General features: G+C 44.2%; 4 protein-coding genes across 7 annotated transcripts in view; 1 reads left to right on the top strand and 3 right to left on the bottom strand.

The window, feature by feature from the left end:
* The window catches only part of ephb6 (eph receptor B6), a 75,102-nt gene extending 57,105 nt beyond the window's left edge, over nt 1-17,997 (bottom strand). Inside the window, exon 1 of one of the 2 annotated variants that reach the window (XM_036968793.1) lies at nt 17,892-17,997. In XM_036968793.1, the coding sequence (XP_036824688.1) occupies nt 17,892-17,949 (58 nt within the window). In that variant the 5' untranslated portion in view covers nt 17,950-17,997. The remainder of the gene's footprint in view (nt 1-17,891) is intronic. The other variant, XM_036968791.1, reaches the window with a different exon arrangement.
* Nucleotides 17,998-34,073: 16,076 nt separating this feature from the next.
* Nucleotides 34,074-61,948, bottom strand: LOC110509082 (solute carrier family 2, facilitated glucose transporter member 3). Of its 2 annotated transcripts, none has more exons than XM_036968780.1 (11): nt 61,225-61,948; nt 60,565-60,739; nt 43,491-43,592; nt 43,006-43,166; nt 42,347-42,587; nt 41,947-42,109; nt 41,178-41,365; nt 35,120-35,224; nt 34,880-34,981; nt 34,529-34,732; nt 34,074-34,344 (listed from the first exon to the last, which is right to left on the bottom strand). In XM_036968780.1, exons 2-11 carry the CDS (start codon nt 60,586-60,588, stop codon nt 34,111-34,113), a joined length of 1,524 nt encoding a protein of 507 aa, XP_036824675.1. In that variant the 5' UTR covers nt 60,589-60,739; nt 61,225-61,948; the 3' UTR covers nt 34,074-34,110. The 2 variants fall into 2 exon arrangements, with proteins under 2 accessions (XP_036824675.1, XP_036824671.1); XM_036968776.1 differs by having other exon boundaries at nt 43,491-43,595; nt 61,225-61,947.
* A 14,594-nt stretch (nt 61,949-76,542) lies between these two features.
* LOC110509074 (cytochrome c oxidase subunit 6B1) lies at nt 76,543-83,987 on the bottom strand. 2 transcript variants are annotated; one of them, XM_036968770.1, is made up of 5 exons: nt 83,848-83,862; nt 82,366-82,507; nt 78,416-78,553; nt 77,366-77,466; nt 76,543-76,755 (listed from the first exon to the last, which is right to left on the bottom strand). In XM_036968770.1, exons 3-5 carry the CDS (start codon nt 78,519-78,521, stop codon nt 76,702-76,704), a joined length of 261 nt encoding a protein of 86 aa, XP_036824665.1. In that variant the 5' UTR covers nt 78,522-78,553; nt 82,366-82,507; nt 83,848-83,862; the 3' UTR covers nt 76,543-76,701. The 2 variants fall into 2 exon arrangements, with proteins under 2 accessions (XP_036824665.1, XP_021445708.1); XM_021590033.2 differs by lacking the exon at nt 82,366-82,507 and having other exon boundaries at nt 83,848-83,987.
* Nucleotides 83,988-85,935: 1,948 nt separating this feature from the next.
* On the top strand, nt 85,936-99,510 carry rasip1 (Ras interacting protein 1). Its single transcript, XM_036968754.1, has 16 exons — nt 85,936-86,317; nt 87,340-87,470; nt 89,569-90,002; nt 90,740-91,000; nt 91,122-91,366; nt 91,474-91,647; nt 92,055-92,259; nt 93,067-93,365; nt 93,581-93,742; nt 94,115-94,155; nt 94,829-94,983; nt 95,303-95,415; nt 95,528-95,822; nt 96,167-96,330; nt 96,785-96,926; nt 98,999-99,510. Exons 2-16 carry the CDS (start codon nt 87,340-87,342, stop codon nt 99,175-99,177), a joined length of 3,000 nt encoding a protein of 999 aa, XP_036824649.1. The 5' UTR covers nt 85,936-86,317; the 3' UTR covers nt 99,178-99,510.
* Nucleotides 99,511-144,179: the final 44,669 nt, after the last annotated feature.

Here is a 144,179-nt window from a genome sequence, read left to right as displayed (position 1 = left end):
CAGAGAAGGACCCTGGGCACAGGCTGGGGAATATCGCCGCCCAAAAGCAGAGCTGGAGGCAGCGAAAGCTGAGCGGCAGCGATATGAGGAGGCAGCACGGCAGCACGACAGGTACGAGAGGCAGCCCCAAAAATATTTGGGGGGAGGCACACGAGGAGTGTGGCTAAGCCAGGTAGCAGACCTGAGCTCACTCCTCGTGCTTATTATAAGCAGCTCGTTACTGGTCAGGCACCGTGTTATGCGATTAAGCGCACGGTGTCGCCAGTATGTGCCCATAGACCGGTGCGCTATAGGGCAGCCCCCCGAAAGTGTCATGCAAGTGTGGGCATCCAGCCAGGGCGTATGGTGCCTGCTCAGCGTGTCTGGTTGCCGGTACGCCGTTTCGGTCCAGGGTATCCTGCGCCGGCTCTGCGTGCTGTGTCTCCGGGGCGCTGGGAGGGTGCACTGCGTCCTATGCCTGCGCTCCGCTCGTGCCGGGCAAATGTGGGAGTGGAGCCTAAGGGAGAGGTGCGTGTAGTAGGCACTAGATCTCCCGTGCTTACCCACAACCCTGTTCAACCTGTGCCTGCACTCTGGAGGGTTCGGGCTAGAGTAGTTATCCAGCCTGGGGGAGTGGTGCCAAGGCTGCGCACCAGAGCTCCAGTGCTCCCCCACAGCCCGGTCCTTCAGGTGCCTCCTCCTGTCCTGTGGCAGCCCCACGCACCAGGTTGTCTCTCTGTCTCCTCCCTACAGGGTCTCCCGCCTGTGCAGAGCTGCTAGAGTCTCCCGTCTGGCCAGTGCTGCTAGAGTCTCCCGCCTGTTCAGAGCTGCTAGAGTCTCCCGCCTGTCCAGAGCTGCTAGAGTCTCCCGTCTGTCCTGAGCCGCCAGAGCCACCAGTCTGTCATGAGCCGCCAGAGCCACCAGTCAGCATGGAGCCGCCAGAGCCGCCAGTCAGCATGGAGCCGCCAGAGCCGCCAGTCAGCCAGGAGCCGTCAGAGCCGCCAGTCAGCCAGGAGCTGCCAGAGTCGCCAGCCAGCCAGGAGCTGCCAGAGTCGTCAACCAGCCAGGAGCAGCCAGAGTAGTCAAATAGCCAGGAGCTGGCAGAGCCGTCAGTCAGCCAGGAGCTGCCAGAGCCGTCAGTCAGCCAGAAGCTGCCAGAGCCGTCAACCAGCCTGAGCTACCTCTCAGTCCTGAGCTACCCCTCAGTCCTGAGCTACCCCTCAGTCCTGAGCTACCCCTCAGTCCTGAGCTACCCCTCAGTCCTGAGCTACCCCTCAGTCCTGAACTACCCCTCAGTCCGGAGCTGCCCCTCTGTCCGGAGGAGTTTGTTAAGTCCGGAGGTGTACCTCAGTCCTGTGGGCCTATTTATTAAGGTTCCCAGGTCAGGGTCGGCGGCAAGGGTCGCCGTTCCTAGGAGGCCACAGAGGCGGACTAAGACTATGGTGGAGTGGGGTCCACTTCCAGCGCCAGAGCCGCCACCGCAGACAGATGCCCACCCAGACCCTCCCCTTTAGGTTCAGGTTTTGCGGCCGGAGTCCGCACCTTGGGGGGAGGGGGGTACTGTCACATTGTGACCCTAGTTCTTGTGTTATTTGTTTGTTTTAGTTGGTCAAGATGTGAGTTGGGTGGGCATTCTATGTTTTGTGTTTCTAGGTTGCTTTTCTGTGTTCGGCCTAGTATGGTTCTCAATCAGAGGCAGGTGTCGTTAGTTGTCTCTGATTGAGAATCATACTGAGGTAGCCTGGGTTTTCACTGTTGTTTTGTGGGTGATTGTTTCCGTGCCTGTGTTTGTTAGCCACACGGTACTGTTTCGGTTTTGTTCACGTTTATTGTTTTGTATTTCATTGAGTGTTCAGTTTATGTTTTTTAAATAAACAACCATGGACACTTACCACGCTGCGCATTGGTCCTCCGATCCTTCTCGCCTCTCCTCCTCAGAGGAAGAGGAGGAGGAAAACCCTTACACATGGATGGAAATGGTTAAACTCTGAGACTATCGATCACTACAAAACAAGAGCAAATCTTAGACACATAATTACTAGTCTACAGCTAGAATTTATATAAGGCTAGAACGAGAATACCGACAACCCCCGAAGCATCTATTATATGAGAACATTTCCAAATGGTACTCTGAAAAAGTTAACCAGAGACTCTGATGAACTCTACAGGACTATCGAGGATTCCAACAGAGAAGACAACAACAACATACGGGTGTAAATATATAAATTGCAATCATTCTCGAATGAGCTGCCGTTCATATGCAAAGGATTAGCATTTCAAGGAATATAATTCTAGACTGTGTGTAGTCTTTCCCTCTCTCTCAGTCCCCACCCCTTTCCCTTGTCTTCCAAGCCGTCATATCGGCTTAGCCCACAAGATACTTTTCTATCACTGTTAGTAACCAATATCTACTGTCTGTTTGTGATGTATTTCTGTGATTATTTAGTTAGTTAATAAATAAATAAATAAATAAGGCAATTTGTATATTGCTGATTCATTATGGAAACTAGGGTCCGTGCAGATAACCAAGAATTTTATGACGTTTGGAATGAGACTAATGAGGTAACAATTAATAATTAATTCATTGAAGACTAATTGATCAGATATTAAAATATCTGAAGTGTTATATTCAGAAAATTATAACTTTAATCTCGACATTTTCAGTGGTGCTCCGATTTCCTAGTTAATTAATGTTTACATGATAAGTTTAATCACGTAATAATTCAACCTAGGGAACTGATTTGATATAAATAACAGTCTTCACATTTAATGATAGTCACAAACACGACACCAGCATCAAATCCACTACATTGACCCCACCCCCCCCCCCCCCTTGCTCTGTACCTCCTTCTCTCTCTCCCTCTTTCTCTCGTAAAGAGATTTATTCTGGATTATGGTCGCAGATGGAGACCTCCACAAATCTGGCCTTCAATTCCCGCCCCACATGCCCGTCTCCCTCCCTCCCTCCCTCCCTCCCTCCCTCCCTCCCTCCCTCCCTCCCTCATGATCTCATGTTACACTAAAGTAAACCAGGATCTCTCTCTCTCTCTCTCTCTCTCTCTCCTTCTTTCTCTCTCTTTGTCTTTCTCTTTCTGTCTTTCTCCCTCTCTTTCTCTCTCCTTCTCTTTCTCTCTCTCTCTCTCTTTCTCTCTCTTTCACTTTCTCTCTCTTTCTCTTTCTCTTTCTGTCTTTCTCTCTCTCTTTCCTTCTCTTTTTCTCTCACTCTTTCTTTTTCTCTCTCTAGGTGTCTCTCTGTCTGTCTCTGTCTCCTTCTGTCTCTGTCTGCTTCTGTCTCTGTCTCCTTCTGTCTCTGTCTCTGCCTGTCTGTCTCTCTCTCTTTGTCTCTCTCTGTCTCTCTCTGTCTCTCTCTCTGTCTCTCTGTCTCTCTCTCTCTCTCTGATACACACTGACTGATCCTTCCAGATTATTATTATAGATTATATTTTTAGTGCTTTAAACAGTATAACCACTGCACATGCATACACGCAAATATACACACACAGCAAACACACACAACAAACTCCCATTGTCTCATGCACATGTACACATACAATACCAGTTAAAAGTTTGGATCTCCTCATTCAAGGATTTGTCTTTATTTTTTACAATTTTCTACATTGTAAAATAATAGTGAAGACATCAAAACTATGAAATAACACATATGGAATCATGTAGTAACCAAACAAATGTTAAACAAATCAAAATATATTTACATTTTATATTCTTCAAAGCAGCCACCCTTTGCCATGATGACAGCTTTTCTACACTCTTGGCATTCTCTCAACCAGCTTCATGAGGAATGCTTTTTCCAACAGTCTTGAAGGAATTCCCACATATGCTTAGCACTCTTCAAACCCTGTGGTCCAACTCCGCTGTCCAATCCCAAACCATCTCAATTGGGTTGAGGTCGGGTGATTGTGGAGGCCAGGTCATCTGATGCAGCACTCCATCACTCTCCTTATTTTTCAAATAACCCTTGCACAGCCTGGAGGTGTGTTGGGTCATTGTCCTGCTGAAATGATAGTCCCACTAAGCGCAAACCAGATGGGATGGTGTATCGCTGCAGAATGCTGTGGTTGCCGTGCTGGTTAGGTGTTCCTTAAATTCTAAATAAATCACAGACAGTGTCACCAGCAAAGCACCCCCACACCATCACGCCTCCTCCTCCATGCTTCACAGTGGGAACCACACATACGGAGATCACCCATTCACCTACTCTGTGTCTCACAAAGACACAGCGGTTGGAACCAAAAATCTAAAATTTGGACTCATCCGACCAAAGGACAGATTTCCACCACTCTAATGTCCATTGCTCGTGTTTCTTGGCCCAAGCAAGTCTCTTCTTATTATTGGTGTCCTTTAGCAGTGGTTTCTTTGCAGCAATTCGACCATGAAGTCCTGATTCACACAGTCTCCTCTGAACAGTTGATGTTGAGATGTGTCTGTTACTTGAACGCTGTGAAGCATTTATTTGGGCTGCAATTTCTGAGGCTGTTATCTCTAATGAACTTATCCTCTGCAGCAGAGGTAACTCTGGGTCTTTCTTTCCTGTGGCGGTCCTCATGAGAGCCAGTTTCATCATAGAGCTTGATGGTTTTTGCGACTGCACCTGAAGAAACTTTCAGTGTTCCTGACTTTCATGTGTTAAAGTAATGATGGACTGTCGTTTGTCTTTGCTTATTTGAGATGTTCTTGCCATAATATTGACTTGGTCTTTTACCAAATAGGGCTATCTGCTGTATACCACCCCTACCTTGTCACAACACAACTGATTGGCTCAAACGCATTAAGAAGGAGAGAAATGCAATCCATGTGACTTCCTCATGAAGCTGGTTGAGAGAATGCCAAGAGTGTGCAAACCTGTCATCAAGGCAAAGGGTGGCTACTTTGAAGAATCTCAAATATAAAATATATTTGGACTTGTTTAACATTTTTTTGTTTACTACATGATTCCATATGTGTCATTTCATAGTATTGATGTCTTCACTATTATTCTGCATTGTAGAAAATAGTAAAATAAAGAAAAACCCTTAAATGAGTAGGTGTGTCCAAACCTTTGACTGGTACTGTATATGCAAGCGCAAGAAGAATCTACAAGCATGCATACGCACACACACACACACACACACACACACACACACACACACACACACACACTCACACACACACAGACACACACACACGCACACACACACACGCACGCACGCACGCACGCACGCACGCACGCACATGCACGCACACACACACACACACACACACACACACACACACACACACACACACACACACACACACACACACACACACACACACACACACACACTCCTCATCATGCATTATGACCTCAGGAATACGGGGACTTTCTTTATCCTGGTAGAACACAACACTAAAGGATGTCTCATTTCACATTTAATTAACCCTCTACTTTGGACCAGATTCATGCATAAATCATAGAAATGTAATATTGATGTCTCTACTATTTAGCTTCTTGTCAGAGACGTGAAGAGCCGGGAATCTGACTCTCATATCTTACATCTCTTCTCTACGGAACTAAGCCTCACTTCAGCTAAGAGAACGGAAAGGTTATTTTCGGAGAATTGATGTCAATTCTGTTTCTGTCAGCTCTTCAAACTATCCTCCATGATGAAAATCAACCGCTCCATGACAGTTGGCGTTCAAATTGGCATTATATTTACAATGGAATATGTGTCGCTTGGAAATTATATTGGAACTAGTGCCAGAATTCAACTACTCTAGCGTGTTGCATGACAATACAAGGTTTGCCACTGAAACATTGACTACTCTCCTTTCAATTGCCTTTGTTTTTCAATATCACACAGCCCCAAGGGATAATTGTCTTTACAGAGTAGCGCTGAGCTCGGTGTCAATAACACACACTAATGAATGAATCACCTTATGGATGTAATATCATTATCTGCTGTGTGGTGACTGAGCCCTCTGGCTTGTCTTACATTATCAGCCTGCTGACTTTCCCTGACAGTATCGGTGGTTGAGGTGATATGTGTCTGTAGTCACTATCTGGCCCTGGTAGACAGGAAAGAATACGACTACTTCGTTACAGCACTTTCTGATCACAAATGGGATTTCAACCACAAACCCTCATCTTTAACGTTAATCCTAACATTACCCATAAACCATAAATTGAACAAATTCTAACATTTATTGTCACTCTATGTCACGCCCTGACCTTTTTATTCTCTATGTTTGGTTAGGTCAGGGTGTAACTCGGGTGGGAAAGTCTATGTTTTCTATTTCTTTGTTTTTGTCTTTGTTTTTGGTGTGTGTGGTTCCCAGTCAGAGGCAGCTGTCTATCGTTGTCTCTGATTGGGGATCACATAAGTTGTCATTTTCCTTTTGGGTAATTATTTATTTTCTGTGAGTGTTTGTGTGCGCTACGGTTGCGTCACGTTCTGATTCTGTTTTACCTGTTTTTTTGTGAAGGTTTCACTTCGATTAAAGATGTGGAATTACATGCACGCTGCGCCTTGGCTCATTTATGATAGGGAGTTTGAAGACAGAGAACGTGACAGAAGATCCCATAACCAAAGGACCAAGCAGCGTGGCCAGGAGGAGCAGGGATCCTGGGCCCGGGAGAAAGATGAGTGGAGGACATCCTGGACCTGGGAGGAGGTAATGGCAGGGGACAAGACCCTGCCATGGAATCAGGCGGAGGCAGCGAGAGAGGAACGGCGACGATACAAGGAGTTAAGACAACAACGGAAGCCCGAGGGGCAGCTCCCCCCCAAAAAAAGGGGGCACACGGGGAGATTGGCAGGGTTTAGACTTGAGACAACTCCCCGCGCTTACCGTGGGGAGTGTGTGACCGGTCAGGCACCGTGTTATGCGATGATGCGCACTGTGTCCCCCAGTGCGCCTTCACAGCCCAGTGCGTCCTGTGCCAACGCCCCGCATTTGCTAGGCGAAAGTAAGCATCCAGACAGGACGGGTTGTGCCAGCTCTACGCTCGAGACCTCCAGTGCGCCTCCACGGCCCTGTGTATCCGGTGTCTGCTCCACGCACCAGGCTTCCAGTGCATCTCCTCAGTCCGGTGAGACCGGTTCCGGCTCCACGTACCAGGCCTCCAGTGTGTCTCCCCAGCCTGGTAAGCCTTGTGGCAGCTCCACACACCAGGCTTCTTGTACGTCTCCTCAGTCCGGTGAGACCTGTTCCGGCTCCACGTACGAAGCCTCCAGTGATGATCCATGGCCCGAAGCCTCCAGTGATGATCCATGGCCCGAAGCCTCCAGCGATGGTCCCTGGTCCGGAGCCTCCAGTGACGGTTCCCAGTCCGGAGCCCCCAGCGATGGTCCCCAGTCTGGAGCCTGCAGCGACGGTCCCCAGGCCGGAGCCTGCAGCGATGATCTACGGTCCGGAGGTCCCGGCAACGATCCTTGCACCAGAGGCGCCACCGAAGTGGGGGGAGCCTCAAGCGGAGCGGGGTCTGTGTCCCGCACCAGAGCCCCCACCGAGAGTAGATGCCCACCCGGACCCTCCCCTATAGGTTCAGGTTTGCGGCCGGAGTCCACACCTTTTGGGGGGGGGGGGGGGGGGGTACTGTCATGCCCTGACCTTAAAGATCCTTTTTATTCTCTATGTTTGGTTAGGTCAGGATGTGACTCGGGTGGAAAAGTCTGTTTTCTATTTCTTTGTTTTTGGCCGTGTCTGGTTCCCAATCAGAGGAAGCTGTCTATCGTTGTCTCTGATTGGGGATAACATATAAGTTGTCATTTTCTTTTTGGGTTTTGTGGGATCTTGTTTTCTGTTTAGTGTCTGTGCCTGACAGAACTGTTCACTTTAGTTTTCGCGTTTGTTATTTTTGTTTGGGTGTTTTTGAGTAAAGTACCATGAACACTTTCCATGCTGCGCTTTGGTCCACTCTTCCTTCTACCAATGAGAGCCGTTACACTCTAGTTCTCCCCAGTTTCTGAATGCAAAAAGTTAGGCCCGCAAACAAACACCAACAACTGTACTGTGAACAGCAGTAGACCTCCTTTACTGCCTCCAGTCCCCATTTTAGAGGGAAGACACTCAAATGTTGTCCCTGACAGATGAGAAATCTGCTGAGTCTGCAATCTGGGCCTGAGTGGTGTGTTAATGCAGTGGTCTGTCTGGTCACTCTTTCACTCGCTCTCTTGCTCTGCGTACCAATGGATTTATCTATCCCACTTTCATTATTCTCTCTCTCCTCTATACCTCTGTCTTTTCTCCCCCTTTCCTTCCATCTGTCCCCGTGTCCATCTCATCCTCTCCTCCTCTACGTGAGTCTATTATTCATCCGTAAAGTGACAGTGGGCAGGCTTCTCCGTACCTCAAATAAGGAGATACATGCTGTTTCATAATTGATGCCAGAGCCACTGTTTGTTTGGTAAGGGCTGTGACACCGCAGAGAGAGAGAATGGAAGAAAGGAAGGCTGGTGGACGGACAGAAGAGGGACAGAGAGAGAGAATGGAAGAAAGGAAGGCTGGTGGACGGACAGAAGAGGGACAGAGAGAGAGAATGGAAGAAAGGAAGGCTGGTGGACGGACAGAAGAGGGACAGAGAGAGAGAATGGAAGAAAGGAAGGCTGGTGGACGGACAGAAGAGGGACAGAGAGAGAGAATGGAAGAAAGGAAGGCTGGTGGACGGACACAGGAGACAGAATGAAAGAAAGACTAAAGAAGACAGAAATCACACAGTGCAGTATGTGTTTATCTCCTGCCTTTGGGGAAGACAGACAGACAGACACAGTGCAGTATGTGTTTATCTCCTGTCTTTGGGGAAGACAGACAGACAGACACAGTGCAGTATGTGTTTATCTCCTGTCTTTGAGGAAGACAGACAGACACAGTGCAGTATGTGTTTATCTCCTGTCTTTGGGGAAGACAGACAGACAGAGTGCAGTATGTGTTTATCTCCTCTCCTGGGAAGACAGACAGAGGTAGAGAGAGAAAACTAAGGTGTTGTTCTCCCCCTCTCTAATCCTTACGTCTCTCTGTCTTCTTTTCTCTCTCACTTGTGGTGTTAATATGCACTCCACTCTCTGCTGGAGTGTAAAGGTGACTGGCATTAGTTTCTGTCCCACTGTCACTGGTGTGTTCACTTCACTTGCTTGCCCTCTCTCTCTTTCTCTCTTTTTTCCATCCCTCCATCCCCCACTGCCTTCCTTTCTATGTAGCTACAGTTGTTAACATACACTGCCACCCACTGTGAGTAGTGTCTTGTACTGTACATATTAGTCATATATAAAAGGAGACGTAGGCTGCCTTGATACTTTCCAGGCAGTAGAGTCAGTTAGCACTCTACCAACCTCTTCCCTGTTAATATTGATGGACACCAAAGGTGTGTGTGTCATGCTTTAGCACCTCTCTGCGATGGGCCCAAACACACCTACAAAACACACACAGTCACACACACTGAAGGTAAGGCACACAAACATCGTGGCACAGACACCCCAACATAGACATTTATAGACAAACACAGAAACACAACCAGACAGGCCTACACACTGGAAAATATGCACATTGACACAGATGGCCAAAAACTCTCACACACACACACACACACGCGCATGCACACGCACACGCACATGCGCGCACACACACACACACACACAGCACAACATTCCGTGGTACAGTAGCCAGTAAGCAGCTCTGTGGTTGTGTTTTGTCTTGCATCCATTTATCCACCCATCTCCACCCTGTCTCTTAATACGCTCCAGATGCTACATCCATTTATCCACCCATCTCCACCCTGTCTCTTAATACGCTCCAGATGCTACATCCATTTATCCACCCATCTCCACCCTGTCTCTTAATACGCTCCAGATGCTACATCCATTTATCCACCCATCTCCACCCTGTCTCTTAATACGCTCCAGATGCTACATCCATTTATCCACCCATCTCCACCCTGTCTCTTAATACGCTCCAGATGCTACATCCATCCACAGACAGTCAGTCAAGGACAGATTCTACTACCCTCCATCATTACATACAACCACCGAGAGAGAGACACAGGGAAAGAGTGGAGGGAAGGATGGAGGGAGGGAGAGGAGGGGAGGAATGAGGAAAACGGGGGATTAACACAAGTCCAGAAATAAGCTCACGCAAGTCAAAGGGAGTCATCAAAACTTCACTGTTGGTTACAAAGAGGACAAGTGACCCCTCACGCCTCACGCCGTGTCACAGTCGGCATAGCTTCTGTGGCCCTGTCTCTCTTTCCAGTTTCAGACTAATATTATTGGGCTATTTGGCACGTTATCCAGCTAGCTTGAATTCATTCACCATTTGTTCCTCCTCTTACTCAAAAAGCAGGCCTAGGCCTAACCATTCCATGAACAAACTGTTACTCTCCCTCTCTCACCCTTTCTCTCCCTTTTCTGACACAATCCTGTTTGGCTCATTATGAGGCTATCTTGGTAGAGGGCTAATTCGAGGTTGAGCGTTGGGCCGGTAACCGAAAGGTTGCTGCTTTGAATACTGGAGCCGACAAGTTGGGAAAAAAATCTGTCACTGTGCCCTTGAGCAAGGCACTTAACCCTAATTGCTCCAGGAGTGCTGTTCAATGGTGACCCCATTTGCATTACACACTTGTGTAAAAGGACAAATACAAGCACCTCCCCAAGTTATTAGTATTATTCAGTTAAAAAGGTTTTATTCTCCTCTACAGATAAGTTAACTCTTCTCTGCCAGACAGTGAGTGGTCTTTGGTCTATGTCGCCTTGGGGTTCATGGCTCTTGAATCACAGTGATGCATGACTCAGCCATGGATAAACCAGACACGACCATGGAGATAATCCTCACATCACGCAATGTAAGACCCCCCAAAATGTCCCAACAAAAACAAAGCCCTGGCTCACCTAGGGGTCGTAGTGTTGTTGTGTCGTTGTAGGGTCCTCCTCTCGCCTCACACAAAGCCATTTCAACCTCCATATGCGCACGCATGCAGGCGGCCAGCCCTCAAGGACATAGCGAGCTTTTAGTGGGAGAGCTGCTCTTTTAAAGCGGTTCCACGGTCCCAAGACTCCCGCTGAGAGACACGCGCTCCGTTTTATCACACTTTCTTTTATTTCTTATGCCCTGAAAGAACAGCTTATCACACCAGAGATAAGGCCAATTATCTGCTCAATTAATGCCAGAACCTGCTACCAGCACTGGCCCAAATGACCTCAGTTTCGGATTCAGAAAGCTTGAATGTTCTCAGAGAGGCAATTCATTTTGCAGCAGCCATAGAACATATCACATGTAAAATGTTTAAATTAAAATGAAAAAACAACCACAAATAGCGAAAGATATTTCCAAGCCAGTAGGCAGGGTAAGTGCAACTTCATAGTCAAAGTGCAAGTGCTAAGTGTAATTACTCCAATATTTTGTTAAGTTGCAGAATTGCATTCGGAATGAAAGAGTACTTGGCCCTATTTATTTTTATTTCCTTGGTGGCAGGTAGCCTAGCGGTTAAGCGTGTTGGGCCAGTAACTGAAATGTTGCTGGTTCAAATCCCTGAGCCGACTAGGTGAAGAAAAGCAAGGCACTTAACCCTAGTTGCTCTGGATAATATTGTCTGCTAAATGACTCAAATGTAAAAATGTAGTCTGTACCTGTGGCCAGAGGGAAGGGGGTGGACTGAGTGGGATGAGTCAACCAGAGGGAAGGGGGTGGACTGGGTGGGATGAGTCAACCAGAGGGAAGGGGGTGGACTGGGTGGGATGAGTCAACCAGAGGGAAGGGGGTGGACTGGGTGGGATGAGTCAACCAGAGGGAAGGGGGTGGACTGGGTGGGATGAGTCAACCAGAGGGAAGGGGGTGGACTGAGTGGGATGAGTCAACCAGAGGGAAGGGGGTGGACTGGGTGGGATGAGTCAACCAGAGGGAAGGGGGTGGACTGGGTGGGATGAGTCAACCAGAGGGAAGGGGGTGGACTGAGTGGGATGAGTCAACCAGAGGGAAGGGGGTGGACTGGGTGGGATGAGTCAACCAGAGGGAAGGGGGTGGACTGGGTGGGATGAGTCAACCAGAGGGAAGGGGGTGGACTGGGTGGGATGGGTCAACCAGAGGGAAGGGGGTGGACTGGGTGGGATGAGTCAACCAGAGGGAAGGGGGTGGACTGGGTGGGATGAGTCAACCAGAGGGAAGGGGGTGGACTGGGTGGGATGAGTCAACCAGAGGGAAGGGGGTGGACTGAGTGGGATGAGTCAACCAGAGGGAAGGGGGTGGACTGGGTGGGATGAGTCAACCAGAGGGAAGGGGGTGGACTGGGTGGGATGAGTCAACCAGAGGGAAGGGGGTGGACTGGGTGGGATGAGTCAACCAGAGGGAAGGGGGTGGACTGGGTGGGATGAGTCAACCAGAGGGAAGGGGGTGGACTGGGTGGGATGAGTCAACCAGAGGGAAGGGGGTGGACTGGGTGGGATGAGTCAAACGCTATTTTATTTGCGTACTGGAGGGCTCTGCCCGGGTAGAGAGATGACAGTTCTTGCTGTTGCTGCCGCATGATTTTTCTGCAAGTCCTGACTATTTTGTCCAATCTATTTTTCTGTGCACCTTTGATATTCCCAGACCAGCAGGTCAAGCAGTAGGACAGAATGCTCTGAATGAATGATTTATAAAAGAGAACCATGATGGCCAGATCAACATTAAAAAGGGTCCTTTTCTGGTGAGACTGACAGAATTATTATCTCTAACCCACACAGCTAGATGAGAGGCCCATCTCAGCCTGACAGCCTGTTATAAACAAGAAACAAATACATATTAGGCCAATTCTGCTGTTAGGCATTTAACACTAAAGTCTGCTGTTAGGCATTTAACACTGAGTCTGCTGTTAGGCATTTAACACTGAGTCTGCTGTTAGGCATTTAACACTAAAGTCTGCTGTTAGGCATTTAACACTGAGTCTGCTGTTAGGCATTTAACACTGAGTCTGCTGTTAGGCATTTAACACTAAAGTCTGCTGTTAGGCATTTAACACTGAGTCTGCTGTTAGGCATTTAACACTGAGTCTGCTGTTAGGCATTTAACACTGAGTCTGCTGTTAGGCATTTAACACTGAGTCTGCTGTTAGGCATTTAACACTGAGTCTGCTGTTAGGCATTTAACACTAAAGTCTGCTGTTAGGCATTTAACACTAAAGTCTGCTGTTAGGCATTTAACACTGAGTCTGCTGTTAGGCATTTAACACTGAGTCTGCTGTTAGGCATTTAACACTGTGTCTGCTGTTAGGCATTTAACACTAAAGTCTGCTGTTAGGCATTTAACACTAAAGTCTGCTGTTAGGCATTTAACACTGAGTCTGCTGTTAGGCATTTAACACTGAGTCTGCTGTTAGGCATTTAACACTAAAGTCTGCTGTTAGGCATTTAACACTAAAGTCTGCTGTTAGGCATTTAACACTGAGTCTGCTGTTAGGCATTTAACACTGAGTCTGCTGTTAGGCATTTAACACTAAAGTCTGCTGTTAGGCATTTAACACTAAAGTCTGCTGTTAGGCATTTAACACTAAAGTCTGCTGTTAGGCATTTAACACTAATGTCTGCTGTTAGGCATTTAACACTAAAGTCTGCTGTTAGGCATTTAACACTGAGTCTGCTGTTAGGCATTTAACACTAAAGTCTGCTGTTAGGCATTTAACACTGAGTCTGCTGTTAGGCATTTAACACTAAAGTCTGCTGTTAGGCATTTAACACTGAGTCTGCTGTTAGGCATTTAACACTAAAGTCTGCTGTTAGGCATTTAACACTGAGTCTGCTGTTAGGCATTTAACACTAAAGTCTGCTGTTAGGCATTTAACACTAAAGTCTGCTGTTAGGCATTTAACACTAAAGTCTGCTGTTAGGCATTTAACACTAAAGTCTGCTGTTAGGCATTTAACACTAAAGTCTGCTGTTAGGCATTTAACACTAAAGTCTGCTGTTAGGCATTTAACACTAACGTCTGCTGTTAGGCATTTAACACTAAAGTCTGTTGTTTTCAAAGTCAGGATGAACTGAAAATATGAATCATATCCTATAGACACTGGCCATCGTTATCAGTGCCAATCATGTTATAGCCCTTTCCTGCAGTCAAATGACCAAATCGCCCCCTAGTGGCCTCATGGGTGGAATGTTATTAATATTATTTTTATAATTTCACAATTAATCAACTTTATTAAAAAAAAACTGCTGAAAACCCAGTGTTTCTATGTCGAACAGTTTTGTCCAGTCTACTGTGATGTATATGAAGTGTAATATTGGGATGAAAACTCAATATTTAATACATTTCAACTATATATTTATCTGACACAGTACAGGTGTCTTCTTTTTTTAAGCCCATAACCATGTGTGTGAGGTGGAAACTTTTGTTTCAAAGTTGATTTGTTTGAGACTACCAAGAAAAACTCTGTGTGACCCTGATTTATCCCACTGTCATAAAAGTTTAGCGTTACAGCCTACCAAAACATAAGTGGGGATATTTTTGAAAATAAACAAATTGGTTATCACTGTCAGTCCATTCAGGCATTTCTTCTAGTGCCTGAGGTGATCCGGCCTGTCTCCTGTTGGTGCATCCCGGTTAGTGTTGAACCCAACACAAGTCAACAGCTTTTTTAGTTGATTTATTAACCTTCATTTAACCAGCGGAAACCCATTAAGACCAGGGTCTCATTTTCAATGGTGCCCTGAGAACCACAGTTCAAGCAACGTGAGAAACACATTTAACAACGATCACTACAAAATGAGTTACAACATTTCAAATAAATCACGTCCCGTTCAAAAGGGCAGTAGAAACAAACACATACAGTCAATCAAAACAAGGGCAGTTTTCATTGGTCACGTTTTTTTAAATCAGAGGCCTAAATTCACCTTCTGGGACCAGATAATGACGTTTTAGAATGAACTGTAGGTCATTCCAGGACGGAGGGGCATAGTAACTGAAAGCAGTCTTCCCTAACTCAGAGGAGACCCGCGGAGACCTGTTGAACAGCTAAACTCAACGGAGAGTGATAGATGGAAAAACACAGACAGGATACCTTAGAGTAGTAACCCAGTTATTAGATGTTCTTCTTCAAAGGACGAACATGTTGCCACAGAGGAGGACACTACAGAAAAAGGAGTATGAGAGATTTATCTAGTTTCTTCATGTTTAATACGCATCAATCAGCACCTTGTCAATCTCTTTGGTATGTTGTGATCGTTGGCTCCTACCTGGCTATAGGAGTGTACACACCAACACCTTTCAGCCACCATAGTGAGCCACGACACACACGCATACACACTAACACACACAGAGACATAAATCGTCAGTTGTTCAACCCAAAGCAGTGTAGAGTAGCCTCTGGACAGGGAATTCACTGGACAAACACAACACAAGATTCAACAACCACAACTCTCTGAGGAACCTTACAGACAGACATAGATATACTCATTGGTGCATGCAGAACAAGAAACATGTATTCACACTTGCACACTGACTCACAACACACACAGCCAAGAAAGACAAAAACAGACACCAGATCCCACAGACACTAAACACATGGTCACATACATAGAGGCAGTCTGTCAAACTGACAGACATTCATTTAATTTCAATTAAATCACAACCTCCTACCACCATCAGTTCTTGGCATAACTAACTGGTTTTATGTCGGTTTTAGATGGAGTTCTGTGCTATCAGCTTAATACATCATTAGAGAAAGAGCTCTGTCAATCATTCAGCACATCAACAGAATCTGTGTGCCAGTGACAATCTACCCCCCCCCCCCCCCCCCCCACACACACACCACATTTCATCTTAGTAAAGACCATCTGTTACATACGCTGCAGCTCAAATCTGTGGAGCTAGATAGAGCAGTTTCCTCCCCTGCTTTGACACACATAGACAGAGCCATCATGAATAACCACTCATACACATCAATCACTGCACATCACCCATCATGAATAACCACTCATACACACCAATCACTGCACATCACCCATCATGAATAACCACTCATACACATCAATCACTGCATATCACCCATCATCGCTCTTCTTTAAAATAGAAGAGGAGCTTTCCAGTGCTTTTCAGATTAAATATATGCAGAGGCCTCTCCAAGAGATGGAGACAGAATGCACAAATGTGTAATGACCATATAGACATATACTAAGTCACACACACATGTACACACCACACAGACAAAGAATTACACCTGCGCATGCACACATACACGCACATAAAGGCGCACGCGCGCACACACACACGCACACACACACACACACACACACACACACACACACACACACACACACACACACACACACACACACACACACACACACACACACACACACACACACACACACAAGGAGGGAAGGGGAGGAGAGGTGGAGGAGGGGAAGAGAGGATGAGGAGGGGAGGAGGGGTGGAGGAGGATGAGGAGGGGAGGAGGGGTGGAGTAGGATGAGGAGGAAGAGGAGGAGAAGAGAAGGGGTGGAGGAGGATGAGGAGGGGAGGAGGGGGGAGGAGGATGAGGAGGAGGAGGGGAGGAGGAGGAGAAAGAGGAGGAGGGGAGGAGAGGTGGTGAAGTGGAGGAGGGGAGGAGAGGTGGTGAAGTGGAGGAGGGGTGGACGAGGACAAGGGGAGAAGAAATGGAGGTGGAGGAGGAGGAGGAAGAGGAGGAGGGGAGGAGAGGTGGTGAAGTGGAGGAGGGGAGGAGGGGTGGAGTAGGATGAGGAGGAGGGGAGGAGGAGAGATGGAGGAGGGAAGGGGAGGGGAAGAGAGGTGGAGGAGTGGAGGAGAAGGAGGGGAGGAGGGTTGGACAAAGACAAGGGGAGAAGAGATGGAGGTGGAGGAGGAGGAGGGGAGGAGGAGGGGAGGAGGGGTGGAGGAGGATGAAGAGGAAGAGGAGGAGAGGAGAAGGGGTGGAGGAGGATGAGGAGGAGGAGGGGAGGAGGGGTGGAGAAGGATGAGGAAAAGGAGGAGGGGAGGAGGGGAGGAGGGGTGGAGTAGGATGAGGAGGGGAGGAGGGGTGGAGTAGGATGAGGAGGAGGGGAGGAGGAGAGGTGGAGGAGGGAAGGGGAGGGGAAGAGAGGTGGAGGAGGGGAGGAGGGTTGGACGAAGACAAGGGGAGAAGAGATGGAGGTGGAGGAGGAGGAGAAAGAGGAGGAGGGGAGGAGAGGTGGTGGAGGAGGAGGAGGAGGAGGAGGAGGAGGAGGAGGAGGAGGAGGAGGAGGAGGAGGGGTGGATGAGGACAAGGGGAGAAGAGATGGAGGTGGAGGAGGAGGAGAAAGAGGAGGAGGGGAGGAGAGGTGGTGGAGGAGGAGGAGGAGGAGGAGGAGGAGGAGGAGGGGTGGACGAGGACAAGGGGAGAAGAGATGGAGGTGGAGGAAGAGGAGGAGGGAAGGAGAGGTGGTGGAGGAGGAGAAGGCGTGCTGGTAGGGAGTACTGTGGCTGTAGTGGAGCTGAATAGGGAGGGAGGCAGGGGGTCTTTAACTGTCACATTCATGATATCATGAGTGGGGGGTGGCAGGGTTCAGAGGGAGAGAAGGGTTATGCAACGTATTAATCATTTTGATTATGCCCCACATTTGTATTCTTTTGTTGTGAGAACTTGACCGGCCCCATGGAGAACCTAGCTTTCCCATGCCAACTAAGTCCTGTCTGACACACTATAACATGGAGACACACACACGCATGCACACACTCTCACACACACATACATACACACATACAGAGCCAAACCAACTCTCCATCACTCTTGAACATACACAAGTGCACAACACACATACACATACACACATACATTCACACACAGAGCCACATTCATTGCACGCAAACACACACACTCACAAATGTACAAACACACAAAAACACACAAAAAGCAAACTCCCCATCACTCACAATCACACTAATACAAACACGCACACTGTCTTATATAGGAATACAGAGGTAAAGTAGTTTCTTACCTTCCTCAGCTAAATTAGGCTGGAGAAACAGAGAGAGAGAAAGAAGGACACTCCACATCTCCACTACAGAATGACACTAACCCAGAGAGGGAGGAGGGAGGGAGCATGAAAGAGAGAGAAAGAGAGAGAATGAGAGAGAGAGAGGGAGAGTGAGAGAGAGAGAGAGGTGGGGGGGGGGGGACTGGGAGGAGTCTGTCTGCTCTATTTCAGAGAGAGTTTGTTAAACAAACTGGGGACTGAGAGGAGGAGTCTGTCTGCTCTATTTCAGAGAGAGATAGATGGGGGAAGGAGAACAAATCATTTTCAGAGTGAAGGAAAAAACGACGCCAGCACCAATATTGTGCCAGGCGTGAGGTAAACACTCCACATTCATAATGGAAACGAGAACGACAGAGTGTGGTGGAAAAATCGTCAAACGAGTTTGGCTGGTTTGCGGTTGCGCGAGAACCACTGTCTAGACATACCCAGATATCCTTATCCTCTATGTTATAATTTTGTGTAAACACACATTAATTCAGGCTGGCTCTTCGGGTGGCATGAAACTATGGCATCACTAGCATATTTTACTGTTTTTAACAACATGCATTTCTTGGAGCTGTGGGGGGGGGAGAGAGTGCCAATGTTTTTTTGTTGTCATACTTTTCATGGAAATCATCATAATTTAGACACATGCTCTCTCTGGCTCCTTTCTGTGCTATCTCTCTCTTTTTCTCTCTCACTGTCTTTCTCTGTCTGGCTCTCTCTCTGACACACTACACACACACACACACACACACACACACACACACACACACACACACTACACACAACACACACACACACACACACACACACACACACACACACACACACACACACACACACACACACACACACACACACACACTACACACTTACACACACACACACACACACTACACACACACACTACACACACACACACACGCACACACCCTCTCATGGGATTGCTCACCCAGACAGTATCTAAACACGCATCTCCCCAAAGACAACGTGGAGATCATGCCAGCAGAAGCCCATTGTCCACTAGTGATGCCTGCTGGTCAGGACTGGTTACTACAACTTGTTGACGCCTGCTGGTCATGACTGGTTACTACAGCTTATTGACGCCTGCTGGTCAGGACTGGTTACAACAGCTTGTTGATACCTGCTGGTCAGGACTGGTTACTACAGCTTGTTGATACCTGCTGGTCAGGACTGGTTTCTACAGCTTGTTGACACTTGCTGGTCTGGACTGGTTACTACAGCTTGTTGACACTTGCTGGTCAGGACTGGTTTCTCCAGCCTGTTGACGCCTGTCGGTCATGACTGGTTACTACAGCTTGTTGACAACTGCCGGTTAAGGACTGGTTACTACAGCTTGTTGACACTTGCTGGTCAGGACTGGTTTCTCCTGCCTGTTGACGCCTGTCGGTCAGGACTGGTTACTACAGCTTGTTGACGCCTGCTGGTCAGGACTGGTTACTACAGCTTGTTGACACCTGCTGGTCAGGACTGGTTACTACAGCTTGTTGATGCCTGCTGGTCAGGACTGGTTACTACAGCTTGTTGATACCTGCTGGTCAGGACTGGTTACTACAGCTTGTTGATACCTGCTGGTCAGGACTTGTTACTACAGCTTGTTGATACCTGCTGGTCAGGACTGGTTACTACAGCTTGTTGATACCTGCTGGTCAGGACTGGTTTCTACAGCTTGTTGATACCTGCTGGTCAGGACTGGTTACTACAGCTTGTTGACACCTGCTGGTCAGGGCTGGTTTCTACAGCTTGTTGATACCTGCTGGTCAGGACTGGTTTCTACAGCTTGTTGACGCCTGCTGGTCAGGACTGGTTTCTACAGCTTGTTGATACCTGCTGGTCAGGACTGGTTTCTACAGCTTGTTGATACCTGCTGATCAGGACTGGTTACTACAGCTTGTTGATACCTGCTGGTCAGGACTGGTTACTACAGCTTGTTGATACCTGCTGGTCAGGACTGGTTACTACAGCTTGTTGATACCTGCTGGTCAAGACTGGTTTCTACAGCTTGTTGATACCTGCTGGTCAGGACTGGTTACTACAGCTTGTTGATACCTGCTGGTCAGGACTGGTTACTACAGCTTGTTGATACCTGCTGGTCAGGACTTGTTACTACAGCTTGTAGATACCTGCTGGTCAGGACTGGTTACTACAGCTTGTTGATACCTGCTGGTCAGGACTGGTTTCTACAGCTTGTTGATACCTGCTGGTCAGGACTGGTTTCTACAGCTTGTTGACGCCTGCTGGTCAGGACTGGTTTCTACAGCTTGTTGATACCTGCTGGTCAGGACTGGTTTCTACAGCTTGTTGATACCTGCTGTTCAGGACTGGTTACTACAGCTTGTTGATACCTGCTGGTCAGGACTGGCTACTACAGCTTGTTGATTCCTGCCGGTCAGGACTGGTTACTACAGCTTGTTGATACCTGCCGGTCAGGACTGGTTACTACAGTTTGTTGATACCTGCCGGTCAGGACTGGTTACTACAGTTTGTTGATACCTGCTGGTCAGGACTGGTTACTGCAGCTTGTTGACGCCTGCTGGTCAGGACTGGTTACTACAGTTTGTTGATACCTGCTAGTCAGGACTGGTTACTACAGTTTGTTGACGCTTGCTGGTCAGGACTGGTTACTACAGTTTGTTGATACCTGCTGGTCAGGACTGGTTACTACAGTTTGTTGAAGCTTGCTGGTCAGGACTGTCTACTACATCTTGTTGACGCCTGCTGGTCAGGACTGGTTACTACAGCTTGTTGATACCTGCTGGTCAGGACTGGTAACTACAGCTTGTTGATACCTGCTGGTCAGGACTGGTTACTGCAGCTTGTTGATACCTGCTAGTCAGGACTGGTTACTACAGTTTGTTGATACCTGCTGGTCAGGACTGGTTACTACATCTTGTTGACGCCTGCTGGTCAGGACTGGTTACTACAGCTTGTTGATACCTGCTGGTCAGGACAGTCTACTACATCTTGTTGACGCCTGCTGGTCAGGACTGGTTACTACAGCTTGTTGATACCTGCTTGTCAGGACTGGTTACTACAGCTTGTTGACGCTTGCTGGTCAGGACTGGTTACTACAGCTTGTTGATACCTGCTAGTCAGGACTGGTTACTACAGTTTGTTGACGCTTGCTGGTCAGGACTGTCTACTACATCTTGTTGACGCCTGCTGGTCAGGACTGGTTACTACAGCTTGTTGATACCTGCTTGTCAGGACTGGTTACTACAGCTTGTTGACGCTTGCTGGTCAGGACTGGTTACTACAGCTTGTTGATACCTGCTGGTCAGGACTGGTTACTACAGCTTGTTGATACCTGCTGGTCAGGACTGGTTACTACAGCTTGTTGACGCCTGCTGGTCAGGACTGGTTACTACAGCTTGCTGACCTGCTTGTCAGGAATGGTTACTACAGCTTGTTGATACCTGCTGGTCAGGACTGGTTACTACAGCTTGTTGATACCTGCCGGTCAGGACTGGTTACTACAGTTTGTTGATACCTGCTGGTCAGGACTGGCTACTACAGCTTGTTGATTCCTGCCGGTCAGGACTGGTTACTACAGCTTGTTGATACCTGCCGGTCAGGACTGGTTACTACAGTTTGTTGATACCTGCCGGTCAGGACTGGTTACTACAGTTTGTTGATACCTGCTGGTCAGGACTGGTTACTGCAGCTTGTTGACGCCTGCTGGTCAGGACTGGTTACTACAGTTTGTTGATACCTGATGGTCAGGACTGGTTACTGCAGCTTGTTGATACCTGCTGGTCAGGACTGGTTACTACAGTTTGTTGATACCTGCTGGTCAGGACTGGTTACTACAGTTTGTTGATACCTGCTGGTCAGGACTGGTTACTACAGTTTGTTGATACCTGATGGTCAGAACTGGTTACTACAGTTTGTTGATACCTGCTGGTCAGGACTGGTTACTGCAGCTTGTTGACGCCTGCTAGTCAGGACTGGTTACTACAGTTTGTTGACGCTTGCTGGTCAGGACTGTCTACTACATCTTGTTGACGCCTGCTGGTCAGGACTGGTTACTACAGCTTGTTGATACCTGCTTGTCAGGACTGGTTACTACAGCTTGTTGACGCTTGCTGGTCAGGACTGGTTACTACAGCTTGTTGATACCTGCTGGTCAGGACTGGTTACTACAGCTTGTTGATACCTGCTGGTCAGGACTGGTTACTACAGCTTGTTGACGCCTGCTGGTCAGGACTGGTTACTACAGCTTGTTGACCTGCTTGTCAGGAATGGTTACTACAGCTTGTTGACGCCTGCTGGTCAGGACTGGTTACTACAGCTTGTTGATACTGCTGGTCAGGACTGGTTACTACAGCTTGTTGACGCCTGCTGGTCAGGACTGGTTACTACAGCTTGTTGATACCTGCTGGTCAGGACTGCTTACTACAGCTTGTTGATACCTGCTGGTCAGGACTGGTTACTACAGCTTGTTGATACCTGCTGGTCAGGACTTGTTTCTACAGCTTGTTGATACCTGCTGGTCAGGACTGGTTACTACAGCTTGTTGACGCCTGCTGGTCAGGACTGGTTACTACAGCTTGTTGATACCTGCTGGTCAGGACTGGTTACTACAGCTTGTTGATACCTGCTGGTCAGGACTGGTTACTACAGCTTGTTGACACCTGCTGGTCAGGACTGGTTACTACAGCTTGTTGACAACTGCTTGTCAGGACTGGTTACTACAGCTTGTTGATACCTGCTGGTCAGGACTGGTTTCTACAGCTTGTTGATACCTGCTGGTCAGGACTGGTTACTACAGCTTGTTGATACTTGCTGGTCAGGGCTGGTTTCTACAGCTTGTTGATACCTGCTGGTCAGGACTGGTTACTACAGCTTGTTGATACCTGCTGGTCAGGACTGGTTTCTACAGCTTGTTGATACCTGTTGGTCAGGACTGGTTTCTACAGCTTGTTGATACCTGCTGGTCAGGACTGGTTACTACAGCTTGTTGACGCCTGCTGTGACTAAGATACCCTAGAATAGTATAGAATACAGTATATACATACGAGATGACTAACGCCAGATATGTAAACATTATTAAGTGAATGAGATACCCTAGAATAGTATAGAATACAGTATATACATACGAGATGACTAACAGCAGATATGTAAACATTATTAAGTGAATGAGATACCCAAGAATAGTATAGAATACAGTATATACATACGAGATGACTAACGCCAGATATGTAAACATTATTAAAGTGACTCGTGTTCCATTCCTTAAAGTGGTTAGTGATTCCTAGTCTATGCCTATAGGCAGCAGCCTCTAATGTGCTAGTGTTGGCTGTAACAGTCTGATGGCCTTGAGATAGAAGCTGCTTTTCAGTCTCTTGGTCCCAGCTTTGATGCACCTGTACTGACCCCACCTTCTGGATGACAGCGGGGTGAACAGGCAGTGGCTTGGGTGGTTGATGTCCTTGATGATTTTTGTTGGCCTTCCTGTGACATGGGATGCTGTAGGTGTCTTGGAGGATGGGTAGTTTGCCCCTGGGAATGCATTGGGCATACTGCACCACCCTCTGGAGAGCCTTGCGGTTGTGCGGGGTGCAGTTGCTGTACCAGGCGGTGATACAGCCCGACAGGATGCTTTCAATTGTGCATCTGACTTTCATGCGACAATTCTCTGCAGTGACTAAACGTTCAGTAGATTTTCCATTGAAAGGAAAGGGAAAGGGGGATACATACTCATTTGTACAACTGAATGCATTCAACTGAAATGCGTCTTCCTCATTTAACCCCTCAGAGATTGGAGAAGTATCTGCTGAACTGTGATCCTCATTAAGGGAGGCAGAGACAGTAAGAAATGTAATCCATCTAATCTAGCCTACAGTAACAGTAGACCTCTGTCTAATGCAACTGCTTGGCACTGTGGTAAATGTGTGTACTAAACCAGGACATGCAGACACTGTATCAGGAGAATCAGGGGTATCAGGAGAAAATGACAAATAATTGAATGAGGACTGGGGATGTGCACTGAACTTTTGTTGCACTAACTGGGAGTTGAGTGTTGGACTGTACAAGGAATCAGCACTCACCAGTTGGTATTGTCACTAGTGGCTTTATTTCCAGGTCAAACGTCGAACATCATTACGTTGTTACAGTGTTCAGTGAGTTCTACAAGGCAGAGGAGGTTTTGTGTTGTATTATGGGAAATGTAGTTTCCACCAGGCAGCATTTGTTACCAAGATATAGTATTACATAAACACAGAAAGAACCACAGAATAAACCACACAGAATACATACAGTGAGGTTGACACACACAGATTCAAGGAAAGTGCATGTATGTCTTTGAGGAGACACAGCAAAGCCGAATGTTGTTGTTTTATGACGAACATTACAAAGACTGAGCACAAAACGTTCTCAAAAAAAAAAACCTACTGAGAATATCAGACTTCTGATTTTTCAATGGCACAAAAATTCACAGATTCCCTTTAAAACAAAAACATACTCAAAGCTTGAGTGACTCTTTATTACAACACAATAGAACAATAATTATACAGTTGTCATTGACTCATTCAGCTATATCTGTTTAGCTCTCTCGCTCTCTCTCTCTCTCTCAGTCGCACTGGGGGTTTTATAGGGGCGTGGGGCGTCAGGTTTTTTTTATGTACAGTGGACGAGGAGGGCGGCTTGTCTTTAACTTTCTAGGTTGTTAAAATGAAAAAAATTCTGTAATGACTAATTATTGGGCCAATAAAGGTCATTTTTGAAGAAATAAAAATCTCCTGTACAGTGGAACATTTACATACTAAAAAAAATGTATTAATACACAAGAGCGCCCATTAAACCACCGCATTCATATTATACACATTAACATCATGTTAGCACAATATGTATGGCAGCGAATGGTAGAGTACACCACCATAGCAACATTCAGTAGTATGTGCAGAGTGCAAGCAGCAGTGCCAGAAACATGATGAAATGAGTGATGGAAGCTATGAGGAAAGCTATCATAACAGGAATGTATTTTGTAACAGACACTTATTAACATACTGTATATGTACACACCACATTCACAACCATCGAAGAAAAGCCAGATTGCCAAAGTGATGATAGGTCAAATGTTGTTTTAGGCCAAAAGGTAGAAAAGTGCTCAGTTATCAATGAGTAACAACATCACATGTACACTAGCTACAATGTAATAGAAATAACTTACAACCATGTATAACAACAACTAACCTGGTCAAAACCTACACAAGACTCCACAATCACAATATTGTATTACACCACTGAAGTTTCAAGATTTTTAGACACCTTTAGCATGTTGTTGTCACAATAAATACTATTACTTTAGTGTTGGTATATACTCTCATTTAATGCAGATGCCTTGTTGGAACAACTATTTTCAGGATGTTCCTTACAAATCTATGTGCCTAACAAATCATATATCGTCTTCTACTGTGGTCATATACTTCACACTTGGTAGGTTGTTAAAATGACTAGAAATTCACTCTTAGAAACGGTCTGATTAAAAATATAAAGGTTAGATCTAGTCTATGATAAATTCTATTTGGTAGGGCTTAATTCTATGATATATATAATATATAGAAGTCTTTACACACAAAGCAATCGGTTGTCTTTAGTAGATTGTGAGATCTCACTCCAAAAACTGTGTTGCCACTATACATCATACTGAGGTCAATGTAGACTTTCTAAGTACTAGTAGTGGTTGAATGTCATTGTTCCATAGTGGTTGAATGTCATTGTTCCATAGAGGTCGAATGGCTCTGCTCCATATATTGCCTTTACCCCTATCTGATACATGATTTGGACAACATCTGAGATTCTTCCAAGTTCCTCCACACATTCTCTCAATCTAATTGTCTTGAAGAAACTGTTATCATGCTGTCAAAGAATTCTACTATCATACTGGCCAAACCCGGAATCTATGTTTTGATGTACTATTTGGAGAATTTTACTACTGAACTCCTCATTAGCATAGCTATGATAGGCCAGCCAGGCATCTGAAGCCTATACTGTCCAGTGAGGGAAAAAAGTATTTGATCCCCTGCTGATTTTGTCTGTTTGCCCACTGACAAAGAAATGATCAGTCTATCATTTTAATGGTATGTTTATTTCAACAGTGAGAGACAGAATAACAACAAACAAATCCAGAAAAACGCATGTCAAAAAAGTTATACATTTATTTGCATTTTAATGACGGAAATAAGTATTTGACCCCTCTACAAAACATGACTAAGTACTTGGTGGCAAAACCCTTGTTGGCAATCACAGAGGTCAGATGTTTCTTGTAGTTGGCCACCAGGTTTGCACACATCTCCAGGACCTTAATGTGCTTCTTCTTGAACCACTCCTTTGTTGCCTTGGCCATGTGTTTTGGGTCATTGTCATGCTGGAATACCCATCCACGACCCATTTTCAATGCCCTAGCTGAGGGAAGGAGGTTCTCCCCCAAGATTTGATGGTACATGGCCCGTCCATCGTCCCTTTTGTTGCGGTGAAGTTGTCCTGTCTCCTTAGCAGAAAAACACCCCCAAAGCATAATGTTTCCACCTCCATGTTTGACGGTGGGGATGGTGTTCTTGGGGTCATAGACAGCATTCCTCCTCCTCCAAACACGGCGAGTTGAGTTGATGCCAAAGAGCTCCATTTTGGTCTCATCTGACCACAACACTTTCACTTTCACTTTCACCCCTCTGAATCATTCAGATGTTCATAGGCAAACTTCAGACGGGCATGTATATGTGCTGCTTTCTTGAGCAGGGGGACCTTGCGGGCGCTGCAGGATTTCAGTCCTTCACGGCGTAGTGTGTTACCAATTGTTTTCTTGGTGACTATGGTCCCAGCTGCCTTGAGATCATTGACAAGATCCTCCCGTGTAGTTCTGGGCTGATTCCTCACCGTTCTCATGATAATTGCAACTCCATGAGGTGAGATCTTGCATGGAGCCCCAGGCCGAGGGAGATTGACAGTTCTTTTGTGTTTCTTCCATTTACAAATAATCGCACCAACTTTTGTCAGCTTCTCACCAAGCTGCTTGGCAATGGTCTTGTAGCCCATTCCAGCCTTGTGTAGGTCTACAATCTTGTCCCTGACATCCTCGGAGAGCTCTTTGGTCTTAGCCTTTTTGGAGAGTTTGGAATCTGATTGATTGATTTCTTCTGTGGACAGGTGTCTTTTATACAGGTAACAAACTGGGATTAGGAGCACTCCCTTTAAGAGTGTGCTCCTAATCTCAGCTCGTTACCTGTATAAAAGACACCTGGGAGCCAGAAATCTTTTTGATTGAGAGGAGGTCAAACACTTATTTCCCTCATTAAAATGCAAATCAATTTATAACATTTTTGACATGTGTTTTTCTGGATTTTCTTGTTGTTATTCTGTCTCTCACTGTTCAAATAAACCTACCATTAAAATTATAGACTGATCATTTCTTTGTCAGTGGGCAAACGTACAAAATCAGCAGGGGATCAAATACTTTTTTCCCCTCACTGTATGTAGTCTGATGAGGCAGACAGAAGCCACAAATATGGGTGAGCCATGCCAGTGTTCTAGCTGGCTCAGTGTTCAGGGAGAGACACGTCCGTGCTGTTGAGTCTCTGTAGCAGTTCAAGGTCAGGCTCCAGAGACGTAAAAGCTAGGTTAGGATACACCAGGCAGAGAGACGGATAGGCTGGGTTAGGAAACACCAGGCAGAGAGACAGATAGGCTGGGTTAGGATACACCAGGCAGAGAGACAGATAGGCTAGGTTAGGATACACCAGGCAGAGAGACAGATAGGCTAGGTTAGGATACACCAGGCAGAGAGACAGATAGGCTAGGTTCGGATACACCAGGCAGAGAGACAGATAGGCTAGGTTAGGCTACACCAGGCAGAGAGACAGATAGGCTAGGTTAGGATACACCAGGCAGAGAGACAGATAGGCTAGGTTAGGATACACCAGGCAGAGAGACAGATAGGCTGGGTTAGGATACACCAGGCAGAGAGACAGATAGGCTGGGTTAGGATACACCAGGCAGAGAGACAGATAGGCTAGGTTAGGATACACCAGGCAGAGAGACAGATAGGCTAGGTTAGGCTACACCAGGCAGAGAGACAGATAGTCTAGGTTAGGATACACCAGGCAGAGAGACATATAGGCTAGGTTAGGCTACACCAGGCAGAGAGACAGATAGGCTAGGTTAGGATACACCAGGCTGTCACGAACCTCGCCGAGGTTGGTGCCTCTTCCTGTTCGGGCGGTGCTCGGCGGTCGTCGTCGCCGGCCTATTAGCTGCCATCGATTCCCTTTCCGTTTGTTTTGGGTTATTGGTTAATTGGGTACACCTGTTTTGTATTAGGATTTGTTTGTAGGGTATTTAAGGGCACTAGGCCCGCTGGGTATTTGTGCGGGCTTGTTTTTTGTTACTCTGTGTTTTGTTGGTGTGATTTATTATTGTATTTATTCTCCGGACTGTTTAGTCCTGTTGTTTTGGACTAGCAACGTATTTACGCCCTGTGTGTTGGCGTGACTGTTTTTGTTGCGCTGGGGAATAAATCTGAGGAAAACGACTGAACCCTGCTCTCTGCGCCTGATTCCACCCACCACACCTAGTAGATCGTAACAGAAGCCCGCACCACCTGAAATGGAGTCAGCAGGAGCAGCGACCACTCCTCTCCCCACTATGGAGGAGCGCGTTCATCACCATACAGCTGTCCTCCATCGGATTGGTACCGCGATGGACCAGATGATGGAGAGGATGGAACGATGGGAGCGGAGTGGTCTCCCGACATCTACCCCAGCTCCCCCACTCCCGACACCACCTACTCCACCTACATCGTCCTCTGGGTCCGGCGCACTACGTCTCTCCCCCCCGAGGGAGTACGATGGAGCGGCTGCTGGGTGCCAGGGATTTTTGCTCCAGCTGGAGCTCTACCTGGCTACCGTGCGTCCGGCTCCCTCGGGTGAGGAGAGTGTGAGCCTCCTCGTCTCCTGTTTAACGGGCAGGGCCCTGGACTGGGCTAACGCAGTCTGGAACAGTCCAGACTCAGCTCGGGACAACTACCTGGAGTTCACTCGCCGTTTCCGAGCAGTGTTCGATCATCCACCAGAGGGTAAAGCGGCGGGTGAGCGACTGTTCCACCTCAGACAGGAGACGAGGAGCGCGCAGGACTTCGCGTTGGAGTTTAGGACCCTAGCTGCTGGTGCTGGGTGGAATGACAGGGCCCTGATGGACCATTACCGGTGTAGTCTCCGGGAGGACGTCCGCCGGGAGCTGGCTTGCAGGGACACAACTCTCTCCCTGGATGAACTAATAGACATGTCTATTCGATTGGACAACCTGCTAGCTGCCCGCGGGCGTTCAGAAGGGGTCCTGTTAATTCCACCGTCCAGCTCTCCCACTCCCACTCCGATGGAGTTGGGAGGAGCTGCATCTAGGGGGATCAGAGGGGGCTCCTCCTGCTCCTATTGTGGACGGAGAGGACACACTTCGGACCGGTGTTGGAGGAGTCCCTCTGGGAGTCGAGATGGTCGGCAGAGCGCTCCTCGGCCACCCCAGGTGAGTAAGCACCAAACTCACCCAGAGCTCCCTGTTGGTCACATGTTTTTGTTAATTTTTTTCCCTGCATTTTTCCCCTCTCTTCAGCATAAGGCGCTAGTCGATTCAGGCGCAGCTGTGAGCTTTATGGATCGTGGACTCGCCCGTAAATTGGGTATTCCGTTAGTGCAGATAGACCCACCTGTCCCCGTGCACTCCTTAGATAGCCGACCGCTAGGGTCAGGGCTGGTCAGGGAGGCCACGATTCCGCTGGACATGGTAACGCAGGGGAATCATAGGGAGAGGATCAGTTTCTACCTTATTGATTCACCTGGGTTTCCGGTGGTGTTGGGGGTTCCCTGGCTGGCTATTCACAATCCCCTTATTTCCTGGAAACAGGGGGCTCTTAAGGGGTGGTCAGACGAGTGTTCAGAGAGGTGTTTAGGAGTTTCCATCGGTGCCACGACGGTGGAGAGTCCAGACCAGGTTTCCACCGTGCGCATTCCCCCAGAATATGCCGATTTGGCTATCGCTTTTAGTAAGAGGAAAGCGACCAAATTACCACCCCATCGACGGTGGGATTGCGTGATAAACCTCCTGGAGAACGCTGCACTTCCCCGGAGTCATGTGTACCCACTGTCACAGGAGGAGACGTTGGCTATGGAAACATATGTCACGGAAGCTCTGAGACAGGGGTACATTCGGCCCTCCATGTCACCCGTCTCCTCGAGTTTCTTTTTTGTGAGGAAAAAGGAGGGAGGTCTGCGTCCGTGCATTGATTATCGAGGTCTCAATTCGATCACAGTGGGTTTTAGTTATCCGCTACCTCTCATCGCTACGGCGGTGGAATCATTCCACGGAGCGCGTTTCTTCACAAAACTGGACCTCAGGAGCGCGTATAATCTGGTGCGTATTCGGGGAGGAGACGAGTGGAAAACAGCGTTTAGTACCACATCAGGCCACTATGAGTACCTCGTCATGCCGTATGGGTTGAAAAATGCTCCAGCCGTCTTTCAATCCTTTGTAGATGAGATTCTCAGGGACTTGCACGGGCAGGGTGTGGTAGTCTATATTGATGACATCTTGATTTATTCTGCCACACGCGCCGCGCATGTTTCCCTGGTGCGCAAGGTTCTTGGGCGACTGCTGGAGCATGACCTATACGTCAAGGCTGAGAAATGTGTGTTTTCCAAACCAGCCGTTTCCTTCCTGGGTTATCGCATTTCCAGCTCGGGGATGATGATGGAGTGTGACCGCGTTAATGCCGTGCGTAATTGGCCGACTCCGACCACGGTAAAGGAGGTGCAGCGGTTTTTAGGGTTTGCCAATTACTACCGGAGGTTTATCCGGGGTTTTGGCCAAGTAGCGGCGCCCATTACCTCACTGCTGAAGGGAGGGCCGGTGCGTTTGCGGTGGTCAGCAGAGGCTGATGGAGCCTTCAACCAGTTGAAGGCACTGTTCACTGGGGCTCCCGTGTTGGCGCATCCGGACCCTTCGTTAGCATTCATAGTGGAGGTGGATGCGTCCGAGGCTGGGGTTGGAGCCGTGCTGTCTCAGCGCTCGGGTACGCCACCGAAGCTCCGTCCCTGCGCTTTCTTTTCTAAGAAGCTGGGTCCGGCAGAGCGGAACTATGATGTGGGGGACCGGGAGTTACTAGCTATGGTAAAGGCCCTGAAGGTGTGGAGACACTGGCTAGAGGGGGCTAAACACCCTTTTCTCATCTGGACTGATCACCGTAATCTGGAGTATATTCGTGCAGCGAGGAGACTGAATCCGCGCCAGGCTAGGTGGGCCATGTTCTTTACACGTTTTAGATTTACGATCTCTTACAGACCAGGTTCCCTCAACACTAAGGCCGACGCGCTGTCCCGTCTCTATGACACTGAGGACCGGTCTATCGAACCCACTCCCATCCTTCCTGCTTCTCGGCTGGTGGCCCCAGTGGTATGGGAGGTGGACGCGGACATCGAGCGGGCGTTGAGGGTTGAACCTGCGCCTGCACAGTGTCCGACTGGCAGAAGTTACGTACCGCTTGGTGTTCGTGATAAGTTGATTCGGTGGGCTCACACACTACCGTCTGCGGGTCATCCGGGGATCGATAGGACAGTGCGGGGTCTTAGAGGGAAATACTGGTGGCCCACCTTAGCTAGGGATGTGAGGCTCTATGTCTCTTCCTGTTCGGTATGCGCCCAGAGTAAGGCTCCTAGGCACCTTCCTAGAGGGAAGTTACAGCCCCTCCCGATTCCACAACGGCCATGGTCCCATCTCTCGGTAGATTTCCTTACTGATCTTCCCCCTTCTCAGGGGAACACTACCGTTCTGGTCGTTGTGGATCGGTTCTCTAAGTCCTGCCGTCTCCTTCCATTGCCTGGTCTCCCTACGGCCCTACAGACTGCAGAGGCTCTTTTTACCCACGTCTTCCGGCACTATGGGGTCCCAGAGGATATCGTCTCCGATCGGGGTCCCCAGTTCACATCTCGGGTTTGGAAGGCGTTTATGGAGCGTCTGGGGATCTCGGTCAGCCTTACCTCTGGTTATCACCCCGAAAGTAATGGGCAGGTAGAGAGAGTAAACCAGGAAGTGGGCAGGTTTCTGAGGTCGTATTGCCAGGACCGGCCAGGAGAATGGGCAAGGTACGTCCCATGGGCAGAGTTAGCCCAGAATTCTCTTCGGCATTCGTCCACGAATATGTCGCCATTCGAATGTGTACTGGGTTACCAGCCGGTCCTGGCTCCGTGGCATCAGAGTCAGACCGAGGCTCCTGCGGTGGAGGAGTGGGTACAGCGCTCTAGAGAGACCTGGCGGGCAGTCCAGGATTCTCTCAGGCAGGCCAGTGAACGGCAGAAGAGAGACGCTGACCGCCACCGCAGTGAGGCCCCGGTGTTCGCACCAGGGGACAGGGTCTGGCTCTCGACCCGAAACCTGTCCCTCCGCCTGCCCTGCCGGAAGCTGGGGCCGCAGTGTGTGGGGCCATTTAAAGTCCTGAGGAGGATAAACGAGGTGTGTTATAGATTGCAACTTCCCTCTTATTATCGTATTAACCCCTCGTTTCATGTGTCTCTCCTCAGGCCGGTGGTAGCTGGTCCCCTACAAGACAGTGAGGTACCGGAGGTCCCTCCACCCCCTCTGGACATCGAGGGGTCCCCGGCGTACACAGTACGAGCTATTCTGGACTCGAGACGCCGGGTGAGGGGCCTGCAGTACCTCGTGGACTGGGAGGGGTACGGTCCGGAGGAGAGGTGCTGGGTACCGGGGAGGGACATTTTAGATCCTTCCCTCTTGAGGGATTTCCATCGCCTCCACCCGGATCGCCCTGCGCCTCGTCCTCCGGGTCGTCCTCGAGGCCGGGGTCGGCGCGCTGCGGGAGCCGCGCATCAGGGGGGGGGTACTGTCACGAACCTCGCCGAGGTTGGTGCCTCTTCCTGTTCGGGCGGTGCTCGGCGGTCGTCGTCGCCGGCCTATTAGCTGCCATCGATTCCCTTTCCGTTTGTTTTGGGTTATTGGTTAATTGGGTACACCTGTTTTGTATTAGGATTTGTTTGTAGGGTATTTAAGGGCACTAGGCCCGCTGGGTATTTGTGCGGGCTTGTTTTTTGTTACTCTGTGTTTTGTTGGTGTGATTTATTATTGTATTTATTCTCCGGACTGTTTAGTCCTGTTGTTTTGGACTAGCAACGTATTTACGCCCTGTGTGTTGGCGTGACTGTTTTTGTTGCGCTGGGGAATAAATCTGAGGAAAACGACTGAACCCTGCTCTCTGCGCCTGATTCCACCCACCACACCTAGTAGATCGTAACACAGGCAGAGAGACAGATAGGCTAGGTTAGGCTACACCAGGCAGAGAGACAGATAGGCTAGGTTAGGATACACCAGGCAGAGAGACATATAGGCTAGGTTAGGCTACACCAGGCAGAGAGACAGATAGGCTAGGCTAGGATACACCAGGCAGAGAGACAGATAGGCTAGGTTAGGATACACCAGGCAGAGAGGATGTTTAGGTTCCCGTACTGCCCTCCCAAACCCACTGAACTCAGTACACATCAACCCAAATCCTATTCCCATTTTAACCCAAGTGAAGGACAATATGGGAAGTTTATTACTGAACATATTTGTTGGAATGTTTATCCTTATAAATGCTAATACTATAAAGGTTTTTACTTGTAATGCCAATCATTAAAAAGTACAGTAGTAAAATTGGTCATTGATTAACTAATGATTGGCGTCTATGAGTTAAGTCAGCTAAAAATAAATGTCATAAATTACTTGGGCATTGGTAAAAGCTAATTACAAATTATCATTAATAACTTACAGTAATAAATACTTTAGGTAGTTTAAATGAAAATGACTGAAGGCACACACACACATGCACACACTGACACACAGTAAACATAAATCCTCTTTGACACGCTCTCTCATGATGCCTGCATTATCATCCCCGACCCTATACCCAACACACACTATACACACACCCGACACTAAGCTGCTATTTCATATGGAAGCTCCTCTCCATAACAGTGCATATCTCTAGTCCTGCACTTTAAAAGTCCAATTCAACCTCAAATGGATAAAATAATGTTATACTCCCTACATTACAGTATCTAAGCACAAGGGGCTTGTCTAACCCTCTAACCCTGTTCTCTAACTGTTCCACTATCTACGGATTCACTGACGATCACTTATTTTACTTCTCTTCCGTCGGAAACTCAACCATTGGAACTTTCTCCGTCGTCGGGGAGACGGGCAGGGTGACCATACCCTCTGGGGGAGGAGATTGGGCTCCTGCAGTGCCGGCGAATCCTTTGGCAATGTCATCAAAGGTCCGCCCCTTGGTCTCCGGGACTTTGAAGTAGGTGAAGACGAAGAAGAATATGAGGAAGATCATGAAGATGATGAAGACGTAAGGACCACACAGCTCCTGTAAAGGAGAGAGAGAGAGGAGGTTAGAGAGTAACACAATCTAAGCTGTAAAGTTTGTCTGATGTTTTGGTCTTATAACAGTGCCAATCCCATTCATTCAGCTTTGAGGCCTGCAGATTTATCTTGATACATATGCATAGGTGTCTGTAGTACGAGGGGTAGGATGAGGAAGAAGAACCAACCTCCAGTTTGGGGAAGCCCAGCCCGACCAGGAAGTTGGCGGTCCAGTTGGAGCAGCCGGCGACGGCCATAGCTGCAGGGCGAGGCCCCTGGGAGAACAACTCAGCAACTATGAACCATGGGATAGGACCTGGACCCATCTCAAAACTGGCCACAAAGGCAAACACCGCCACGATGGCCAGGTAGCTCAGAGACGGGTTGGTCTTCTACTCAGAGAGGAGGGAGGGAATGGAGTGATAAAACATGTTAAGCAGTGGAATAAAATCCAGTCAAGGATTTTTATGGTGTGACAAGAATAGTTATTGTCGGGTTCTTGACATTTGAAATGATGGACAGCCGAGATTGAAACTCACCACCAATGAGAGGGAGATGGTCATGAGCAGAGCACTGACAGCCATTCCAGCCAATCCGATGAGGTGCAGGGTCCTTCGTCCCGCCCTCTCCACCAGGAAGAGCTGTGAATCAAACAAGGAAGTGTTAAGAATGTGTCCAAGGGTATCACATTTCATATAGTCTGGTCTAAGGTAGTGCACTATCAAACTGTACTATTTCTGAATTATTATACTTGACAGGATATGTGTTAAACTACTTACAGACACCACTGTGAATAGAGTGTTGACCACCCCAGCTCCTATAGTGGCGTAGATGGGCTGGGTCACCCCGGCAGTGTCAAATATACCTGTCGAATAGTAGAATACCTGAGGAGGAAGTAGGAGAGAGGGAGAGGAAGTTGATTACATTCATAACCAATATGAGGATATGTATCTAGTTAAATCTAGTTGTTGTCGACCCATGTTTACTCCTACAGACAGAGAGAGGGCTGTTGTTTCAGTGATTTCTGTGGCCATCTGGGTTTGATTGATGCTGTATAATTGTTTTATGTAACTTTTATTTCAGAAGGGAGTCATGCTGAGACCACAGTCTCTTTAGCAGATGAGCCCTGCATGAACACCAATAAACAACCATTACACTATATATATCTATATACACATCAATAAACAACCATTACACTATATAGATCTATATACACATCAATAAACAACCATTACACTATATATATCTATATACACATCAATAAACAACAGTTTCACTATACATATCTATATACACATCAATAAACAACACATCAATAAACAACACATCAATAAACAACAGTTTCACTATACATATCTATATACACATCAATAAACAACACATCAATAAACAACACATCAATAAACAACCATTACACTATACATATCTATATACACATCAATAAACAACAGTTTCACTATACATATCTATATACACATCAATAAACAACAGTTTCACTATACATATCTATAAACACATCAATAAACATCCATTACACTATATATATCTATATACACATCAATAAACAACCATTACACTATATATATCTATATTCACATCAATAAACAACCATTACACTATATATATCTATATACACATCAATAAACATCCATTACACTATATATATCTATATACACATCAATAAACATCCATTACACTATATAGATCTATATACACATCAATAAACAACCATTACACTATATAGATCTATATACACATCAATAAACATCCATTACACTATATATATCTATATTCACATCAATAAACAACCATTACACTATACATATCTATATACACATCAATAAACAACAGTTTTACTATACATATCTATATACACATCAATAAACAACCATTACACTATATATATCTATATACACATCAATAAACATCCATTACACTATATATATCTATATACACATCAATAAACAACCATTACACTATACATATCTATATACACATCAATAAACAACAGTTTCACTATACATATCTATAAACACATCAATAAACAACACATCAATAAACAACACATCAATAAACAGCAGTTTTACTATACATATCTATATACATATCAATAAACATCAGTTTCACTATACATATCTATATACACATCAATAAACAACAGTTTCACTATACATATCTATATACACATCAATAAACAACCATTACACTATATATATCTATAAACACATCAATAAACAACACATCAATAAACAACAGTTTCACTATACATATCTATATACACATCAATAAACATCAGTTTCACTATACATATCTATAAACACATCAATAAACAACAGTTTTACTATACATATCTATATACACATCAATAAACAACACATCAATAAACAACAGTTTCACTATACATATCTATATACACATCAATAAACACCAGTTTCACTATACATATCTATAAACACATCAATAAACAACAGTTTCACTATACATATCTATATAAACATCAATAATCAGCAGTTTTACTATACATATCTATATACATATCAATAAACAACAGTTTTACTATATATATCTATATACACATCAATAAACAACCATTACACTATATATATCTATATACACATCAATAAACATCCATTACACTATATATATCTATATACACATCAATAAACAACCATTACACTATACATATCTATATACACATCAATAAACAACCATTACACTATACATATCTATATACACATCAATAAACATCCATTACACTATACATATCTATAAACACATCAATAAACATCCATTACACTATATATATCTATATACACATCAATAAACAACAGTTTTACTATACATATCTATATACACATCAATAAACATCCATTACACTATATATATCTATATACACATCAATAAACAACCATTACACTATATATATCTATGTTCACATCAAACACAAAACACGAAACGCAAAACACAATCACATGAAACAAACACATTGTTCAGTAAACGTGCCCTATAACATCCATCTGAATTAGGCCCAGTGTAAATGTAATTGCGCCATCTCCATTAGATCTTAGGGTGATCATCTCGCTAGCCAATCATGTTATTATGCTACATCCATTCCACTTAATCAAACGCTTCCTTCCTCAGCCTCTGGGCTGAAGAGGAGGTGGTGCCTTGACAGTCTATGTTGGCATCTCTTCACTGAATCATTTAGTTTCAGTATTCTAACGCTGAACTGTGACTTCTGTAGAACTGTGTGAGTTGCAACATTACACGTCCTACTACATATGCCTATACGCAATAACTTGATCTGGAAAAGGTCATTGTGAACTTATTCTTTTGAAATCTGTGGTTATGCTTCTCTTTCCTCATTTCCTTTCCTTCATTACTAATTTATAAAAGGGCTGGATAGGTTTCCACCATATTGCTTCCAACTGTCATGTATTGTTAGATCAGGGGTCATGGATTAAGAGAAGGAAAAACTCTCTGTCCAACTTAAATAAAATAAAATAAAACAACAGTAAACATGCGCCGAATACAACAGGTGTAGTAGACCTTACAGTGAAATACTTACTTACAGGCTCTAACCAACAGTGCAAAAAAAGGTATTAGGTGAACAATAGGTAGGCAAAGAAATAAAACAACTGTAAAAAGACAGGCTATATACAGTAGCGAAGCTATAAAAGTAGCGAGGCTACCTACAGACACTGGTTGGTCGGGGCCAACTGAGGTAGTTTGTACATGAATGTATAGTTAAAGTGACTATGCATATATGATAAACAGAGAGTAGCAGTAGCGTAAAAGAGGGGTTGGCGGGTGGTGGGTGGCGGGTGGCGGGACACAATGCAGATAGCCCGGTTAGGCAATGTGCTGGGGCACTGGTTGGTCGGGGCCAACTGAGGTAGTTTGTACATGAATGTATAGTTAAAGTGACTATGCATATATAATAAACAGAAAGTAGCAGCAGTGTAAAAGAGGGTTGGGGGGGCACACAATGCAAATAGTCCATGTAGCCATTTGATTACCTGTTCAGGAGTCATATGGATTGGGGGTAAAACTGTTGAGAAGCCTTTTTGTCCTAGACTTGGCACTCCGGTACCGCTTTCCATGCGGTAGTTAGAGAGAACAGTCTATGACTGGGGTGGCTGGGGTCGTTGACAATTTTAGGGCCTTCCTCTGAAATCGCCTGGTGTAGAGGTCCTGGTTGGCAGGCAGCTTAGCCCCAGTGATGTACTGGGCTGTACGCCCTACCCTCTGTAGTGCCTTGCGGTCAGAGGCCAAGCAATTGCCGTACCAGGCAGTGATGCAACCAGTGCTCTCGATGTTGCAGCTGTAGAACCTTTTGAGGATCTCAGGACCCATGCCAAATCTTTTTAGTTTCCTGAGGGGGAATAGGCTTTGTCGTGCCCTCTTCACGACTGTCTTGGTGTGTTTGGACCATTCTAGTTTGTTGTTGATGTGGACACCAAGAAATTTGAAGCTCTCAACCTGATCCACTATAGCCCCATCGATGAGAATGGTTGCGTGCTCGGTCCTCCTTTTCCTGTAGTCCAAAATCATCTCCTTAGTCTTGGTTACGTTAAGGGATAGGTTGTTATTCTGGCACCACCCAGCCAGGTCTCTGACTTCCTCCCTATAGGCTGTCTCGTCATTGGCGGTGAACACTGTTGTGTCGTCTGTAAACTTAATGATGATGTTGGAGTCATGCCTGGCCATACAGTCGTGGGTGAACAGGGAGTACGCACCCCTGGGGAGCTCCAGTGTTGAGGATCAGTGTGGCGGATGTGTTGCTACCTACTCTCACCCCCTGGGGATGGCCCGTCAGGAAGTCCAGGATCCAGTTGCAGAGGATGGTGTTTAGTCCCAGGATCCTTAGCTTAGTGATGAGCTTTGAGGGTACTATGGTGTTGAAAGCTGAGCTGTAGTCAATGAATAGCATTCTCATGTAGGTGTTCCTTTTGTCCAGGTGGAAAAGGGCATTGTGGAGTGCAATAGAGATTGCATCATCTGTGGATCTTTTTGGGCGGTATGCACAGGGACTATGGTGTTCTGCTTGAAACATGTTGGTATTACAGACTCAATCAGGGACATGTTTAAAATGTCAGTGAAGACACTTGCCAGTTGGTCAGCACATGCCTGGAGCACACATCCTTATAATCCGTCTGGCCCCGCAGCCTTGTGTATGTTGACCTGTTTAAAGGTCTTACTCACATCGGCTACGGAAAGCGTGATCACACAGTCTTTCGGAACAGCTGATGCTCTCATGCATGCCTCAGTGTTGCTTGCCTCAAAGCGAGCATAGAAGTGATTTAGCTCGTCTGGTAGGCTTGTGTCACTGGGCAGCTCGCGGATGTGTTTCCCTTTGTAGTCTGTAATAGTTTGCAAGCCTTGCCACATAAGACGAGCGTCGGAGCCGGTGTAGTATGATTCAATTTTAGCCCTGTATTGACGCTTTGCCTGTTTGATGGTTCGTCGCAGGGCATAGCAGCACCTTTGCAAGCGGGAGCTCTACCCTTTAGCTCAGTGCGAATGTTGCCTGTAATCCATGGCTTCTGGTTGGGGTATGTACGTACAGTCACTGTGGGGACGACGTCCTCGATGCACTTACTGATAAAGCCAGTGACTGATGTGGTGTACTCCTCAATGCCATCGGAAGAATCCCGGAACATGTTCCAGTCTGTTCCATCTGCTTCATCTGACCACTTTTTTATAGACCGAGTCACTGGTGCTTCCTGCTTTAATTTGAACTTGTAAGCAGGAATCAGGAGGATAGAGTTGTGGTCGGATTTACCAAATGGAGGGCGAGGGAGAGCTTTGTACGTGTCTCTGTGTGTGGAGTACAGGTGATCTAGAATTTTTTCCCCCTCTGGTTGCAAATTTAACATGTTGATGGAAATTTGGTAGAACTGATTTAAGTTTCGCTGCATTAAAGTCTCCGACCACTAGGAGCGCCGCCTCTGGGTGAGTGGTTTCCTGTTTGCTTATTTCCTTATACAGCTGACTGAGTGCGGTCTTCGTGCCAGCATCTGTCTGTGGTGGTAAATAAACAGCCACGAAAAGTAGAGCTGAAAACTCTCTAGGCAAGTAGTGTGGCCTGCAATTTATCACAATAAATCTAGAGACTTCCTTAGATTTCGTGCACCAGCTGTTGTTTACAAATATGCACAGACCGCCCCCCCCCCCCCCACCTCCCCCCCCCACCTCCCCCTCGTCTTACAGGAGTGTGCTGTTCTATCTTGCCGGTGCAGCGTGTATCTCGCTAGCTGAATATCCATGTCGTCATTCAGTCACGATTCCGTGAAACATAAGATATTACAGTTTTTGATGTCCAGTTGGTAGGATATTCGTGATCGTACCTCATCTAGTTTATTGTCCAATGATTGCACGTTGGCGAGTAGTATTGACGGTAACGGCAGCTTTCCCACTCGCCTTTTCCGGGTCCTGACCAGGCATCCTGCTCTTTGTCCTCTGTACCTGCGTCGCTTCCTCTTGCAAATAACCGGGATGTCGGCCCTGTCGGGTATTTGGAGAATGTCTGTGCGACTTGCTTGTTGAAGAAAAAATCTTTGTTTAATCCGAGGTGAGTGATCGCTGTCCTGATATCCAGAAGCTATTTTTTTGCCGTAAGATACGGTGGCAGAAATATTATGTACAAAATAAGTTACAAATAACGAGAAAAAAACACATAATAGCACAATTGGTTGGGCGCCCGTAAAACTGCTGCCATTTCTTCCGGCGCAATTTTCTCTTAAAGTTTTTTCCCTGATGTTTACCTCAGTTAAATTATGTAGTATGGAAGAACTCCCTAATTATGTTGCATTGTGGGAGTTGTAGTCTACTCACCGCGTTGATGCCAGAGAGCTGCTGGGAGAGCTGCAGGATGATGGCGATGATGATTGGCTGACGGTAGGCTGGCGAACGGAAGAGTTCTGGAATAGTGACCTTCTTCTCCATGGCCATCTTCATCCCTTCTTCCTTCATCTCCTGGATGTCATCACTTACATCCTCACAGCCACGCAGACGCACCAGGGCTGGAGGGAGGGCGAGATATTTTTTAAATACTAGGTACTTTCTGATACCAATGAATCCCAAATAAATAACAGAGTAATTGTCATGTAAATACTTTTACACCACATAGTTTCTAAGAAAACGGTCAAATAATAAAGTTCCCTAAATGAGTGCTATGCAATATGATCCATAACATCTCCTAGGTTTAATATGATCAGTAGCATCTCCTATGTGCAATATGATCAGTAACATCTCCTATGTGTAATATGATCAGTAACATCTCCTATGTGTAATATGATCAGTAACATCTCCTATGTGTAATATGATCAGTAACATCTCCTATGTGTAATATGATCAGTAACATCTCCTATGTGTAACATGATCAGTAACATCTCCTATGTGTAATATGATCAGTAACATATCCTATGTGTAACATGATCAGTAACATCTCCTATGTGTAATATGATCAGTAACATCTCCTATGTGTAATATGATCAGTAACATCTCCTATGTGTAATATGATCAGTAACATCTCCTATGTGTAATATGATCAGTAACATCTCCTATGTGTAATATGATCAGTAACATGTCTCCTCTCCCTGACCTTTGCGAGCCTCCTCCTCCTGGTTGAGGCTGATGAGGAGGTAGCGGGGGCTCTCTGGGCAGAAGGGCAACATGATGCTCTGCACCACAGCAGGGATGGCCGTCAGGGACAGCAGGAGGGGCCACAGGGAGTCTGACCCCAGCAGAAACTCCAGACCAAAGACCTACAGAGCAGAGAGAGGGACAACAGGATGGCCAGGGTTAAAGCTTAAGGTAGCTGACTTAACTGACTTGATTGTACAGAAAAATGAGATTGGTCATTTACATTCAGTGAAATGAACAGCATTTATATCAATTGACCTCAATAACATTAAGTTCAATTAATTACAATAAACTCAGTAGAGTTTGAACTAAAATAACCTAAATGAAAGTGAACCAGTGCCTGGTCCTCTCTGTGGTACCTGTGCCACCAGGATGCCAATGACCACTCCCAGCTGGTGGAGGGTGCCGAAGGCCCCCCTGAGGTGCGTGGGGGCCAGCTCTCCCACGTACATGGGCGTCAGTCCCGTACACAGGCCACAGAACACGCCAATGACCAGCCTGCCAATGATGACCATCTCAAAGGACTTACACAGGCTGGACAGACCCATCAGAGTTCCACCCAGAAGGGCCAGCACGTTGGCCAGGAGCATGGACTTCCGCCTGGGGAGAGAGAGAGAGAGAGAGAGAGGAGGATAGGAAAAGGGGAAAGAAAAGAAGGACAGTGGGAGGAAACATGTGTGGTGGTTAGAAAGATGGGGGAAGCCATTTAGTCCAGTGCCCTGTCAGAGACCATGAATGGCCTGCTAAATAAACAGTGATGAAGTGATGTGAGATGAGGCCAGGTTAGGAGGTAAGACCTCAATTAAAATTACAGCCTCAATTAACATTACAGCACCGAATCGACTAAGGGCCCTTGGCTCATCTTTGAGAGCAAATATTTACAAGCCGCACACCTCTCATTGTGGTGCTGGGAATAAAATAAATAAAACAGTACAAAGTCATTACAGATACAAAACCACTTCCACACACACATTTACTGTACATCTGCATTTCTTTGTATCATTAGTCCTTAACTCACCTCCCAAACCTGTCCACCATGACCCCCACAGACAAGGACCCAACCATGCCCCCCACACTGAAGATGGCCACAGCGAAGCTCCAAACCATGGTGTTAGTCCCAGAGGAGAAGGGGTCTCCATAACGATCCATAGACACATTCTGGAAGAACCGTCGCAGTTTCTGAGAGTGGAGATGACAGAACCTTAGAACCTTCAGAGGTTAAAGGGTGGGAATATCACTGAGGATTTAGGCAAGTGGTCTAAAATCCTAGTCCTGGAGATGTACAGAGGGTGCAGGCATTTGTTTCAGCCCTGTTCCAGCCCTGACTGTTATAGTCAATACACATGAGTACTACCACTGACTGCCCACAAGGGGGAGACAAAGTTGAAAACAACAGCACATCCATGTGTGTTTGTGTGTGTTTGTGTGTGTGTGTGTGTGTGTGTGTGTGTGTGCGCGCGCGCACAAACACACACACACACACACACACAGACACACACACACCTGCTCAGGGGCATTGATGACTCCAGTGTTGTATCCGAACTGCAGGGAGCCAATGACAGCTGTAGTGATGCAGTAGAGGAGGTAACAGGTCACTCCCTTCTTCTTCTGGGGATGGAGGAGGAATAGAGGGAGGAAGAGAGAGGGGGAGTGAAAACGGGGAGAGAGAGGCAGTGATGGAGGGAGAGGGGTGTTAAAATAATAGAAAGAGAGAGAGAAACAGATAACAAGAAAGTGACAGAGAAAAGGATAGCGAGAGAGAGAGAGAGAGAGAGAGAGAGAGAAACAGGAAATTAGATATCCACTGGTCTCATGCATATGGATGGAGACGTAGTGTACAATAATTCTGTCATTGTCATCATAGCCAGTGTCTTGGCCCACAAAGCTCTTGTTGTTCCCAGTGACAGTAGAAAATACACAATGAAACAGTCTGTTTGTGATTGTTCTCCCTCTCTTCTGCTTTCTCTCTGAGCATTCACAAGCTGTCACTGTCTACACTGCCACGCTAGGTTAGGTGTTACAAAACAGTGGAAATGGAACCATGTTTCGCAATCCTGATCGACCCGGAGTCTTGAGGATGAACTGTGAGAAGAATAGAGACTCTGTGCTACTATGGATTTATGCTACTTTATTCTACTGTTGAGGCCTATTGTATTGGGTTCGGCTGTTCTACCAGTCCAATATGCGTTAATATGCTAATACTAACTACTACTTAAACAAATACCAAGTGAAATCATCTGGCATGAAGATTTTTTATTTTTAGCTGTGGTATTTTAGTGAATGATTCAGTTGAGTTGAGTTCAGTCAGTTGTCCTTCCAGACATTAAGCATCTCCAATCCAAAATGACATCTAGAATCGGCTTCCTATTTCGCAACAAAGCATCCTTCACTCATGCTGCCAAACAAACCCTTGTAAAACTGACTATCCTACCGATCCTTGACTTTGGCGATGTAATTTACAAAATTGCCTCCAACACTCTACTCAGCAAACTGGATGTAGTCTATCACAGTGCCATTTGTTTTGTCACCAAAGCCCCATTTACTACCCACCACTGCAACATGTATGCTCTTGTTGGCTGGCCCTCACTACATATTCGTCGCAAAACCCACTGGCTCCAGGTCATCTACAAGTCTCTGCTAGGTAAAGCCCCACCTTATCTCAGCTCACTGGTCACCATAGCAACACCCACACATAGCATGCGTTCCAGCAGGTATATTTCACTGGTCATCCCCAAAGCCAATACTTCCTTTGGCTGCCTTTCCTTCCAGTTCTCTGCTCCCAATGACTGGAACGAACTGCAAAAATAACTTCTATCTCCCTCTCTAACTTTAAGCATCAGCTGTCAGAGCAGTTTACCAATCACTGTACCTGTACACAGCCAATCTGTAAATAGCACACCCAACTACCTCATCCCCATATTGTTATCTATCCTCTTGCTCTTTTGCACACCAGTATCTCTACTTGTACATCATCATCTGCACATCTATCACTCCAGTGTTAATGCTAAATTGTAATTATTTCGACTCTATGGCCTATTTATTGCCTTTACCTCCCTACTCTTCTACATTTGCACACACTGTACATATATTTTTGCATTGTGTTATTGACTGCATGTTTGTTTATGTGTAACTCTGAATTGTTGTTTTTTTCACACTGCTTTGCTTTATCTTGGCCAGGTCGCAGTTGTAAATGAGAACTTGTTCTCAACTGGCCTACCTGGTGAAATATATATATATTTTTTTTCAATTTAAAGCTGGGCAACATAGCAGCACCAAGCTGATTGGTTATAATGAACGTCTGCTATACAAAGCCCTGGGCCAGACCAGGGAAAGAAACCCTGTTTGATGTGGTCTCTTTTAAAGGACCATACCTACTCATCTGAAATACCACATCTCTTGACAGAGAATGTATACTATTGGAAAGTAACATGACAGTATGTCAGTTATTATTACACAAAGGTAGGCTACTCTTTATGACACACACTATTACACATAGATGGGTCAAAGACGAGACATTTAAATTTAACATAAAAATATAAATATGTATAAATATAATATTAAATCACTCAACTCTTACCCTTCTTTTGACCCATAAATATTTGTGTTGCAAACTATTCAATTAAGGGAGTTGTGTCAAAATGTCCTTCAGTGTAACTTTCCGGGTTAAAATTCTAATGATAACAGTGTTTTTAAAATTTAGAAATTCATCCTAAAAATACAAATTAACACGCATGGCATAATTGTGTTTGTTGACAACAATATATAGAATAATGGGCAACATACAGTATCTAAAAAATATTTAAAATCTTGAATAACTTTTGTCTGGACTTTTGCGCTTCATCAATGTCATTCAGTATCACAAAGATAAAAAAGCCATTTTAAAGCATATCAAATCAAATCAAATTGTATTTGTCACATACACATGGTTAGCAGATGTTAATGCGAGTGTAGCGAAATGCTTGTGCTTCTAGTTCCGACAATGCAATAATAACCAACAAGTAATCTAACTAACAATTCCAAAACTACTGTCTTATACACAGTGTAAGGGGATAAAGAATATGTACATAAGGATATATGAATGAGTGATGGTACAGAGCAGCATAGGCAGGATACAGTAGATGGTATCGAGTACAGTATATACATGAGGTGAGTATGTAAACAAAGTGGCATAGTTAAAGTGGCTAGTGATACATGTATTACATAAGGATGCAGTCGATGATATAGAGTACAGTATATACGTATGCATATGAGATGAATAATGTAGGGTAAGTAACATTATATAAGGTAGCATTGTTTAAAGTGGCTAGTGATATATTTACATAATTTCGCATCAATTCCCATTATTAAAGTGGCTGGAGTTGAGTCAGTGTCAGGGTCAGTGTCAGTGTGTTGGCAGCAGCCACTCAATGTTAGTGGTGGCTGTTTAACAGTCTGATGGGAACGTGATGAAAGAAATACATGATGGTAATCATGTGACAGTGTGTGACATCACAAAGAAGACCTATTGAAGAACCTCTATCAATGTGATGAGGTCAGTAAATCTCTCTGAAATATTTGATGATTTCACCTTTTCACCCTCTAGTAACCTTTGTATCAAAAACACATGTCCTTCAGTACAACACAGAAATCAAACTTTTAATGTTACTATTTTATAAAAAGCTATATTAAATATGAAAAGTAAGGATAATCTTTATAGGTCAAGGTCATTACTTTATATACAGTTGAAGTCGGAAGTTTAAATACACCTTAGCCAAATACATTGAAACTCAGTTCTTGACAATTCCTGACATTTAATCCTAGTAAAAATTCCCTGTTTTAGGTCAGTTAGGAGCACCACTTTATTTTAAGAATGTGAAATGTCAGAATAATAGTAGAGAGAATTATTTTTTCAGCTTTATTTCTTTCATCACTTTCCCAATGGGTCAGAAGTTTACATACACTCAATTCGTATTTGGAAGCATTGCCTTTAAATTGTTTAACTTGGGTTAAACGTTCTGGGTAGCCTTCCACAAGCTTCCCACAATAAGTTGGGTGAATTTTGGCCCATTCCTCCCGACAGAGCTGGTGTAAATGAGTCAAGTTTGTAGGATTCCTTGCTCGCACACGCTTTTTCAGTTCTGCCCACACATTTTCTATAGGATTAAGGTCAAGGCATCGTGATGGCCACTCCACTACCTTTGTTGTCCTTAAGCCATTTTGCCACAACTTTGGAAGTATGCTTGGGGTCATTGTCCATTTGGAAGACCCATTTGCGACCAAGCTATAACTTCCTGACTGATGTCTTGAGATGTTGCTTCAATATATCCGCATAATTTTCTATCCACATAATTTCCCTGCCTCATGATGCCATCTATTTTGTGAAGTGTACCAGCCCCTCCTGCAGCAAAGCACCCCATAACATGATGCTGCCACCCCCGTGCTTCACAGTTGTGATGGTGTTCTTCGGCTTGCAAGACTCCCCCTTTTTCCTCCAAACATAACGATGGTCATTATTGGCCAAACAGTTCTATTTTTGTTTCATCAGACCAGAGGACATTTCTCCAAAAAGTACAATCTTTGTCACCATGTGCAGTTGCAAACCGTAGTCTGGCTTATTTATTGCGGTTTTGGAGCAGTGGCTTCTTCCTTGCTGAGCAACCTTTCAGGTGATGTCGATATAGGACTATTTTTACTGTGGATATAGATACTTTTGTACCTGTTTCCTCCAGCATCGTCACAAGGTCCTTTTCTGTTGTTCTGGGATTGATTTGCGCTTTTCGCACCAAAGTACCTCATCATACAGCTGTATGATGGCTGTGTCGTCCCATGGTGTTTATACTTGTGTACTATTGTTTGTACAGATTAATTATGTCAATTAGCTTATCAGAAGCTTCTAAAGCCAGGACATAATTTTCTGGAATTTTTCAAGCTGTTTAAAGGCACAGTCAACTTAGCGTATGCAAACTTCTGACCCACTGGAATTGTGAAACAGTGAATTATAAGTGAAATAATCTGTCTTTAAAAAATTGTTGGAAAAATTGTAACGGTTTTCTGTATGTGAAGGAGAGTCGGACCAAAATGCAGCGTGTAGATTGCGATCCATGTTTTAATGAACAAACGTAAAACACGAATCAATGCAAACACTACAAAAATAAAGAACGTGATGAACGTAACGAAAACCTAAAACAGCCTATCTGGTGAAAAACACATAGACAGGAACAATCACCCACAAACACACAGTGAAACCCAGGCTACCTAAATATGGTTCCCAATCAGAGACAATGACGAACACCTGCCTCTGATTGAGAACCATATCAGGCCGAACATAGAACTAGACAAACTAGACATGTAACATAGAATGCCCACTCAGATCACACCCTGACCAATCAAAACATAGAAAATACAAAGTAAACTATGGTCAGGGCGTGACAGTACCCCCCCCCCAAGGTGCGGACTCCGGCCGCAAAACCTGAACCTATAGGGGAGGGTCTGGGTGGGCATCTGTCCGTGGTGGCGGCTCTGGCGCTGGACGTGGACCCCACTCCATGACAGTTTTAATCCCCCTCCTAAACGTCCCTAAATAGGTTACCCACCACAATGATAACATGGGACAGAGGGACAGCTCGGGACAGAGGTAACTCGGGACAGATGGGTAGCTCAGCACTGAGAGGAAGCTCAGCACTGAGAAGAAGCTCAGCACTGAGAGGAAGCCCAGGCAGGTAGTAGAAACTACCAGAACCTGGCTGGCTGGCGGTTTCAGCAGATCCTGGTCGACTAGCAGATCTGGAAGAATCTGGTCGACTGGCGGATCTGGGAGAATCTGGTCGACTGGCGGATCTGGGAGAATCTGGTCGACTGGCGGATCTGGGAGAATCTGGTCGACTGGCGGATCTGGGAGAATCTGGTCGACTGGCGGATCTGGGAGAATCTGGTCGACTGGCGGATCTGGGAGAATCTGGTCGACTGGCAGATCTGGGAGAATCTGGACGACTGGCAGATCTGAGAGAGTCTGGACGACTGGCAGATCTGGAAGAGTCTGGTCGACTGGCAGATCTGGAAGAGTCTGGTCGACTGGCAGATCTGGAAGAGTCTGGTCGACTGGCAGATCTGGAAGAGTCTGGACGACTGGCAGATCTGGAAGAGTCTGGACGACTGGCAGATCTGGGAGAGTCTGGTCGACTGGCAGATCTGGGAGAGTCTGGTCGACTGGCAGATCTGGGAGAGTCTGGTCGACTGGCAGCTCTGGCTGCTCCATGCTGACTGGCTGCTCCATGATGACTGGCAGCTCCATGATGACTGGCAGCTCTGGCTGCTCCATGCTGACTGGCTGCTCCATGCTGACTGGCAGCTCTGGCTGCTCCATGCTGACTGGCTGCTCCATGCTGACTGGCAGCTCTGGCTGCTCCATGCTGACTGGCTGCTCTGGCTGCTCCATGCTGACTGGCTGCTCTGGCTGCTCCATGCTGACTGGCTGCTCCATGCTGACTGGCGGCCCTGGCTGCTCCATGCTGACTGGCGGCCCTGGCTGCTCCATGCTGACTGGCGGCCCTGGCTGCTCCATGCTGACTGGCGGCCCTGGCTGCTCCATGCTGACTGGCGGCCCTGGCTGCTCCATGCTGACTGGCAGCTCTGGCGGCTCCTTGCAGACTGGCAGCTCTGGCGGCTCCTTGCAGACTGGCAGCTTTGGCGGCATCCTGCAGACTGGCAGCTCTGGCGGCTCCTTGCAGACTGGCAGCTCCTTGCAGACTGGCAGCTCTATGCAGACTGGCAGCTCCTTGCAGACTGGCAGCTCCTTGCAGACTGGCAGCTCCTTGCAGACTGGCAGCTCCTTGCAGACTGGCAGCTCCTTGCAGACTGGCAGCTCCTTGCAGACTGGCAGCTCTATGCTAACTGGCAGCTCTATGCTAACTGGCAGCTCTATGCTATCTGGCAGCTCCTTGCAGACTGGCAGCTCCTTGCAGACTGGCAGCTCTATGCTAACTGGCAGCTCTATGCTAACTGGCAGCTCTATGCTAACTGGCAGCTCTATGCTAACTGGCAGCTCTTTGCAAACTGGCAGTTCTGAACAGGCGGGAGACTCCGGCAGCGCTGTAGAGAAGGAAGGCTCTAACAGCGCTAAACAGGCGGGAGACTCCGACAGCGCTGAAGAGGAGGAAGGCTCTGGCAGCGCTGGACAGGCGAGGCGCACTGTAGGCCTGAGGCGTGGTGCTGGCAATGGTGGTACTGGGCCGAGGACACGCACAGGAAGCCTGGTGCGGGGAGCTGCTACCGGAGGGCTGGGGTGTGGAGGTGGTACTGGAAAAACCGGACCGTGCAGGCGCACTGGAGCTCTTGAGCACCGAGCCTGCCCAACCTTACCTGGTTGAATACTCACGGTCGCCCTGCCAGTGCGGCGAGGTGGAATAGCCCGCACTGGACTATGCAGGCGAACCGGAGACACCGAGCGCAAGGCTGGTGCCATGTAAACCGGCCCAAGGAGACGCACTGGGGACCAGCTGCGTACACGCGGAGCTGGAATATACCGCACAGGGCTATGCACCCGCACTGGAGACACCGTGCGCACCACTGCATAACACGGTGCCTGTCCGGTCTCTCTAGCCCCCCGGTAAGCACAGGGAGTCTGCCCAGGTCTCCTACCTGGCATAGCCATACTCCCTGTTAGCCCCCCCCCAAGAAATTTTTGGGGCTGCCTCTCAGGCTTCCATCCGCGTCGCCGTGCTGCCTTCTCATACCAGCGCCTCTCTGCTTTCACCGCCTCCATTCTACGGTAACCTTCCTCGCACTGCTCCAGCGAATCCCAGGCGGGCTCCGGCACTCTCCCTGGGTCGGCCGCCCACCTGTCGATCTCCTCCCAAGTAGTATACTCCATACTGTACTCCTTGGGCTGTTCCTGTTGTTTCTTCTCCCGCTGCACCTTAGTGCGGCTACACTCCCCTGGTTTAGCCCAGGGTCCTCTCCCGTCGAGGATTTCCTCCCATGTCCAGAAATCCTTATTGCGCTTCTCCTCGCGCTGCTCCTGCCTGTTGACACGCTGCTTGGTCCGTTGGTGGTGGGTGATTCTGTAACGGTTTTCTGTATGTGAAGGAGAGTCGGACCAAAATGCAGCGTGTAGATTGCGATCCATGTTTTAATGAACAAACGTAAAACACGAATCAATGCAAACACTACAAAAATAAAGAACGTGATGAACGTAACGAAAACCTAAAACAGCCTATCTGGTGAAAAACACATAGACAGGAACAATCACCCACAAACACACAGTGAAACCCAGGCTACCTAAATATGGTTCCCAATCAGAGACAATGACGAACACCTGCCTCTGATTGAGAACCATATCAGGCCGAACATAGAACTAGACAAACTAGACATGTAACATAGAATGCCCACTCAGATCACACCCTGACCAATCAAAACATAGAAAATACAAAGTAAACTATGGTCAGGGCGTGACAAAAATGACTTGTGTCATGCACAAAGTAGATGTTCTAACCGACTTACCAAAACTATAGTTTGTTAACAAGAAATTTGTGGAGTGGTTGAAAAATTAGTTTTAATGACTCCATCCTAAGTGCATGTAAACTTCTGACTTCAACTGTAGGTGGCCAAGGAACTGCTTGTTAAATATGTTTATGTATGAAATCCATCCTTCAGTATCACACTTGTCCTTCAGCACAACAAAAGTTTCATGTTATACCACAATGTCACTCGTTATTCTGAATGACAGTAGCTTTGTTACCGCATGTTATTTTTTACAACATTGAATCATTAAATTGAATTCATATTTAATTCATATTTACTTGTTGTATTAATACTGAATATTATCATTTTAAACTATTTTACGGCATTTTAAGGTTTTTTCAAGGCACATTATCTTTATACTGTAGATGTCGTTGTGTAATAAGGAGAGGGCTGCACGACACAGACAAAAGATTAACGCAGATCCAGTTGCTAGGGAGAAAATACTAGCCAGAAGAAAAGCAAGGTATTTTTTTCATGGTTTCATGCTTCTGTCAGCAACAGAATGGGGTATAAAGCTGGGTGGATAACACTTAACATTAAGTTGCATTATTACACTGTAGTTAATGTTTTATTGCACTGCAGTTAAGGTAATACTGATGGATTATATTGGTTAATATAATATTACACACACACACAATTATGGATAAAAAATGGATTATGAATTATATTAGTTAATAGCTGCTTCATATTTGGGGCACTTTATGAAAAATCAAGACTGTACAAGTTTGAATTCAAGTAGTTTGATGGGCATTTTATGTAGCTATTTTGTGTAGGCATCTTGAAATTGCATTTGTGTACCTGCATTGAATTGAAATTTACCAGTTACAGTGTAACAATGCATAAATACAACATTAACTATCATGTAATAATTGTGTAATAATGCCACTTAATGCAACGTAAAGTGTTGCCGCAGGCTCAAATTATAGTTACGTGATTATTATTAACATTAGCAAGGAAATAGTAACAAAACATGTTTGAGAGAGAAAGGGAGAGGGGGTTAATTTAACTTTTAAACTTTGATTAAGTGTTATCATTGTATAGCCTACTATTAATAGACTACTAATAACATTTAATGGATGCGAATCCTATTCTGTTCCAGTGTATTCATGGTAACAAAATATTGTCATACCGTATACCGCCCCCAGGTGGTGAGGGTAGGCAACAACATCTCCACCCCGCTGATCCTCAACACTGGGGCCCCACAAGGGTGCGTTCTGAGCCCTCTCCTGTACTCCCTGTTCACCCACGACTGCGTGGCCACGCACGCCTCCAACTCAATCATCAAGTTTGCGGACGACACAACAGTGGTAGGCTTGATTACCAACAACGACGAGACGGCCTACAGGGAGGAGGTGAGGGCCCTCGGAGTGTGGTGTCAGGAAAATAACCTCACACTCAACGTCAACAAAACTAAGGAGATGATTGTGGACTTCAGGAAACAGCAGAGGGAACACCCCCCTATCCACATCGATGGAACAGTAGTGGAGAGGGTAGTAAGTTTTAAGTTCCTCGGCGTACACATCACAGACAAATTGAATTGGTCCACCCACACAGACAGCATCGTGAAGAAGGCGCAGCAGCGCCTCTTCAACATCAGGAGGCTGAAGAAATTCGGCTTGTCACCAAAAGCACTCACAAACTTCTACAGATGCACAATCGAGAGCATCCTGTCGGGCTGTATCACCGCCTGGTACGGCAACTGCTCCGCCCACAACCGTAAGGCTCTCCAGAGGGGAGTGAGGTCTGCACAACGCATCACCGGGGGCAAACTACCTGCCCTTCAGGACACCTACACCACCCGATGTCACAGGAAGGCCATAAAGATCATCAAGGACAACAACCACCCGAGCCACTGCCTGTTCACCCCGCTATCATCCAGAAGGCGAGGTCAGTACAGGTGCATCAAAGCTGGGACCGAGAGACTGAAAAACAGCTTCTATCTCAAGGCCATCAAACTGTTAAACAGCCACCACTAACATTGAGTGGCTGCTGCCAACACACTGACTCAACTCCAGCCACTTTAATAATGGGAATTGATGGGAAATGATGTCAAATATATCACTAGCCACTTTAAACAATGCTACCTAATATAATGTTTACATACCCTACATTATTCATCTCATATGTATACGTATATACTGTACTCTATATCATCTACTGCATCTTTATGTAATACATGTATCACTAGCCACTTTAACTATGCCACTTTGTTTACATACTCATCTCATATGTATATACTGCACTCAATACCATCTACTGTATCTTGCCTATGCCGCTCTGTACCATCACTCATTCATATATCTTTATGTACATATTCTTTATCCCCTTTCACTTGTGTCTATAAGGTAGTAGTTTTGGAATTGTTAGCTAGATTACTTGTTGGTTATTACTGCATTGTCGGAACTAGAAGCACAAGCATTTCGCTACACTCGCATTAACATCTGCTAACCATGTGTATGTGACAAATAAAATTTGATTTGATTTGATAACACCAGTATTTCATATTAAAATACAATAACTTCGTTTTGTTGACTCAGAGAGACAAAAACTAATCTCAAAGGATGAAGTTAAAAATATTTTCATAGATTTTCGAATTTGATTTTCGAATTTGTCCAATGAACATAAAAAAAGCCTTTTAGGGAATTTGTAATTGCTGTTTCATTTTTTTGCTACTTTGAAAACCTTATACGTCTTTGAACCAGATACTAATATATTAATTTCCTACATAAACACTGTCACGCCCTGACCATAGAGAGCCCTTGGTTCTCTATGGTGTTAAGGTCAGAGCGGGACTAGGGGGGTATTCTAATTTTCATATTTCTAGGTTGGTATGCTTGATATGGTTCCCAATTAGAGGCAGCTGGTTATCATTGTCTCTAATTGGGGATCATATTTAGGTAGTCTTTTTTCCACCTGTGTTTTGTGGGATATTGTTTTGAGTTAGTGCATGTTGCACCTCTGTTGTCACGGTTCGTTGTTTGTTTCGTTCATTAATTCTTTATTGTTTTGTTGTGTGGTTCACTTACTTTAAATAAAAAAAGATGTGGAACCCAGATCACGCTGCACGTTGGTCCGTGTATGCTTCCAACGAACGTGACAAACACAGCATAAGGCAGTGATGTCAAATATCCAGCAGCTCCACATAACAGACTTTCATTATAACCAATCAATGGGTGTTGTTTAGTCCAGTGATTCTCAACTGATTGGTCCTGACCCAAATTTGGGTCACGGGAGATTGGGTTGTGGGTGTCTGAGTGGGTTTTTTTTAAATGAAGAAATTCTCCAGTCTGAACTTAAACAACTTAAACCAGATAGAAAGGCTGTAGAAATTATAATGAACTTACATTTTTAAATAATTTAATCTCCTAACCTAATTTTTCTTCAACCACACTATTATCAATGTACAGATTAGCAGCACTATTTTGGTTGATTTTATGATCTCAAGCCAGTGAGTTTATTCACGTTCTTCATCAAGAATTTGTGCAAAATGTAATTAATGACAATGAAAGAGGTGGGAATATTGTTCTCTTGTCATATAATTGCTACATTTACCTTTAATATAGCATTTTAAAAAAGTTATAGATTATATATTGCCGAATCCTTTTTGCGATGCAAATATTGGGTCGCAACTGAGACAACCTGGTTCAATTTGGGTTCCGAGGCAAAATCAGTTGAGAAACCCTGGTTTAGTCTGTATGTCTGCTACAGGAGACACAGTGAGCTTCCTCTCGGGAGAGCAGTATTATGTCATATGGTCTCGGTCCACCGTGTCAACAGATATAAGATCTACATATTTCACCAAAATGACACAATAACACGGCATGGCAGTATCAATAACATTATCACACACAGGCTCAGTGAACCTGCACAGGACATTGATAGATTGATTTGAGTGAACAGTGGGCATACTGGTAACTGCCAAAATAAAGGAAACACTTGAGTAACTGAGGGTTCTGGGCTGGCGGCTTAGTTATGGTGTGAAGGTGCATTTTCCTGGCATGGTTTAGGTCCACTCAATCCAATAGAGGGCAAGGTAAACACCAATAAATACCCAGCCTTTCTGAGTGATCACCTTCAATTTACGGTGAATCATTTCTAACCTGATGGGAGTGGTCTCTTCCAGGATGACAGTACCACCATCCAATTGAACACTTACGGGAGGTTCTGGAGAGGTGCCTGAGTTTTTCTCCACCATCAGCAAAACAACAAATTATGGAATTTTTCATGGAAGTATGGTGTCACCTCCAGACACTTGTAGAATCTATGCCAAGGTTTATTGAAACTGTTCTGGCTTGAGGTGACCCAATGCCTTGTTAAGACACTTTATGTTGGTGTTTCCTTTATTTTGGCAGTTCCCTTTATATCACAGTGTGAAAGCAGTGTCACCAAGACAGAGTGCTTTGTGTTGTATTGTCCTGGACTGAACAGTCTGTTCTTGTACTGATATATGTAACTCTGGTTCTTTGACTGGCCAGACTGTTTCTGTCAGGCACTAGAATTGTCATAGTGTAACACAATGGGTACAAATAAAACTATTTGTTTTGAAGTTTGAAAACAGTCTTGTAATCAACTCAATTCAAATCAAATTGTATTTGTCACATGTGCCGAATACAACCTTACAGTGAAATGCTTACTTACAAGCCCTTAATCAACAATAAAGTGTTAAGAAAGTATTTACTAAAATAAACTGAAGTAAAAAAAAAATGAAATAAAACAATAAATACACATTTAAATTAAAAAATAAGAAAATTATAAATAAAATAAAAATGAAAGAGCAACAATTAAATAACAGTAGAGAGGCTGTATACAGAGGGTACCGGTACAGAGTCAATGTGTGGGGGCACAGGTTAGTTGAGATAATTGAGGTAGTATGTACATGTAGGTAGAGGTAAATGCAAGTAGTCCGGATAGCCATTTGATTAGCTGTTTAGCAGTCTTATGGTTTGGGGGTAGAAGCTGTTAAGAAGCCTTTTGGACCTAGACTTGGCGCTCCGGTACCGCTTGCCTTGCTGTAGCAGAGAAAACAGTCTATGACTAGGGTGGCTGGAGTCTTAGTCCATTTTTAGGGCCTTCCTCTGACACCGCCTGGCATAGAGGTCCTGGATGGCAGGAAGCTTAGCCCCAGTGATGTACTGGGCCATACGCACTATCCACTGTAATGCCTTGCGGTCTGAGGCCGAGAAGTTGCCATACCAGGCGGTGATGCAACCAGTCAGGATGGTGTTGATGGTGCAGCTGTAGAACTTTTTGAGGATCTGAGGACCCATGCCAAATATTTTCAGTCTCCTGGGGGGGAATAGGCGTTATTGTGCCCTCTTCACGACTGTCTTGGTGTGTTTGGACTATGATAGTTTCTTGATGATGTGGGCACCAAGGAACTTGAAGCTCTCAACCTGCTCCACTACAGCACTGTCGATGAGAATGCTCAGCCTTCATTTCCTGTAGTCCACGATCATCTCATTTGTCTTAATGTTATGAGCTATAGGCTACGTGTGTACAGGAATGTAAAATCATAACGGTCCTAATATACAGTACCAGTCAAAAGTTTGGACCAAAGTTAGCATTTTTGCTATTTTCTACATTGTAGAATAATAGTGAAGACGTTAAAACTATGAAATAACACATGGAATCATGTAGTAACCAAAAAAACAAATCAAAATCTATTTTAGATTTTAGATTCTTCAAAGTAGCCACCCTTTGCCTTGATGACAGCTTTGCACACTCTTGACATTTTTTCAACCAGCTTCACCTGGAATGCTTTTCCAACAGTCTTGAAGGAGTTCACACATTTGCCGAGCACTTGTTGGCTGCTTTTCCTTCACTCTGCAGTCCTACTCATCCCAAACCATCTCAATTGGGTTGAGGTCGGGTGATTGTGGAGGCCAGGTCATCTGATGCAGCACTCCGTCACTCTCCTTCTTGGTCAAATAGCCCTTACACAGCCTGGAGGTGTGTTGGGTCATTGTCCAACTAAGCGCAAACCAGATGGGATGGTGTATCACTGCAGAAATCTGTGGTAGCCATGCTAGTTAAGTCTGCCTTGAATTCTAAATAAATCACTGACAGTGTCACCAGCAAAGCACCCCCACACCATCACACCTCCTCCTCCATACTTCACGGTTGGAACCACACATGCGGAGATCATTTGTTAACCTACTCTGATTATCACAAAGACACAGCGGTTGGAATCTAAAATCTAAAATTTGGAGTCATCTGACCCAAGGACAGATTTCCACCGGTCTAATGGCCATTGCTCATGTTTCTTGGCCCAAGCAAGTTTCTTCTTATTATTGGTGTCCTTTAGTAGTGGTTTCTTTGCAGGAATTCGACAATGAAGGCCTGATTGACGCAGTCTATTGATGTTGAGATGTGTCTGTTACTTGAACTCTGTGAAGCATTTATTTGGGCTGCAATCTGAGGTGCAGTTAACTCTAATGAATTCATCCTCTGCAGCAGAGGTAACTCTGGGTCTTCCTTTCCTTTCCATGAGAGCCAGTTTCAGGTCTTAAAGTAATGATGGACTGTCGTTTCTCTTTGCTTATTTGAGTTGTTCTTACCATTATATGGACTTTTACCAAACAGGGCTATCTTCTGTATACCACCCCTACCTTGTCACAACACAACTGATTGGCTCAAACGCATTAAGAAGGAAAGAAATTCCACAAATTCACTTTTACCAAGGCACACCTGTTAATTGAGATTCATTCCAGGTGACTGATTATGATTATAGTACAAATAAAATAGTACAAAATAGTACAAAAAAAGTGTAAAAAACCTGAATGAATAGGTGTGTCCAAACTTTTGACTGGTACTGTAGGTGTAGGAGGCATAACTTAAAGGCCTTATCCTGGAAAATATTTCAAATCAAAGACCAACTGACACAGGTAACCGGGGCTAACACTAAAAACACAGATGCCGGTGCCATAAGAATAAAATGCTCTAAGGGTTGCATTACCCAAGTTACACTGATAACAGTGTTATGTTCTGTGATAGTACTAATCAGGCATATTGTATTTCGCTAGGAAGGACACTCTGGCCTTGTGACATTACAATACCCAGTCATCTAAAACAAGCTGAAAACTGAATGAATAGGCCTACTACAAGTGAAGTAAGATATGTAAAGACGGTAAAACAGGGTACCCTTCAAAATAATAATCCCCATCAGATTATGTAAATCTTTATAGATTTGTGTAAAACAGATGTTGTGTAAATCACCAAGTTTTGACAGTGTGTTTGGACTGTCTCCAGAGGTACGGGCTGGAGGACAGGCTGGTGAGTGTGTTTGGACTGTCTCCAGAGGTACGGGCTGGAGGACAGGCTGGTGAGTGTGTTTGGACTGTCTCCTGAGGTACGGGCTGGAGGACAGGCTAATGAGTGTGTTTGGACTGTCTCCTGAGGTACGGGCTGGAGGACAGGCTGGTGAGTGTGTTTGGACTGTCTCCTGAGGTACGGGCTGGAGGACAGGCTGGTGAGTGTGTTTGGACTGTCTCCTGAGGTACGGGCTGGAGGATAGGCTGGTGAGTGTGTTTGGACTGTCTCCTGAGGTACGGGCTGGAGGACAGGCTGGTGAGTGTATTTGTATCCAGCCCGTACTTCTGAGTGCAAACTGTAAAGTTTGGTGGAGGACGAATAATGGTCTGGGGCTGTTTTTCATGGTTCGAGCTAAGCCCCTTAGTTCCAGAGAAGGGAAATCTTAACACTACAGCATACAATGACATTCTAGATGATTCTGTGCTTTCAACTTTATGGTAACAGTTTGTGGAAGGCCCTTTCCTGTTTCAGAATTTCACATCAACGGTTGGTAGGAAAGTCTCATTGCCTAACAGCCACAAAGAAGAGGAAGACAATCAACATTGTGCAACCTGTTTCAAAAGACAAGCCATGTTGTAGATAGACAACCATATGAAGAAGCATCTGGTAACAATAAGCATCCAATCCATCTGTATTGTAGAGTGGTTTAAGAGTGTAATCATGACTAGGTTAGCAGTGTTGTTAGGGGCTCTTTATGTAAGTGATAGAGAGTAAGGAAAGCCTTGTGTTGCTAAGTCAATGTATGGAGATCTGAGGTCACCGGGTTCATCATGGTGTCTGGGTGTCTGATGGCCAATCTAGGCCTCTAGAGCTTATAACTCTATCCCTCTGTCACACTATTACTATTGCTATTGCTCCCTCTATCATGTGACTCTTTCTACTCCTTTCTACTCACATCATTTGCTATACCCACCTCCCTTACTACATATCACTGTCTCTTCCCTCATTCTGTCTGTCTCTCCTAGTCCTACATGCAGGTACAGGCCAGAGAATAAAACAGACCCGCTCAAGTTCAGACACGCCACCTGTATCTGTAGCATCCACCAATCCCCTTTCTCCTTCACTATCCCCCCTCTCTCTCGCTTTCCTCTCTCCTCTCCCACTTCCCTTCCACCCCAGCCCCTGTTCTTCTACATGCCAGAGAGGAAAAGCAGTGTTCACCCGTCTCCTTCTCGTAAATACCATTCTCTGACTGACTCATTAAAGGTAGGGAGACAAAGACAGGGAGCGAAAAAAAACATTGCTCTACTCTTCCTCAGGAAACAGTGCTGGTGGATGAGGATTGTTTATGAAATAGTCACCAGAGATAAATGAATGTGTACTGTTCAAAGGAGAAGACTAGTAGTATAAATACTGTTGCACAACTGGTGTGATGGTAGAGTAACTAATGTGGTTCAAATGGTGATGTATTTCAATTGCATTGTTATGTTGTGGAAGGAAACGTTAAAAACTGTAATTGCAACAACAACAAAAATAAGCAACATGAATAAATTAATAAAATCATATGATGGAATCAGTAACTCTGTGAGAAGACCAGTACTCGACTTGGGCAGTAGCTCACCAGAGCTGAGTACCTGCACCTCAAAATTACTACTGCTTAAGTTCCTGCACCTTCTATAGAATATTAGCTCAAAAGTATTGGGAAGTTCCTGCATCTAAATCTAAATAGTACCATCACCCAAAATGAGTACCAGCACCTATTTCAGTCCAAGTCAAGCACTGGAGAATACTAGATGTGAGAAGATGACAGACCTAATGTGTTGCTTACCTTCCCATCTTCCATATTCTCCATCTTGAATTATGTTTCACTGTCTGACTTCCGCAGGAAAGATCAAATAACTCCAAGTTAAATACTTTGTTTGAGTTTCTCCTTCCAAAACTAGGCTCTCATTTGCAAGGTTAACAATGTAGGCAGTCCAAACAGCAGTTTGCAGAGGAACCACCTTGCAGAGAAAAAATAAAAACAGAAGCATTTTAATACATTAGAAGTGACGAACTAAAACACCTGAAGCACATCAAGCCTAGCAGCTGCACAGACAGCAGAGTATATTCTACCTGTGGATGCACAAATTCAACCATCACTGTACAGTAGACTATCTGGGTTGAGCAGCAAAATATATGATGATAAAACCCTCCCTCTTCTTCTTCCTTTCTCCCTTATCTCACTATCAGTTTCAACTCTAATTTTCAAATGAGAAAGAAATCAACGTTTCCCTAGATTGATATTGACCTGATGATGTATTTTAGAAAGTGGTACATTTCATCCTATTCTACTCTATACACCACTAATTCTGACAGAGCGTCCTCCTGTTGACTACTACTGACTAAAGTCTATAAATAAATCTGTCTATAAACACATCCCTTCTCATGCTAAATTAACAAATACAAATGTTGGCTAACAATAGTAAAATGATATAGGCTATTTTACCGTAATTCCTGTTTGGTGCCAAATAGGTTATCGTATCTCCCTTTAGTGTCAAACTGAACTGTATGCTTAGAAGAATGTTCAGCACTTGCTCCCCTCCCTCTCTCGTCACCGACTTATATACGATAGTGGCACAAGTCTGTCCGCACGTTCCCTAGCTTTGCCGACATCCTACGCGCCCTGGTGATCTCTGGTCATGCTTGCTCCTACACGTAAAAGCGCACGCAGTTTTTTACCAAATCATTGCGCTCGTGGGGCATTTAAGCCCTGAACAGCGCCTGACAGGCAATCTGATCCTGTCTGAGAGAACATTCGAAGAGAGTAGGCTGTTTGGGAGTTGTGCCACTGCTCATTCTCTCAAAATGTCGGCGCCTGTAGAAGACACGTTTTCGAGTTGAACAGGATGATTATGAGATGGAGTTACATCGGGATGCCACCAGGCCGCTAGCAAAGCCAGGAGGAGAAAAATATTGGGACAGGGACATGGAAACATGGATTTCGAGAGGGAATGGGGGAGGAAAAAGAGAAAGAAGAGGTCGAAGAGAATGAGGAAAGCAGAGGCTGAATTGGAATTTGATGAAGATGGTGTGTAGAAGAAGTCTGGGATCAAGTACAAACAGAGTGTGCTGTCCACCAGACCGAGTTCAGGAGGTGAAATGCTGGCCCTGCTGCTGCTCCAGTTTCAACTGTTCTGCCTGCAGCTATGGAACCCTGACCTGTTCACCGGACGTGCTACCTGTTCCAGATCTGCTGTTTTCAACTCTCTAGAGACAGCAGGAGCGGTAGAGATACTCTTAATGATCGGCTATGAAAAGCCAACTGACATTTACTCCTGAGGTGCTGACCTGTTGCACCCTCGACAACTACTGTGATTATTATTATTTGACCCTGCTGGTCATCTATGAACATTTGAACATCTTCTGTTATAATCTCCACCCGGCACAGCCAGAAGAGGACTGGACACCCCTCATAGCCTGGTTCCTCTCTAGGTTTCTTCCTAAGTTCTGGCCTTTCTAGGAAGTTTTTCCTTGCCACCGTGCTTCTACACCTGCATTGCTTGCTGTTTGAGGTTTTAGGCTGGGTTTCTGTACAGCACTTTGTGACATCAGCTGATGTAAGAAGGGCTTTATAAATACATTTGATTTGAAATGGAAGTGAATGAGGGAGATTTAAGTGCGGTGGAAGGTGTGGTGAGGATCTCGGAACCTGAGCCTTGCATTGATGGACATGGTTATGATCAAGCTGAGTTTTGCCCAGTTTTTCTTGCGCTGGTTCTGCAGATGGATATATCCTACAATACAGGACTATTAAAGGCCCAGTGCACAAAGTTTGTGGACCAAAAAAAGTTACATGCCTGTGAGTAGTAGATCTTTGCCAGCACAGAGGAATAGGCCAATGAGTGATATATGCTTCAGTAAGGTTGGCTTCTTAGTGTTCATAGCAATGGTTATCAACTGTACCTCAGAAATTGAATGTCAATGACAGAAAATATATGTTGTGTTGGCAGCTGCAGTACTTGGGTGTATGTGATTTGACTTCTGAAGAGTTAGAGAGTGCGTTGAGAGATGGTGTCCTGTCCTTCCAGACCGTTGGCATGGTGCAGGAGCAGATAGGGGCAAAGTAGTGGAATTGGGTAGTCAGAAGGGTGTATTATTATAAAAATGATGGTTAATATCTTTGGGGTATCACAATGTATAATGGATTTATACTATAGTCCAGTTGGGGGCATTAATGCAACATATTAGATGCCTACAGCCGTTAAACCCCCCCCCCGAATAAGATGAAGAAGAACACATGCAGCACTGTCTCACAGGCTGCATGTCGCCCCCAAGACCAGAACCAATTGCATGCAGGGAACAATGAGTCATCAAAGCCGCATTCAAACAGAGCCAGAAAGCTGAAGCCTAGAGGAAAAAATGTAATATAGCTAGCATCTTTCAAAATGAAGGCAACTTTATAATGATATATCACTGATATATCAGACTGGTTTGTTATAGATTAGCAATATTTTTGTATTTGTTAGCTAGCTTGCTAGTAGGGCTGCTTAGCAAGCTCACTTAGCTAGGTAGTATTTTTAGCTAGCTAGTTATCTATGCTGGTTGTTAGCTTGTATAACTGATATGTGTATAATTATAAGGGACACATCCTGTTTTGTGGATAATATAAAATGTACAGTGCTCCATTCCTGACAGGCTGATCAGATTAGCTTTCAGCCTCAGAGCTTGATCAGATTCAATAGCAGCCTCAGAGGCTGATAAGTCAGGATGCTGTCTTGTAGGCTGTTTCATGAGCAATTCTCCTTGCAGGCATATTAGTGGTCAAGGTGCTTTATAGGCTGATACATATGATCCAGTGGGTGAGCTCTACTCCTACCAGGCTGATCAGATTCAATAGCAACCTCAGAGACTCAGTCAGGATGCTGCCTTTAAATTGGTTTCATGAGCACATTTTGTCTACAGTATCAATATGAATCGGGTTAAGAATGCTACCTGACCTTAATTGTAGTCATTCTTCAATCAATGATTGGGTGCACTACTTTGTTTCACAAATGTTTTTGTCTTATAGATAGATGTGTGATGTGTGACAGTGACATGACAGGAACAAGGACAAATCAGTTGTCCCACAGTCTGCAGTGTTACTTTTCTGGTTCCATGTGCTACAAGTAAGTTTAATGAAAGTATCTGACAGCCTCCTTTCAAAATTCAGTGCCACAATGATTCATTGACATATTTACATATGAACATGAAGGGTCTAAAAAAGCAGGGTCTAAAAAAGCAGAAAAGTTATTTTCTCTCTCAGGCAGTACATCATTGGCTAATAAGACAAGATGGAGGAAATCTTAGGGATTCATCAGCAAGGAATGCTGTGATAAGAGGAATGGTGTCTCTAAAGCATTGCAGTGCAGTAAGTTACGCATCTGATATTGTGTAACATAATATTGTTTCAACTTAATGGTGCACTCCTTAGTCCTAATGGAAACATGAAAGGTAGCCCTGCCACATAATGCTGAAGAATGACGTAGGAGAAATGTTTACTCTCTCAAATTCATAGTCATAGTACCCTCTCATGACCATGCTGAACTCGAGAGCTTCCCCCCACCCCTATATTTCAGTTTTAAAGCAAGTTTGCTGCACGTCTACAGATTTTACCATGGGGCAGAGAGAAAGGTTTTTCAATTTTATAACTAATTTTCTGCAATGCTACTCATTTTGCTATGGGGCAGAGAGGAACATTTGCACTTTTACAGCTAATTTCCTGCAATTCTATACAAACGTACAATAGGATGGAGAGAAATGTCTTGCAGTTTTTTTATTTGATATCTGAGTGAGACTAACAAAATCAATGGAGGCCCCCCGGCTGGTAATTCAACCATGTTAACAAGTTTAGATAGCTGGCCGCTAAACTACAGTCGTGGCCAAACGTTTTGAGAATGACACAAATATACATTTTCACAAAGTCTGCTGCCTCAGTTTGGATGATGGCAATTTGCATATACTCCAGAATGTTATGAAGAGCGATCAGATGAATTGCAATTAATTGCAAAGTCCCTCTTTGCCATGCAAATGAACTGAATCCCAAAAACATTTCCACTGCATTTTAGCCCTGCCACAAAAGGACCAGCTGACATCATGTCAGTGATTCTCTCGTTAACACAGGTGTGAGTGTTGGCGAGGACAAGGCTGGAGTTGACTCTGTCATGCTGATTGAGTTAGAATAACAGACTGGAAGCATCAAAAGGAGGGTGGTGCTTTGAATCATTGTTCTTCCTCTGTCAACCATGGTTACCTGTAAAACACGTGCCGTCATCATTGCTTTGCACAAAAAGGGCTTCACAGGCAAGGATATTGCTGCCAGTAAGTTTGCACCTAAATCAACCATTTATCGGATCATCAAGAACGTCAAGGAGAGCGGTTCAATTTTTGTGAAGAAGGTATATGCAGCAGTTTGGGCTGCCTTGCTCGTTGCAAACTAATTTGAAATAATTGTATGTAATTATGACATAACATTGAAGGTTGTGCAATGTAACAGCTAATATTTCGACTTCTGGATGCCACCCGTTAGATAAAATACGGAATGGTTCCGTATTTCACTGAAAGAATAAACGTTTTATTTTCGAAATGATAGTTTCCGGATTTGACCATATTAATGACCTAAGGCTCGTATTTCTGTGTGTTATTATATTATAATTAAGTCTATGATATTGATAGAGCTGTCTGACTGAGCGGTGGTAGGCAGCAGCAGGTTCGTAAGCATTAATTCAAACAGCACTTTACTGCGTTTGCCAGCAGCTCTTCGCAATGCTTCAAGCATTGAGCTGTTTATGACTTCAAGCCTATCAACTCCCGAGATTAGGCTGGCAATACTAAAGTAACCATTAGAACATCCAATAGTTGAAGGTACAGTGCCTTGCGAAAGTATTCGGCCCCCTTGAACTTTGCAACCTTTTGCCACATTTCAGGCTTCAAACATAAAGATATAAAACTGTATTTGTTTGTGAAGAATCAACAACAAGTGGGACACAATCATGAAGTGGAACGACATTTATTCGATATTTCAAACTTTTTTAACAAATCAAAAACTGAAAAATCGGGCGTGCAAAATTATTCAGCCCCCTTAAGTTAATACTTCGTAGCGCCACCTTTTGCTGCGATTACAGCTGTAAGTCGCTTGGGGTATGTCTCTATCAGTTTTGCACATCGAGAGACTGACATTTTTTCCCATTCCTCCTTGCAAAACAGTGAGGTTGGATGGAGAGCATTTGTGAACAGCAGTTTTCAGTTCTTTCCACAGATTCTCGATTGGATTCAGGTCTGGACTTTGACTTGGCCATTCTAACACCTGGATATGTTTATTTTTGAACCATTCCATTGTAGATTTTGCTTTATGTTTTGGATCATTGTCTTGTTGGAAGACAAATCTCCGTCCCAGTCTCAGGTCTTTTGCAGACTCCATCAGGTTTTCTTCCAGAATGGTCCTGTATTTGGCTCCATCCATCTTCCCATCAATTTTAACCATCTTCCCTGTCCCTGCTGAAGAAAAGCAGGCCCAAACCATGATGCTGCCACCACCATGTTTGACAGTGGGGATGGTGTGTTCAGCTGTGTTGCTTTTAAGCCAAACATAACGTTTTGCATTGTTGCCAAAAAGTTCAATTTTGGTTTCATCTGACCAGAGCGCCTTCTTCCACATGTTTGGTGTGTCTCCCAGGTGGCTTGTGACAAACTTTAAACAATACTTTTTATGGATATCTTTAAGAAATGGCTTTCTTCTTGCCACTCTTCCATAAAGGCCAGATTTGTGCAATATACGACTGATTGTTGTCCTATGGACAGAGTCTCCCACCTCAGCTGTAGATCTCTGCAGTTCATCCAGAGTGATCATGGGCCTCTTGGCTGCATCTCTGATCAGTCTTCTCCTTGTATGAGCTGAAAGTTTAGAGGGACGGCCAGGTCTTGGTAGATTTGCAGTGGTCTGATACTCCTTCCATTTCAATATTATCGCTTGCACAGTGCTCCTTGGGATGTTTAAAGCTTGGGAAATCTTTTTGTATCCAAATCCGGCTTTAAACTTCTTCACAACAGTATCTCGGACCTGCCTGGTGTGTTCCTTGTTCTTCATGATGCTCTCTGCGCTTTTAACGGACCTCTGAGACTATCACAGTGCAGGTGCATTTATACGGAGACTTGATTACACACAGGTGGATTGTATTTATCATCATTAGTCATTTAGGTCAACATTGGATCATTCAGAGATCCTCACTGAACTTCTGGAGAGAGTTTGCTGCACTGAAAGTAAAGGGGCTGAATAATTTTGCACGCCCGATTTTTCAGTTTTTGATTTGTTAAAAAAGTTTGAAATATCCAATAAATGTCGTTCCACTTCATGATTGTGTCCCACTTGTTGTTGATTCTTCACAAAAAAATACAGTTTTATATCTTTATGTTTGAAGCCTGAAATGTGGCAAAAGGTCGCAAAGTTCAAGGGGGCCGAATACTTTCGCAAGGCACTGTATATGAAATACAAATGGTATAGAGAGAAATAGTCATATAATAACTACAACCTAAACTTATTACCTGGGAATATTGAAGACTCATGTTAAAAGGAACCACCAGCTTTCATATGTTCTCATGTTCTGAGCAAGGAACTTAAACGTTAGCTTTTTTTACATGGCACATATTGCACTTTTACTTTCTTCTCCAACACTTTGTTTTTGAACCAAATTAAACCAACATGTTTCATTATTTATTTGAGACTAAATAGATTTTATTGATGTATTATATTAAGTTAAAATAAGTGTTCATTGTTCATTCAGTATTGTTGTAATTACAAATATATATATAAAAATCGGCCGATTAGTCTTGGCTGTGTGCTTAGGGTCATTGTCCTGTTGGAAGGTGAACTTTCGCCCCCAGTCTGTGTTCCTGAGCGCTCTGGAGCAGGTTTTGATCAAGGATCTCTCTGTACTTTTCTCCGTTCATCTTTCCCTCAATCCTTTAGTTCTCCCACTAATAAGCCCTAGGATTTCATTTAGAATATTGTGTGATGTGTATGTGGCATTGTGGGTTGTGGTGCTAAACACCTTGGCAAGTTCCTTGTCTTTTCAGAGAGTATATTCCATCATAGACAGAAAAAAAGTCCACTGACTCCCCCCCCCTCTTGACTTTATTGCGTCCAATGTCCCCCTCAGTGGTTGCTGGTTTGAAACAAGGGCTCAATAAATGTCCACAATCGCCGACACTTACATGTGATTTCTTGCCAGCTGCCCATCATTAACAAGTGTTGACACCTGAGTACCCATGCCCAAACTAGTTTTTCTTTTCCACAGTACAGTGCATTTAAAATGCTCTTTGCGTTATGCATGCCTAGCGAATCCATTAATATCAATAGCATGCTTCCAGTTAGAACACCCAGATTTGTTGAAGGCCTTGTCTGCGTTAACATTGGACCCAACACAGAACTTTCGACATGGGATTTTTTTTTTTTGCATCTGCAGTAACCAAGTATTACAGACACTCTCTTCCTATGAACCAGTTGCAATTAAACAAATGTTTTTGGACAGAAAACCTACAGCTAGGGTAGGATTCTAGGCTAACCGGGGCTGGCTCCTCTGTTCCAAGATCGTCAGGAACAGTCGGAGGTGGAATGAGCCATTATCCTGGCAGAGCTTGTGAAAGAGGGGGAAGGCTCTGCACGCGGAGCTAGCTGGAGCTCGGCAGCATCATCACTGCTGGGCTTGGTGGCGGCCTCTGTGGTTTGATGCTGCTGCTGCTCATTGCTCTCCTTCGGCTTTGTTTGGATACTTTGGCGGAGCCAATGTTTGATATCCATCGTGGCAGTGGGAGATTAGCTGGTTTGAGCTGGCTAAATAGGCTAAGGCTAATAACACTTTTTACAGATAGCTAAGAAGAGAACTAAACTATGTATTGGTGTAAGGAGTGAGGCAGAGTTGAGTGAAGCAGCTTCAATGGTAAACTTGTCCCCACCCTTATAAATCAAAATAAAATGTTACAGGAGGAGGCGCATCACGTTTTTCACTTAGCCTACCACAGATGAGAAGCTGTTTTTGCCTGTATGGTCTTGGCTTCATTACAGCCAGGGAGATGTAGTTGCCGGTTAGGCGCTGTTCAGGGCTTAAATGCCAGACGATAACTGTAATGTGTGGACCAGTGGCGCAACAATATTTTTGTTTTTTGCGCTTGACTGAATCTGGGGGACGACGTGCTCGGGAATGCGTGCGGATCGCGAGATTGACAACAAACAGCCCCGGTGAATGGAAGCTTTGTGCTGCCCACCGCAAGCCCGAGAACAAAAGACTATGGCCACTGAGTTCGGACACAAAAGCACGGTCATGCAGAAATCATGAGACCGACACAGTGGGTGGTAAAACAACAGTAAGAATGGCCTGCTCATTTTAATCTCGATCAACACTTTCTAATCTTCATTGCCCACCAATTCCCTGTCTGGAACCTGACAAACTCTCCTGCCTAGACTACTGCATAATAATTAGTTTACTAAATATTGCTGTTCTTACCAATTCTGCTTTCATGTACCATATTACTTTTTTTATCCCTCACAAATGGCCCCCCCAAAAAAGATTTATTGGGCTTAGCCAACACACTACCTCTCTAAATTCAGAAGAACAGAGAGAAAACTCAGAGAGGACAGGACATACTAGCGTGGTAGTGACAGGTGTGCTGACCTGGAAGATGGATGGATGTCTGTTGGTACAGAACAGAGGCAGGCTGCGTATAGAGAGGGCCTGACCAGGGCTTGTTGGAGCTGGTCTGTGGTGCATTGTGGAGGAGGGTAGGGTGAGGGTATGAAGTGAAGAATGTTCTTAATTAGAACAAACGAGGCCTGGACTCTGCCAGAGAGTGGAGGAACACAGTGAATGAAATGACTAGATAGACACTGTTCTCTCTGCTAGTAATGGACCTGTCAACATACTGCTGCAGTTACTGTGTGTGTGTGTGTGTGTGTGTGTGTGTGTGTGTGTGTGTGTGTGTGTGTCACTTCGGAAGAACTTAATGCGGGGTGCTGCTGTTTCATTTTGTGTATGCACTTCTGAAAAACGTCTTACATTGGAATAATTTAGCAGACACTTAACCAGAATGACTCACGGTCAGTGCATTCAAATATATTTAGTAAGGTAAAACAACCACAAATCACAGTCATTGCGAGTAGACTCCTCTTCAAAATAGCCGTTATCAGCAGAATCAGTGCCAGCGAGATAAGACAAATTCAGGTATGAGTGCAAGAAATATACGGTTTGTGAAGAGTTCTGTTTTCAAAACTCGGGGAGGGATACTGCTGTTCTGTCTTTCTCTGTCTGCAGCTGTGAGTCTTGAGCGAACTTCCTTTTCTGAAACAGGAAACTGTGAAATGAGAACAGGAACCAGTCACCAAGTGCAGCAGACAGATTCTCAGAAGTGTGATCATGCAGTGAGAGCAGACCACTGACTTCCACTTGCATCCTCCATCCTGCACGAAACTCTAGACGTCATGCCTATGAAACCCTGCCCGTTCTCCAAGATGTCATGCCTATGAAACACTGACCGTTCTCCTAGAGGTCATGCCTATAAAACCCTGCCCGTTCTCCAAGACATCACTGCCTATAAAACCCTGCCCGTTCTCCTAGAGGTCATGCCTATAAAACCCTGGCCGTTCTCCTAGAGGTCATGCCTTTGAAACACTGACCGTTCTCCAAGATGTCATGCCTATAAAACCCTGCCCGTTCTCCTAGACGTCACTGCCTATAAAACCCTGCCCGTTCTCCTAGAGGTCATGCCTATAAAACCCTGCCCGTTCTCCTAGAGGTCATGCCTTTGAAACACTGACCGTTCTCCAAGATGTCATGCCTATAAAACCCTGCCCGTTCTCCTAGACGTCACTGCCTATGAAACACTGACCGTTCTCCTAGAGGTCATGCCTATAAAACCCTGCCTGTTCTCCAAGATGTCATGCCTATGAAACCCTGCCCGTTCTCCAAGACGTCACTGCCTATAAAACCCTGCCCGTTCTCCAAGACGTCATGCCTATGAAACACTGACCGTTCTCCTAGAGGTCATGCCTATAAAACACTGCCCGTTCTCCAAGATGTCATGCCTATGAAACCCTGCCCGTTCTCCAAGACGTCACTGCCTATAAAACCCTGCCCGTTCTCTAAGATGTCATGCCTATGAAACACTGACCGTTCTCCTAGAGGTCATGCCTATGAAACACTGACCGTTCTCCTAGATGTCATGCCTATGAAACCCTGCCCGTTCTCCTAGAGGTCATGCCTATAAAACCCTGCCCGTTCTCCAAGATGTCATGCCTATGAAACACTGACCGTTCTCCTAGAGGTCATGCCTATGAAACACTGACCGTTCTCCTAAAGGTCATGCCTATGAAACCCTGCCCGTTCCCCTAGATGTCATGCCTATGAAACACTGACCGTTCTCCTAGAGGTCATGCCTATGAAACCCTGACCGTTCTCCTAGAGGTCATGCCTATAAAACACTGACCGTTCTCCTAGAGGTCATGCCTATGAAACCCTGCCCGTTCTCCTAGATGTCATGCCTATGAAACACTGACCGTTCTCCTAGAGGTCATGCCTATGAAACCCTGCCCGTTCTCCTAGATGTCATGCCTATGAAACACTGACCGTTCTCCTAGAGGTCATGCCTATGAAACCCTGACCGTTCTCCTAGAGGTCATGCCTATGAAACCCTGCCCGTTCTCTAAGACGTCATGCCTATAAAACCCTGCCCGTTCTCCAAGATGTCATGCCTATGAAACCCTCCCCGTTCTCCTAGAGGTCATGTCTATGAAACACTGACCGTTCTCCAAGATGTCATGCCTATAAAACCCTGCCCGTTCTCTAAGACGTCATGCCTATAAAACCCTGCCCGTTCTCCAAGACGTCATGCCTATGAAACACTGACCTTTCTCCAAGACGTCATGCCTATAAAACCCTGCCCGTTCTCCAAGATGTCATGCCTATAAACCCTGCCTGTTCTCCTAGAGGTCATGCCTATGAAACACTGACCGTTCTCCAAGATGTCATGCCTATAAAACCCTGCCCGTTCTCCTAGAGGTCATGCCTATGAAACACTGCCCGTTCTCCTAGATGTCATGCCTATGAAACCCTGCCCGTTCTCCTAGAGGTCATGCCTATGAAACCCAGCCCGTTCTCCTAGAGGTCATGCCTATGAAACACTGACCGTTCTCCTAGAGGCCATGCCTATAAAACCCTGACCTTTCTCCAAGATGTCATGCCTATGAAACACTGACCGTTCTCCAAGATGTCATGCCTATAAAACCCTGCCCGTTCTCCAAGACGTCATGCCTATGAAACACTGACCGTTCTCCAAGATGTCATGCCTATAAAACCCTGCCCGTTCTCCAAGACGTCATGCCTATGAAACACTGACCGTTCTCCAAGATGTCATGCCTATAAAACCCTGCCCGTTCTCTAAGACGTCATGCCTATAAAACCCTGCCCGTTCTCCAAGACGTCATGCCTATGAAACACTGACCTTTCTCCAAGACGTCATGCCTATGAAACACTGACCTTTCTCCAAGACGTCATGCCTATGAAACACTGACCGTTCTCCAAGATGTCATGCCTATAAACCCTGCCCGTTCTCCTAGAGGTCATGCCTATGAAACACTGACCGTTCTCCAAGATGTCATGCCTATGAAACACTGACCGTTCTCCTAGAGGTCATGCCTATGAAACCCTGCCCGTTCTCCAAGACGTCATGCCTATGAAACACTGACCTTTCTCCAAGACGTCACTGCCTATGAAACCCTGCCCGTTCTCCTAGAGGCCATGCCTATGAAACCCTGACCGTTCTCCAAGACGTCATGCCTATGAAACACTGACCTTTCTCCAAGACGTCATGCCTATGAAACACTGACCGTTCTCCAAGATGTCATGCCTATGAAACACTGACCGTTCTCCTAGAGGTCATGCCTATAAAACCCTGCCCGTTCTCCAAGACGTCACTGCATATGAAACCCTGCCCGTTCTCCTAGAGGTCATGCCTATAAAACCCTGCCCGTTCTCCAAGACGTCACTGCCTATAAAACCCTGCCCGTTCTCCTAGAGGCCATGCCTATAAAACCCTGCCCGTTCTCCAAGACGTCACTGCCTATGAAACCCTGCCCGTTCTCCTAGAGGTCATGCCTATGAAACCCTGCCCGTTCTCCTAGAGGTCATGCCTATGAAACACTGACCTTTCTCCAAGATGTCATGCCTATAAAACCCTGCCCGTTCTCCTAGACGTCATGCCTATGAAACACTGACCTTTCTCCAAGATGTCATGCCTATAAAACCCTGCCCGTTCTCCTAGAGGTCATGCCTATGAAACACTGACCGTTCTCCTAGAGGTCATGCCTATGAAACACTGACCTTTCTCCAAGATGTCATGCCTATAAAACCCTGCCCGTTCTCCTAGAGGTCATGCCTATGAAACACTGACCGTTCTCCAAGTTGTCATGCCTATGAAACACTGACCGTTCTCCTAGAGGTCATGCCTATGAAACACTGACCTTTCTCCAAGATGTCATGCCTATAAAACCCTGCCCGTTCTCCTAGAGGTCATGCCTATAAAACCCTGCCCGTTCTCCTAGAGGTCATGCCTATAAAACCCTGACCGTTCTCCTAGAGGTCATGCCTATAAAACCCTGCCCGTTCTCCTAGAGGTCATGCCTATGAAACACTGACCGTTCTCCAAGATGTCATGCCTATAAAACCCTGCCCGTTCTCCTAGAGGTCATGCCTATGAAACACTGACCTTTCTCCAAGATGTCATGCCTATAAAACCCTGCCCGTTCTCCTAGAGGTCATGCCTATGAAACCCTGACCGTTCTCCAAGAGGTCATGCCTATGAAACCCTGCCCGTTCTCCTAGAGACCATGCCTATGAAACACTGACCGTTCTCCTAGAGGTCATGCCTATGAAACCCTGCCCGTTCTCCTAGAGACCATGCCTATGAAACACTGACCGTTCTCCTAGAGGTCATGCCTATGAAACCCTGCCCGTTCTCCAAGACGTCATGCCTATGAAACCCTGCCTGTTCTCCAAGTCGTCATGCCTATGAAACCCTGCTCGTTCTCCAAGTCGTCATGCCTATGAAAACCTGCCCGTTCTCCTAGAGGCCATGCCTATGAAACCCTGCCCGTTCTCCTAGAGACCATGCCTATGAAACACTGACCGTTCTCCTAGAGGTCATGCCTATGAAACCCTGCCCGTTCTCCAAGTCGTCATGCCTATGAAACCCTGCTCGTTCTCCAAGTCGTCATGCCTATGAAACCCTGCTCGTTCTCCAAGTCGTCATGCCTATGAAACCCTGCCCGTTCTCCAAGTCGTCATGCCTATGAAACCCTGCCTGTTCTCCTAGAGGCCATGCCTATGTAAGAATATTTTAAGATAATATACAATGCAGAGGACGAGAGGACGAAAGGTCAAGAGAGTACTAACGATCATTAGGGAATTATCAATGGAAATAGTTGGTTTTCAGTTCAACATCTGTTTAGAATCTGTGTAGGAATGTCAGTCCTGGACTCTTTCCTACGTGTGTCACATTTTCATTGGTCTGAATCGTCTGTACATTGAGTCTAAAATAGAATACTTGTTATTTGGCCATTGGCCCAATTTTACTACAAGGAATTCTAATCTGTCAACCACAGGCTAGGGCTGGGGTTTATAAATTACACCGTGTCGCTTTGTTCTGTGGAGAGAATCACAGGGGAGAATCACTGAGGACAGGGGAGAATGAACATCTATCATCTACCTCCCCACATGATTTGTTCTCTTTCAATAAACCTATTTCCCCCCCCCTGATTTTCTTTGGGGTCTGTGTTATTGAAGAGTAACATCAACTGCCAACACCTATGAAACCCTGCCCGTTCTCCTCCAAGACATCACTGCCTATGAAACCCTGCATGCCCTCCTCCAAGACATCACTGACTATGAAACCCTGCATGCCCTCCTCCAAGACATCACTGCCTATGAAACCCTGCATGCCCTCCTCCAAGACATCACTGCCTATGAAACCCTGCATGCCCTCCTCCAAGACATCACTGCCTATGAAACCCTGCATGCCCTCCTCCAAGACATCACTGCCTATGAAACCCTGCCTGTCCTCCTCCAACTTCTTATGAAATATCTATAAAATGAGAGGGATGTAGAGGCACCTTCACCTCGGAGAAGGAAAACCCTGCATAAGAAACAGTTTCAACTATCCATAGAAAATCTGAATGACATGCAATGCTTAAGTCTAGTTTGGAATCTGTTTGCTTTCAGCCCAAAAACAAGTAAATCCTGACCAATACAAGAGGAATTTGGTCATTTGACAGGGACCTAAAAGTTTGATTACGTGGGATTGACAGACATGACTTCTGTGTAGTCTATCACTCTCTCCCTCCGTCACATCCTGTCTGTGGTCGCAGAGCTGTTGCCAGGGAAACCAATCGGCCAACATCTCCACTGGTCACGTGGTCTCGCTAAGCCAATAACATTGCTATGCCAGGGAGCTATGAAAGCCTGCTATAGTCAGAGGGAGGGGGAGAGAGAGGTGTTTGTGGTGTGTTATGTGCACTCAGACACGCTCCATCTCCACTCCACTGATGTGGTCATGATATACAGCAACAACAGTTTTTTGTTAGAAAAATCTGCAGACATTCTCACTGATCAGAAAGCTCTTCAAGATTGCCAGTATGCAGAAAGTGGTTACGTCAGCAGAAATGCATTGAATTAATCCAACACTGCCACCCTGTGTTACAAAGTGGGCATTGCATTGATCTTATTTCTAGTAATGACTACTGCCATTATATGGAGATTAACTGCTATGGAAGACTTGGAAGCTGCAGAATCAATGTCAGTCTATGCTGTGACTGAGCCCAGTCATAACATGTATAAGATTGATTGGAATTTCTCAGTCAAAAAAAATGTGCCTAATGACCAACAACTATTTAATAGACCGACTATCACAGAAACATAATTGTAACTCAAACATGTCCAGCTGAATTAAGTGGTATATGTATTTTCAACATTCAATGTCTCTCCTGGCTCAAAGTAGATGAGATTGACCACATCACTCTTCCAAATTGTTTGCATCTCACTTACATACTGCTGACACAGTACTTACCACCAGACATGCCACCAGGGGTCACTACATGGTCCTCAAACCCAGAATGCACTCAAGGTAATATACAGTATTGTATCACACGATGGTTGACTGGAACTCACTTCCAACTCGGGTCACTCAGGCAAGCAGCAAAGTTAGTTAAAAAAAAAAAAAAAAACAAAGTGAGGCAACACCTCACAGCCTCTGACCCTGTATGACAGGGATCATTAACTAGATTCAGCCACAGACCGAACTACAAATCATTTGTAGACTGCAAATTGACCACATAAAAAAATATGTCAAACCTTGCTTACGTTCATTTACAATAAAATCTCTTTTGGATTACCAAAATGTAAATCACCGAGCTGTTCTGGTGTTTTTTAGTCTTTTGTCCAACAATTTAAAAAATTCAATAACTTGGGGGTCCTAATAAAGTAACCTGTGGGCCTGATTGGGCCCACCAGTTGGAGAACCCTGCTGTATGACCTAAAATCTTGTATGTATATGCTGTGTATATATATATATATGCAGTACAGGACCTTTGTTAGTTGTTTTGTTCTTATCTAAAATGTGTTTCTGTTCCTGTCTATCAGTGTTATGCATTTTGCCACGTTTTAGGTTTTGTGTGGACCCAGGAAGAGTAACTGCTGCAACGGCTAATGGGGATCCTAATAAAATACCAAATTAACCACCACCAGACAGGTTCAAAACAGGTGCGCATTTTTATTAAGTGTTTGTTTCATTAGTAACACTGTTAATAACATTTAGAATGGTGTGGTACGTGGTCAACACATGTCCTTAGGCACGCTACAGGGGTCAAAGTTGAAGGTGTGGCTAACAGAAAGTCCTGAGGTCAGCCATTTTAGATCTTGCCGGGAAAGCTTCCGGCCTCTATCTGGTCGTCCCACTTGGCAACCTGCAGGAGGAAATGCGCTCATAAGGTTAAACTGCCTGTCAGTGTAACATACAGTTATAACACAGTAGCTACTGTAGCCTTCATTCTGCCTTCACTTTTACCCATCTCATGCTTTCAGATCTATGAAAAGTGTCTAAGGGTAGGGGGTAGGAATCGACTTCAGACTGGGACCATGGTCAGTTATTGGACTCACAACAAACAGAGTGGCAACATAACAGAGGTCCACACTGTATACCAACTACCACTTCAGGTAAGGACATTTGAGACACAGAAGAACAGGTACATTCATAACTGTTCCACTCAGTGGACATGTCAGAACAGACTGTTGGCAGAGTTTAGACATGCCGGAACTACTAAAGGCTTCTATGGAATGTGGTGCTCAGACTGTTGGCACATTGTGAATAGTTGAGGCACTGCTAATGTGAGTGAATGTAGGTTCTAACGTGAGCATTGCTGACAATACTACACAACCATGGGAAGGCAGTTAGGGGGCATTGTGTGTATGCCCACTCCTTTAGGCCTTGTTTGAATAGTTTGCCACTATAGATCTGCTTAACCTTATAAAGGAGTGCCCGCACCATACTATGAGCCACAGTAGCAGCATACGTACCCAGCTCATGGGACAGATACTCTTGTAGACCCTCTGGTACCAGTCACAGGGAGCCACATCCTGGCCTTTGTCTGACAAAGCTTTGTTGCACCTGTGGAAGTCTAGAAAGAGAGGGAGGAGAGAGTTAATATTCACAGAATGAAGTGGTAAGCATTAAGACAGTTATTACAACTTTTACTGACACTGGTGTTACGTTTCTGAACCTAAACATCTAACAGCCACCACAAATGGACCCTTATCTGATGTGCTAAATGATGTCCACAGAAATCTGACACTAATTAAAACTAAAAGTGTTGTCCCGTGTGGCTCAGTCAGTTGAGCACGGGCGTGTGCAATGCCAAGGTAGTGGGTTTGAATCCCACGGGAGACCAGTATGAAACAGAAAAAATAAATGTATGCACTCACTACTGTTAGTCTGCTAAATGACTAAAATAGCAACGCAAAAAAACAAACAAGTACACCGACAGAAAACGAGTGTTGAAGACCGAAAAGATCTAGCATACCCAAGTAGTACCCTTGCCTAACGGACATATCAGTCAGTACAGACAGTTGGCTTATGATGGCGTACCTTGGTGAATAGCTGAGGGACAGCCAACATTCTATCTGGTCTAATGTGAACTGAGTGATTTAGATCACTCTGAGGAGGTGCTTCTCATGGGGCTCTTATCAACCTAAGAAGTTGGACATGCATCAATGCTTCGAGAGCAAATACCACTGTTTTCAATGCACATCAACTGCAAATCATCAACCGCATGATTCAAAGTGCAGGCAAATTAGTTTAAAATTGGCCTTTAGATAACAATCCTTGTTTTGTTAACCAACCCAGATCTTTATCTTTGTGAAGAAGAAGAAAATGGCTGGGAAGGGAACCAAGAGTGTTCAGGGTGGCAGAAGAGCCTGATGGCCAGAAGTATCCTATCCTTTCACCATTGTGTGTGTGTCAGTTGGGAGGTAGAAATGAGCAGTAGACTGCCGGCAGGGCTGGAGAAAGAGGGGAGATGTGTGTGGCGGGTCAGAAAAGAGAAGTAGTTGATCAGCTAGCTAACTTACCCAGATAGTTCTGAAAGCAGTTGCGGGTCTGGTTGGTGTTGGGGAAGCGGGCGTCGAAGGGAGCCGTCCTGTAGTTCTTTATCTTCTCCTCAATAACGTCAGACATGCTGGCTAGCTGGCGGTCTCACTATGTCAACACTGAAACACATCGATAGGGAGATGTCATATAATGTCACGAAACTAAACATGAGTTGTACACTAGTCTCACGAGGCCATCCTTCCAAATCTGCCCTTGTTGACTGGCCTGGGCTTCCGAAGCTACCTATACACTTGCACACAGTAGGAAATGATCTTGTTGTCATGATAGAGGATGATAGTAGAGGATGCCTGGATATTTTTTAAAAATGCCTTCCTAACCATCTTAAATAAACATGCCCCATTCAAGAAATTTAGAACCAGGAACAGATATAGCCCTTGGTTCTCCCCAGACCTGACTGCCCTTAACCAACACAAAAACATCCTATGGCGTTCTGCATTAGCATCGAACAGCCCCCGTGATATGCAGCTGTTCAGGGAAGCTAGAAACCATTATACACAGTCAGTTAGAAAAGCCAAGGCTAGCTTTTTCAAGCAGAAATTGGCTTCTTGCAACACTAACTCAAAAAAGTTCTGGGACACTGTAAAGTCCATGGAGAATAAGAACACCTCCTCCCAGCTGCCCACTGCACTGAAGATAGGAAACACTGTCACCACTGATAAATCCACCATAATTGAAAATTTCAATAAGCATTTTTCTACTGCTGGCCATGCTTTCCACCTGGCTACTCCTACCCCTGTCAACAGCACTGCACCCCCAACAGCAACTCGCCCAAGCCTTCCCCATTTCTCCTTCTCCCAAATCCATTCAGCTGATGTTCTGAAAGAGCTGCAAAATCTGGACCCCTACAAATCAGCCGGGCTAGACAATCTGGACCCTTTCTTTCTAAAATTATCTGCCGAAATTGTTGCCACCCCTATTACTAGCCTGTTCAACCTCTCTTTCGTGTCGTCTGAGATTCCCAAAGATTGGAAAGCAGCTGCGGTCATCCCCCTCTTCAAAGGGGGGGACACTCTTGACCCAAACTGCTACAGACCTATATCTATCCTACCATGCCTTTCTAAGGTCTTCGAAAGCCAAGTCAACAAACAGATTACCGACCATTTTGAATCTCACCATACCTTCTCTGCTATGCAATCTGGTTTCAGAGCTGGTCATGGGTGCACCTCAGCCACGCTCAAGGTCCTAAACGATATCTTAACCGCCATCGATAAGAAACATTACTGTGCAGCCGTATTCATTGATCTGGCCAAGGCTTTCGACTCTGTCAATCACCACATCCTCATCGGCAGACTCAACAGCCTTGGTTTCTCAAATGATTGCCTCGCCTGGTTCACCAACTACTTCTCTGATAGAGTTCAGTGTGTCAAATCGGAGGGTCTGTTGTCCGGACCTCTGGCAGTCTCTATGGGGGTGCCACAGGGTTCAATTCTTGGACCGACTCTCTTCTCTGTATACATCAATGAGGTCGCTCTTGCTGCTGGTGAGTCTCTGATCCACCTCTACGCAGACGACACCATTCTGTATACTTCCGGCCCTTCTTTGGACACTGTGTTAACAACCCTCCAGGCAAGCTTCAATGCCATACAACTCTCCTTCCGTGGCCTCCAATTGCTCTTAAATACAAGTAAAACTAAATGCATGCTCTTCAACCGATCGCTACCTGCACCTACCCGCCTGTCCAACATCACTACTCTGGACGGCTCTGACTTAGAATACGTGGACAACTACAAATACTTAGGTGTCTGGTTAGACTGTAAACTCTCCTTCCAGACCCATATCAAACATCTCCAATCCAAAGTTAAATCTAGAATTGGCTTCCTATTTCGCAACAAAGCATCCTTCACTCATGCTGCCAAACATACCCTTGTAAAACTGACCATCCTACCAATCCTCGACTTTGGCGATGTAATTTACAAAATAGCCTCCAATACCCTACTCAACAAATTGGATGCAGTCTATCACAGTGCAATCCGTTTTGTCACCAAAGCCCCATATACTACCCACCATTGCGACCTGTACGCTCTCGTTGGCTGGCCCTCGCTTCATACTCGTCGCCAAACCCACTGGCTCCATGTCATCTACAAGACCCTGCTAGGTAAAGTCCCCCCTTATCTCAGCTCGCTGGTCACCATAGCATCTCCCACCTGTAGCACACGCTCCAGCAGGTATATCTCTCTAGTCACCCCCAAAACCAATTCTTTCTTTGGCCGCCTCTCTTTCCAGTTCTCTGCTGCCAATGACTGGAACGAACTACAAAAATCTCTGAAACTGGAAACACTTATCTCCCTCACTAGCTTTAAGCACCAACTGTCAGAGCAGCTCACAGATTACTGCACCTGTACATAGCCCACCTATAATTTAGCCCTATCAACTACCTCTTTCCCAACTGTATTTAATTTATTTATTTATTTTGCTCCTCTGCACCTCATTATTTTTATTTCTACTTTGCACATTCTTCCATTGCAAAACTACCATTCCAGTGTTTTACTTGCTATATTGTATTTACCTTGCCACCAAGGCCTTTTTTGCCTTTACCTCCCTTCTCACCTCATTTGCTCACATTGTATATAGACTTGTTTATACTTTATTATTGACTGTATGTTTGTTTTACTCCATGTGTAACTCTGTGTTGTTGTATCTGTCGAACTGCTTTGCTTTATCTTGGCCAGGTCGCAATTGTAAATGAGAACTTGTTCTCAACTTGCCTACCTGGTTAAATAAAGGTAAAATAAATAATAAAATAAAAATAATATAATATGGAATGGACTAGTTCAGATAGGCTTATTAGCTAGCAAAATACTTATCCATGAGAGCCTGTACAGCTGTCTATTTGACTAGGTCATAGCTAGTGCAATGACAACTCACAACTAGGACAGACAGATCGATAGAAAGCTTGTTTATTATTTTTATTTCACCTTTATTTAACCAGGTAGGCCAGTTGAGATCAAGTTCTCATTTACAACTGCGACCTGGCCAAGACAAAGAAAAGTAGTGCGACAAAAACAACACAGAGTTACACATGGAATAAACAAACGTACAGTCAGTAACACAATAGAAAAATCCATATACAGTGTGTGCAAATGTAGTAAGATTAGGGAAGTAAGGCAATAAATAGGCAAAATAATTACAATTTAGCATTAACACTGGAGTGATAGATGTGCAGAGGATTATGTGCAAGTAGAGACACCGGGGTGCAAAAGAGCAAAATGAAAGAAAGAAAAATAATATTGAGGATGAGGTAGTTGGATGTGCTATTTACAGATGGGCTGTGTATAGGTACAGTGATCAGTAAGCTGCTCTGACAGCTGATGCTTAAAGTTAGAAGACTCCAGTTTCAGTGATTTTTGCAATTCGTTCCAGTCATGGGCAGCGGAGAATTGGAAGGAAAGGCGGCCAAAGGAGGAATTGGCTTTGGGGATGACCAGTGAAATTTACCTGCTGGAGAGCGTGCTACGGGTGGGTGTTGCTATGGTGACCAGTGAGCTGAGATAAGGTAGGGCTTGACCTAGCATAGACTTATAGATGACCTGGAACCAGTGGGTTTGGCAACGAATACAGTTGAAGTCTGAAGTTTACATACACTTAGATTGGTGTCATTAAAACTCGTTTTTCAACCACTCCCCAAATTTCTTCTTCACAAACTATAATTTTGGCAAGTCGATTAGGACATCTACTTTCTGCATGACACAAGTAATTTTTCCAACAATTGTTTACAGACATTATTTCACTTATAATTCACTGTATCACAATTCCAGTGGGTCAGAAGTTTACATACACTAAGTTGACTGTGACTTTAAACAGCTTAGAAAATTCCAGAAAAGTATGTCATGGCTTTAGAAGCTTCTGATAAATGATGTCAATTAGCCTGAGTCAATTGGAGGTGTACCTGTGGATGTATTTCAAGGCCTACCTTCAAACTCAATGCATTTTTGCTTGACATCATGGGACAATCAACAGAAATCAGCAATGACCTCAGAAAACTTATTGTAGACTTCCACAAGTCTGGTTCATCCTTGGGAGCAATTTCCAAACGCCTGAAGTACCACGTTCATCTGCACAAACAATAGAACGCAAGTATAAACACCACGGGACCACGCAGCCATCATACTGCTCAGGAAGGAGTGTTCTGTCTCCTAGAGATGAATGTACTTTGGTGCAAAAAGTGCAAATAAATCCCAGAACAACAGCAAAGGACCTTGTGAAGATGCCGGAGGAAACAAGTACAGAAGTATCTGTATCCACAGTAAAACGAGTCCAATGTCGACAACCTGAAAGGCCGCTCATCAAGGAAGAAGTCACTGCTCCAAAACTGCCATAAAAAAGCCAGACTATGGTTTGCAACTGCACATGGGGACGAAGATCGTACTTTTTGGAGAAATGTCCTCTGGTCTAATGAAACAAAAATGGAACTGTTTGGCCATAATGACCATTGTTATGTTTGGAGGAAAAAGGGGGAGGCTTGCAAGCACCATGTTGTGGGGGTGCTTTGCTGCAGGAGGGACTGGTGCACTTCACAAAATAGATGGCATCATAAGGCAGGAAAATGACGAGATGTTGCTAAATTATATCCACAAGTCAGGAAGTTAAAGCTTGGTCGCAAATGGGTCTTCCAAATGGACAACGACCCCAAGCATACTGCCAAAGTTGTGGCATAAGGACAACAAAGTCAAGGTATTGGAGTGGCCATCACAAAGCCCTGACCTCAATCCTGTCAAATTTGTGGGCAGAACAGAAAAAGCGTGTGAGCAAGGAGGCCTATAAAGCTGACTGAATTTTTACTAGGATTAAATGTCAGAAATTGTGAAAAACTTGTGTTAAATGTATTTGGCTAAGGTGTATGTAAACTTCCGACTTCAACTGTATGTAGCGAGGGCCAGCCAACGAGAGCATACAGGTCGTAGTGGTGGGTAGTATATGGGGCATTCGTGACAAAACGGAGGGCACTGTGATTAACTACATCCAATTTGCTGAGTAGTGTTGGAGGCTATTTTGTAAATGACATCCCCGAAGTTGTAACCTTAGCTAGCTTGAATTCAGTCATGGAAGGTGACTTTCAATCCTTATTTCCTGGTAACTAACGTTAGTTGTAAAATACTTTAATGGAGATTTCTGACTAGCTAGAAAGTTAGAAATTACAGCTCACTAACCACATCGAATGAAATAATGTAGTATAGTTGGCATAGCTTCAAATGTATTTGTTGGCTTGCTTGCTGGCTAGCTAGCTACATTAGCTTGAACTCAGCTAGATAGCCGGCTGTATATCAAAAGTGGCACGGCAGACGTTATTTCCAATTAATTGAAATACTTCCACACAAACAAAACAATACCGAACCTCAGTATATTAATTGAAAGAGACAAACTCATGATTTTCCGGCAGTTTTCCACGACCTACCTTGGACTGTTTCTTGTGTCCTCTCTCTCACCGGAAGACCGTAACGCAGTGTATGCTGGGATGTTGGACGTTGTGAGTGGACTCGCAAGTGTAATCACCATGGTATGGGAATGAGAAAAAAAGTAATCGTTTCTCAGGTTTTTATGCATAATTTTTTTCTCTATTGTCTATAAACAATAATTAGAAACACAAATAAATGATGGGAATCACTTTGGAATATTTAAGCCATATGAAGTGTAATCATTGACTTTAGCATCATTTATTTACACTAAGAAGATCATGTCAGTGATAGCCTAGTACAGTGTTTCCCAACGCCAGTCTCCCATTACCCCCAACAGCACATTTTCTGCTGTAGCCCCAGACAAAAACACCTGATCCTGTCCCAAATCAAACGCCTGATCTCCTGCCTCTAATCAACAAGATGAAATTCCATCCCAAATCAACAGGATGACCTCTTGTCCCAAATCAATAGCATGACCTCCTGTCCAAACTCAACAGCATGATATCCTGTCCCAAATCAACAGGATGGCCAATGCTGTGAGTCATCTATTTTTACCCCTGCCTTTCAACATCTAGAAACCTCTGCAAATCTCTGTCCTCCAGCAGCATTGTCTTGCTCATAAAAGTTGCTCACACATTTGTAAGCAATGTATGCTGGGAGAAGAACTTGTTTGTTTTGTTTCGAAAATACAGGGCCCACAGTAGCAGGCCTACATGGACATTGTGATAAAGCTTTGCCCAGGCTAAAAAAGATCCCCCGCAACTGTGTCAGTATGTCTAACAATAGTAAAGATAAATAGCTTCTAACTCGTATCTGTTCCCAAAGAAAAGAGAGAGGAGAACAAGGAAGAGAATACTGTGCAGGCCCACACCTGAACTGTGCCAAGTTTAAAGTGTCATTCTTTTAGTTGACAGTTATTCCAACGAAAACCCACAGAGGGTTGCCTACCTGGAAAAGGGTATGAGTTGTCACCCGTGCGTCAAAAGCAAACATAACAAAGAAACTCCATGACGCAAAGGAGTGTTCACAGGCTGCTGTCACCCGGCCATCCCTGTCTGTGAGCACCTCTCCAAACCAAAGATCTCCGGGTGTCTGGGCGAGCTCACTACCTCTCAGTGGAAGTACGCTGTGTGGTCTGGTACACAGTCTCATTTCGAAGGAAGCGTCTAGTTTTTATTTGTTTTGGTAGTACCTGTAATAGCCTATAATTTCAGTTGCATAGTTTCAAGCTTTATTGCACATGTATTAACACATTGTAAGAATGGATGTCTACATACATCCCTTCCAGTATATATGTTATTATAGTAGCCTTAGCCAACTGGTTCAGATAGTATGATGAATCCAATGTAACTTTCTCTCTTTCTCCTTTTCTTGCTCCCCCTCTCTCCCTGCCTGTCCTCTCTTTTCCTATCACCATCTTCCTGTTGTAGACAAGGTCAGAGGTCACAGGTGTCCCTCTTTCTCTGACTTCCTGTCTCACTGTTTCCTTCTTCAACTTTTCAGCAAAAACCTGCTGCTCAAAGTATGTCCTTTTCTAGAAAACATTATAGGCCTGTTTCTTGATGTACTACAATGTCATTTCTTGGGCAATCAAAGATCTGAACTCTGGACTACACTTTAAAATCAACATTCCTGTGGACAACTAGACAAAGGGTATACATTCTGACTGACTGCTATCATTTTTAAGCTGGGAGCATAAACCTCTTTTCTCTCAGTGGCTGTGTTAAAGTAATTAGTTGTCCAAATTAATCACAGATTCTCACTGCCCCCCCAGCCCCCGCCCCGTCCTCCACCCCCACCCAATCTTCTCCGCACCCAACCCCAGCGCTCCAAAGCACCCTAATGCCAAAGACAATGGTCTAACGGAATCCGACCAGTGTGCATGTGTGCTTGTGGGAGACAAGGGAATGCTGGATTAACCCCTCCCCCATTCTCTATTCCTAGTCTTATCTCTTTATAGTGTGTATGTACAGTATATACAGTATGTCCAGGGAGGGTACAAGGGGCCAGCAAGTGTGTGCATCACAAAATAATCTCCCCATTTCCTCTCTCTCTCTCTCTCTCTCTTTCTCTCTCTCTCTCTCTCAGGATATAGGTGTTGTCCAGCATGAAGGAAGGAAATTCTGTCACTTAGAACAATGGGCCTGTTTCTCTATCTATAGACCCACAGAGGCAGAGAAAGAGAGAGAAGGAGCCCTTACCACCATTACCTAGAAGACAGACAGAAAACACAAAGAAAAAGAGAGAGAGTGGAGAAAAATATGTTCTGATTTAAAAAGAGACTATATTGATGAAGAGAACGTGTTCGAGAGAAAGAGAGATACCTGTGGCACAGATAGACATTTTGAAAATGGAGTTTTTGTCTTGGGGAAAAAGGAAAATACTAAGTTGTTTTTAACCATTTTGTTTTTTTCTGTTGAGAAGGACTAATAAAATACTTATACGAAGAGGGAACTGCAGTCTTTCTCGGTAAGTACTTTCAAAACGCTTTTATTGTAGAGGGCATATTGTGTTGCATTGGTTCATTACTTTTCCATGACATTTTTTAACATTTGCGCTGTCATCCATGATAAGCTAGAGATCCCAATGTTGATAATTTTCCACCGTAAAATGTTGCTGATATGTTCTTGCTGTTTCTTTTGCCACATTACATTATAGAAAGTAGAATACATTTAAAAAAATAGATTAGTTGGGTTCAAATTTGAACCGCTCTACTTTAATTTTTCAGTTTGACACATATCATTTTAGAAGGATTGAAGCTGCCCCTAAGCACAGATCTAGTATCAGTTTTCCCTCCCCAAACTCTACATTCGAGTGAAAACTTCAGACTGACCTTAGGTCAGTGTCTACGGGTGATTTCATTCTACTCCTAGTTGTAGGCTGAGGGACAGACATGTAGTTACCTTAAGAGTGGGGATTTCCCTTTCAACATGACAGCTGGATCTGAGGCCTGTACAACACACTTCCTGTTTGGATAAGGAGGAATGACACACATTCAATTTAGAGTACCTTTGTGACAAAGATGTCATTTACAGTGCTGTAACGTAAGAATTGGAGATGATTTGAGCCAAGTGTAACCTATCTACCATTTAAATTATTATAATAATTTTTGTAACAATGGGGGGGGCAACAATCACTTCCACAGCCAAATTGCTTTGGTGTGTAGCAATGAACAATTCTACAGGGATCCGGAGGATCTCAAACTATTCATGATGATGACCTTAAACTATTCATTATTTGACAATTTTAGGATTACATACTCCTAGTTGGGTTGTTTGGAGGAAAATGTCTTCTTCCCCCTGATAATTCAACCTTTGATTTATGTCCAAATATATCAAGGGCCTGTTTCAGGCCCACGTGAATAGAATGTAAAGCAGTAAAGTCCACACACATCTTAATTAATTAACTCAAAGATTATGAACATTTGATCTGTGTTCTTTGAGTTCTCACATTACACAATACCTTTATCTCTCTCTCTCGTTGGTTCTCAGATGGATCAGATGGAGGGGACTGACAGTCCTCGCTTCAGGAAGCTCCATTTCCCTGTGGGTCTGTGGATCAACTCTCCCAGGAAACACTTTGCCAAGCTGGGGGCCCGCTGGCCCAGCGCTGTCTCTGTCAAGTCAGTCTCTCTGCTACCTACAGTTGAAGTTGGAAGTTTACATACTCCTTAGCCAAATACATTTGAACTTAGATTTTCACAATTCCTGACATTTAATCCTAGTAACAATTCCCTGTCTTAGGTCAGTTAGGATCACCACTTTATATTAAGAATGTGAAATGTTAGAATAATAGTAGAGAGGATTATTTATTTCAGCTTTTATTTCTTTCATCACATTCCCAGTGGGTCAGAAGTTTACATACACTCAATTAGTATTTGGTAGCATTGCCTTTAATTTGTTAACTTGGGTCAAACGTTTCAGGTAGCCTTCCACAAGCTTCCCACAATAAATTGGGTGAATTTTGGCCCATTCCTCCTGACAGAGCTGGTGTAACTAACTTGTAGGCCTCCTTGCTCGCACACGCCTTTTCACTTCTGCCCACAAATTTTCTATGGGATTGCGATCAGGGCTTTGTGATGGCCACTCCAATACCTTGACTTTGTTGTCCTTTAGCCATTTTGCCACAACTTTGGAAATATGCTTAGGGTCATTGTCTATTTGGAAGACCCATTTGCGACCATGCTTTAACTTCCTGACTGATGTCTTGAGATGTTTCTTCAATATATCCACATAATTTTCCAGCCTCATAATGCCACCTATTTTATGAAGTGCACCAGTCTCTCCAGCAGCAAAGCACCCCCACAACATGATGCTGCCACCCCCATGCTTCATGATTGGGATGGTGTTCTTCGGCTTGCAAGCCTCCCTCTTTTTCCTCCAAACATAACAATGGTCATTATGGCCAAACTGTTCTATTTTTGTTTAATCAGACCAGAGGACATTTCTCCAAAAAGTACTATCTTTGTCCCCATGTGCAGTTGCAAACCGTAGTCTGGCTTTTTTTAATGGTGGTTTTGGAGCAGTGGCTTCTTCCTTGCTGAGCGGCCTTTCAGGTTATATAGCACTAATTGTACTGTGGATATAGATACTTTTGTACCTGTTTCCTCCAGCATCTTCACAAGGATCATTTGCTGTTGTTCTGGGATTGATTTGCACTTTTTGCACCAAAGTACGTTCATCTCTAGGAGACAGAATGCGTCTCCTTCCTGAGCGGTATGACGGCTGCGTGGTCCCATGGTGTTTATACTTGCGTTCTATTGTTTGTACAGATGAATGTGGTACCTTCAGGCGTTTGGAAATTGCTCCCAAGGATGAACTAGACTTGTGGAGGTCTACAATTTATTTTCTGAGGTCTTGGCTGATTTCTTTTGATTGTCCCATGATGTCAAGCAAAAAGGCATTGAGTTTGAAGGTAGACCTTGAAATAAATCCACAGGTACACCTCCAATTGACTCAAATGATGTCAGAAGAAGCTTCTAAAGCCATGACATCATTTTCTGGGCTTTTCCAAGCTGTTTAAAGGCACAGTCAACTTAGTCTATGTAAACTTCTGACCCACTGGAATTGTGATACAGTGAATTATAAGTGAAATAATCTGTCTGTAAACAATTGTTGGAAAAATGACTTGTCTCATGCACAAAGTAGATGTCCTAACCGACTTGCCAAAACTATAATTTGTTAAGAAGACATTTGTGGAGTGGTTGAAAACAAGTTTTAATGACTCCAACCTAAGTGTATGTAAACTTCAGACTTCAAATGTATGTACAGTACCTCAATGTCACTTAGTCCAATGTTGATTCTCAAATATTTTGTTCTAGTCCAGCACTAACACATCTGACTCAACTAATCACACATTATCCCAGGTCTCTTAAATCCATTGGTCTTTTCGGTCTGTCTGCCGGTCGGTCTGCTGACTCGCTGCTTTTTCAGTTTGTTCTGTATTCAGTTTGTTTACCCTTCAGTCCTCCTCACTATATCTCCAGCCACATTCAAGTTAAATGTCTGACATGTTTTTTGCATACAATAAATTAACCAAGACAACAGTTCGTTATGGACTAATTTGATTGTATGGTCATATGTTACATGTCATGCAGTGTTCCTTGAATCTTGTGACCGTTTTCTAGCAGTTAATATTGTCTATGTTCAGTTCTGTAAACCATAACTCACAGCTGACTTCCCCTCTCTTTCTTTCCCCCTCCTCTCCTTCTCCCTCACTAGGTCCACCACCAGCTCTGACGCAGCGTCCCTCCACGAGGCCCCATCTTCCCTCTCCATCTCCACCCCCTCCCTCGCTCCCCCATCCCCCTCTCCCTCTCCGGCCTTCCTCCGGCCCCGTCCCGCCGGGCCCCAGTCCCGCACCAAGCGTCTTTCCCACCTCTTCCTGAGGGGGCGCTCCAACAGTGACCGAGACAAGGCCATAGGGGAGAAGGAGAGGGAGGTGTGGGCCCACTGTGCTGCCCCTTCCTCCCACCACTACCTGCCCCCTGCCTCCTCCACAGCCCCAGGCCTCATCAAGATCTATGGGGATGCTCTGTCTAGTGGGGCTAACTACCGCTCTTTGCTGGCCACCGCCCACTCTACAGCCAAACAGCTCATCGCCCAGGTCATCACCCGCTATACGGAGAGAGAGAGGGAGGAGACTGACGATGCAGGTAAGAGGCAGAAAGAGAGAGAGAGGGAGGAGACGAACGATGCAGGTAAAAGGCAGAGAGAGAGAGGGAGGAGACGGACGATGCAGGTAAGAGGCAGAAAGAGAGAGAGAGGGAGGAGACGAACGATGCAGGTAAAAGGCAGAGAGAGAGAGGGAGGAGACGGACGATGCAGGTAAGAGGCAGAAAGAGAGAGAGGGAGGAGACGGACAATGCAGGTAAGAGGCAGAAAGAGAGAGAGGGAGGAGACGGACGATGCAGGTAAGAGGCAGAAAGAGAGAGAGGGAGGAGACGGACAATGCAGGTAAGAGGCAGAAAGAGAGAGAGGGAGGAGACGGACGATGCAGGTAAGAGGCAGAAAGAGAAAGAGAACAGATCGAGTACACTACAGGGATTCATGTAAGAGAGGCGTGAAAGTACAGATAAACATGGGATTAGATTATTGTATGATTACCACACAATAACTATTATAGCCAAAAGCTTTGGGACTTTAGCCTATGCCTGTCATGGCAAAAGGACAGAAAATGACGGTAACTGTAGAGAAAGGGCCAGTGGCTTCCTGGTTTTCATATTCCTTGTTGACACATTTCATTGCACCATGAAGTCAGGCACCTAGCCATAATTGTTCCAGTAAATAAACCACAGCTGTGAACACCTCAATTGAGCAATAATGTCCACTTTATGCAAGTCATATTCATAGGAAAAAAAATGTGCCTGGTCGCCCTGCCTCCCTCTCCTAGCCCTGCAGAAACACAGCCCGGAAGACTTCCTGTTGTGTGATGTCATTGGAAAGCCCATCCAGCAACCGGATGGAGCCTTCCAATGGGAGACAGAGTGTCGTAGGGGCGTGGCTGAATGGGAGTGCCCACTGCTATTGGTGGACATGTGGCGGCCCAAGGAGGGGTTTGAACGCCGCTTCGAGATCCAGAGACGGGACGACTACGAAAGAGAGGAGAGGGAGAAAGAGAAGGAGCGAGAGAGGGAAGGGGAGAACCACACAGGTAAAAGGACAATATAGAGTCTCTGGATGACCAGCTCTTACATCTGGGGTTTCCTACAGTCATCCAGTGAAAAGTGTAGTTTCTTTGTTTTTAATGATATGTCTGGTTGTCGTGGTAACAGGTGTACGTTGGAGGCGGAGCCGCATACAGTCGGGGGGCGGGGCTGAGGAGGGCGAGCGTGGTCATCGAGGACGGAACTCGGAACTCAGGAGGAGCATCAGCGACATGAACCTCAGCCTGAGGCGTCGCCAAGGAAACCACATCGGCAATGACCCCCGTCGCTCCGGAAACCACCCTAACAACAGTGCAGGTCTTCAGGACAGGAAGAACATTGTGAGCATGATAGCTCCATTGGAGCACGGAGAGGTGAGGATGCGTTTCAACACATATTGCAACATGATAGAAACAGGTCAACCCCACCTAATCTCAGCAGTGCAGCAGTCTGACCATAAAGACTCCTCCCTCTGTCTTAGATGATGAGGTCAAAGGTCAGAGACGAGGTGGAGCGGAGAAACAAAGCAGACAAAGCAGTGGAGGAGGAGAAAGACTACTCAGCCTGCGACCTGGAAGTGATGTCACAGAGCCTGATCCTCCCGCCCACGGACCGACCCTACTTCCTGTTGCTGCAGGGCTACGACCAGAGCAAGGTTAGACCTGCGCCTCCCAGATGATCATACACACACACCCTGAACATGACATCATACCTGCATTTCCCTAATCGCCACATACCATCACTGTTTCCAACCCTTCCCCAGCCTTTCCCATTCAACCCTGAGCACAAAACAGACTCACAGCAACACAATACCTTTGTAGACACACACAACCCCACTGTGTACATCACTCCATCTCTCACAGTGACCTCACACAGGTCTTCATTGTAGCAAACTGTGACACACTTCATACCTTATCTCCTGACCTCCGCACAACTTAAGATCTCCAAGATGTCCCCTTATCATAACCATGTCCTTCAGATGATAACAAACTCCCTTCTCTCTTTCTTTCTTTATTTCCTTCTTCCGTTCTCCTCTGTGTGTGTTTTCTGTGTTTTCTACAGGACTTTGTTTTGTACATCATGGCAGGGCACACACACGTTTTTGGGCGGAAGCCAACAATGAGGGAGAGAGAGAAGGACAGAGAAAGGGAGAGGAAGGGGAAGAGGCTTCTGAAGGTGGAAACGTTCCTCTCTGCTCCAGACATGCTGGCCAGGCACCTGTTGGTCAGGAGAGACTCAGCCGTACCCGACGCTCCCCCTGGGCAAGGTAGGCCTGGTCTACAAACAACCCTAGTCCTAAATCCTGGCCCTACCCCTGTGATGTTTGCAGACCTCAACAAACAGAAATGTGCCTGCAAAATAGGGAGCCTTTTCCATATGTGCTTACATCTATCCAAAGAAGTAACAATTCATATGTGCTGACATCTATCCAAAGAAGTAACAATTCATATGTGCTTACATCTATCCAAAGAAGTAACAATTCATATGTGCTGACATCTATCCAAAGAAGTAACAATTCATATGTGCTTACATCTATCCAAAGAAGTAACAATTCATATGTGCTTACATCTATCCAAAGAAGTAACAATTCATATGTGCTGACATCTATCCAAAGAAGTAACAATTCATATGTGCTTACATCTATCCAAAGAAGTAACAATTCATATGTGCTGACATCTATCCAAAGAAGTAACAATTCATATGTGCTGACATCTATCCAAAGAAGTAACAATTCATATGTGCTTACATCTATCCAAAGAAGTAACAATTCATGTGTGCTTACATCTATCCAAAGAAGTAACAATTCATGTGTGCTTACATCTATCCAAAGAAGTAACAATTCATATGTGCTTACATCTATCCAAAGAAGTAACAATTCCTTACTACACGTTGACACCTGATTTTACAGTATTTCCCTGTCCACAATCAACCTCTAGAGATCCTCCCACTAGACACTTCTTGATACCCCCTTATATATGGTTAGAAACCTGTCATACCTTTTTATAATCAGTTTATGAGCAGAACTTCAATTATAGTGTTACTAGTTAATCAACCATTTTCTCTCTCCCCCCAGCTCTGATGCGTCCCTTCAGAGGAGGAGTTGTCACACACAACGGAGAAGCTCTCTACCGGGAGGCGGTGCTTAAACCTGGGGACGTGATTGGCATAGGAGGTCATTTTCTCTTCCTGTATCGTGACCCCCGCGTGACCCCGGCCCCTCCGCTGGCATTGGCGCTGCCTTGGCAAGCGGATGTTCCCTCCACCTGCTGCCTCTCGGGATTGGTGGACAGACAGGAAGCGTTGAGGCAGTACCTGGGTTCCACTGAGGCTCTGCTGCGGTTCCAGCCCCGCCACGCTGACGCTCTGCTACAGGTGAGAGAAGAAAGAACCCTGTGTCTGTTAGTTACACCACTGTGTCTGCTACCTGTCTGCTACAGATTAGAGTAGAGAACTGTGTTATATAAGTTGGGGGGAGGTACCTGAAACTTAAAGTATCCATTGTTACCACATATATTACTTTCTTGGGTGATATGAGCTGAAACAAGACCATAAATTAAAGCCACTGTTTCTCACTCTTTCTCCATCAGGAGATAATCTCTAAGAACTCCTCTCCAGACTCAGAGGGCGGGCCTTTAGCCCCAGCCTTTCTCCTGTCAATCATGATTGACCATGCCTCCAAACACCTGGATCCCGCCCTCACGCCTCAGTTGCTGCTGAAAGCAGCCAATCAGATCAAAGGGATCGTTTGGGTGAGTTCATTTGAAAAACTGTCTAGGATCATCTCAGTTGTAATAACGCTAACTAGCCATAGCTCAGTCAAGACTGACACAGAAAGATACACACCAGATAAAATAGGATTGTAAAGGGCTATAAAGCCAGCACCGGACTGACACGTCTTTCTCTGAAACTGTGAACAGGGATTCATTCAGACAGACAGATGCCTGTCACTGTAGATGAACAGAACTGGGGATAAGCTGATGTCACTTCCTTCTGGAAACTGTGTTGTAATTGTCCTGGTGGCCTGTCCAGACTTTGTAATCCCCCCTTCTCCACCTCTGCCACTAAGCCGAGACGTGTCTCTCCTCTCATGTCCTCTCTTCCCTCTCCAACTCTTTTTACAGGATAACATTAAGGAATTCGGGGATAAGCATCCCACGCAAAAGTAAGATCATTGCTGCTCAACGTCATATTTCAGCTGTTTCCTGTGTTTGGAACTTCCCTTAGGGCTGTATTAGGGGGAATCAAGAGAAGTGATTGTCCAGCTTGTGTCTCTGTAAATAATGTGATGAACATGCAGATACTATTTAGCATTATGCAAGGATTCATGATTAAAATATGTGACGTTTACACAAAGTATAAACTGTATATGATACTGATAAACTAATACTGTACACAAATATCTATTAATATTAATGTTTATTTAGCAGATGTTATCCCAAGTGAATAGCAGTTAACAGATGAAATCAGATGTAGTGGGACCCTGGGTCACACTTTATTTGGATAGTCTGGATTGTCCTTCTGTAGATGCTCTACATATGGTCATATTATCAACAAACTATCTGTTGATAAGTAACTGCATGCTAAGGTTAGGGTTAAGTTTAGAACAAGGGCTAGGATAAGGGTTAAATTGAGGGTTAGGTTAGGGTTAGTAGACAGTTTGTTGAAATGTTGTTACTGTAGAGCATCTGCAGATGGACTATGCAAATAAAGTGTTACTGAACCCAGTCACTGCATGCTCATTAAAATAGATCAAGGACTTGCTGTAACTCCTTGAGATAGATAGTGACAACAACTTCTATAACACTGTGTGTTCTGTTCTGGTCTGGTCTGTCCAGTTCCACAGAGCAGGAGGTTGAACTGAGTGCGCCCAGTGCTCAGAAGCTGTCCTCTGACCTTCGACCTCTGATGTTCTGGATGTCCAATGCCACAGAGCTCCTCAACTTCTTCCAGGTCAAAGCTGAGGCCATGGAGAGAGACTGGGAGTTTGAGGGTGAGACACCTGTGTCATAAGAGTCCGTTTCCTCTTGATCAATGCAGATCACCATCGATCATCTGCCAAAAAAGCTTCTTTCTACAATAAAAGCATTTTGTAATATCAACCTTTTCACTCTTTTTGACATCACATGGCTGTTGTGTCTCCCTGTCTTCCTCTTCCTGTGTGACATTCCAGCTATCATCATTTAGCCCCACAGTAGTCAAAACAAGAGTTAGTTGTGTCATTGAGAAGTGAAATATATTTTGGATTGTTCTGCAATAACAGTAGTTATATGACAGTAGTTAGAAGTTAATGCATATATATTTACCCTCAGCTCCTGGTGACCCGGTGTTGTCAGCTGACCTGGACACCTGCTCCGAGGCCCTGGCGCAGCTTGATGACGTGATAATGCACACCTTCCAGCAGTGCGTGTACCACCTCACAAAGGTGAGGGAGGTTGAGTTACCTCACACTCAAGACACAATCAAGTTACCGTACATAATTATATCCCGATCAACACATGAATTCATCTCTCTCTCTGTCACTCGGTCTCTGTCAGACGCTGTACTCCCTCTTGCCAGCTCTCCTGGACAACAACCCTTTCTCCAGCCTGGAGAAAGAGAAAGAGAGAGATGAGGGTAGGGAGATGGATGGGCATGAGGGTGGTGGGGGGGCGGGAGAGGGGGAAGACGTGTCCTCCCTCCCCCCTACGGTGGCTGGGCTGGTGGAGGTGTACCGCTGCTCCCTGATGCTGTCCCGGGAGGCCTGCCTCTCCCCCCCACTCACCTCCCAAACCTTCGGCTACCTCTTCTTCTTCACCAACACCTCCCTGCTCAACACACTGCTGGAGAGAGGTGAGAGGGCAGGGGTAATACTGGGGTCCAAGGTCAGGGGTTGGTCTGAGGAAGCTGCAGTCATGAGCTAAGTGGGTTCCACATTACACATGCAGAAATTGCTTTCCGCTACACAAGCCATTGTTTGTGCACGAACCATTTAGTGTAGAGGTCGTAAGGGGATGAGCGCTACCAAGCACAGCGAGACAGAGAATCTGGGTGCGGCTCTGAAATAACTTGAACTTTCCAACCCTGGTTCAGATGTGCACTAACACACACACACACACACTCCCTCTATTTCTGTCGCTTCTTCCTCTTCTCTCTCTCTTTCTGTCTCCTCCACCCTCTCTCCCTCCCTCTCTCAGATGGTCTGTTCTCCTGGTCTAGAGCGGTCCAGATCCGTACAAACCTGGACCTGGTTCTGGACTGGCTGCAGGGCGCAGGACTTGGAGATATCGCCTCTGAGTTCCTGAAGAAGCTGTCCGTCACAGTCAATTTCCTGTGCGTCCCTAAGACCCGCCTCATCCAGGTATAAATAATGCTGGTTTAGCCAGTTAACAATCAGTCGATTTAGCAAGATAATGACCCAAAACAAAACATTCTGGATAAAGAATCATGTTTTGGTCTCATTGTTTTTGTTGTTGTGTTGTTCTTCCTCTAAACCTATTTGACTTATCACACATCCACCCCTAGCCCCTACCTCTAGACACTTCCTGATGCCTTCTCCTAAGGCTGATTGGATCAGATAGGTATAAACTGTATGATAACCGCTCTAGGAAGCTAGATAGACAAGCTTTTCCATTCATTTGTTCACACCCATTTAGTTATTTTCAGATATAAGGGGTCATCTAGAGGTGACAAGGGGCTAGGGGTAGATTTTAGATTTGGCATCCCATCTGTTGTAGACATTGCTGATATCGTCCACTTTTCCTTCTTCTCTGTTTTGTTGCTCATTGGTTGTTCTCTTGTCTCTCCTCCGCCAGTCATCCTGGGCCAGCCTACAGGAGGACCATGCCTTGCTAAGCCCCACCCAGCTGCACCATCTGCTGACCCATTACAAGCTGGGACCGGCCAGAGCCCCACCGACCTCCTGGGCCCCTCCCCCTGGGACGGAGCTCAGTGGAGGTAAGACACGAGAGGGGAGGAGTTGGGAGTCCTGGAGGGTCATTATGTAGGAGCTAATGCTGCATTCATAACCAAGTGTGAAGGTAGTATTTACCATATACGACTGGGAATAAATCCATGTGAACACTCCTCCAACTAGTAATTACTAGTGGGAAACTCGTCTATCATCCCTAAGCTCCGACTTCTCCCACATGCTGATCTCTGACATCACCTACTAAGGAATAGACTTCGATAACAGCATTTTCGGTAGATAAATGTAACAACAAAAAATGTATTATAAATAGCAATCTATTAATATGGTTTTTGAACACTATAATGTGTTTCCAAGCATGATGGCTCTAATTTTAGATTATGGTTAGAAGCCTCTTGGCTAGACCCTAGACCCACTCCAATTTGCATACCGCCCCAACAGATCCACAGATGATGCAGTCTCTATTGCACTCAACACTGCCCTTTCCCACCTGGACAAAAGGAACACCTATGTGAGAATGCTATTCGTTGACTACAGTTCAGCGTTCAACACCATAGTGCCCTCAAAGCTCATCAACAAGCTAAGAACCCTGGGACTGAACCCCTCCCTCTGCAACTAGATCCTAGACTTCCGGACGGGCCACCCCCAGGTGGTAAGGGTAGGTAACAACACATCCGCAACGCTGATCCTCAACACAGGGGCCCCTCAGGGGGACGTGCTCAGCCCCCTCCTCTACTCCCTGTTCACTCATGACTGCACTACCAGGCACGACTTCAACACCATCATTACATTTGCCGATGACACAACAGTGGTATTCCTGATCACCAACAACGACGAGACAGCCTATAGGGAGGAAGTCAGAGACCTGGCCGTGTGGTGCCAGGACAACAACCTCTCCCTCAACGTGATCAAGACAAATGAGATGATTGTGGACTACAGGAAAAAGAGGACCGAACACGCCCGCATTCTCATCGACGGGGCTGCAGTGGAGCAGGTTGAGAGCTTCAAGTTCCTTGGTGTCCACATCACCAACAAACTAAGATGATCCAAGCACACCAAGACAGTTGTGAAGAGGGCACGACAAAACCTATTCCCCCTCAGGAGACTGAAAAGATTTGGCATGGGATCCTCAAAAAGGTTCTACAGCTACACCATCAACAGCACTGGTTGCATCACTTCCTGGTATGGCAACTGCTCGGCCTCCGACCGCAAGGCACTACAGAGGGTAGTGCGAACGGCCCAGTACATCACTGGGGCCAAGCTTCCTGCCATCCAGGACCTCTATACCAGGCGGTGTCAGAGGAAGGCCCTACAAATTGTCAAAGACTCCAGCCACCCTAGTGCTACCACACGGCAAGCGGTACCAGAGCGCCAAGTCTAGGTCCAAGAGGCTTCTAAACAGCTTCTACCCCCAAGCCATAAGACTCCTGAACATCTAATCAAATGGCTACCCAGACTATTTGCATTGCCCCCCCCCCCCCCCCTCTCCACACCACTGCCACTCTGTTGTCATCTATGCATAGTCACTTTAATAACTCTACCTACATGTACATACTACCTCGACTAACCGGTGCCCCCGCACATTGACTCTGTACCGGCACCTCCCTTTATATGTTGTTATTTTTATACTGCTGCTCTTTAATTACTTGTTACTTTTATCTCTTATTCTTATCCATATTTTTTTGAAACTGCACTGTTGGTTAAGGACTCGTAAGTAAGCATTTCACTGTAAGGTCTACCTGTTGTATTTGGCGCATGTGACTCAAATTTGATTTGATTTGGTTGATGAAGCTTGTTGGCCATTAGCCAATCGGCGTTTCTCAATGAGTTTAAAGCATGTGAATGCATCTAACTGGTATTTACGACTTCACAACTTCCAACTTGGTTATGAACACAACATTAGATACAACTGCAAACTTGAGATAAGTAGAATGTTCATGTAAATTATGCATTTATGTCAATTAAAAAATGTTTGTGATCTCAAGTCAGGATTCAGCCCTTAGACATTCCGAACATTGTAAGTACACATGTATAGAAGGGGTATGATTTCTTCCTAAGAATCTCAGACCACTACATTTCTATTCATGCTTTTCTGTCCAAGACATCTTCGAAAGTTTCCTGGACCACCCCCCTCTCATCCTGCCAAATGAGACACCTCAGCTAGACCTCTCCCAGCCAATCCCCAGCCCTGAGCTACAAAAGGAAGTGACACGCCTGCGCAACTTCCTGTGGGGACTCGACCAGGATGAGCTGCCAGCCAATCAGAGGACCAGGCTGTGAGCGCTGGAAAGTTAATCTCTGGGTAGAAGCTACCCTTAGGCACAGTTCTAGGATCAGTTCACCATCCGCCTTAACCATGAAGGGGGAAAGACACAAAACTGACCCTTGATCAGTATCTAGGGGCAATCTCATCCATCTCAGGCAACTTTGATATTAACACTATATTGAACCCCCTGTCGTAAGGCAGATGCAATGGATAGGAATGGCAACTGGTGTGAGGAATGGCAACTGGTGTGAGGAATGGCAACTGGTGTGAGGAATGGCAACTGGTGTGAGGAATGGCAACTGGTGTGAGGAATGACAACTGGTGTGAGGAATGGCAACTGGTGTGAGGAATGGCAACTGGTGTGAGGAATGGCAACTGGTGTGAGGAATGGCAACTGGTGTGAGGAATGGCAACTGGTGTGAGGAATGGCAACTGGTGTGAGGAATGACAACTGGTGTGAGGAATGACAACTGGTGTGAGGAATGGCAACTGGTGTGAGGAATGGCAACTGGTGTGAGGAATGACAACTGGTGTGAGGAATGGCAACTGGTGTGAGGAATGACAACTGGTGTGAGGAATGGCAACTGGTGTGAGGAATGGCAACTGGTGTGAGGAATGGCAACTGGTGTGAGGAATGGCAACTGGTGTGAGGAATGGCAACTGGTGTGAGGAATGACAACTGGTGTGAGGAATGGCAACTGGTGTGAGGAATGGCAACTGGTGTGAGGAATGGCAACTGGTGTGAGGAATAACAACTGGTGTGAGGAATGACAACTGGTGTGAGGCATGACAACTGGTGTGAGGAATGACAACTGGTGTGAGGAATGGCAACTGGTGTGAGGAATGGCAACTGGTGTGAGGAATGACAACTGGTGTGAGGAATGGCAACTGGTGTGAGGAATGGCAACTGGTGTGAGGAATGGCAACTGGTGTGAGGAATGGCAACTGGTGTGAGGAATGGCAACTGGTGTGAGGAATGACAACTGGTGTGAGGAATGGAAACTGGTGTGAGGAATGGCAACTGGTGTGAGGAATGGCAACTGGTGTGAGGAATGGCAACTGGTGTGAGGAATGGAAACTGGTGTGAGGAATGGCAACTGGTGTGAGGAATGGCAACTGGTGTGAGGAATGGCAACTGGTGTGAGGAATGGCAACTGGTGTGAGGAATGACAACTGGTGTGAGGAATGACAACTGGTGTGAGGAATGACAACTGGTGTGAGGAATGACAACTGGTGTGAGGAATGGCAACTGGTGTGAGGAATGACAACTGGTGTGAGGAATGGCAACTGGTGTGAGGAATGACAACTGGTGTGAGGAATGGCAACTGGTGTGAGGAATGACAACTGGTGTGAGGAATGGCAACTGGTGTGAGGAATGACAACTGGTGTGAGGAATGACAATTGGTGTGAGGAATGACAACTGGTGTGAGGAATGACAACTGGTGTGAGGAATGGCAACTGTCAAAAGAAAGTCATAACACAATTTAATAGTTATCTAACTGTAAGACAATACAACTCTTCTTTTACCGTTCTCTAAACACTCTTTATTTTGTAACTCATTGCCTGAAATGCAGTGGTTGCCTGAAAAAGAAAAGTCCTGCAAAGTGAAGCATAAATTATGGTATGACTATGTTATTATGTAAAAGATATCCCTGTAGGTCAGCTTTATACTGGATGGATGGATGCTCACAGATATTCTCATATAAAGAATATAGTAAATGTGTATTGTCACAGAACATTAGATTGTATACCAAAGTAAACACTAACACTATGAAAGAAACTGTTTTATCATGTGTATTTTATTTCTAACTGACTGCCCTCATATTATAAACAAAATGTTGGTACCCTATGATCTGTCCATAGTGTTTCTTTTGTTATGGCTGTTTTGTCCTTGTTTGTTTTTTTACTTTGATTGTACCACACAACTCAACAGCTAGACAGGGTTTGGAAAGGTGAATGTCCCGACTCATTTTGTACCCGGGGTGCCAGAATGAAAGGACCACAAGGTGGCGACGCAGCACTCAGTCAACCCCTGGAATGATGACTCAACAGTTACTAGACTAGGGAATTAGCGGGGGTCCCTGTCAATCAACCCGATTTCCGAAATATCATATTTCCTATGTGATTAATAGGTTATTCCAACATAGACATAACATACGCACGATGGTGCTTCCGTGGCTTAGGAAGCAGATGACGACCACACTCGATGATGCCTGGCTGTGCCAAGGTGAACTGTCTGAGGGGTCAGAGAGAATGACTCCAATGCAGTGGGTAAGAATTTTCATTTCCTCTCTGTGCGGTGATGACACACGCTGAACTGGCTGTGTGCAGTCTAATCAGTGTGTTTCTTTATTTCATTAATGCGCCATATCCGATAGTTGGTCTCATAAAATGGCCAGTAGCTCGTTTAAGTGAAATTAGTGCGCGGTTTTCGTGGACGGGCAGCAGACGAGTGATGTCAGAGCGTGTGGTGTGAGTAACATCTGCTTGTGTGACGGCTTGCGAGCGTCTCATAAACCGTGTTACTGTAACTAACCTAACGGTTTGTTGTCACTCAGTAGACTCATGCCGAATTTCTAAATAAACAAAGTAGCCTACTTCCCCATAATAGCCTAGTGAGAGTGGAAAAAGTAGTCTGTCAATTTATCTTTCTTCTTCAGTTTTGGAGCATCCTCAAATTCCCACAACTTAATGAAGTGGTATTTAGCTCAAATCTCAAGAAGTTGTGCGTGTTTTTTCCTATAACGCTTTGGCTCGTAGCCAAACCTCTTCCGTTCTTCCGGTCAACAACTTTGGTTCAACGCTTTTATGGTAAAAAGCCCGAAAACAGTCCCGTGAGAGAAAGGACTTACATCATCGTCACCGTCTCCAATTCTAACTGGGGTCCTGTCTCTGTCTTACTCGGCTGTTATCAAAAAACATGCACGCGATGTTATTGCTTCAAGTCAGTTATAGCTTGTGAATCATCTCTAAGAGGCCCATGTGGTTAAATTGATCAATAAGTGACTTTGTAATCTCTCTCATTTGAAATGCAATGCGGTGTATGAGTGAGAGTGAGTGAGAATGTGTCTGTGTGTGTAAATTTGTACTTTCCAGTAATTTAACCCAGATGTATGGAAAATAGATCTGGAGGGGAGAGTAACTGCACTGTGCTGATTGTGTAATATTGTGTCCAGTTTATATGCTCTACAGTTAACCTCTCTGATCCCCGTCTGAGTTTGAATGTGTGTCATGTCTAAGGTTTGGTCATTAGTCTGTGTGTGACACACACTCACACATTCATATATGCACACCGACACACACACACATACATCACACCAGTAGCTACACATTCAGCTGAATTGATATGTGCATACAATCTGTCTTATGGATGTAAATATACATACAGGGAGAACTATCTTCTCTTTCTCCTTTTCTCTCTCTCTTACTCTTTCTCTCTCATACTCTCTCACACACACACCCACACACACACCTCTGTCCCCAGGTGCAGGGTTCCACACCTGTTGGAGCGTTTCTCTGTAATTAGCTCAGGACAATTATCATTGGTGGGAGAAGGGGGGGCAAGGGAAGGGGGGGCGAAGACAATGGAGCAGTTATTCTCTCCCTATCATCTCCCTCCTTCCTTCTCTCTCTCTTCTGTCCAGTAATGAAAGATTCTTCCCCTCTTCAAAGGGACAGGGTTTCCTACATAACAGCTGAGTCAGAAGAGAACAGAATGGATAGAGAGAGAGGGAGATAGAGAGGGAAGGGAGAGAAGACTAAGCAGACCAATGTATTTGTAGCGTTGGTACTAGAGCCACAGTGATTTTCCTTATTGTGAAACGCATCAGAGTCAGTCTCAAGAAGCAGAGAGAGTGTCTGTGTCATGTAGTGTGAACCGGTTTCACGATGGCTATCATTTGAGGTTGGCAGTATTGTGACTCTCACACACTCACAGTAAATGTTACACAGCTCCAGTCTCCAGGGGCCAGTACTGACGCTGATAGCCTCTCAGCTAACACTCCACTTCAATCCTCTGTCATCACTGCTAAGTGACATATAGAGAATGGACTGTTTTGTATTTGGAGTCCAGGGAAATCCCAGTTGCTGTACATTTGGTGATAGAGGCTGAGGTGATTTGGTTGGGGAGGATTGGTGTTCATGTACTTTCTCAGTAGCTTGGTACATTAGTTATAGTTCTACCTCTTCTATCTCAGTAGCTTGGTACAGGAGTTATATTTCTACCTCTTCTTTCTCAGTAGCTTGGTACATTAGTTATAGTTCTACCTCTTCTTTCTCAGTAGCTTGGTACAGGAGTTATAGTTCTACCTCTTCTATCTCAGTAGCTTGGTACAGGAGTTATAGTTCTACCTCTTCTTTCTCAGTAGCTTGGTACATTAGTTATAGTTCTATCTCTTCTTTCTCAGTAGCTTGGTACAGGAGTTATAGTTCTACCTCTTCTTTCTCAGTAGCTTGGTACATTAGTTATAGTTCTATCTCTTCTTTCTCAGTAGCTTGGTACATTAGTTATAGTTCTACCTCTTCTATCTCAGTAGCTTGGTACAGGAGTTATATTTCTACCTCTTCTTTCTCAGTAGCTTGGTACATTAGTTATAGTTCTACCTCTTCTTTCTCAGTAGCTTGGTACAGGAGTTATAGTTCTACCTCTTCTATCTCAGTAGCTTGGTACATTAGTTATAGTTCTATCTCTTCTTTCTCTGTAGCTTGGTACAGGAGTTATAGTTCTATCTCTTCTTTCTCAGTAGCTTGGTACAGGAGTTATAGTTCTACCTCTTCTATCTCAGTAGCTTGGTACATTAGTTATAGTTCTATCTCTTCTTTCTCAGTAGCTTGGTACATTAGTTATAGTTCTATCTCTTCTTTCTCAGTAGCTTGGTACATTAGTTATAGTTCTATCTCTTCTATCTCAGTAGCTTGGTACAGGAGTTATAGTTCTACCTCTTCTTTCTCAGTAGCTTGGTACAGGAGTTATAGTTCTACCTCTTCTTTCTCAGTAGCTTGGTACATTAGTTATAGTTCTATCTCTTCTTTCTCAGTAGCTTGGTACAGGAGTTATAGTTCTACCTCTTCTTTCTCAGTAGCTTGGTACATTAGTTATAGTTCTATCTCTTCTATCTCAGTAGCTTGGTACAGGAGTTATATTTCTACCTCTTCTTTCTCAGTAGCTTGGTACATTAGTTATAGTTCTATCTCTTCTTTCTCAGTAGCTTGGTACATTAGTTATAGTTCTATCTCTTCTTTCTCAGTAGCTTGGTACAGGAGTTATAGTTCTACCTCTTCTTTCTCAGTAGCTTGGTACATTAGTTATAGTTATATCTCTTCTATCTCAGTAGCTTGGTACAGGAGTTATATTTCTATCTCTTCTTTCTCAGTAGCTTGGTACATTAGTTATAGTTCTATCTCTTCTTTCTCAGTAGCTTGGTACATTAGTTATAGTTCTATCTCTTCTTTCTCAGTAGCTTGGTACAGGAGTTATAGTTCTACCTCTTCTATCTCAGTAGCTTGGTACATTAGTTATAGTTCTACCTCTTCTATCTCAGTAGCTTGGTACAGGAGTTATAGTTCTATCTCTTCTTTCTCAGTAGCTTGGTACATTAGTTATAGTTCTACCTCTTCTATCTCAGTAGCTTGGTACAGGAGTTATAGTTCTACCTCTTCTTTCTCAGTAGCTTGGTACAGGAGTTATAGTTCTATCTCTTCTTTCTCAGTAGCTTGGTACATTAGTTATAGTTCTACCTCTTCTATCTCAGTAGCTTGGTACAGGAGTTATAGTTCTACCTCTTCTTTCTCAGTAGCTTGGTACAGGAGTTATAGTTCTACCTCTTCTTTCTCAGTAGCTTGGTACAGGAGTTATAGTTCTACCTCTTCTATCTCAGTAGCTTGGTACAGGAGTTATAGTTCTACCTCTTCTTTCTCAGTAGCTTGGTACAGGAGTTATAGTTCTACCTCTTCTTTCTCAGTAGCTTGGTACAGTAGTTATAGTTCTACCTCTTCTATCTCAGTAGCTTGGTACAGGAGTTATAGTTCTACCTCTTCTTTCTCAGTAGCTTGGTACAGGAGTTATAGTTCTATCTCTTCTTTCTCAGTAGCTTGGTACATTAGTTATAGTTCTATCTCTTCTTTCTCAGTAGCTTGGTACATTAGTTATAGTTCTACCTCTTCTATCTCAGTAGCTTGGTACAGGAGTTATAGTTCTACCTCTTCTTTCTCAGTAGCTTGGTACATTAGTTATAGTTCTATCTCTTCTTTCTCAGTAGCTTGGTACAGGAGTTATAGTTCTATCTCTTCTTTCTCAGTAGCTTGGTACAGGAGTTATATTTCTACCTCTTCTATCTCAGTAGCTTGGTACATTAGTTATAGTTCTATCTCTTCTTTCTCAGTAGCTTGGTACAGGAGTTATAGTTCTATCTCTTCTTTCTCAGTAGCTTGGTACAGGAGTTATAGTTCTATCTCTTCTATCTCAGTAGCTTGGTACAGGAGTTATAGTTCTACCTCTTCTTTCTCAGTAGCTTGGTACAGGAGTTATAGTTCTACCTCTTCTTTCTCAGTAGCTTGGTACATTAGTTATAGTTCTATCTCTTCTTTCTCAGTAGCTTGGTACAGGAGTTATAGTTCTACCTCTTCTTTCTCAGTAGCTTGGTACAGGAGTTATAGTTCTACCTCTTCTTTCTCAGTAGCTTGGTACATTAGTTATAGTTCTATCTCTTCTTTCTCAGTTGCTTGGTACAGGAGTTATAGTTCTACCTCTTCTTTCTCAGTTGCTTGGTACAGGAGTTATAGTTCTACCTCTTCTTTCTCAGTTGCTTGGTACATTAGTTATAGTTCTATCTCTTCTTTCTCAGTAGCTTGGTACAGGAGTTATAGTTCTACCTCTTCTTTCTCAGTAGCTTGGTACAGGAGTTATAGTTCTATCTCTTCTATCTCAGTAGCTTGGTACAGGAGTTATAGTTCTACCTCTTCTTTCTCAGTAGCTTGGTACATTAGTTATAGTTCTATCTCTTCTTTCTCTGTAGCTTGGTACAGGAGTTATATTTCTACCTCTTCTATCTCAGTAGCTTGGTACAGGAGCTATGTAGTTCGACTGCTTATTTTTCTCCTTACTGATTGTTTGCGCCACACACAAACTTAACAACTCTGCTCAGGGGTTTCTGGTGCTTTGTTTGACAGGCGTTATGTAAACCAGCTGACGCGGTTTAGATAGGTGGGTGTGTGAGTTTTAATAGGGCGGGCTTGTTAAAGTGCTGGAGGAGTGGGCGGTGTTGCTGCTGTGCAACTCATGAACTTTACTTCAAGTAAATTCAAGTGAATTAACCCCCGGGAACCTTTGACAAGACAACTGAGGGGCGGCCAGGGTCATGGGGGAAGGGGATACCTAGTCAGTTGCACAACTGAATGCATTAAATTGAAATGTGTCTTCCACATTTGGCCCAGCCTCTCTGATCGACGTCCATGTCATCAGCGCCCGGGGAGAAGTTGTTGTTGGGGGTTAACTGCCTTGCTCAAGGGCAGAACGGCAGATTTGGTCTCCTTGCTGGCTCTGGGATTTGAACAAGTGACCTATTGGTTACTGGCCGAACGATCTTAACCGCTAGCATACCTGCAGCCCCCACAGGGAGGGAGAGAGACGGCTTGTGTGTATATGTAGGTGTGTGTGTGTGCGTTCTCCTTCACGTCAGGGCTTTATGTGTCTGTGAAGGCCTTCTCTGGGCCTCTCTATGGGCTGTGACAGCCAGGGGTTCAGTCAGGGGTGCAGGGATAGCCCCCGGGGTTGACCTGAACAACACCCTCTCCTCTTGGAATGAGATGCTATTGCGGTGCGGTCAACTCACCCCCCCTCTACTCCTCACCTCCCATGTGCCAAATCAGTGGAAGAGAAACTCAACGAATATCCCTGACACCACGCGCGCACGCACACAGACACACACACACACACACTAATATGGAAAAAAGCCTGTTTGGCGCGAATATGAGGGCAAATATTATTCTTCCTGAGCGTAACCACGGTGAGCACCTCTGACCTGGCAGTGAAAGTGCTGAAACAAAAAGACCAAAGACTTTTTCTGCTCCTTCAAACGAGTGCTACATAAAATAAACACGGCCATCAGATCACCAGTCTGTGAACATTGGGCAGCATCACCACGCGCCGCCTGCCTGCCCGCCCAGCCTACTGCTCTATGGGAGTTAAGTGTGGGGTCCGCTCAGTCAACACCATGACGTAAAATGGAACAAGCCTCCAACAGAAGCCCCGGGGCTGACGGAATAAGGCCCCTGCCCACAGCCCCCAAGCCCCTGAGAAAGGGAGAAAAAGAGAGGAAAGGGTAGAGGGGGAAGACGAGAGGAGGGGTGCCGAAATTTTAGGAAAAGCCCACCAGGCCCCAGTCTGCAGCACTGACCCCCTCCCCAATACACACACAACCTTCCAGAGAGCCAACGAGGGGACATACAGCCGACAGAGAGAGAGAAAGCAGGAGAGAGAGAGGAAGAGAGAAAGCAGGAGAGAGAGAGGAAGAGAGAAAGCAGGAGAGAGAAAGAGAGAGAGCGAGCATGAGAGAAAGAGAGAGCAGGATAGATAGAGAGAGAGCATGGCGGTTGGTGGCTGGAGCCGCCTGGGAGACTGTGGGGCTTAGCTGGCTAGCCAGGCTAACAGTGGGCAGCCTCAGCCTGTAGGAGCTGACCTCACGGGGGTTCTTTATAAGCTCTGTGTGTGTGTGTTTGTGTGTGTGTGTGTGTGTGTGTGTGTGTGTGTGTGTGTGTGTGTGTGTGTGTGTGTGTGTGTGTGGAGGAGCTGACGTAACCTGCTGCGTACAGGAGAAAACACATTTGTCCCCTGGGGAAACCTGGGCTTCTCTTCTGCCCCAACCATAACCTCAGAGAGATTCCACACACACTCACACATATAATTCCACACACACACAGATTAACACAAACTAACCCTCCTAGTCCACCTCTAACCTCATATTCGGATTACACCCCACAAGTACCTCATAGAGGGATTCTGATTCCACACCCTCCGTCCTGTTCTAATCCAATAAACTCTCTCTCATAATACATGGCTTCTGCTTACTGATACAGTATTAGAGGAATCATTTGATTGTTGTACCAGATACAACACATTAGGGGATTGTATATGGCAGTAGGGCAGGCTGCTTTACTGCCACATGACATGATGAACTCAGTGATATCTGGGCTGAGGCCAGATGTGAGTTTTACTAACACACATACACATATTGCAAACACACACACAAATACACACACACACACACACACACACACACACACACCAACAGCGACACACTCACACACCAACAGCGACACACCCAACGTCAGTTACATACCATGAGGCAGCAGATCACCTTCTATTGCTTCTAGAGTAAATAGTGTATGAAACTCCTCCCAACACCATTTCTCATCAAATATAGACTACTGTACAGTACACACCATATATAGACTACTGTACTGTACATACCATATATAGACTACTGTACTGCACATACCATATATAGACTACTGTACAGTACATACCATATATAGACTACTGTACGGTACATACCATATATATACTACTGTACTGCACATACCATATATAGACTACTGTACAGTACATACCATATATAGACTACTGTACGGTACATATCATATATAGACTACTGTACGGTACATACCATATATAGACTACTGTACGGTACATACCATATATAGACTACTGTACAGTACATACCATATATAGACTACTGTACTGCACATACCATATATAGACTACTGTACAGTACATACCATATATAGACTACTGTACGGTACATATCATATATAGACTACTGTACGGTCCATACCATATATAGACTACTGTACAGTACATACCATATATAGACTACTGTACGGTACATATCATATATAGACTACTGTACGGTCCATACCATATATAGACTACTGTACAGTACATACCATATATAGACTACTGTACAGTACATACCATATATAGACTACTGTACAGTACATATCATATATAGACTACTGTACAGTACATACCATATATAGACTACTGTACAGTACATATCATATATAGACTACTGTACAGTACATACCATATATAGATTACTGTACAGTACATACCATATATAGACTACTGTACGGTACATACTATATATAGACTACTGTACAGTACATACCATATATAGATTACTGTACGGTACATACCATATATAGACTACTGTACAGTACATACCATATATAGACTACTGTACAGTACATATCATATATAGACTACTGTACAGTACATATCATATATAGACTACTGTACAAGCACATATCATATATAGATTACTGTACGGTACATACCATATATAGACTACTGTACGGTACATACCATATATAGACTACTGTACTGCACATACCATATATAGACTACTGTACAGTACATACCATATATAGACTACTGTACGGTACATATCATATATAGACTACTGTACGGTCCATACCATATATAGACTACTGTACAGTACATACCATATATAGACTACTGTACAGTACATACCATATATAGACTACTGTACAGTACATACCATATATAGACTACTGTACAGTACATATCATATATAGACTACTGTACGGTCCATACCATATATAGACTACTGTACAGTACATACCATATATAGACTACTGTACAGTACATACCATATATAGACTACTGTACAGTACATATCATATATAGACTACTGTACAGTACATACCATATATAGACTACTGTACAGTACATATCATATATAGACTACTGTACAGTACATACCATATATAGATTACTGTACAGTACATACCATATATAGACTACTGTACGGTACATACTATATATAGACTACTGTACAGTACATACCATATATAGATTACTGTACGGTACATACCATATATAGACTACTGTACAGTACATACCATATATAGACTACTGTACAGTACATATCATATATAGACTACTGTACAGTACATATCATATATAGACTACTGTACAAGCACATATCATATATAGATTACTGTACGGTACATACCATATATAGACTACTGTACAGTACATATCATATATAGATTACTGTACGGTACATATCATATATAGACTACTGTACAGTACATACCATATATAGACTACTGTACAGTACATACCATATATAGACTACTGTACATGTCATATACATATACCATGGGGCGGCAGGGTAGCCTAGTGGTTAGAGCGTTGGACTAGTAACTGGAAAGTTGCGAGTTCAAACCCCCGAGCTGACAAGGTACAAATCTGTCGTTCTGCTCCTGAACAGGCAGTTAACCCACTGTTCCCAGGCCGTCATTGAAAATAAGAATTTGTTCTTAACTGACTTGCCTGGTTAAATAAAGGTAAAATAAAAAAATAAATAAAATAAAATATACTACCTTACAGTACATACCATATATAGACTACTGTACAAGCACATATCATAAATAGATTACTGTACGGTACATATCATATATAGACTACTCTACAGTACATACCATATATAGAGATCATAGATCACAATCCCCCCACCCACTCTACAGGGTAGTTTCAGGCCTCACCTCGCCGTGCGGTATGTGCTTGCTCACGGATGAAGGCTCCTGGGAGGTGATGTAATCCAAGGGAAACGGGGGGGGGGGGGGGGGGACGGACCTCCCTGCTTGTAAAGTATCTTGATCCCTCCCCGGGCTATTTAGCTGCTGCCTAAAACCATTACTTTCTGCTCCCAGATCAGCCCCACATGCACAGAGAGGAGATTAAAGCCTTCTAGCTGCTTCGAGTGCAGCTCAGGACCCAGCGATTAGCCTAATCACTTCATGTGGATTTGGACACAATAGTATCCCTCGATCATGTGTAGTACTTTCTATAGAATGTTGTAGTATACTGTAGAATACTATAGTAAATATTCCAGTATTATCCACAAAAAAAGACAATGAATACTACATAACAGTCCTCAAAAACACTACAGTTTAAAACTATAGTAAATACTACAATATTTAATTTGCATATACCCTGCCCATCCCCCTCCATCCATAAGTGAGAAACCTAAATACCAAGTATATACCATATATTGTGTTGCCTACAGGTTATAGAAAAGAGAAGAAGCTCTGAACTATCCATTCAGAACCCAGTCCAAACTACCTACCTACAGGTTATAGAAAAGAGAAGAAGCTCTGAACTATCCATTCAGAACCCAGTCTAAACTACCTACCTACAGGTTATAGAAAAGAGCAGAAGCTCTGAACTATCCATTCAGAACCCAGTCTAAACTACCTACCTACAGGTTATAGAAAAGAGCAGAAGCTCTGAACTATCCATTCAGAACCCAGTCTAAACTACCTACCTACAGGTTATAGAAAAGAGCAGAAGCTCTGAACTATCCATTCAGAACCCAGTCCAAACTACATACCTATCTACAGGTTATAGAAAAGAGCAGAAGCTCTGAACTATCCATTCAGAACCCAGTCTAAACTACCTACCTACAGGTTATAGAAAAGAGCAGAAGCTCTGAACTATCCATTCAGAACCCAGTCCTACCTACCTACCTACCTACAGGTTATAGAAAAGAGAAGAAGCTCTGAACTATCCATTCAGAACCCAGTCTAAACTACCTACCTACAGGTTATAGAAAAGAGCAGAAGCTCTGAACTATCTATTCAGAACCCAGTCCAAACTACCTACCTACCTACAGGTTATAGAAAAGAGAAGAAGCTCTGAACTATCCATTCAGAACCCAGTCCAAACTACCTACCTACCTACAGGTTATAGAAAAGAGCAGAAGCTCTGAACTATCCATTCAGAACCCAGTCCAAACTACCTACCTACCTACAGGTTATAGAAAAGAGCAGAAGCTCTGAACTATCCATTCAGAACCCAGTCCAAACTACCTACCTACCTACAGGTTATAGAAAAGAGCAGAAGCTCTGAACTATCCATTCAGAACCCAGTCTAAACTACCTACCTACAGGTTATAGAAAAGAGCAGAAGCTCTGAACTATCCATTCAGAACCCAGTCTAAACTACCTACCTACAGGTTATAGAAAAGAGCAGAAGCTCTGAACTATCCATTCAGAACCCAGTCCAAACTACCTACCTACCTACAGGTTATAGAAAAGAGCAGAAGCTCTGAACTATCCATTCAGAACCCAGTCTAAACTACCTACCTACAGGTTATAGAAAAGAGCAGAAGCTCTGAACTATCCATTCAGAACCCAGTCTAAACTACCTACCTACCTACAGGTTATAGAAAAGAGAAGAAGCTCTGAACTATCCATTCAGAACCCAGTCCAAACTACCTACCTACCTACAGGTTATAGAAAAGAGCAGAAGCTCTGAACTATCCATTCAGAACCCAGTCTAAACTACCTACCTACCTACCTACAGGTTATAGAAAAGAGCAGAAGCTCTGAACTATCCATTCAGAACCCAGTCTAAACTACCTACCTACCTACAGGTTATAGAAAAGAGAAGAAGCTCTGAACTATCCATTCAGAACCCAGTCTAAACTACCTACCTACCTACAGGTTATAGAAAAGAGCAGAAGCTCTGAACTATCCATTCAGAACCCAGTCTAAACTACCTACCTACAGGTTATAGAAAAGAGCAGAAGCTCTGAACAATCCATTCAGAACCCAGTCCAAACTACCTACCTACCTACAGGTTATAGAAAAGAGAAGAAGCTCTGAACTATCCATTCAGAACCCAGTCTAAACTACCTATCTACAGGTTATAGAAAAGAGCAGAAGCTCTGAACTATCCATTCAGAACCCAGTCTAAACTACCTACCTACAGGTTATAGAAAAGAGCAGAAGCTCTGAACTATCCATTCAGAACCCAGTCTAAACTACCTACCTACAGGTTATAGAAAAGAGCAGAAGCTCTGAACTATCCATTCAGAACCCAGTCCAAACTACCTACCTACAGGTTATAGAAAAGAGCAGAAGCTCTGAACTATCCATTCAGAACCCAGTCTAAACTACATACCTACAGGTTATAGAAAAGAGCAGAAGCTCTGAACTATCCATTCAGAACCCAGTCTAAACTACCTACCTACCTACAGGTTATAGAAAAGAGCAGAAGCTCTGAACTATCCATTCAGAACCCAGTCTAAACTACCTACCTACCTACAGGTTATAGAAAAGAGAAGAAGCTCTGAACTATCCATTCAGAACCCAGTCGAAACTACCTACCTACAGGTTATAGAAAAGAGCAGAAGCTCTGAACTATCCATTCAGAACCCAGTCTAAACTACCTACCTACAGGTTATAGAAAAGAGCAGAAGCTCTGAACTATCCATTCAGAACCCAGTCTAAACTACCTACCTACAGGTTATAGAAAAGAGCAGAAGCTCTGAACTATCCATTCAGAACCCAGTCTAAACTACCTACCTACCTACAGGTTATAGAAAAGAGCAGAAGCTCTGAACTATCCATTCAGAATCCAGTCCAAACTACCTACCTACCTACAGGTTATAGAAAAGAGCAGAAGCTCTGAACTATCCATTCAGAACCCAGTCTAAACTACCTACCTACAGGTTATAGAAAAGAGCAGAAGCTCTGAACTATCCATTCAGAACCCAGTCCAAACTACCTACCTACAGGTTATAGAAAAGAGCAGAAGCTCTGAACTATCCATTCAGAACCCAGTCTAAACTACCTACCTACAGGTTATAGAAAAGAGCAGAAGCTCTGAACTATCCATTCAGAACCCAGTCTAAACTACCTACCTACAGGTTATAGAAAAGAGCAGAAGCTCTGAACTATCCATTCAGAACCCAGTCTAAACTACCTACCTACAGGTTATAGAAAAGAGCAGAAGCTCTGAACTATCCATTCAGAACCCAGTCTAAACTACCTACCTACCTACAGGTTATAGAAAAGAGCAGAAGCTCTGAACTATCCATTCAGAACCCAGTCCAAACTACCTACCTACCTACAGGTTATAGAAAAGAGCAAAAGCTCTGAACTATCCATTCAGAACCCAGTCCAAACTACCTACCTACAGGTTATAGAAAAGAGCAGAAGCTCTGAACTATCCATTCAGAACCCAGTCTAAACTACCTACCTACAGGTTATAGAAAAGAGCAGAAGCTCTGAACTATCCATTCAGAACCCAGTCTAAACTACCTACCTACAGGTTATAGAAAAGAGCAGAAGCTCTGAACTATCCATTCAGAACCCAGTCCAAACTACCTACCTACAGGTTATAGAAAAGAGCAGAAGCTCTGAACTATCCATTCAGAACCCAGTCCAAACTACCTATCTACAGGTTATAGAAAAGAGCAGAAGCTCTGAACTATCCATTCAGAACCCAGTCTAAACTACCTACCTACAGGTTATAGAAAAGAGCAGAAGCTCTGAACTATCCATTCAGAACCCAGTCTAAACTACCTACCTACAGGTTATAGAAAAGAGCAGAAGCTCTGAACTATCCATTCAGAACCCAGTCTAAACTACCTACCTACAGGTTATAGAAAAGAGCAGAAGCTCTGAACTATCCATTCAGAACCCAGTCTAAACTACCTACCTACAGGTTATAGAAAAGAGCAGAAGCTCTGAACTATCCATTCAGAACCCAGTCTAAACTACCTACCTACAGGTTATAGAAAAGAGCAGAAGCTCTGAACTATCCATTCAGAACCCAGTCTAAACTACCTACCTACCTACAGGTTATAGAAAAGAGCAGAAGCTCTGAACTATCCATTCAGAACCCAGTCTAAACTACCTACCTACCTACAGGTTATAGAAAAGAGCAGAAGCTCTGAACTATCCATTCAGAACCCAGTCTAAACTACCTACCTACCTACAGGTTATAGAAAAGAGCAGAAGCTCTGAACTATCCATTCAGAACCCAGTCTAAACTACCTACCTACAGGTTATAGAAAAGAGCAGAAGCTCTGAACTATCCATTCAGAACCCAGTCTAAACTACCTACCTACAGGTTATAGAAAAGAGCAGAAGCTCTGAACTATCCATTCAGAACCCAGTCTAAACTACCTACCTACCTACAGGTTATAGAAAAGAGCAGAAGCTCTGAACTATCCATTCAGAACCCAGTCTAAACTACCTACCTACCTACAGGTTATAGAAAAGAGCAGAAGCTCTGAACTATCCATTCAGAACCCAGTCTAAACTACCTACCTACCTACAGGTTATAGAAAAGAGCAGAAGCTCTGAACTATCCATTCAGAACCCAGTCTAAACTACCTACCTACAGGTTATAGAAAAGAGCAGAAGCTCTGAACTATCCATTCAGAACCCAGTCTAAACTACCTACCTACAGGTTATAGAAAAGAGCAGAAGCTCTGAACTATCCATTCAGAACCCAGTCTAAACTACCTACCTACAGGTTATAGTTCAGAGCAGAAGCTCTGAACTATCCAGTCTGAACCCAGTCTAAACTACCTACCTACAGGTTTTGGAAAATGTCCTCTCAGTATTTCTCCAGTGTAGTTTTCCTCTAGGAGAAAGCCTCCACTTCTATGTCAAAGATAATAAAACTAAAATACTATAGTAAATACTATAGTAATGTTCCCAAAAACACTACAGTAAATAATACAGTATACTACAGTCCCCAAAAACACTACATGAATTACTATAGTATACTACAGTATTTATACTATACTAAACTTTAAATACCAGGGTTTGGAACATAAATTATATTCCAATTGTTCAGTTCCGACAGAAACCCATTTATTTTGTTTGTTCTTGTGTTCTGGACAGAAAATAAAGTTCTGATCCCATTCAAACAAAAAAGGTAATGGTTCATATAGTACATTATTGTCAACAGTGTTTTACATTTTAGCTCATTAATATACTCCACCAATTAGCACTGATCGAGCAGCTTGCTGTGGAACGGGTTAGAAAGTTGTTGACATGTTTGATTGGTCAGATAGGCCTAAGTGCAGGTGCAAGATGCGACTGACATGTTTTACTAATATTAGTAAAACATATACATATATATATATACAGTGGGGCAAAAAAGTATTTAGTCAGCCACCAATTGTGCAAGTTCTCCCACTTAAAAATATGAGAGAGGCCTGTAATTTTAATCATAGGTACACTTCAACTATGACAGACAAAATGAGATAAAAAAATCCAGAAAATCACATTGTAGGATTTTTAATGAATTTATTTGCAAATTATGGTGAAAAATAAGTATTTGGTCAATAACAAAAGTTTCTCAATACTTTGTTATATACCCTTTGTTGGCAATGACAGAGGTCAAACGTTTTCTGTAAGTCTTCACAAGGTTTTCACACACTGTTGCTGGTATTTTGGCCCATTCCTCCATGCAGATCTCCTCTAGAGCAGTGATGTTTTGGGGCTGTTGCTGGGCAACACGGACTTTCAACTCCCTCCAAATATTTTCTATGGGGTTGAGATCTGGAGACTGGCTAGGCCACTCCAGGACCTTGAAATGCTTCTTACGAAGCCACTCCTTCGTTGCCCGGGCGGTGTGTTTGGGATCATAGTCATGCTGAAAGACCCAGCCACGTTTCATCTTCAATGCCCTTGCTGATGGAAGGAGGTTTTCACTCAAAATCTCACGATACATGGCCCCATTCATTCTTTTCTTTACACGGATCAGTCGTCCTGGTCCCTTTGCAGGAAAACAGCCCCAAAGCATGATGTTTCCACCCCCATGCTTTACAGTAGGTATGGTGTTCTTTGGATGCAACTCAGCATTCTTTGTCCTCCAAACACGACGAGTTGAGTTTTTACCAAAAAGTTACATTTTGGTTTCATCTGAACATATGACAATCTTCTTCTGGATCATCCAAATGCTCTCTAGCAAACTTCAGATGGGCCTGGACATGTACTGGCTTAAGCAGGGGGACACGTCTGGCACTGCAGGATTTGAGTCCCTGGCGGCGTAGTGTGTTACTGATGGTAGGCTTTGTTACTTTGGTCCCAGCTCTCTGCAGGTCATTAACTAGGTCCCCCCGTGTGGTTCTGGGATTTTTGCTCACCGTTCTTGGGATCATTTTGACCCCACGGGGTGAGAACTTGCGTGGAGCTCCAGATCGAGGGAGATTATCAGTGGTCTTGTATGTCTTCCATCTCCTAATAATTTCTCCCACAGTTGATTTCTTCAAACCAAGCTGCTTACCTATTGCAGATTCAGTCTTCCCAGCCTGGTGCAGGTCTACAATTTAGTTTCTGGTGTCCTTTGACAGCTCTTTGGTCTTGGCCATAGTGGAGTTTGGAGTGTGACTGTTTGAGGTTGTGGACAGGTGTCTTTTATACTGATAACAAGTTCAAACAGGGGCCATTAATACAGGTAACGAGTGGAGGACAGAGGAGCCTCTTAAAGAAGAAGTTACAGGTCTGTGAGAGCCAGAAATCTTGCTTGTTTGTAGGTGACCAAATACTTATTTTCCACCATAATTAGAAAATAAATTCATTAAAAATCCTACAATATGATTTTCTGGATTTTTTTTCTAATTTTGTCTGTCATAGTTGAAGTGTATCTATGATGAGAATTACATCTCATCTTTTTAAGTGGGAGAACATGCACAATTGGTGGCTGACTAAATACTTTTTTTGCCCCACTGTATATATATATATATATATATATATACACACTGTTTATTGTCACATACACTGGATAGGTACAGTGAAATGTGTTGTTTTACTGGGTCAGCCATATTAGTATGGCACACCTGGAGAAAATTAGGGCTAAGTGGACGGCACCATCACTACCTTGCTGTGACATGCACTGTGAACTGTGGGGCCTTATATAAACTCAGCAAAAAAGAAACATCCCTTTTTCAGGACCCTGTCTTTCAAACACTGTTTCCCATGCTTGTTCAATGAACCATAAACAATTAACGAACATCCACCTGTGGAATGGTCGTGAAGACACTAGACAACGGTAGACAATTAAAGTCACAGTTATGAAAACTTAGGACACTAAAGAGGCCTTTCTACTGACTCTGAAAACACCAAAAGAAAGATGCCCAGGGTCCCTGCTCATCTGCGTGAACGTGCCTTAGGCATGCTGCAAGGAGGAATGAGGACTGCAGATGTGGCCAGGGCAAAAAATTACAATATCCGTACTGTGAGACGCCTAAGACAGCGCTACAGGGAGACAGGACGGACAGCTGATCATCCTCGCAGTGGCAGACCACGTGTAACAACACCTGCACAGGATTGGTACATCCGAACATCACACCTGCGGGACAGGTACAGGATAGCAACAACAACTGCCCGAGTTACACCAGGAATGCACAATCCCTCCATCAGTGCTCAGACTGAGGACGTGTAGGCCTGTTGTAAGGCAGGTCCTCACCAGACATCACCGGCAACAACGTCGCCTATAGGCACAAACTCACCGTCGCTGCACCAGACAGGACTGGCAAAAAGTGCTCTTCATTGACGAGTCACGGTTTGGTCTCACCAGGGGTGATGGTCGGATTCATGTTTATCATCAAAGGAATGAGCGTTACACCGAGGCCTGTCCTATGGAGCAGGATCGATTTGGAAGTGGAGGGTCCGTCAGACCTTCTTGTTGTCATTGCAGGCAATCTCAATGCTGTGCCTTACAGGGAAGACATCCTCCTCCCTCATGTGGTACCCTTCCTGCAGGCTCATCCTGACATGACCCTCCAGCATGACAATGCCACCAGCCATACTGCTCGTTCTTTGTGTGATTTCCTGCAAGACAGGAATGTCAGTGTTCTGCCATGGCCAGGGAAGAGCCTGGATCTCAATCCCATTGAGCACGTCTGGGACCTGTTGGATCGGAGGTTCAGTTGTTGAATCTTATTATGTTCATACAAATATAAACATGTTAAGTTTGCTAAAAATAAACGCAGTTGACGGTGCGTTTAGGTGTGTGCCTTTCCAAATCATGTCCAATCAATTGAATTGACCACAGGTGGACTCCAATACAGTTGTAGAAACATCTCAAGGATGATCAATGGAAATCAAATCAAATCAAATTTTATTTGTCACATATACATGGTTAGCAGATGTTAATGCGAGTGTAGCGAATAATAACCAACAAGTAATCTAGCTAACAATTCCAAAACTACTACCTTATAGACACAAGTGTAAGGGGATAAAGAATATGTACATAAAGATATATGAATGAGTGATGGTACAGAGCGGCATAGGATACAGTAGATGGTATTGAGTACAGTATATACATATGAGATGAGTATGTAAACAAAGTGGCATAGTTAAAGTGGCTAGTGATACATGTATTACATAAAGATGCAGTAGATGATATAGAGTACAGTATATACGTATACATATGAGATGAATAATGTAGGGTATGTAAACATTATATTAGGTAGCATTGTTTAAAGTGGCTAGTGATATATTTTACATCATTTCCCATCAATTCCCATTATTAAAGTGGCTGGAGTTGAGTCAGTGTGTTGGCAGCAGCCACTCAATGTTAGTGGTGGCTGTTTAACAGTCTGATGGCCTTGAGATAGAAGCTGTTTTTCAGTCTCTCGGTCCCAGCTTTGATGCACCTGTACTGACCTCGCCTTCTGGATGATAGCGGGGTGAACAGGCAGTGGCTCGGGTGGTTGTTGTCCTTGATGATCTTTATGGCCTTCCTGTGACATCGGGTGGTGTAGGTGTCCTGGAGGGCAGGTAGTTTGCCCCCGGTGATGCGTTGTGCAGACCTCACTACCCTCTGGAGAGCCTTACGGTTGTGGGCGGAGCAGTTGCCGTACCAGGCGGTGATACAGCCCGACAGGATGCTCTCGATTGTGCATCTGTAGAAGTTTGTGAGTGCTTTTGGTGACAAGCCGAATTTCTTCAGCCTCCTGAGGTTGAAGAGGCGCTGCTGCACCTTCTTCACAATGCTGTCTGTGTGGGTGGACCAATTCAGTTTGTCTGTGATGTGTACGCCGAGGAACTTAAAACTTACTACCCTCTCCACTACTGTTCCATCGATGTGGATAGGGGGGTGTTCCCTCTGCTGTTTCCTGAAGTCCACAATCATCTCCTTAGTTTTGTTGACGTTGAGTGTGAGGTTATTTTCCTGACACCACACTCCGAGGGCCCTCACCTCCTCCCTGTAGGCCGTCTCGTTGTTGTTGGCAATCAAGCCTACCACTGTTGTGTCGTCCGCAAACTTGATGATTGAGTTGGAGGCGTGCGTGGCCACACAGTCGTGGGTGAACAGGAAGTACAGGAGAGGGCTCAGAATGCACCCTTGTGGGGCCCGTGTTGAGGATCAGCGGGGTGGAGATGTTGTTGCCTACCCTCACCACCTGGGGGCGGCCCGTCAGGAAGTCCAGTACCCAGTTGCACAGGGCAGGGTCGAGACCCAGGGTCTCGAGCTAGATGACGAGCTTGGAGGGCACTATGGTGTTAAATGCCGAGCTGTAGTCGATGAACAGCATTCTCACATAGGTATTCCTCTTGTCCAGATGGGTTAGGGCATTGTGCAGTGTGGTTGAGATTGCATCGTCTGTGGACCTATTTGGGCGGTAAGCAAATTGGAGTGGGTCTAGGGTGTCAGGTAGGGTGGAGGTGATATGGTCCTTGACTAGTCTCTCAAAGCACTTCATGATGACGGAAGTGAGTGCTACGGGGCAGTAGTCGTTTAGCTCAGTTACCTTAGCTTTCTTGGGAACAGGAACAATGGTGGCCCTCTTGAAGCATGTGGGAACAACAGACTGGGATAGGGATTGATTGAATATGTCCGTAAACACACCAGCCAGCTGGTCTGCGCATGCTCTGAGGGCGCGGCTGGGGATGCCGTCTGGGCCTGCAGCCTTGCGAGGGTTAACACGTTTAAATGTTTTCCTCACTTCGGCTGCAGTGAAGGAGAGTCCGCATGTTTTAGTTGTAGGCCGTGTCAGTGGCACTGTATTGTCCTCAAAGCGGGCAAAAAAGTGATTTAGTCTGCCTGGAAGCAAGACATCCTGGTCCGTGACGGGGCTGGTTTTCTTTTTGTAATCCGTGATTGACTGTAGACCCTGCCACATACCTCTTGTGTCTGAGCTGTTGAATTGAGATTCTACTTTGTCTCTATACTGACTCTTAGCTTGTTTGATTGCCTTGCGGAGGGAATAGCTACACTGTTTGTATTCGGTCATGTTTCCGGTCACCTTGCCCTGATTAAAAGCAGTGGTTTGCGCTTTCAGTTTCACGCGAATGCTGCCATCAATCCACGGTTTCTGGTTTGGGAAGAAGAATGCACCTGAGCTCAAATTCGAGTCTCATAGCAAAGGGTCTGAATACTTACGTAAATAAGGCATTTCTGTTTTCGCTTTGTCATTATGGGGGATTGTGTGTAAAAAATGTTATTGAATCGATTTTAGAATAATGCTGTAACATAAACAAAGGGGTCTGAATGCACTGTATATGTCTTAATTTCTAAAACAATATAAACTCTAAGTTTTCATTTGACATGCTCCTATGAACTTCCCATGTTGGTGCTCATGGGTAATTTAACATGGAAATGACCTCATTCCATTCTCTTTCCCCTGGCGATTGTCAGTTTTTCTGCCATCATTGCTTTATATCTCTCTTTCTAGCTGGTCATCCTTTCCCTTCCCTTCCCTCTCTTATTCATCCTCCCCTCTCTCTGTCTGTCATCCCTTTCTCTTTCCCCTGGAGTTTGTGGGTCTGTCTATTTTCTTTCTGTTGTCCCTTGTGTTCTTTCACTCTATTCCTGGGGAATTTCCATCTTATCTATGACCAGGGAGCATTCCTGACATTCCAGCCATTCTTCCTGGCACTGCAAGGGGTCCAGCCAGATGCAGGGGCGTCACTAATACAAGACAGACACTGACACAGCCAGGGCTAGGCCAGGCCAGCTCGACCTGGCCCCACTAACACCAACACTGACCTTCTCATAGACCCACAGAGAGGGAGATGGAGTAGTGGAGAGAAAGAGAGTTGAGGAGAGAGAGATGTAGGAAGAGGGAGTGAAAGAGAGATGGAGAGAGGGAGAGGGAGTAGTGGAGAGAGAACGAGTTGAGGAGAGAGAGAAATGGAGAAAGAGTGAGTGAGAGAGAGAGAGATGGGGAGATGGTGAGTCAGGAAGAGATGGAGGTGAGGGATGGAGATAGAGGTATGGAGAAAGAAAGGGAGAGAAAGAAAAACAGAAAGCGAGGAAGACAAGGAGAGGACAGACAGAGAGGTGGAGACAGACAGAGAGAGTGGGCGGGTGTGTAATCGTAGTGTATGTAAACTGACACAAAAATAGAATGTTGAAGAATAACTTTAATTTCCAGCCCCTGACTCACTGCCTGATATTGTTAAAAGGAGGCCAGTGAAGAGTTTGTTGCTCTTCCGGCAGAAGTTGTGTGTAATTGGGAGAATTAGTGGGGTCAAAGTGCATGTAAACATTCTCCACTAGAATAGAAGAGTTAAGATGACTGTCATGTCTTACTACTGACTCACTAAACTGATCATGATAAAGGTGGTTAAGTGGCTTCATACAAAACCTAGTGAGTTTCAATTGTTGTTACTGTACAGGTGAGACAGTGAGAGTTGAGAGAAATGGGGGCAGAGGTCAAACACTTACAATGAAAGATATCTTTAAACGGAAAGACACCCGATACTCATTTTTTACTAAGTCTGATAATGATTAATGAGGGGAATGCAGGCGGAATGCACGCTACCCTATTACATAGATATTAAGGAAGTAGGAAGTGATTGGATAGGTCAGGGTGTATGTAAACATTTACGTTTTTCTTTACATAGCATCATGCAAGTAGCATATAAAACGCAAACTCATATGTTGAGGGTTAATATAATCTCTACAAACAAAGATTTACAATTGGGTTTTATGATGAAAAGTGAAGATAATTCACAGATTCTGCAGTTAATTCACACACAGACAGGAAATAGACAAATGAACAGGTACACATGCAGTCATAAAAACTTGAATAAATCCTTGTTATCTGCTGTTGTTATCTGTGTGTGATTTATGATGCTTGGGGTTTAGTGGGTTCTATTGTAATGGCTGGTGATGGAAGGACTGATGTGCGTCAGTGTGGACAGACACCCAACCAGGACCTGTCAGATGTGTGGGGAGGAGAGGAGGAGGAGGGGGGGAGGGGGGGTTATAAATGGTTTAAATGGTAGATTACTGAGGTGTTGTGAGCTCTAATTACTCTGTAACAGACGTAAGCGTGTGTGAAAGGGCATCCATACACACACCTCTTGTGAGGGGGGGAGGGGGTTCACGTTGACACAGTTACTCAGTGGGACAGACTGCGACATCACAGAATTCCTGCTTCCTTTGTCCGTCTGCCCCCCTCCTCCTCTCCTCCTCCTGGGGTGTTTGTCAGCAACTCTCAGCTTCCGTAGAATAACATCATGCTGACGCAGGGAGCATGGCACAGAGAGCAGAGGTGGTCAGCTCTGTTACACTACAAACACACACACACACTCACAGACAGAGACGGTGAGAGAAGACTGACAAAGAGAGAGAATGCTCAAGTAAAGTCTCCTGGGTGACTTTGCTACACGCTTAAGAATGTGCTAAAAATAAGACCCCTTCTCACTCTCTCTTTTTATTTTCTCTCTGTCTTTCTCTTTTTGCAAGTAGACCTCCTAGAGTTGCAGTGTGGGGTCACTCTGGGGAGATGGTGTAGCAGCCAGCCAGGCCAGCTGATGAGAACTATCAACTGTTACTGGGAAGCTGCGAATGTTGTGTTGCGTTCTATTGTTGTATTGTGTTGTGCTGTGTTGTGTTTTTGTATGTGTCGTTTTTGTTGTTTAGGGCTTCTTGTCTTTACAGATCATTAAGCCTTCAGTAAAAGTATGGCTACTGTCTAGCATGCTACACTTCTATTGTATTAAAGGCACACCTGCAGGAGGGGGGAGAGAGAGAGGGTAAGATGAAGGTAAGAGAGATTCAGAAGAGATGGACAGAGAAGGTAAAATAGATTGGAGAGAGAGAGAGGGATGCAGACAGGACACACACAATGACAAGGGAGGAAAGAATGTTTAGGGCGACTGAGAATGGCGGTGAGAGGAGAGGGAGCTCTGAGACTGGCGTGGCTTCCCCAGCGCATTAACACTGGCCCGAGATGGAGAGAGCGAGAGGGAGGGAGACAGCCGGGCAGATGGAAAGAGTGTTTGCACAGTAAAAAGTTCCTTTTTGCGTGGGTTGCCTGCTTCTCCCCTCCCTTCCCCCCATCCTTCCTCCTCTCCCTCTCTGTCTCTGACCTATTGCTTCAACTCAATCATTCATAGATTTCTTCACTTGCAGACGCAAGACAACTTGGAAGGAGTGAGGGAGAAAGAGAGAGAGGGAACGTGAGTGGGAGAGCAACGCACAGTGAGAGGAAGGGAGGAACGGAGAGGGTTTTCGGCTAGCACTCACAGTCACACACACACACTGTGTTCTGTCACATACCATAGAGTTCGGTTTAATAGAGAACAGACTTAAATTATGTTCATTCCTACCCTCATTTCTTTCCCTCACTCTCTCTTTCATCCCTTCTTCCTTTGCAGAGAGAGAGTCTGTTAGCTGATAGAGGACAACTGTAATAATGATGCTGGTTAATGTCCTCTTCTAATGAGCCAATAAAAGGGAGCAGAGCAGATGCGCCATATCACAACACAACACAATACAGGACAACACAACACAATACAGGACAACACAACACAATAAAGGACAACACAATACAGGACTACACAACACAATACAGGACAACACAACACAATACAGGACAACACAACACAATACAGGACAACACAATACAGGACTACACAACACAATACAGGACAACACAACACAATACAGGACAACACAACACAATACAGGACTACACAACACAATACAGGACAACACAACACAGGACAACACAATACAGGACAACACAACACAATACAGGACTACACAACACAATACAGGACAACACAACACAATACAGGACAACACAAAACAGGACAACACAACACAAAACAGGACAACACAACACAATACAGGACAACACAATACAGGACTACATAATACAGGACAACACAAAACAGGACTACACAACCCAATACAGGACAACACAATACAGGACTACACAACACAATACAGGACTACACAACCCAATACAGGACAACACAATACAGGACAACACAATACAGGACTACACAATACAGGACTACACAACACAATACAGAAAACACAACACAATACAGGACAACACAATACAGGACTACACAACACAATACAATACAGGACAACACAATACAATACAACACAATACAATACAGGACAACACAATACAATACAACACAATATAATACAGGACTACACAACACAATACAGGACAACACAACACAATACAGGACTACACAACACAATACAGGACTACACAACACAATACAGGACAACACAATACAAGACCACACAACACAATACAATACAGGACAACACAATACAATACAACACAATATAATACAGGACTACACAACACAATACAGGACAACACAACACAATACAGGACTACACACCACAATACAGGACAACACAATATAGGACTACACAACACAATACAGGACAACACAATACAGGACTACACAACACAACACAATACAGGACAACACAACACAATACAGGACTACACAACCCAATACAGGACTACACGACCCAATACAGGACAACACAACCCAATACAGGACAACACAACCCAATACAGGACTACACAACACAATACAGGACTACACAACACAATACAGGACAACACAATACAGGACTACACAACCCAATACAGGACAACACAATACAATACAGGACAACACAACACAATACAGGACTACACAATACAGGACAACACGACACAATACAGGACTACACAACACAATACAGGACAACACAACACAATACAGGACAACACACTACAGGACTACACAATACAGGACTACACAACCCAATACAGGACTACACAACACAATACAGGACAACACAACCCAATACAGGACAACACAATACAGGACAACACAATACAGGACTACACAATACAGGACTACACAACACAATACAGAACAACACAACACAATACAGGACAACACAATACAGGACAACACAACCCAATACAGGACAACACAACCCAATACAGGACTACACAACACAATACAGGACTACACAACACAATACAGGACAACACAACCCAATACAGGACAACACAATACAATACAGGACAACACAACACAATACAGGACTACACAATACAGGACAACACGACACAATACAGGACTACACAACACAATACAGGACAACACAACACAATACAGGACAACACACTACAGGACTACACAATACAGGACTACACAACCCAATACAGGACTACACAACACAATACAGGACAACACAACACAATACAGGACTACACAACACAATACAGGACTACACAACCCAATACAGGACTACACAACCCAATACAGGACTACACAACCCAATACAGGACTACACAACCCAATACAGGACAACACAACCCAATACAGGACAACACAACCCAATACAGGACTACACAACACAGTACAGGACTACACAACACAATACAGGACAACACAATACAGGACTACACAACCCAATACAGGACAACACAATACAGAACAACACAATACGATACAGGACTACCCAACACAATACAGGACAACACAATACAATACAGGACAACACAACACAATACAGGACTACACAATACAGGACAACACGACACAATACAGGACTACACAACACAATACAGGACAACACAACACAATACAGGACAACACACTACAGGACTACACAATACAGGACTACACAACCCAATACAGGACTACACAACCCAATACAGGACAACACAACACAATACAGGACTACACAAGACAATACAGGACTACACAACCCAATACAGGACTACAAAACCCAATACAGGACAACACAACCCAATACAGGACTACACAACACAATACAGGACTACACAACACAATACAGGACAACACAATACAGGACTACACAACCCAATACAGGACAACACAATACAGGTCTACACAACACAATACAATACAACACAATACAGGACTACACAACACAACACAGGACAACACAATACAGGACTACACAACACAATACAGGACAACACAACCCAATACAGGACAACACAACACAATACAGGACAACACAACACAATACACGACTACACAACAACACAGTACAACACAATACAGGACAACACAACACAATACAGAACTACCCAACCCAATACAGGACAACACAACACACTACAGGACTACACAACACAGGACAACACAACACAATACAGGACAACACAACACAGGACAACACAATACAGGACTACACAACCCAATACAGGACTACACAACACAATACAGGACAACACAATACAGGACTACACAACATAATACAGGACAGGACTACACAACCCAATACAGGACTACACAACACAATACAGGACAACACAACCTAATACAGGACAACACAACACAATACAGGACAACACAACCCAATACAGGATAACACAACACAATACAGGACAACACAGCACAATACAGGACTACACAACCCAATACAGGACTACACAACACAATACAGGACAACACAAGACAATACAGGACTACACAACACAGGATAACACAACCCAATACAGGACAACACAACACAATAAAGGACAACACAACCCAATACAGGACAACACAATACAATACAGGACTACAAAACACAGGACAACACAACACAATAAAGGACAACACAACCCAATACAGGATAACACAACACAATAACGGACAACACAACCCAATACAGGATAACACAACACAATACAGGACAACACAACCCAATACAGGATAACACAACACAATACAGGACTACACAACACAGGACTACACAACACAATACAGGACAACACAATACAGGACAGCACGACACAATACAGGACAACACAATACAATAGAGGACAACACAATACAGGACAATACAGGACAGGACTACACAACACAATACAGGACAACACCACAATACAGGACAACACAACACAACCCAATACAGGACAACACAACACAATAAAGGACAACACAATACAAGGCTACACAACACAATACAATACAGGACAACACAATACAGTACTACACAACATAATACAGGACTACACAACACAATACAGGACAACACAATACAGGACAACACAACCCAATACAGGACAACACAACCAATACAGGACAACGCAACGCAATACAGGACTACACAACACAATACAGGACTACACAACACAACACAATACAGGACAACACAACACAATACAGGACAACACAACCCAATACAGGACTACACAATCCAATACAGGACAACACAAGCCAATACAGGACTACACAACACAATACAGGACAACACAATACAGGACTACACAACACAATACAAGACAGGACAACACAATACAGGACTACACAACACAACACAATACAGGACAACACAACCCAATACAGGACAACACAACCCAATACAGGACAACAAAACCCAATACAGAACTACACAACACAATACAGGACTACACAACACAATACAGGACAACACAATACGATACAGGACTACCCAACACAATACAGGACAACACAATACAATACAGGACAACACAACACAATACAGGACTACACAATACAGGACAACACGACACAATACAGGACTACACAACACAATACAGGACAACACAACACAATACAGGACAACACACTACAGGACTACACAATACAGGACTACACAACCCAATACAGGACTACACAACACAGGACTACACAATACAGGACAACACAGGACAACACAACACAATACAGGACAACACAACACAGGACAACACAAAACAGGACTACACAAGCCAATACAGGACTACACAACACAATACAGGACAACACAACACAATAAAGGACAACACAATACAGGACTACACAACACAATACAGGACAACACAACACAATACAGGACAACACAACACAATACAGGACAACACAATACAGGACTACACAACACAATACAGGACAACACAACACAATACAGGACTACACAACACAATGCAGGACTACACAACACAATACAGGACAACACAACACAGGACAACACAATACAGGACAACACAACACAATACAGGACTACACAACACAATACAGGACAACACAACACAATACAGGACAACACAAAACAGGACAACACAACACAAAACAGGACAACACAACACAATACAGGACAACACAATACAGGACTACATAATACAGGACAACACAAAACAGGACTACACAACCCAATACAGGACAACACAATACAGGACTACACAACACAATACAGGACTACACAACCCAATACAGGACAACACAATACAGGACAACACAATACAGGACTACACAACACAATACAGAACAACACAACACAATACAGGACAACACAATACAGGACTACACAACACAATACAATACAGGACAACACAATACAATACAACACAATACAATACAGGACAACACAATACAATACAACACAATATAATACAGGACTACACAACACAATACAGGACAACACAACACAATACAGGACTACACAACACAATACAGGACAACACAATACAAGACCACACAACACAATACAATACAGGACAACACAATACAATACAACACAATATAATACAGGACTACACAACACAATACAGGACAACACAACACAATACAGGACTACACACCACAATACAGGACAACACAATATAGGACTACACAACACAATACAGGACAACACAATACAGGACTACACAACACAACACAATACAGGACAACACAACACAATACAGGACTACACAACCCAATACAGGACTACACGACCCAATACAGGACAACACAACCCAATACAGGACAACACAACCCAATACAGGACTACACAACACAATACAGGACTACACAACACAATACAGGACAACACAATACAGGACTACACAACCCAATACAGGACAACACAATACAATACAGGACAACACAACACAATACAGGACTACACAATACAGGACAACACGACACAATACAGGACTACACAACACAATACAGGACAACACAACACAATACAGGACAACACACTACAGGACTACACAATACAGGACTACACAACCCAATACAGGACTACACAACACAATACAGGACAACACAACACAATACAGGACTACACAACACAATACAGGACTACACAACCCAATACAGGACTACACAACCCAATACAGGACTACACAACCCAATACAGGACTACACAACCCAATACAGGATAACACAACCCAATACAGGACAACACAACCCAATACAGGACTACACAACACAATACAGGACTACACAACACAATACAGGACAACACAATACAGGACTACACAACCCAATACACGACAACACAATACAGAACAACACAATACGATACAGGACTACCCAACACAATACAGGACAACACAATACAATACAGGACAACACAACACAATACAGGACTACACAATACAGGACAACACGACACAATACAGGACTACACGACACAATACAGGACAACACAACACAATACAGGACAACACACTACAGGACTACACAATACAGGACTACACAACCCAATACAGGACTACACAACACAATACAGGACAACACAACACAATACAGGACTACACAAGACAATACAGGACTACACAACCCAATACAGGACTACAAAACCCAATACAGGACAACACAACCCAATACAGGACTACACAACACAATACAGGACTACACAACACAATACAGGACAACACAATACAGGACTACACAACCCAATACAGGACAACACAATACAGGACTACACAACACAATACAATACAACACAATACAGGACTACACAACACAACACAGGACAACACAATACAGGACTACACAACACAATACAGGACAACACAGGACAACACAACACAATACAGGACAACACAACACAGGACAACACAATACAGGACTACACAAGCCAATACAGGACTACACAACACAATACAGGACAACACAATACAGGACAACACAACACAATACAGGACAGGACTACACAACCCAATACAGGACTACACAACACAATACAGGACAACACAACCTAATAGAGGACAACACAACACAATAAAGGACAACACAACCCAATACAGGATAACACAACACAATACAGGACAACACAGCACAATACAGGACTACACAACCCAATACAGGACTACACAACCCAATACAGGACTACACAACCCAATACAGGACTACACAACCAAATACAGGACAACACAACACAATAAAGGACAACACAACCCAATACAGGACAACACAATACAATACAGGACTACAAAACACAGGACAACACAACACAATAAAGGACAACACAACCCAATACAGGATAACACAACACAATACAGGACAACAGAACCCAATACAGGACTACACAACACAATAAATGACAACACAACCCAATACAGGATAACACAACACAATACAGGACAACACAATACAGGACAGCACGACACAATACAGGACAACACAATACAATACAGGACAACACAATACAGGACAATACAGGACAGGACTACACAACACAATACAGGACAACACCACAATACAGGACAACACAACACAACCCAATACAGGACAACACAACACAATAAAGGACAACACAATACAAGACTACACAACACAATACAGGACAACACAATACAGTACTACACAACATAATACAGGACTACACAACACAATAAAGGACAACACAACACAATACAGGACAACACAATACAGGACTACACAACACAATAAAGGACAACACAACACAATACAGGACAACACATTACAGGACTACACAATACATGACTACACAACCCAATACAGGACAACACAACTAATACAGGACAACGCAACACAATACAGGACTACACAACACAACACAATACAGGACAACACAACACAATACAGGACTATACAACACAATACAAGACAGGACAACACAATACAGGACAACACAATACAGGACAACACAATATAGGACAACCCAATACAGGACTACACAACCCAATACAGGACAACACAACACAATACACGACTACACAACAACACAGGACAACACAATACAGGACAACACAACACAATACAGGACAACACAATACAGGACTACACAACCCAATACAGGACAACACAATACAGGACTACACAATACAGGACTACACAACACAATAAAATACAGGACAACACAACACAGGACAACACAATACAGGACTACAGAACACAATACAGGACAACACAACACAGTACAGGACAACACAGTACAGGACTACACAACCCAATACAGGACAACACAATACAGGACAACACAATACAGGACAACACAATACAGGACTACACAACACAACACAGGACAACACAATACAGGACAACACAACCCAATACAGGACAACACAACACAATACAGGACTACACAACACATTACAGGACTACACAACCCAATTCAGGACTACACAACCCAATACAGGACTACACAACACAATACAGGACAACACAATACAGGACAACACAATACGATACAGGACAACACAACACAATACAGGACTACACAATACAGGACAACACGACACAATACAGGACTACACAACACAATACAGGACTACACAACACAATACAGGACAACACACTACAGGACTATATAATACAGGACTACACAACCCAATACAGGACTACACAACACAATACAGGACAACACAACACAATACAGGACTACAAAACACAGTACAGGACTACACAACCCAATACAGGACTACACAACCCAATACAGGACAACACAACTCACTACAGGACAACACAACTCACTACAGGACTACACAACACAATATAGGACAACACAACCCAATACAGGACAACACAATACAGGACTACACAACACAATACAATACTTGACAACACAATACAGGACTACACAACCCAACACAGGGCAACACAATACAGGACTACACAACACAATACAGGACAACACAACCCAATACAGGAAAACACAACCCAATACAGGACAACACAACACAATACAGGACTACACAACAACACAGTACAACACAATACAGGACAGCACGACACAATACAGGACAACACAATACAGGACTACACAACCCAATACAGGACAACACAATACAGGACTACACAATACAGGACTACACAATACAGGACTACACAACACAATACAGGACAACACAACACAGTACAGGACAACACAGTACAGGACTACACAACCCAATACAGGACAACACAATACAGGACAACACAACACAATACAGGACTACACAACACAACACAGGACAACACAATACAGGACTACACAACACAATACAGGACAACACAACACAGTACAGGACAACACAGTACAGGACTACACAACCCAATACAGGACAACACAACACAATACAGGACTACACAACACAACACAGGACAACACAATACAGGACTACACAACACAATACAGGACAACACAACACAGTACAGGACAACACAGTACAGGACTACACAACCCAATGCAGGACTACACAACCCAATACAGGACAACACAACCCAATACAGGACTACACAACACAATACAGGACTACACAACACAATACAGGACAACACAATACAGGACTACACAACACAACACAATACAGGACAAAACAACCCAATACAGGACAACACAACCCAATACAGGACTACACAACACAATACAGGACTACACAACCCAATACAGGACTATACAACCCAATACAGGACAACACAACCCAATACAGGACTACACAATACAATACAGGACTACACAACACAATACAGGACAACACAATACAGGACTACCCAACACAATACAGGACAACACAATAAAATACAGAACAACACAACACAATACAGGACTACACAATACAGGACAACACAACACAATACAGGACTACACAACACAATACAGGACAACACAACACAATACAGGACAACACACTACAGGACTACACAATACAGGACTACACAACCCAATACAGGACTACACAACTCAACACAACACAATACAGGACAACACAACACAATACAGGACTACACAACACAATACAGGACTACACAACCCAATACAGGACTACACAACCCAATACAGGACAACACAACCCAATACAGGACTACACAACACAATAGAATACAGGACAACACAATACAGGACTACACAACACAACACAGGACAACACAATACAGGACTACACAACACAATACAGGACAACACAACCCAATACAGGACAACACAACACAATACAGGACAACACAACACAATACACGACTACACAACAACACAGTACAACACAATACAGGACAACACAATACAATACAGGACAACACAATACAGGACAATACAGGACAGGACTACACAACACAATACAGGACAACACCACAATACAGGACAACACAAAACAACCCAATACAGGACAACACAACACAATAAAGGACAACACAATACAAGACTACACAACACAATACAATACAGGACAACACAATACAGTACTACACAACACAATACAGGACTACACAACACAATACAGGACAACACATTACAGGACTACACAATACATGACTACACAACCCAATACAGGACTACACAACACAATACAGGACTACACAACACAATAGAATACAGGACAACACAATACAGGACTACACAACACAACACAGGACAACACAATACAGGACTACACAACACAATACAGGACAACACAACCCAATACAGGACAACGCAACACAATACAGGAAAACACAACACAATACACTACTACACAACAACACAGAACAACACAATACAGGACAACACAATACAATACAGGACAACACAATACAGGACAATACAGGACAGGACTACACAACACAATACAGGACAACACAATACAATAAAGGACAACACAATACAAGACTACACAACACAATACAGGACAACACAATACAGTACTACACAACACAATAGAGGACTACACAACACAATACAGGACAACACATTACAGGACTACACAATACATGACTACACAACCCAATACAGGACAACACAACCAATACAGGACAACGCAACACAATACAGGACTACACAACACAATACAGGACTACACAACACAACACAATACAGGACAGGACAACACAATACAGGACTACACAACACAACACTATACAGGACAACACAACCCAATACAGGACAACACAACCCAATACAGGACTACACAACACAATACAGGACTACACAACCCAATACAGGACTATACAACCCAATACAGGACAACACAACCCAATACAGGACTACACAATACAATACAGGACTACACAACACAATACAGGACAACGCAATACAGGACTACCCAACACAATACAGGACAACACAATAAAATACAGAACAACACAACACAATACAGGACTACACAATACAGGACAACACAACACAATACAGGACTACACAACACAATACAGGACAACACAACACAATACAGGACAACACACTACAGGACTACACAATACAGGACTACACAACCCAATACAGGACTACACAACTCAACACAACACAATACAGGACAACACAACACAATACAGGACTACACAACACAATACAGGACTAGACAACCCAATACAGGACTACACAACCCAATACAGGACAACACAACCCAATACAGGACTACACAACACAATAGAATACAGGACAACACAATACAGGACTACACAACACAACACAGGACAACACAATACAGGACTACACAACACAATACAGGACAACACAACCCAATACAGGACAACACAACACAATACAGGACAACACAACACAATACACGACTACACAACAACACAGTACAACACAATACAGGACAACACAATACAATACAGGACAACACAATACAGGACAATACAGGACAGGACTACACAACACAATACAGGACAACACCACAATACAGGACAACACAAAACAACCCAATACAGGACAACACAACACAATAAAGGACAACACAATACAAGACTACACAACACAATACAATACAGGACAACACAATACAGTACTACACAACACAATACAGGACTACACAACACAATACAGGACAACACATTACAGGACTACACAATACATGACTACACAACCCAATACAGGACTACACAACACAATACAGGACTACACAACACAATAGAATACAGGACAACACAATACAGGACTACACAACACAACACAGGACAACACAATACAGGACTACACAACACAATACAGGACAACACAACCCAATACAGGACAACACAACAGAATACAGGACAACACAACACAATACACGACTACACAACAACACAGTACAACACAATACAGGACTACACAACACAATACAGGACAACACAATACAATAAAGGACAACACAATACAAGAATACACAACACAATACAGGACAACACAATACAGTACTACACAACACAATAGAGGACTACACAACACAATACAGGACAACACATTACAGGACTACACAATACATGACTACACAACCCAATACAGGACAACACAACCAATACAGGACAACGCAACACAATACAGGACTACACAACACAATACAGGACTACACAACACAACACAATACAGGACAGGACAACACAATACAGGACTACACAACACAACACAATACAGGACAACACAACCCAATACAGGACAACACAACCCAATACAGGACAACACAACACAATACACGACTACACAACAACACAGGACAACACAATACAGGACAACACAACACAATACAGGACAACACAATACAGGACTACACAACCCAATACAGGACAACACAATACAGGACAACACAATACAGGACTACACAATACAGGACTACACAACACAATACAATACAATACAGGACAACACAACACAGGACAACACAATACAGGACTACACAACACAATACAGGACAACACAACAGTACAGGACAACACAGTGCAGGACTACACAACCCAATACAGGACAACACAACACAATACAGGACTACACAACACAACACAGGACAACACAATACAGGACAACACAACCCAATACAGGACAACACAACACAATACAGGACTACACAACACATTACAGGACTACACAACCCAATTCAGGACTACACAACCCAATACAGGACTACACAACACAATACAGGACAACACAATACAGGACTACACAACCCAATACAGGACAACACAATACAGGACAACACAATACGATACAGGACTACCCAACACAATACAATACAGGACAACACAACACAATACAGGACTACACAACCCAATACAGGACTACACAACACAATACAGGACAACACAACACAATACAGGACTACAAAACACAATACAGGACTACACAACCCAATACAGGACAACACAACTCACTACAGGACAACACAACTCACTACAGGACTACACAACACAATATAGGACAACACAACCCAATACAGGACAACACAATACAGGACTACACAACACAATACAATACTTGACAACACAATACAGTACTACACAACCCAACACAAGACAACACAATACAAGACTACACAACACAATACAGGACAACACAACCCAATACAGGAAAACACAAGCCAATACAGGACAACACAACACAATACAGGACTACACAACAACACAGGACAACACAATACAGGACAACACAACACAATACAGGACAACACAATACAGGACTACACAACCCAATACAGGACAACACAATACAGGACAACACAATACAGGACTACACAATACAGGACAACACAATACAGGACTACACAACACAATACAATACAATACAGGACAACACAACACAGGACAACACAATACAGGACTACACAACACAATACAGGACAACACAACAGTACAGGACAACACAGTACAGGACTACACAACCCAATACAGGACAACACAACACAATACAGGACTACACAACACAACACAGGACAACACAATACAGGACAACACAACCCAATACAGGACAACACAACACAATACAGGACTACACAACACATTACAGGACTACACAACCCAATTCAGGACTACACAACCCAATACAGGACTACACAACACAATACAGGACAACACAATACAGGACTACACAACCCAATACAGGACAACACAATACAGGACAACACAATACGATACAGGACTACCCAACACAATACAATACAGGACAACACAACACAATACAGGACTACACAACCCAATACAGGACTACACAACACAATACAGGACAACACAACTCACTACAGGACAACACAACTCACTACAGGACTACACAACACAATATAGGACAACACAACCCAATACAGGACAACACAATACAGGACTACACAACACAATACAATACTTGACAACACAATACAGTACTACACAACCCAACACAAGACAACACAATACAAGACTACACAACACAATACAGGACAACACAACCCAATACAGGAAAACACAAGCCAATACAGGACAACACAACACAATACAGGACTACACAACAACACAGTACAACACAATACAGGACAACACAATACAGGACAACACAATACAGGACAGAACGACACAATACAGGACAACACAATACAGGACTACACAACACATGATTACACAACACAACACAATACAGGACAACACAATACAGGACTACACAACACAATACAGGACAACACATCCCAATACAGGACTACACTATACAGGACAACACAATACAGGACAACACAATACAGGACAACACAATACAGGACAACCCAATACAGGACTACACAACCCAATACAGGACAACACAACCAATACAGGACAACACAACACAATACAGGACTACACAACACAATAAAGGACTACACAACACAACACAATACAGGACAACACAACCCAACACAGGACTACACAACCCAATACAGGACAACACAATACAGGACTACACTACACAATACAGGACTACACAACACAATACAGGACAACACAATACAGGACAACACAATATAGGACAACCCAATACAGGACTACACAACCCAATACAGGACAACACAACCAATACAGGACAACGCAACACATTACAGGACTACACAACACAATAAAGGACTACACAACACAATAAAGGACTACACAACACAACACAATACAGGACAACACAACCCAACACAGGACTACACAACCCAATACAGGACAACCCAATACAGGACTACACTACACAATACAGGACTACACAACACAATACAGGACAACACAATACAGGACTACAAAATACAGGACAACACAACACAATACAATACAGTACAGGACTACACAACACAATACAGGACAACACCACAATACAGGACAACACAACACAACCCAATACAGGACAACACAGCACAATAAAGGACAACAACTACACAACTTCACAACACAATACAGGACAACACAACACAATACAGGACAACACAATACAGGACTACACAACACAATACAGGACAACACATTACAGGACTACACAACACAATACAGGACAACGCAACACAATACAGGACTACACAACACAATACAGGACAACACAACTCACTACAGGACAACACAATACGATACAGGACTACCCAACACAATACAATACAGGACAACACAACACAATACAGGACTACACAATACAGGACAACACGACACAACACAGGACTACACAACACAATACAGGACAACACAATACAGGACAACACAACACAATACAGGACTACACAACACAATACAGGACTACACAACCCAATACAGGACTACACAACCCAATACAGGACAACACAACTCACTACAGGACAACACAACTCACTACAGGACTACACAACACAATACAGGACAACACAACCCAATACAGGACTACACAATACAGGACTACACAACACAATACAATACTTGACAACACAATACAGGACTACACAACCCAACACAGGACAACACAATACAGGACTACACAACACAATACAGGACAACACAACCCAATACAGGACAACACAACACAATACAGGACTACACAACAACACAGTACAACACAATACAGGACAACACAATACAGGACAACACAACACAATACAGCACTACACAACACAACACAGGACAACACAATACAGGACAACACATCCCAATACAGGACAACACAACACAATACAGGACTACACAACACATTACAGGACTACACAACCCAATACAGGACTACACAATCCAATACAGGACAACACAACCCAATACAGGACTACACAACACAATACAGGACAACACAATACAGGACTACACAACCCAATACAGGACAACACAATACAGGACAACACAATACAGGACTACACAACACAACACAATACAGGACAACACAACCCAATACAGGACAACACAACCCAATACAGGACAACACAATACAGGACTACACAACCCAATACAGGACAACACAATACAGGACAACACAATACAGGACTACACAATACAGGACAACACAATACAGGACTACACAACACAATACAATACAGGACAACACAACAAAGGACAACACAATACAGGAATACACAACACAATACAGGACAACACAACACAGTACAGGACAACACAGTACAGGACTACACAACCCAATACAGGACAACACAATACAGGACAACACAACACAATACAGGACTACACAACACAACACAGGACAACATGATACAGGACAACACAACCCAATACAGGACAACACAACACAATACAGGACTACACAACACATTACATGACTACACAACCCAATACAGGACTACACAACCCAATACAGGACAACACAACCCAATACAGGACTACACAACACAATACAGGACTACACAACACCATACAGGACAACACAATACAGGACTACACAACCCAATACAGGACAACACAATACAGGACAACACAATACGATACAGGACTACCCAACACAATACAATACAGGACAACACAACACAATACAGGACTACACAATACAGGACAACACGACACAATACAGGACTACACAACACAATACAGGACAGGACAACACACTACAGGACTACACAATACAGGACTACACAACCCAATACAGGACTACACAACACAATACAGGACAACACAACACAATACAGGACTACACAACACAATACAGGACTACACAACCCAATACAGGACTACACAACCCAATACAGGACTACACAACACAATACAGGACAACACAACACAATACAGGACAACACAACACAATACAGGACTACACAATACAGGACAACACGACACAATACAGGACTACACAACACAATACAGGACAACACAACACAATACAGGACAACACACTACAGGACTACACAATACAGGACTACACAACCCAATACAGGACTACACAACACAATACAGGACAACACAACACAATACAGGACTACACAACACAATACAGGACTACACAACCCAATACAGGACTACACAACCCAATACAGGACATCACAACTCACTACAGGACAACACAACTCACTACAGGACTACACAACACAATACAGGACAACACAACCCAATACAGGACAACACAATACAGGACTACACAACACAATACAATACTTGACAACACAATACAGGACTACACAACCCAACACAGGACAACACAATACAGTACTACACAACATAATACAGGACTACACAACACAATACAGGACTACACATTACAGGACTACACAATACAGGACAACACAACACAATACAGGACTACACAACACAATACAGGACAACACAACCCAATACAGGACTACACAATCCAATACAGGACAACACAACCCAATACAGGACTACACAACACAATACAGGACAACACAATACAGGACTACACAACCCAATACAGCACAACACAATACAGGACAACACAATACAGGACAACACATTACAGGACTACACAACACAATACAGGACAACACAACACAATACAGGACTACACAACACAATATAGGACTACACAACACAATACAGGACAACACAACCCAATACAGGACAACACAACCCAATACACGACTACACAACAACACAGGACAACACAATACAGGACAACACAATACAGGACTACACAACCCAATACAGGACAACACAACACAATACAGGACAATACAACACAGGACAACACAACACAATACTTGACAACACAACACAGGAGAACACAATACAGGACTACACAACCCAATACAGGACAACACAACACAATACAGGACAACACAATACAGGACAGGACTACACAATACAGGACAACACAACACAGGACAACACAACACAATACAGGACAACACAACACAGGACAACCCAATACAGGACTACACAACCCAATACATTACAACACAAACTAATACAGGACAACACAATACAATACATGACAACACAGCACAATACAGGACTACACAATACAGGACTACACAACACAATACAGGACTACAAAACACAATACAGGACTACACATCACAATACAGGACAACACAACCCAATACAGGACTACACAATACAGGACTACACAACCCAATACAGGACTACACAATACAGGACTACACAACACAACACAGGACAACACAATGCAGGACAACACAACACAATACAGGACAACCCAATACAGGACTACACAACCCAATACAGGACAACACAACACAATACAGGACTACACAACACAATACAGGACTACACAACACAACACAGGACAACACAATACAGGACAACACAACCCAATACAGGACTACACAACCCAATACAGGACAACACAACTCACTACAGGACTACACAACACAATACAGGACAACACAACCCAATACAGGACTACACAATACAGGACTACACAACACAATACAATACTTGACAACACAATACAGGACTACACAACCCAACACAGGACAACACAATACAGGACTACACAACACAATACAGGACAACACAACCCAATACAGGACAACACAACACAATACAGGACTACACAACAACACAGTACAACACAATACAGGACAACACAATACAGGACAACACAACACAATACAGCACTACACAACACAGGACAACACAATACAGGACAACACATCCCAATACAGGACAACACAACACAATACAGGACTACACAACACATTACAGGACTACACAACCCAATACAGGACTACACAATCCAATACAGGACAACACAACCCAATACAGGACTACACAACACAATACAGGACAACACAATACAGGACTACACAACCCAATACAGGACAACACAATACAGGACAACACAATACAGGACTACACAACACAACACAATACAGGACAACACAACCCAATACAGGACAACACAACCCAATACAGGACAACACAATACAGGACTACACAACCCAATACAGGACAACACAATACAGGACAACACAATACAGGACTACACAATACAGGACAACACAATACAGGACTACACAACACAATACAATACAGGACAACACAACAAAGGACAACACAATACAGGAATACACAACACAAAACAGGACAACACAACACAGTACAGGACAACACAGTACAGGACTACACAACCCAATACAGGACAACACAATACAGGACAACACAACACAATACAGGACTACACAACACAACACAGGACAACATGATACAGGACAACACAACCCAATACAGGACAACACAACACAATACAGGACAACACAATACGATACAGGACTACCCAACACAATACAATACAGGACAACACAACACAATACAGGACTACACAATACAGGACAACACGACACAATACAGGACTACACAACACAATACAGGACAACACAACACAATACAGGACAACACACTACAGGACTACACAATACAGGACTACACAACCCAATACAGGACTACACAACACAATACAGGACAACACAACACAATACAGGACTACACAACACAATACAGGACTACACAACCCAATACAGGACTACACAACCCAATACAGGACTACACAACACAATACAGGACAACACAACACAATACAGGACAACACAACACAATACAGGACTACACAATACAGGACAACACGACACAATACAGGACTACACAACACAATACAGGACAACACAACACAATACAGGACAACACACTACAGGACTACACAATACAG

Source organism: Oncorhynchus mykiss, chromosome 3 (assembly GCF_013265735.2).
Source record: "Oncorhynchus mykiss isolate Arlee chromosome 3, USDA_OmykA_1.1, whole genome shotgun sequence".
In the NCBI taxonomy this organism is placed as follows: domain Eukaryota; kingdom Metazoa; phylum Chordata; class Actinopteri; order Salmoniformes; family Salmonidae; genus Oncorhynchus; species Oncorhynchus mykiss.
Note: the sequence above shows the minus strand (reverse complement) of the source record. Positions and strands in the feature narration are given on the sequence as shown.

Excerpts from the sequence above, each read along its gene's own strand:
- LOC110509074 (XM_021590033.2), bottom strand. The coding sequence starts at position 78,521 with ATGTCTGACGTTATTGAGGAGAAGATAAAGAACTACAGGACGGCTCCC. Across the intron at positions 77,467-78,415 it reads CTGCTTTCAGAACTATCTGG|ACTTCCACAGGTGCAACAAA; the intron begins GTAAGTTAGCTA and ends CTCTCTTTCTAG. Across the intron at positions 76,756-77,365 it reads GTATCTGTCCCATGAGCTGG|GTTGCCAAGTGGGACGACCA; the intron begins GTACGTATGCTG and ends TTCCTCCTGCAG.
- rasip1 (XM_036968754.1), top strand. The coding sequence starts at position 87,340 with ATGGATCAGATGGAGGGGACTGACAGTCCTCGCTTCAGGAAGCTCCAT. Across the intron at positions 93,366-93,580 it reads ACGCTGACGCTCTGCTACAG|GAGATAATCTCTAAGAACTC; the intron begins GTGAGAGAAGAA and ends TTTCTCCATCAG. Across the intron at positions 95,823-96,166 it reads CAACACACTGCTGGAGAGAG|ATGGTCTGTTCTCCTGGTCT; the intron begins GTGAGAGGGCAG and ends TCCCTCTCTCAG.
- LOC110509082 (XM_036968776.1), bottom strand. The coding sequence starts at position 60,588 with ATGGAGAATATGGAAGATGGGAAG. Across the intron at positions 42,110-42,346 it reads TTGGCATCCTGGTGGCACAG|GTCTTTGGTCTGGAGTTTCT; the intron begins GTACCACAGAGA and ends TCTGCTCTGTAG. Across the intron at positions 34,982-35,119 it reads CTCTATTCACAGTGGTGTCT|CTCTTCCTGGTGGAGAGGGC; the intron begins GTAAGTAGTTTA and ends TTTGATTCACAG.